The sequence below is a fragment of the Aethalodelphis obliquidens genome, unplaced genomic scaffold, assembly GCF_003676395.1.
Source record: "Aethalodelphis obliquidens isolate GAN/ISIS:26980383/991018 unplaced genomic scaffold, ASM367639v1 scaffold105, whole genome shotgun sequence".
NCBI lineage: Eukaryota > Metazoa > Chordata > Mammalia > Artiodactyla > Delphinidae > Aethalodelphis > Aethalodelphis obliquidens.
The window spans coordinates 2,831,149-2,975,327 of record NW_020838049.1 but is presented as its reverse complement, the minus strand read 5'-3'; the positions used below and the strand labels follow the sequence as shown (position 1 = coordinate 2,975,327).

General features: G+C 42.3%; 1 protein-coding gene across 2 annotated transcripts; it reads right to left on the bottom strand.

Moving 5' to 3' along the window:
* Positions 1–28,780: 28,780 nt before the first annotated feature.
* Positions 28,781–97,278, bottom strand: GLDN (gliomedin). Of its 2 annotated transcripts, XM_027096665.1 has the most exons (10): positions 96,680–97,278; positions 67,071–67,122; positions 52,836–52,853; positions 52,361–52,468; positions 42,093–42,230; positions 39,670–39,798; positions 36,902–36,985; positions 36,679–36,804; positions 34,989–35,139; positions 28,781–32,610 (listed from the first exon to the last, which is right to left on the bottom strand). In XM_027096665.1, the coding sequence occupies exons 1-10, from the start codon at positions 97,040–97,042 to the stop codon at positions 32,133–32,135; spliced, it is 1,647 nt and encodes a 548-aa protein (XP_026952466.1). In that variant the 5' UTR covers positions 97,043–97,278; the 3' UTR covers positions 28,781–32,132. The 2 variants fall into 2 exon arrangements, with proteins under 2 accessions (XP_026952466.1, XP_026952467.1); XM_027096666.1 differs by lacking the exon at positions 52,836–52,853.
* Between the last annotated feature and the right edge of the window lie 46,901 nt (positions 97,279–144,179).

The window sequence follows — 144,179 nt, the reverse complement described above, 5'->3', positions numbered from 1 at the left end:
GCTGCAGTCAGTTTTGTGTCTTTCCAATTCTGTCTTCTTAAGTTATAGGCCCAGGAGTGGGCCTGCTGGATCATATCGTAGCTCAGTGTTACCTTTAAAGACACCTCCATTCTGTTTTCATTAGTGGCTCTTACCACTTTACGTCCCAATTTAGGTTGAGGGTATGGATTTCTCCACAGCCCTTTCGGCATTTGTTTGCAGGTTTTTTTGCTGATGGTCATTCTGACTGGTGTGAGCTGATACCTTTATGTAGTTGGATTTCCATGCGTCTAATAATTCCTTATATTGAGATATTAGCCATGTCTTTTTTTTTTTTAAAGAGTGAGTACATCTTACCTATTCAAATAGTTTTCTGGAAGTATGTGTCATATTTTGAATATTTTAGGCCATTACCTCCCTCAAGACATTTTGAGGGCAGGTGTCATTTGCAGCCCTGCATTCCTTGTGAATATGAACTGATCATTAGCACAGGTTTTAAAGCTGCTGTTGCGGGTAACGGCCACAGGGCAGCAGCATTTCTACATTCCCCACTCTGGTCACTAGGGATACAGAACCCTCCTGGAAGTCTTGTTCCTTGGTTGTAAATTAGAGTGGAATGTGCCCGGACAAACCCCCAAAGATTATCGGAGTTTATTTAATTAGAGTGGTATGATTATCTGGGTGTATAGAATCTGGTCAATTATTCATATATATATATATCTGTTCATCTTCTGATCCTGTTCCCATGTAGGTTATTACAGAGTGTTGAGTAGACCTCCCTTGGTAATTGGTAGGTTTTTGGTGATTATATATTTTATATGTATTAGTGATTATATAATTTTTATATTTTATATGTTTATATACATATAACATACATGAGTATATGTATGTTAAGCCCATAATCTTAATTAATCCATTCCTCCCACCTTTCATTTTGGTTAACCATTAGTTGGTTTTATAAGTCTGTGAGTGTCTTTTTCTGTGGAAATATGTTCATTGGTAACAATATTAAGATAACATGTATAAATGATATAATACGGTATTTATTTTTCCCTTTCGACTTATTTCACATAATATGATTATTTCTAGGCTCATGTGTGGCCATGAAAACGGCACTGTTTCATTTTTTCCGAGGTTAATAATCCATTAGATACATGTACCATTGCTGCTTGGTCCATTTATCTGTTGATGGACATTTTGTTTGCTTGCATGTCTTGGCTATTGTAAATATTGTTGCACTGCATGTTTGCCTGCCTGTGTCTTTCCGATTCTGGTCTTTTTAGGTTATAGGCCCATTACTGGATCAGCCGGATCATATGGTAGCTCAATTTTTACATTTTAAACACAGCTCTATTCTGTTCTCATTATTAGCTGTTACCAGTTTACATGCAACCAACAGCATAGTGGGTATGTATTTCTCCACAACCCCTTCAGCAGTCATTGTTTGTAGACTTTTTACTGATGGCACTTTGAATGTTGGGTGGTAATAACTTTTTGTAGTTTGGATTTGCATGCAACCAATAACTCCTGATATTGAGCTTTTATCCCTGTCCTTTTATTCCCCTAAATAAAAGAGTGAATAAAACTTACCTCTTTCAATTGTTTTCTTGAAAACGTTTGCGTGTTTTGAATTTTTGGCCATTCCCTACCGCAGGATGCTTTTTCAGGGCAAATGTCATTTACAGCCCTGAAATTATTGTGAATATTAAGTGACCATTAGCTCTGGGTTTAAAGCTGCTGCTGTGGGAAATGGCCACAAGGCGGCAGCATTTCTCCATTCCCAGATACGGTTACTAGGACAGCAGAGCCTTCCTGGAAGTCGTGTTCCTAGATTGTAAATTAGAATGGAATGTGCCAGGAAAACCCCCAGTAAGTTTATGTCCATTACTTCTTGTTCGATGTTTTAATTCTTTAAATCGGGGTAATGATTAGAATACTGTTTGTTGTAGGTGTACAAAATCTGGTTTATTTGTACATTATATCTATATATTCATGTACAGATCCTCTTCCCATATAAATTATTACAAAGTGTTCAGTAGACCTCCCTTGGTATATGGTCAGTCTTTTTGATATATGTATTTGATAGGTATTTGTATATGTATGGTAACCCTAATCTTAATTTTTCCATTCCTCCCACCATTCCTTTTAGATAGCCATAGTTTGTTTTCTAAGTCTGTGAGTGTCTTTCTCTGTGGAAATAAGTTCAATTGTGTCAGTTGTTACATAACACTTATAGGTGATATCATAGGATATTTGTCTTTCGCTTTCCAACTTACCTCACATTCTTTGATTACTTCAAGGCTCATCTATGGTGCTACAAAGAGCAGTGTTTCATTGTTTTCGAAGGCTAATATTCCACTGTGTACGTGGAGTTCCTCTTCTTTGTACATTCATCTGTTGATGGGTATTTTCATTTTTTCCAAGTCTTGGCTACTGTAAATATTGCTGCAGTGCAGGATTACCAGCCCTTGTCTTTTGGATTCTGGTCTTCTCTGGTGACAGGCCAAGCCTTGGGCCTACCAGATCATATGGTAGCTGAGTTTTTACCTTTAAATGCACCTCCATTCTGTTTTCACCTTCAGCCATTACCAGTTTACATCGCCCCAGCAGCTAGAGGGTACGCAGTTCTCTAAAACCCCTTCAGCATTTATTGTTTGTAGACTTTCTTGCTGATGATCATTCTGATAAAAGCTCAACATCAGGAATTATTACACTCATGCAAATCTAATCTACAAAGAGGTTTCAACACAAAGCAGTTGAATGCCCATCAGCAATAAGTCTACAAACACTAAATGCTGAAGGGGTTTTAGAGAACTCTGTACTCTCTAGCTGTGGGTGAGATGTAAAGTGGTAACAGCCAATAATGAGAACACAAAGAAGCTACATTGAAAAGTAAAAATTGAGCTACAATTCGATCCAGCAGGCCCACGGCTGGGCCTTTCACCTGAGAAGACCAGAATCAAGAAGACGCAGGCCGGCAAAGGTGCACTGCAGCAATACTCACAATAGCCAAGACATGGAAGCAACCAAAATGTCCATCAACAGATGAATGGACAAAGAAAAACTGGTACATGTAGAGATGATATATTTGCCAAGGAAAAAAATGAAACAATGCCATTTGCAGCACCATAGATGAATTTAGAGGTATTCACACAATTTGAAATAACTCAGAAAACGAAAGACACATATCGTATGAAATCACTTACAGGTATTACCTAAAAACTTATACCACTGAAGATATTTGCACAGAGAAAGACAATCACAGATTCACTCAACAATCTCAAGGATAACCAAATGGAAAGGTGTGTGAGGATTGGAAAAATAAGGATATTGGGATTAACAGAAATATACAAACACATGTGACATATATAATCACCAAAGACCTACGGAATACCAAGAGAAGACTACTCAACAGTGTCATAACCTACATTGGGTAGGGATCCGAAGATAAATAGATATATGTATATGTGTAAAATAACCACATCTTGCACACCTAGAACAAACAAAACATTGTAATAAAATTTGCTGTGCTAAAAAATAAAAATTTAATTTTAAAAAACGGACAAGACGTAATGAGACAAACTTATGGGGGTTTTCCTGGCACATTCCATTCTAATTTACAACCTAGGAACAGGACTTCCAGGAAGGCTCTGTTGCCCTAGTAACCAGATTTGAGCATGGAGAAATGCTGCAGCCTTGTGACCATATCCTGCAACAGCAGCTGTAAACTCAGGGATAATGGTTACTTAATATTCACAATAATTGCAGACCTGTAAATGACACCAGCCATCAAAAAAAAATCCTGGGATCGAAAATTGACCAAGAAATTGAAAACAGGACATTTCAACACAACAATTTCAAAAGGTGTATTTTCCTCCACTTTTTTTCTTTTTTTTAAACAACAACAAAAAAGGCGTGGCAAAGTGCTCAACATTAGGAATTATTAAAGACATGCAAATCCAGTCTACAAAAACGTATCCGAATGACCATCAGCAAAAATTCTGCAAACAATAAATGCCGAAGGGGTTGTGGAGAATTGCATACCCTCAGCTCTAAATGGGATGTAAACTCGTAAGAGCCATTAATGAAAACAGAATGGAGGAGCCTTTACAAGGTAAAAATTGAGCTACAATTCAATCCAGCAGGCTCACTGCTGGGCCTATCACCTGAGAAGACGAGAATCAAAAAGACACAGGCTGGCAATCCCGCATTGCAGCAATATTTACCACAGCTAAGACTTGGAAGCAACCAAAATGTCCATCAACAGATGAGTGCACAAAGAAGTGGTCCATATACACAATGGAATATTACTCCGAGAAAAAATATAAATTAAATTTAAAAAACAAACATAAGGAAGGAGACATAAGCTTTGGAGGTTTATCCGGGCACATTCCACTCTAATGTAAAATCAAGGAACACAACTTTCAGGAAGATTCTGTTTCCCTAGTACCAGAGTGTGTAATGTAGAAATGCTACCACCCTGTGGCTGTTACCCACAATAGCAGCTTTAAAAGCTGTGCTAATGCTCACTTCATATTCACAATCACTGCAGGGTGGTAAATGAAACCTGCCATCTAAATATCTTGAGGGAGGTAATAACGAAAAATATTCAAAATGTGGCGCATACTACACGAAAACAATTTGAATATGTAAGTTTTGCTCACTCTTTAAAAAAAAGCATATGGCTAATATCTCAATATAAGGAATTATTAGACACATGCAAATTCAACGACAAAAAGGTATCAGCTCACTCCAGTGAGAATGACCATCAGCAAAAATCTACAAACAATAAATGCCGAAGTGGTTGTGGAGAAATGCATACTCTCAAATTTAAGTGGGACGTAAACTGGAAACAGCCACTAATGAAACAGAAAAAGGTGCATTTAAAAGGTAAACTTTGAGCTACCATATGATTCAGTGGGCCCATCCTAGGCCTATGATCTAGGAAGACAGAATTGAATGACACTGGCAGGCAATCATGCACTGTAGCAGTATTACAATAGACAAGAAATGAAAACAACCAAAAAGTCCTTCAAAAGATGAATGGCCAAAGAAGAACTGGTACATGTACAGATGTAATATTAGCCAAGGAAAAAACTGAAACAACGTTGGTTGCAGCACCATAGATGAGTCTACAGGTAATCACACAACTTGAAGTAACTCAGAAGGCAAAAGATACATATCCTATGGTATCACTTATAGGTGTTACCTGAAAACCGATATCCGTGAAGATATTTCCACAAAGATAGGCAACCACAGATTCATTAAAGAAACATGGTTAACTGAATGGAAAGGTGTGAGGATTGTATACACTAGAATATTGGGATTAACAGAGATATACGAACACATGTGAAATATATAATTGCCAAAGACCTGTGGAATTCCAAGTGAAGACTACTCAACATTGTGCCATGACCCACAGAGGAAATGGATCCGAAGATGAATAGATATATGTATATGTATCAAAGAACCACAGCTTTCACAACTACAACAAATGAAACATTGTAAACAGATTTGTTATTTTAAAAAATAAAAATCAAATTAAAAAAATGAACAAGAAGTAAAAAGACATAAACTTATGGGGTTTTTCCTGGCACATTCCATTCTTCTTTACAACTTAGGAAACCTACTTCCAGGAAGGTTCTGAACACTCTGTATTAATTTATATGGGAAGAGGATCTGTACATGAAGATATATATAATGTTCAAATAAACCATATTGTGTACATCTAGATAAATAATATTCTAAACATTACCCTGATTTAAAAGATTAAATTAAAACAACAAAGAAGATGTACTGGGACATAAATTTATGGGTTTTTTTCCTTGCACATTCCATTCTAATTGACAACCTAGAAACACGACTTCCAGGAAAGCACTGCTGCCCTAGTAAGCAGATTTGGGAATGAAGAAACGCTGCCACCATGGGCCGTTTCCCACAACAGCAGTTTTCAACCCAGTGCTACAGGTCACTAAATATTAACAACAATTGCAAGCCTGTAAAAAACAGGCGCCCTCAAAAAAAATCCTGGGGTCGAAAATCGACCAAACAATTCAAAAGAGGGCAAGGTTTTAAGAAGACAATTTCAACAGCTATATTTTACTCGCACTTTTTTTTTAACAACAACAAAAAGGGAAAATGCTCATCATTAGGAATTATTAAAGACATGCAAATCCAATCTCCAAACACATATCAGCTCACGCCGGTGAGAATGACCATCAGCAAAACTTCTGCAAACAATAAATGCTGAAAGGGCTGTGGAGAAATGTGTACCCTCAGCTCTAAGTGGGACTAAACTGGTAAGAGCCACTAATGAATACAGAATGGAGGTGCTTTTAAAAGGTACACATTGAGCTACCATGCGATTCAGCAGGTCCGCTCCTGGGACTATGACCTAAGAGGACAGAATCGGAAAGGCAAAGGCAGGCAAAACTGCACTGCAGCACTTTTACAATAGCCAAGAGAGGGAAGCTACCAAAAAGTCCATCAACAGATGAATGGAAAAGAAGAACTGGTACATGTACAGGTGGAATATTCACGAGGAAAAAAATGGAACAATGCTGTTTGCAGCACCATAGATGAGTCTAGAGGTAATCACAACTTGAAGTAAGTCAGAGAGCAAAGGACACATATCCTATGATATCACTTATTGGAGTTACCTAAAAATGGATACCAATGAAGATTCTTCCACAGAGAAAGGCAATCAAAGATTCAATCAACAAATGTATGGTTAACCAAATGCAAAGGTGTGAGGATTGGATAAATTAGGATATTGGAGTAAACAGAAATATACCAACACATGTGAAATATATAAGAACCAAAGACCTACGGAATACCAAGAGAAGACTACTCAACATTGTGTCATAACCCACATGGGAAATGGATCCGAAGATGAATCGATATATGTATATGTGTAAAAGAACCACATCTTGCACACCTAGAACAGGCAAAACATTGTAATCAAATTTGCTGTGATAACAATAATTAAATTAAGAAAACCAACAAGAAGTAATGAGACTAAAACGGCGGTTTTTGTGGCACATTCCATTCTAATTTACAAGTTGGAACATTACACCCAGGAAGACTCTTTTGCCATAGTAACCAGATGTGGGAATGGAGAAATGCCACAGCCTTGTGACCGTTTCCTGAAAAAGCAGCTTTAAACACACTGCTAAGGCTCACTTAATATTCACAAGAATTGCAGCATTGTAAATGACACCTGCCCTCAAAAACAACCCTGGTTTCGAATATCGACAAAAAAATTCAAAAGAGGGCAACCTTTCAAGAAGACAATTTCAAGAGGCATATTTAACTTACATTTTTTCTTTTCTTTCTTTTTTTTTTTGGTTTAACAATAAAGGCCATGGAAAAAGCTCAACATCAGGAATTAATAAAGACATGCAAATCCAATCTACAAAAACTTTTACCTGACAACAGTCAGAATGATCATAAGCAAAAATCTCTAACCAATAAGTGCTCAAGGGGTTTTAGAGAACGGTGTACCCTCTAGCTTCTGGTGGGATGTCAACTGGTAACAGCCAGTAGTGAGAACAGGGAGGAAGTGCGTTTAAAGGTAAAAATTGAGCTACCATATGATCTGGTAGGCCCACTACTGGCCCTATCACCTGAGCAGACCAGAATCAAAAAGACACAGGCTGACAATCCTACACTGCAGCACTATTTACCCTAGCCAAGACTTGGAACCACCAAAATGTCCATTAAGAGATGAATCCACAAAGAAGAAGTGGTCCATGTACACAAAGAAATATTACTCCTTTAAAAAATATAAATTAAATATAAAAAACAACCATAAATAAGGAGACATAAGCTTTCAGGGTGTATCCGGGCACAATCCACTCTATTTTACAACCAAGGAACACTACTTCCTGGGAGGTACTGTGTCCCCAGTAAACAGAGTGGGGAATGTAGAAATGCTGCCGCCTGGTGGCCTTTTGCCACAACAGAGGCTTTAAAACCTTTGCTACAGGTCACTTCATATTCACAAGGACTGCAGGGCTATAAATGACACCTGTCAACAAAATGGGCTGAGGGAGATAATGGTCAAAAAATTTCAAAATATGGCACGTACTTCAAGAAGCCATTTGAATACATAAGCTATACTCACTCTTAAAAAAAAAAAAGGGACATGTCTATAAGCTCAATATAACAAATTATTAGACTTATGCAGATCCAACCACAAAATGTATCAGATCACAGCGGTCAGAATGACCTTCAGCAATAAAATACAAACAATAAATCCTGAATGGGTTGTGGAGAAATGCATACCCTCAACTTTAAGTGGCTTGTAAAATGGTAAGTGCCACTAATGAAAACAGAATGGAGCTGCCTTTACAAGGTAAACACTGGGATACTGCATGATCCCACAGGCCCACTCCCTGGCCAATAACATAACAAGACAGAAACATAAAGACACAGGCAGGCACCACTGCACTGCAGCAGTATTACAATAACCAAGATATAGAAAAAACTAAAAAGTCCATCAAGGGACGAATGGACAGAATAACTGGCACGGGTACACATGGAATATTAGCCACAGGAAAAAAAAGGAACAATGCAGTTTGCAGAACTATAGATGAGTCTGGAGGTAATCACACAACTTGAAGTAAGTCAGAAGGCACATATGCTATAATATCAATTTTAGGTGCTATTTAAAAATTGATACGAATGAAGATATTTCCACAGAGAAAGGCAATCACATATTTATTAAACAAACTTATGGTTAACCAATTTGAAAGTTGTGAAGATCCTAAGATATATTATGATATTGGGGTTAAGAGAGACATACAAACACATGTGAAATATATGGTCACCGAAGACCTACGGAATTCCAAGAGAAGACTACTCAACACTGTGTCATAACCTACATGGCAAATGGATCCCAAGATGAATAGATATATGTATAGGTGTAAAACAAATGCATCTTGCACATCTAGAACAAAAAAAAAATTATAATCAAATTTCCTGTGATAAAAAATTAAAGAAATGAACAAGAAGTAATGAGGCATAAAATTATGGGGGTTCTTCCTGGCTCATTCCATTCTATCTTACAAGCTTGGAACACAGCTTCCAGGAAGGCTCTGTTGACCTAGTATCCAGATTTGAGAATGGAGAAATCCTGTAGCATTTTGGCCTTCCTGCAACAGCACTTTTAAACCCAGTGCTAATGGCCAGTTAAAATTCACCTCAATTGCAGGCTTGTAAATGACACCGGCCCTCAAAAAATTTCTGGGGTCGAAAAGCAACCAAAAACTTCAAAGCAGGGCAACCTTTCAAGAAGAAAATTTCAAGAGGCATATTTTACACACATTTTCTCTTTTCTTTTTTTCTTTTTCTTTAACTTAAAAAAAGGGCATGGAAAAATGCTCAACATCAGAAATTAATAAAGACATGCAAATCCAATGTATAAAAACATTCATCTCACAACAGTCAGAATGATCATTGGCAAAACAGTCCACAAACAGTACATGCTGAAGGGGTTTTAGAGAACTGTGGACCCTCTAGCTGCTGGTGGGATGTAAATTGGTAACAGCCAGTGGTGAGAACAGAAGGAACGTGCGTTTCAAGGTAAAAATTGAGCTACCATATGATCTGGTAGGCCCACCTCTGGGCCTATCGCCTGAGAACACCAGAATCAAAAAGACACAGGCTGGCAATCCTACACTGCAGTAATATTTACCTCAGCCAGGACTTGGAAGCCACCGAAATGTCCATCAACCGAGGAATGCACCAAGAACTGGTCCATCTACACAATGGAATATTAGCCATGGAAGACCATGAAACAGTGCTGTTTACACCACCACAGAAGGACCTAGATATAATCACACAACTTAAAGTAAGAAAGAAACCGAAAGAAAGATATCCTATGATATCACTTACAGGTGTTACCTAAAAAATGATACCCATGGATTATTTCCAAGTAAAGGCCACTCATGGATTACGAATCCAAAATTACGTTTAACCAAACGGAAAGGTGTGAGGAATGGATAAATTAGGATATGGGGGTGACAGACCTATACTAATACATATGAAACATATAATCACCCAAGACCTATGGAATACCAAGAGAGGTCTATTCAACACTCTGTAATAATGTACATGGGAAATGATCCAAAGATGGATAGATACATAGATATAATGAGCCAGATTCTATACAACTAGAATATACACAACATTTTTATCAAATTTGCTGATAAAAAATAAAAATTAAATTTAAAAACAAAGAAGAAGTAAGGAGATATAAGCTGTTGGGTCTTCGCCTTGGCACATTCCACTCTAATTTACAGCCTACTAACACGATTTCCAGGAAGGCTCTGTTGCCCAAGTACCCTGAGTTGTAAATGTAGAAATTTTGCCGCCTTCTGACAGTTTCCCGCAAGAGCGACTTTAAATCACGGCTAACGGTCACTTAATATCCACAAGGACTCAAGGCTGTAAAGGACACCTGCCCTCAAAAATAGGTTCTGAGGTAAGGAGTGGCCAAAAAAACTCAAATGAGAGCAAATTTTTCAAGAATTTCGTATGAGAGGTAAGTTTTACACACTCTTTAAAAAAAAATGGAAAATGGATAAAAGGTCAACATGAGGAATTATTAGACTCATGCAAATCTAGTCTACAAAACGGTTTCAACACACACCAGTCGAATGGCCATCAGCAAAAAGTCTAAAAACAATAAATGCTGAAGAGGTCTTAGAGAACTGTGTACCCTCTAGCTGCTGGTGAGATGTAAAGTGGTAGGAGCCAATAATGAGAACAGAAAGGAACTGCGTTTCAGAGTAAAAACTGAGATACCATTCAATCCAGCAGGCCCACCACTGGGCCTTTCACCTGAGAAGACCAGAGTCGAGAAGACACAGGCTGGCAAAGGTGCACTGCAGCAATATCCACAAAAGCCAAGACATGGAAGCAACCAAAATGTCCATCAACAGATGAATGGAAAATGAAGAAGTGGTCCATGCACACGATGGAATATTAGCCATGGAAAACAATGAAACACTGCTCTTTGCAGCACCATAGATGATCCTAGAGATAATCACAGAACATAAGTTTAGTCGGAAAGCAAAAGACAAATATTTTATGATATCACTTATAGGTGTTATCTAACAACTGACACAAATCAACTTATTTCCACAGAGAAAGACACTCACAGACTTAGAAAACAAACTATGGTTATCTAAAGGGAAAGGTGGGAGAAATGGATAAATTAAGATTAGGCTTACCACACGTATACCAATACATATTAAATACATATAACAAAAAGACCGACCATATACCAAGGGAGGTCTACAGAACACTCTGTATTAATTTACATGAGAAGAGGATGTGTACATGAATAGATACATACAATGTACAAATGAGAGATTGTGTACACCTAGAACAAATAGTATTCTAATCATTACCCTGATTAAAATAATTAAATTCACACAACGAAGAAGATGTACTCAGATATAAACTGATGGGGGTTTTCCTGGCACATTCCATTCTAATTGACAACCTAGGAACATGACTATCAGGAAAGCTCTGCTGCCCTAGTAACCAGAATTGGGAATGGAGAAACGCTGCCGCGGTGTGGCTGTTTCCCACAGCAGCAGCTTTCAACCAAGTGCTAACGGTCACTAAATATTAACAACAATTGCAAGCCTGTAAGTAACAGGCGCCCTCAAAAAAAACCTTGGGGTCGAAAATCGACCAAACAATGCAAAAGAGGGCAAGGTCTTAAGAAGACAATTTCAACAGGTATATTTTACTTGAACTTTTTTTTTTTTAACAATGACAAAAAGGCGTGGAAAAATGTTCATCATTAGGAATTATTAAAGACATGCAAATTCAGTCTCCAAACATGTATCAGCTCACACCGGTGAGAATGACCATCAGCAAAACTTCTGCAGACAATAAATGCTGAAGGGGCTGTGGAGAAATGTGTACCCTCAGCTCTAAGTGGGACTAAACTGGTAAGAGCCACTAATGAATATAGAATGGAGGTGCTTTTAAAAGGCACACATTGAGCTACCATGTGATTCAGCAGGCCCGCTCCTGGGACTATGACCTAAGAAGACAGAATTAGAAAGACAGAGGCAGGCAAAAATGCACTGCAGCACTTTTACAATAGCCAAGAGAGGGAAGCTACCAAAAAGTCCATCAACAGATAAATGGAAAAGAAGAACTGGTACATGTACAGGTGGAATATTAGCCGAGGAAAAAAATGGAACAATGCCGTTTGCAGCACCATAGATGAGTCTAGAGGTAATCACAACTTGAAGTAAGTCAGAAAGCAAAGGACACATATCCTATGATATCACTTATTTGTGTTACCTAAAAATGGATACCAATGAAGATTTTTCCACAGAGAAAGAGGAAATCAAAGATTCAATCAACAAATGTATGGTGAACCAAATGCAAAGGTGTGAGGATTGGATAAATTAGGATATTGGTAAATAGAGATATATCAACACATGTGAAGTATATAAGCGCCAGAGACCTGCGGAATACCAAGAGGAGGCTACTCAACATTGTGTCATAACCCACATGGGAAATGGATCCGAAGATGAAGAGATACATATATATGTGTAAAATAACTATATCTTGAATACCTAGAACAAACAAAACATTGTAATCAAATTTTCTGTGATAACAAAAATTAAATTAAGAAAATCAACAAGAAGTAATGAGACATAAATATATGGGTTTTTTTCTTGGCACATTCCATTCTAATTTACAAGTTGGAACATTACACCCAGGCAGGCTCTTTTGCCCTAGTAACCAGATGTGGGAATGGATGTACTGAGACATAAACTTATGGGTTTTTTGTCTGCAGCATAACCCCCATAAGGGCTTTTGGGGGTAAGCTGGGACGAAGTGAGAGAGTAGCATGGACATATATACACTACCAAGTGTAAAATAGAGAGCTAGTGGGAAGCAGCCACACAGCACAGGGAGAACAGCTCAGTGCTTTGTGACCACCTAGAAGGGTGGTGATAGATACACAAGAAGGGGAAGATATGGGGATATATGTGTATGTGCAGTGATTCACTGTGTTATACAGCACAAACTAACACACCATTGTAAAGCAATTATACTCCAATAAAGATGTTTTAAAAATAAATAAAACTGCCAACATACAAAAGTCCAGGACCAGATTGCTTCACAGGCAAATTCTAGCAAACACTTAGAGAAGATCCACCAGACAGCAGAAGCAAGAAAAACTACAATCCTGCAGCCTGTGGAACAAAAACCACATTCACAGAAAGATAGACAAGATGAAAAGGCAGAGGGCTATGTAGCAGATGAAGGAACAAGATAAAGCCCCAGAAAAACAACTAAATGAAGTGGAGATAGGCAACCTTCCAGAAAAAGAAATCAGAGTAATGATAGTGAATATGATCCAGGACCTCAGGAAAAGAATGGAGGCAAAGATCAAGAAGATGGAAGAAATTTTTAACAAACACCTAGAAGAATTAAAGAACAAACAAACAGAGATGAACAATACAGTAACTGAAATGAAAACTGCACTAGAAGGAATCAATAGCAGAATAACTGAGGCAGAAGAATGGATAAGTGACCTGGAAGACAGAATGGTGTAATTCACTGCTGTGGAACAGAATAAAGAAAAAAGAATGAAAGGAAATGAAGACAGTCTAAGAGACCTCTGGGACAACATTAAACACAGTAACATTCACATTATGGTGGTCCCAGAAGGAGAAGAGAGAGAGGAAGGACTCTAGAAAATATTTGAAGAGATTAAAGTCGGAAACTTCCCTAACATGGGAAAGGAAATAGCCACCCAAGTCCAGGAAGTGCAGTGAGTCCCATACAGGATAAACCCAAGGAGAAACATGCCAAGACACATAGTAATCAAACTGGTGAAAATTGAAGACAAAGAAAAATTATTGACAGCAGCAAGGGAAAAATAACAAATAACATACAAGGGAACTCCCATAAGGTTAAGAGCTGATTTCTCAGCAGAAACTCTACAAGCCAGAAGGGAGTGGCATGATACCTAAAGTGTTGAAAGGGAAGAACCTACAGCCAAGATTACTCTACCTGGCAATTATCTCATTCAGATTCGATGGAGAAATCAAAAGCTTTCCAGACAAGCATAAGCTAAGAGAATTCAGAACCACCAAACCAGCTCTAGAACAAATGCTAAAGGAACTTCTCTAAGTGGAAAACACAAGAAAAGAAAAACACCTACAAAAACAAATGCAAAACAATTAAGAAAATGGTCATAGGAACATACATATCGATAATTACCTTAAATGTGAATGGATTAAATGCTCCAACCAAAAGACACAGGCTGCTGAATGGACACAAAAAAAAGACCCATCTATATGCTGTCTACAAGAGACCCACTTCAGACCTAGGGACACACGGACTGAAATTGAGGGGATGGAAAAAGATATTCCATGCAAATGGAAATCAAAAGAAAACTGGAGTAGCAATACTCATATCAGATAAAATAGACTTTAAATCTTACCAGAGAAAAGGAAGGACACCACATAACGATCAAGGGATCAATCCAAGATATAACAATTATAAATATATATGCACCCAACATAGGAGCACCTCAATACATAAGGCAACTGCTAACAGCTCTAAAAGAGGAAACTGACAGTAACACAATAAGAGTGGGGGACTTTAACACCTCACTTACACCAATGGACAGATTGTCCAAAGTGAAAATAAATAAGGAAACAGAAGCTTTAATTGACACAATAGACCAGATAGGTTTAATTGAGATTTATAGGACATTCCATCCAGAAACAGCAGATTACACTTTCTCCTCAACTGAGCATGGAACATTCTCCAGGATAGATCACATCTTGGGACACAAATCAAGCCACAGGAAATTTAAGAAAATTGAAATCATATCAAGCATCTTTTCTGACCACAACGCTATGAGATTAGAAATGAGATACAGGGAAAAAAACATAAAAAACACACAAAAAAAATGGAGGCTAAACAATAAGTTACTAAGTAATCAAGAGATCACTGAAGAAATCAAAGAGGAAATCAAAATATACCTAGAGAAAAATGACAATGAAGACAGATGATCCAAAACCTATGGCATGCAGCAAAAGCAGTTCTAAGAGGGAAGTTTATAGCTATACAAGCCTACATCAAGAAACAAGAAACATCTCAAGTAAAATATCTAACCTTACACCTAAAGGAACTAGAGAAAGGAAAACAAACAAAACCCAAAGTTAGCAGAAGGAAAGAAATCATACAGATCAGAGCAGAAATAAATGAAATAGAAACAAAGGAAACAATAGCAAGGATCAATAAAACAAAAACCTGGTTCTTTGAGAAGATAAACAAAATTGATAAACCATTAGCCAGACTCATCAAGAAAAAGAGAGAGGAGACTCAAATCAATAAAATTAGAAATGAAAAAGGAGAAATTACCACAGACACCACAGAAATACAAAGCATCCTAAGAGACTACTACAAGCAACTCTATGCCAATAAAATGGACAACCTAGAAGAAATGGACAAATTCTTAGAAAAGTATAACCTTCCAAGACTGAACCAGGAAGAAATAGAAAATACGAACAGACCAATCACAAGTAATGAAATTGAAACTGTGATTAAAAATCTTCCAACAAAAAAAGTCCAGGACCAGATGTCTTCACAGGTGAAATCTACCAAACATTTAGAGAAGAGCTAACACCCATCCTTCTCAAACTCTTCCAAAAAATTGCACAGGAAGGAACACTCCCAAACTCATTCTATAAGGCCACCATCACCCTGATACCAAAACCAGACAAAGATGGTACAAAAAAAGAAAATTACAGACCAATATTACTGACAAATATAGATTCAAAAATCCTCAACAAAATACTAGCAAACAGAATCCAAAAACACATTAAAAGGATCATGCACCATGATCAAGTGGGATTTATGACAGGGATGCAAGGATTCTTCAATATACGTAAATCAATCAATGTGATAAACCATATTGACAAACTGAAGAATAAAAACCATATGATCATCTCAATAGATGCAGAAAAAGCTTTGGATAAAATTCAACAGCCATTTATGATAAAAACTCTCCAGAAAGTGGGCATAGAGGGCACCTACCTCAACATAATAAAGGCCATATATGACAAACCCACAGCAAACATCACTCTCAATGTTGAAAAACTGAAAGCATTTCCTCTCAGATCAGGAACAAGACAAGGATGCCCACTCTCACCACTATTATTCAACATAGTTTTGGAAGTCCTAGCCATGGCAATCAGAGAAGAAAAAGAAATAAAAGGAATACAAATTGGAAAAGAAGAAGTAAAACTGTCATTGTTTGCAGATGACATGATAGTCTACGTAGAGAATCCTAAAGATGCCACCAGAAAACTACGATAGCTAATCAATGAACTTGGTAAAGTTGCAGGACAGAAAATTAATGCACATCAATCTCTTGCATTCCTATACACTAATGATGAAAAATCTGAAAGAGAAATTAAGGAAACACTCCCATTTACCACTGCAACAAAAAGAGTAAAATACTTAGGAATAAACCTACCGAGGGAGACAAAAGACCTGTATGCAGAAAACTATAAGACACTGATGAAAGAAGTTAAAGATGATACCAACAGATGGAGAGATATACCATGTTCTTGGATTGGAAGAATCAATATTGTGAAAATGACTATACTACCCAAAGCAATCTATTCAATGCAATCCCTATGAAATTACCAATGGCATTTTTTATGGAACTAGAATAAAAAATCTTAAAATTTGTATGGAGACACAAAAGACCCCGAATAGCCAAAGCAGTCTTGAGGGAAAGAAACGGAGCTAGAGGAATCAGGCTCCCTGACTTCAGACTATACTACAAAACTACAGTAATCAAGACAATAAGGTACTGGCACAAAAACAGAAACATAGATCAATGGAACAAGATAGAAAGCCCAGAGATAAACCCACGCACCTATGGTCAACTAATCTATGACAAAGGAGGCGAGGATCTACAATGGAGAAAAGACAGCCTCTTCAATAAGTGGTGCTGGGAAAACTGGACAGCTACATGTAAAAGAATCAAATTAGAATACTCCCTAACACCATACACAAAAATAAACTCAAAATGGATTCGAGAGCTAAATGTAAGACCGGACACTATAAAACTCTTAGAGGAAAACACAGGAAGAACACTCTTTGACATAAATCACAGCTAGATCTTTTTTGATCCACCTCCTAGAGTAATGGAAATAAAAACAAAAATAAACAAATGGGACCTAATGAAACTTCAAAGCTTTTGTCCAGCAAAGGAAACCATAAACAAGACGAAATGACAACCCTCAGAATGGGAGAAAATATTTGCAAACGAATCAACGGACAAAGGATTAATCTCCAAAATATATAAACAGCTCATGCAGCTCAATATTAGAAAAACAAACAACCCAATCCAAAAAAGGGCAGGAGACCTAACTAGACATTTCTCCAAAGAAGACATGCAGATGGCCAAGAAGCACATGAAAAGCTGCTCAACATCACTAATTATTAGAGAAATGCAAATCACACCAGTTAGAATGGGCATCATCAGAAAATGTATAAATGACAAATGCTGGAGAGAGTGTGGAGAAAAGGGAGTTGGTGGGAATGTAAATTGATACAGCCACTATGGATAACAGTATGGAGGTTCCTTAAAAAACGAAAAATTGAATAACCATATGATCCAGCAATCCCACTACTGGGCATATATCCAGAGAAAACCATAATTCAAAAAGACACATGCACCCCAATGTTCATTGCAGCACTATTTACAACAGCCAGGTCACGGAAGCAACCTAAACGCCCATCGGCAGATGAGGGGATAAAGAAGATGTGGTACATATATACAATGGAATATTACTCAGCCATAAAAAGGAACGAAATTGGGTCATTTGTAGAGACATGGATGGATCTAGAGACTGTCATACAGAGTGCAGTAAGTCAGAAACAGAAAAACAAATATTGTATATTAATGCATGTATGTGGAACCTAGAAAAATGGTACAGACGAACTGGTTTGCAGGGCAGAAATTGAGACACAGATGTAGGGAACAAATGTATGGACACCAAGGGAGGAAAGTAGTGTGGGGGTGGGATGAATTGGGCAATTGGGATTGACATGTATACACTGATGTGTATAAAACTGATGACTAATAAGGAACTACTGTATAAAAAATAAATAAAATTTAAAAATTAAAAAAAAATATTTAGAGAAGAGCTAACACCTGTCCGTCTGAAACTATTCCAAAAACTTGCAGAGGAAGGAACACTCCCAAACTCATTCTATGAGGCCACCAACACCCTGATACCAAAACCAGACAAAGATTCCTCAAAAAAAAAAAGAAAATTACCAGCCAATATCACTGATGAACATAGATACAAAAATCCACAACAAAACAGTAGGAAACTGAATCCAATAATACATTTAAAGGATCATACACCATGATCAAGTGGTGTATGATTTAAGTGGAGATTTATCCCAGGGATGCAAATATTTTTCAATATCTGCAAATCACTCAGCATGATTCACCACATCAACAACTTGAAGAATAAAAACCATGTGATCATCTCAATAGATGCAGAAAAAAATTTTGACAAAATTCAACACTGATTTATGATAAAAACTCTCCTGAAAGTGGGCATAGAAGGAACCTACCTCAGCATAATAAAGGTCATGTATGACAAACCCACAGCTCACATCATTCTCAAAAACTGAAAGCATTTCCTCTAAGATCAGGAACAAGACATAGATGTGCACTCTTTCCACTGTTATGCAACATATTTTTGGAAATTGTATCCTCAGCAATCAGATAAGAAATAGAAATAAAAGGAATCCAAATTGGAAAAGAAGAAGGAAAACTGTCACTATTTGCAGATGACATGATACTATACAGATAAAATCCTAAAGATGCTACCAGAAAACTGCTAGAGCTCATCAATGCATTTGGCAAAGTTGCAGGATACAAAATAAATACAGAGATCTGTTGCATTTCTATACACTAACAATGAAAGATCAGAAAGAGAAATTAAAGGAACAATGCCATTTACCATTGCATCAAAAATAATAAAATACCTAGGAATAAACCTACCTGAGGAGGCAAAAACCTGTACTCCAAAAACTATAAGACATTGATGAAAGAAATCAAAGATGACACAAACAGATGGAAAGATATACTATGTTCTTGGACTGGAAGAATCAATATTGTCAAAATGACTACATCACCCAAGGCAATGTACAGATTCAATGCAATCCCTATCAAATTACCAATGACATTGTTCACAGAACTAGAACAAAATTTTTTTAAATTTGTATGGAAACACGAAAGACCCTGAAGAGCCAAAGCAATCATGAGAAAGAAAAACAGAGCTAGACGAATCAGCCTCCCTGACTTCCAACTATACTACAAAGTTACAGTAATAAAGACAGTATGGTACTGGCACAAAAACAGAAATGTAGATCAATGGAACAGGATAGAAAGCCCAGAGATAAACCCACGCACATATGGTTACCTTATTTTTGAAAAAGAGGCAAGAATATAAAATGGAGAAAAGACAGCCTCTTCAATAAGTGGTGCTGGGAAAACTGGACAGCTACATGTAAAAGAATGAAGTTAGAACACTCCCTAACACCATACACAAAAATAAACTCAAAATGGATTAAATACCTAAATGTAAGACCGGATATTGTAAAACTCTTAGAGTATTATAGGCTGAACACACTTCAACGTAAATCTCAGCAATATCTTTTTTGATCTGTCTTCTAGAGTAGTGGAAATAAAAACAAAAATAAACAAAAGGGACCTAATTAAACTCAAAAGCTTTTGCAGAGGAAAAGAAACCATACACAAAATGAAAAGACAACCCACAGAATGAAGGAAAATATTTGCAAACAATGAGACCTCGATTAATTTCCAAAATTTCCACACAGCTCATGCAGCTCAATATCAAAAAAACAACCAATTGAAAAATGGGCAAAAGACCTAAATAAATATTTCTCCAAAGACATACAGATGACCAAGAGGTACATGAAAAATGCTCAACATTACTAATTATTAGAGAAATGCAGATCAAAACTACAATGAGATTCAACCTCTCACTGGTCAGAATGGCCATCATCAAAAGGTCTACACACAATAAATGCTGGAGAGGGTGTGGAGAAAAGGGAACCCTCTTATATTGTTGGTGGGAATGTAAACTGGTATAGCCACTATGAAGAACAGTATGGATGTTCCTTAGGAAACTAAAAATAGAGCTACTCTATGATCCAGCAATCCCACTCCTGGGCATATATCTGGAGAAAAACATGGTTCGAAAGGATATATCCACTCCAATATTCATTGCAGCGCTGTTTACAATAGCCAAGACACAGAAGCAACCTAAATGTCCGTCAACAGATATATGTATAAAAGTGTGGTACATATATACAATGGAATATTACTCAGGCATAAAAAATGAAATAATGCTATTTACAGTAACATGGATGGAGCTGGAGATTATCACACTAAGTTAAGTAAGTCAGAGAAAGACAAATATCATATGATATCGTTTATATGTGTAATTTAAAAAATGATACAAATGAACCTACTTACAAAACAGAAACAGACTCAAAGACTTAGAGAATGAACTTATGCTTATCGGGGGCAATTGTTGGGGGGAGGGATAGATTGGGAGTTTGGGATTGACATGCACACACACTACTATATTTAAAATAGAAAACCAACAAGGACCTACTGTATAGCACAGGGAACTCTGTTCAGTATCCTCTTATAACCTAAATGGGAAAATAATTTGAAAAAGAATAGATACATGTATATGTATAACTGAATCACTTTGCTGTACACCTGAAACTAACACTGTTAGTTTAACAACACTGTTAATCAACTATGCTCCAATATAAAATAAAAATTAAAAAAAAGAAATTGAAGGTACAAATAAATTCTGTGCTCATGGATTAGAAGAATCAATATTGTTAAAATGTCTGCTCTACACAAAGCAACCTACTGATTCATTGAAATTCCTATAAAAATTCCAAGGACATCTTTTCACAGAAATAGAACAAATAATCTTAAAATTTATATGGAACCACTGAAGACCCCTAATAGTCAAAGCAATCCTGAGAAAGAGGAACAACACTGGAGGCATCACACTTACTGATGTCAAACTATATTACAGAGCTATAGTAATAAAAACAGTATGGTATTGGAATAAAAACGGACACGTACGTTAATGGAGAGATAAGTTAATAAGTTAACAGAGTGGAGAGCCCAGAAATAAACCCAACCACATATGGTTAACTAATTTATGACAGAGGAGCCAAGAATAGGCAGTGGAAAAAAGGCAGTCTCTGCAATAAATGGTTTTGGAAAAACTGGACAGCAACATGCAAAAGAATGAAACTAGACTACTATCTTATACTATACACAAAAATCAACTCAAAATGGATTAAAGACTTGAATATAAGACCTGAAATCATAAAACTCCTAGAAGAAAACATAGGTGGTAAGTTCCTTGATATAGGTCTTGACAATGATTTTCTTGGATTTGACACTAAAAGCAAAGGCAACAAAAGCAAAAACAAACAGGAATGAAAAACAAGTTTTTCATCAAACTGAAAAACTTCTATACAGCAAAAGAAACCATTAACAAAATGAACAGGCAACCTACTGAATGGGAGAAAATATTTCAAATCATACATCTGATAAGGGATTAATATCCAAAATAAATAAAGAACAAACTCAATAGCAAAAAAACACAAAACTGATTAAAAATTGGCAGAAGATCTGAGTAGATATTTTTTCAAAGAAGATATACAGATGGCCAATAGGTACAGGAAAATATGTTGAACATCACTAATCATCAGATAAATGCAAATTAAAACCATGATGAGATATTACCTCACACTTCTCAGAATGGCTATTTTCAAAAAGACAAGCGGTAACAAGTGTTAGTGAGGATGTGGAGCAGGAACCCTCTTGCACTGTTGGTGGGAATGTAAATTTGTGCAGCCACTATGGAAAACAATATGAGGGTTCCTCAAAAAATTAAAAATAGAACTACCATATGATCCAGCAATTCTACTTCTGGGTATTTAGCTGAGAAAATGAAAACACTAACTCAAAAAGATATATACACCCCTATATTCATTACAGCCTTATTTACAACAGCCAAGATATGGAAGCCACCTAAGTGTCTACTGTTAGACGAATGGATAAGGAAAATGTGATATACATACAATGGAATATTATTTAGCCATGAAAAGAATGAAATCTTGCCAATTTTGACAACATGGATGGACCTCACCAGCATTATGCTAAGTGAAATAAGTCAGACAGAAATACAAGTACCATATGATTTCTTAAAAGTGGAAAATATAAATTCCAAAATAATAGATACAGAGAACTGACTGGTGGTTGCCAGAGGAGGGTGTTGTGGTGGTGGGGGAATAGAAGAAGGTGTTGAAAAGATACAAACTTCCATTTATATAATAAGTCCTGAGGATGTAATGTACAACATGCTGAGTATAGTTAATAATACTGTATTACATTTTTTTAAGCTGCTAAGACAGTAGATCTTAAAACTTCTCACAAGGAAAAAAAAGTTTTAACTATGTGAGGTGATGGATGTTAACTAAACTTACTGTGATAATCATTTTGCATTATATATACATATACATACATTTATCAAATCATTATGTTGTACACCTAAAACTAATGCTATATGTCAATTATATCTCAATAAAACTGGAGGGGAAAAAACCAACCAAACCAATGATTGCCTGTTCCCCCCAAATGTGAAATAAAGACTTAAATGTGCTAAAGGTCAATGTCACCAGCAGATCTGTACAATAAGAAATGTAAAAGGAATGTAAAGGCAGTCAGTCTTTGAAACCAAAAGAAAATGATACCAGATGGATGTTTGGATCTACACAAAAGAGTGAAGAGCACCAGTAGCGGTAACTATATAGATAAATTATATAAAGACTTTTACCTCACTATTTATATCTCTTTAAAAGACAACTGAATATATACACTACTATGTATAAAATAGATAACAAATGAAAACCGACTGTATAGCACAGGGAACTCTGCTCAATGCTATGTGGTGACCTAAATGGGAAGGAAATCCAAGGAAGAGGGGATATACGTATACGTGTGGCTGATTCACTGCTGTACAGCAGAAACTAACACATTGTAAAACAGCTATACTCCAATAAAAAAAAAGGCAATTGATTGCTTGAAGCAAAAATAATAAAAATATACTTCTGGTTTTATAACCTATGTACTGGTGAAATACGTGACAAAAATATCACAAAGACTAGGAGAGAAGAATGAAAGTATATTGTCAAAAAGTTCTTACACTATGTGTAAAATGGTGTATTGCTTGAAGATAGACTGTGATAAACAGTATAAACTAAAGTAAAATAACACAAAATAATGTAACTAATAAGCGAAGAAAGGAAGTAAAGTGAAATTATAAAAAAGTTTTCATTAGTCCACAAGGTAGCAGAAGGAGAGAAAAAAAGGAACAAAGGACAGATGAGACCATAGCAAGATGGTAGATTTAAACCAACCATATCAACAATTACATCATACGTAAATGTTGTAAACCACAGATCAGCAAAAGGCCATATAGTACATATTTTACCTTTGCAAGTTATAAAGTCTCTGTTGTCACTACCTAACTCTGCTGTTGTAGCACAAAAGCAGCCACAGTCAATACATAGAGAAATGGATGTGGCTGTGTTCCAATAAAACATTTACAAAAACAGGCAGCACAGCAGGCCATAGTTTACTAGTCCCTTGTTTACCTCAATTCAAAGACAGAAATAGATTGGGGAAAAAAGCAAGACCTAAATATATGCTGCCTACAAAAAAATATTTTAACATGATACCTACCGATTAAAAGTAAAAGGATGGAAAAAGATATACCATGTTAATATGAATCAAAAGAAAGCTGGGGGGCCTATGTTAATATTAGCCAGAGTACACCTGGAGAGCAAAAAGAGGGATACAGTGCAAAGAGAGTTAGCAAGCAGAAAGATGGCTACATCTTCTGCCCAATGGATCAGGTTGCCAATACGTATTTCAATGCCAGACTCCTAGGAATGGGGCCAACCAAGTAAGACAGAAAAGGACTCGTCGAACCTCCTTCATGTGGGTGTGCCTTTAGCCCTTGCTACTGTACTAGAAGGGTCAAAGGAGCTGGAAAGAATGGAGGAATACTAAGCTTCTTTCTGAGAGGCAGTAAAGAATAGTTACTAACAGTGTGGGCTCTTGTGTCAGACTGCCTGAATTTGAATCTTAATTTTACCATTTACAAACCGAGTGAGAGTGAGTGAGTTTATCTCTTTTAATCTGGAAAATGGGGATAAGATTTGTACCTTATGGGCTTCCCATGAGAATTACATGAGTTAATACATGTGAAGCATTTAGTACAGCACCTGGCACATAGTCAGTACTTAATAAATGTGAACTATGATGATGACACTGATGTTGCCAACCACTGTGGTATTCCTTTGGAGAAAATGAAGCATTGTATCCTGTTTGTGCAACAATCTTTAAGTTGACACAATGACCCCCATCCTGTAGGAGTAAAATGTTCTTAAATATAAGTACCATTTGGAAAATAGATAACTAATAAGGACCTACTATATAGTACAGAGAACTCTACTCAATACTCTGGAATGAACTCTATGGGAAAAGAACCTAAAAAAGAGTGGATATATGTATATGTAAAAAAAAGTACCATTTGGGGTGGCATGACTTAAACCAGGTGAATAAGGAGAAACTCAGTTTTCCACATTTCCCCTTTACTCTCACACTCCTACAACACACAATACTTCTGACACCAGATGTGTGGGAGTTTTCTCCCACTATGAAATTCTTGGATACTGGTTGGTGTCTTAAAATTCAACTCAATTCTGACATTATCTACCTGGAGATAGCATGAGAGCCCACAGGATAAAGGCTCAGTCCTACAAGGTTGCCCCTGCTTCAGATGCCAATTGCAAGTCCACATTGTTACCTGTGCTTCTGACTAACCGGCTATAGATCAGAAGTTCCAATGACTTCCTCTTTGGTTTTGATTAATTTGCTACAGCATCTCACAGAATTCAGAGAAACATTTTCCTTACTAGATCACCAGTTTATTATAAAATGATAAAACTCAGGAATAGCCAGTTGGAGGAGAAGCATAGGGCAAGGTATGGAAAAAGGACTTGGAGCTTTCATGCCCTGAGGGCACCACTGTCCCCAAATCTCCACACGTTCACCAACCCAGAAGTTCTCCAAACCTTGTCTTTTTGGTTTTCTTATGGAGACTTCATTATACAGGCATGATTGATTAAATTATGCCTACATAATTAAATCATTGGTGATTGATTCAACCTCCAGCCCCTCTCCCCTCCCCAGGGATTGGTGTGGGACTGAAAGTTCCAACCCTCTAATCATGGTTGGCGATAATGGCAACCTGCCCCTATGCTATGTTACCTAGGGGCTTTCCAAAAGTCACTTCATTAACAACAAAAGACACCTTTATGGTTCTCATCACAAGAAATTCTGAGGTCTAGGAGCTCCGTGCCAGAAAGGAGACAAAGACCAATATATATTTCTTATTATAAATCACAAGATCACACCAGGTTTCAGCAACTTGAAACCAGGCGTAGGTGAAATCTGGCCCACACCTTTTTTGTGCAGTCTGCAAGCTAAGAATGCTTTTTATGTTTTTAAATAGTTAAAACCATTTTGTGACACATGAAAATGATAACATTCAAATTTCAGTGTCCATAAGTTGTATTGGAATCAGCTATGCTCACTCATTGGCGTACTGTCTGAGTGTTTTCAGCCACAACAGCAGAGTTCAGGAGTTGCAACAGTTCAGAGACCGCGTGCCCCACAAAGCCTAATATATTTATTATCAGACCTTTCACAGAAAAAAATTTGCCAACAAGCTTGATTTAATGCATCCTTGAACTTCCCCCTTGTTTCTAAATGACCACAAACACTACACAAACTGCAACTTGGAAACTGCCGACCCAGATTATCTCCATCCCAAATGGCAGAGTCCCAATCTTCCTCTGGCCAGGTCCTCACCTGGGTATAGCGACTTTCTTCTGTTGGGAGGTTAATCTTCTTTGGAGCGTGGCAAAAAGCTTCTTTGGAGCTGATCTTCAAGACTGGGGTCTGGTCCTCAGCTTTTTCTGCCCTTCTACTTCAGGAGACAAGAGCCTTTTTGTGCGCTGCTAAGGAGGCCCTGAGCTTTCCCACATAGCTTTCAGTTGGCAATTAATTGCTCTCAGCTTTTTATTATCTTTTTCCTTTTAGAGGGTCAATCAAGCTTAGCAATAGCCACCTGATTTCATTATCCTTTTAGTTCCTATTTCTCCATGATCTCAAACACCTGATATAAAACATTAGCTGATGTATTTCTTTCCACTGCTATACCAAGTCCAGCTTCCCACCAATGAAAGTTCTAATGACTGGACCACCACATTGTTCCAGTGGCTATCTGTGCTCAATCTACTCTCAGCCATGAGGTCCTTATTGCAAACAGGGTGGTGAAGCACTCAGCTCCAAAGCCCCATCAGTGGCTTCATTCTGGGACCACATATGGTTAGGGTTCCCAGACTTGGTAAATGTAAATACAGGACTCTCAGTTAAGTAAGAATTTCGGAAAAACAAAATTTTTTAGTGTACGTATATCCCATGCCTTATCCGGGACATATTTATATACTAAAAAAATTGTTGTTCTTTACCTGAAATTAAAATTTAGCTGGGCATCCTGTATTTCACCTAGTAACTCTACAACAGGTTGCGTTCCTCAGGAAGCAAACTCTGAGATGGAGTTTAGCTAGTAGGATGTCATTAAAGAGTGCCCTTTTTATCAGTACCTTTGGAAGGATTGGAGGAGAAGGAAGCAAGAGGGCAGAAGGAAATGTCAGTCTGTGATGCAGGTCCAGTGACAGATTTGGCTGAGCCCTGGGGATCTCTGGCACTAGAATGGCCCTTTAGAGTAGTTCCAAGTTGGGCTGAGCTGTCCAGGCCCTTATACTCACACTGATCCGTCATTGGATGAGGGAGTGCTTTCTGGATGGAGGGGATCTCTGCAGACGAGGCAATTCCTGAAGGGACTGACGGCTGAAGGCTATAATGCCAACAGCACTCCCAGCACCAGGGGCAGAAAGTCTTTCCTGAAGTGGAATCCATGCGGTGAGTGCATCACAGTGTCTACTACGCTTGGAGAGAGGATTAAAACATTGAGCAGAGAGAACAGATGATATTTAAGGACTTTTCCACTTGACCATCTATGATTAAGTGAAATAATGTGTTCAGATTGCCTAGAAGAGACCATGGCCCATAGCTGGTAAACAACAGGCAGTAGTTGTGTTGATGTCTCTAAAACTTTGGGCGGGAAGGATTGTCCAGTGGTGGGGCAGTTTTTAGAGTAACAGGTGGTGCTGCTTCAGCATGCTTATCTACCAACAGTCAGAAGGTGATGACTGTTGAGAAATTCTTTGGTGGGGAGTGTTCTCTGCCTGACTAGGCTTGATTTGGCATTTTCCTCTAGATAGAGCTTTTCAAAAAGGAATGCCTTTTGAAACAATCTTCAAAGTTAATTATTTTCTCTTTCCTGTTACAGAGACCAGATCTTTCCTTTGAAAGTGGCAGAGTTAGGTGGAAAACTTGATCATAAAGTCAGCAAACAGTGTCTCATGTTTACCTTGGCACTTAAGCTGTGATGTTGGGTGAATCTTCTCTGGCCTCACTTTTCTAGGCTTTTAAATGAGAGGGGGTTGGAGTGGGTATTCTGTGAAGGTTCTATCTAGTGTTGACCATTTGTAATCCTGTGATTGTGTATGTGGCCTCTTGGCAAATGAGTTTGGGACACTGACCATGCCAGATTGCTAGACACAAGACTTCAGCAATTTTAAAATTAATTTTTTAGATTTTAGAAAGTAGTTTAACCACCACTTTTCAAGTAGCTCAGTTTTTGAGACTGATCATGGCAAATTGCTTGGAGGGAAAGGTAGGAAGACAAGTTAATTTCTTTCTTATTTTAAATCTCAGAGTGAACAGCTATAAGATTGGATATGTTAACATCCCATGCAAGGTCTGAATGGTTCAATTAAAGGGGCAAGGCTATGTTCTTCATGGACTTTTATTTCTTTTTTGCTTTGTATTATTTTAAAGACAAAAGTCATCATTAGCGCATGCGTGGGCCTCCCAGTAACAGAGACACTTCTAGGGAAGGTTATAAAGAAGCTGTGTAGATCAAGGCAGCAGGTCCTTGAATTGTTTTTTCATTATTTGAGGGCAGTTTTATTGTAAATTTGTTGTGTGACTAAGGGACCATTTTTTGGTGACATGAAGTGTTAACTACCTCATCAAACAGACCAATAGATAGAAACTGTTGATGCTGTGCCCCTCACTCATCTCTGCAGCCCTTGAATAAGGCTGTAAGAATAACAGGGTCACCCTGGTTCCCTGTAGGGATGAACTATAAAAGTTGCATTTATAATTTATTAAGAATCATATAATTTTTAGAGCGTTTCTCATTTCACATAGAAAAATCAAAGGAGGTACATAGTACTATTATCCACATTTTACATATGAAACAGAGGCTCTGAGGGATTGAGAGACTTGCCCAAATTCACACAAATCCAATTTAAAAAATTTCTTCTTCTTTATTTTTAGCCTAAAAAGTCATGTCCTTTGTAGTTGCCTCACCTAAGCCAATAAGTTAGCAAATATTCATTGCATTTATGTCTGTAAGTATCTAGTTTTAGTAACTAGTTGTACCTTTTTCATGTTTTCCTATAGAGAAAACGTAGTCCATATCAATGATTTTTTTCAGTATTCAAAAGAGCTAGCAAACTGTGAGAGTTTGAACAGAGGAGCAACAAATATAACTCTACCACAATATTGGTTTTTGGTTGTTATTTCTTTTAAATGTTACATGTAAATTAATAAGAGGTAAAGATAACACTACACTTGTTTCAACACGTGATTGTGTTCAGCAATGATTATTTTTATTGACTAATTAGATTAAAGTTAAATAAATTCCAACCAAAAACGAGACATTCACCATGATTCATTTGTTGTTCAGAATAGTTCAGAATCTGTCGTTACAGACTGGATATTATGGCTTTGAATGCAGTGTGGTACACCAGGTCACAGAAGCTTCATGAAGACTGAAAAGCCTGATCACGAACTTCTCCTTCATCTGGTTTGTGAACAGCCAGTCACAGCCAAAGTGTAGTCTGCGCAGCTATAAAATGACACCTGGTTCTTCAAGCATTTTGGTGTCTCGTTTGACTTTTTTATCTTGCAAACTTGGAAGGTAAGAGACTGTGAAGGTACCTAAGATCAGAATTCCTCATTTTAAAACTTTTCCCCCAGGACTCTTTCTTTGTCGTAACACCTGTGCTTAGTGATACGTTGAGCCCATAACCACCACATGGCTTCAATAGGACACATTATCAGTTTGCAAGAAAATGCTTTGAAATAGGGTTCACCCACATTTGAGGTTGGGAGGGGTGGTTTTATTTACTTCCTGGTGGGAAGCTATCTGCTTTAGATTAAAGAAGAATTAGAGAATTATCTGGTTTGATTCTGACATCAGAAGTGCAAACATTTGGAAAGTGCTTTAAAAGTAACTTTGGTTATAAGTGACAATGTAAACTGCTAAAATGATATCTTGACTTAAAAACATTAGGTGGTACATTCTATTTTAGCAGTGAGCTCAAACCTTTCTCTCTTTTATTTTTTTTAAATCAAACACTGTTTGCAGGAAAGAATTAGTAAAATCTGATTTCTTCTCACTCTGTAAAGACAAACTTGTCACCCTTATTATGAAATTACTCATTTTTGTTTGTTGGTCAAACTCAGTTGTCCTTATATTACTCTGCCATAGCAAAAAAAAGAGAGAGAGAGAGAGAGAGAGAAATCCCAGTATAAACTTCGCTATATGTGAGTATATGTGAGTGAGTGAGTATATGATTCCTTACCAAAAATTAAGGGTGCTAAGATAGTTCAAATATAAAGACTAGGGTTTCTAAAACTTTTTTTCTAAAAGAAATATGTGCTAACTCAATAAGTAACCTCTTTTGGCTGCTACTGTATATACAATTAGTATTGTATATATTACTATTACAACTATCACTATGAAATTATATACATATTCAGGTCCCCTATGTCCAGAAACAGCAATGCATATTTTTAAATAGTTTAAAAGAAGACTAGTATATATTAAACACATTGATCCTGAACATGAAACTCTATTTTACTTTGTTATAAAACATGAATCTGAAGAGAGTATTTTTTAAAAGCTGTGATGACATGGCACAACCAATCTAATTAAAAAGTGAGGAAAAAAGTTTCAAATACCCATTATTTTGAGAACACAACAATAATAAATTCCCTAATAGCTGCCCATATTTATGCAGGGTGTGGGGAGATTTAAATATTTAAATCTGTACATTCCCTAAGTTTTAAAATGCTTCTATTAATAAGGTATAAAACCAGGACTCAGGGCCACTGAGAATCGATTTGGCTCCAGTGAGAAAGTTTCAGAAGCTCTCCCCCCAATACATTCATGTACTCAGTGAGGGCAAGTTGCTGAAAAATCTTTACATAAGTATTTCCCTAGGTCTCTTTCCTGGCTGCAGGACCGCAGAAACTTTCCAGATTCCTTTCGACTCTCAGTGGCGCTGCCTGGGCCTCAGTGCTGGGCTGAAGGATGTTCGAAGAACTGAATTGGCAGAAAATATGCGTATCTAAGGGCATTTAGGAGCAGGTTAAATTATATTTTCTCCTTGCATCCGAAGGAACCAGATCACATTCTTTAAAATTATATTAGGGTAAGAACAGTTCATTAACTACTTTTTGGGAGGGCCACTTAATTTTATGCTGTTCTCACCCTTCTTCTTTACCAAAAACTCAAGCCATATAAATGACCACTTTTTCATCTGGAACAAAACAAAATATAACAAACAGGCTCAGGTGAATAAGCCCTTTCAAGAATCAGGCTCACTTTATATTCTAGATCAGGGGTTGGCAAACTTCTGCTGTAAAGGGCCAGAGAGTAAATGTTTTAGGTTTTTTGGGCTGTTACTCAACTTTCTCGCAGTGATTCAGCTCTGCCAGTGTCGAGGAAAAGTAGTCATATACTATAATACATAACCAAATGCCTGTGACCGTGTGGAATAAAACTTTGTTTACAAAAACAGACGATGGGCTGTCTTTGGCCTGAGGGTCATAGTTTGCTCATCCCTCTTCTAGATAATAACCACGAATGGTGCCTCTCTTCTGAAAACTGCAAAGTGCTTCCCAAGGTTCTCGCCAGAGTAATGCCCACTAGCACAGAATTTACTCTGATAGCAGATCCATATCTGTGGCAGAAGAACCCTGCAAGACCGGAGGATTCAATGTTTATGACCCAACCTGCGTATCAGCATGATCAAAAATTGATAGGAACCTGGAAGGGCCTGTTTCTGTTTCATTAGGAAACACGAGCAGGTAGCTGTTCCTGGCTTTTGCTAATCTTGGAGTGGTAATCAGGAGCTGAGGATAATGGCCACTCTGGTGCTCTGGCAGCAGGTGCAGATGCAGAGAAAGGTAATACATTAGGGGTAATAAGGTACCTCAGCAGCCTTAAGGGGTCAGTGCAGCTTCCAAGGCACCAAGTCATCACTAAGGAATTTGTTGCTCAAGCAATCAGGCTGATCAACTCAGAGGTAAAATTGCTCAGCATGTAGCTAAAAACCAAAAAAACAAAACCAAATATGTAAAAGTTGTGAGAGCGGCAACAACTAAGAATCACAGAATTCCCTACAACTTGAGGAAATCTTACCTATCATCTTAGCCAGCCCTTTCAAATTACCAGTGGGGAAAACAAAACCTAAAGAGGGAGAGGTAACTTGCCCAGCTAGTTTGTAAAGGAATCACCAAATATCAGCCATTTTTGAGTTCCAATCTGTTATTTTCTCCTACAGAATCTGAATTAAAAGTGGGTCACCAACCATATAAATACCCATGTCATGTGATTAAGACAGCTAAGTACCTGACCACCCTTAAAGACAAGTTTTCTATTGGGATATGCATGGTACCAGAGAACAGCTGAAATTTACTGAGGGGAATAGAATGCATACCATCACTGGTTTAATGTAGCTGACAAAAACTGTACAGGATAAAGCATTAAATGGCCATCTTCCCAAGAATATAAATTCTGGTCTCTCATATTGTATGATAACATGGCAAGAACAGATGGGGAAGTTCTTAAATCGAAGTTTGCATTGATCTGTTTCCCTCCTAACAAATCAAAGGCAAATGTTATCCTCATATCTTTGGTGTCCGTGACATAGAGGATCCCTCGGGCAATGAAGGCGTTGCCAGCCTTGGATTTGGGGTACGTGGTGTTGATGTGCTGCACCACAGAGAAGGTCCTCTCGTCCAGCTGTGCGACAAGGATGCTCGAGCCATCCACACTGGAAGCATAGATAATCCAAAGGCCCTTTTCATCTACAGCTAAATTGAAGTACGTCTTGGAATTTGCAAAGAGGTATTTTCGATCAAAATACAAGGCATTTTCAAGCTTCAGAGTTTGGGATGTCTCTTTGCCAAATTCAAATCTGAAATGTATAAAAAAGTAGATATGAGCCACCATTTTTGTGGACAAGAGTGGTTTTTTAGGCTCCTCCATTAAACTGGGGTGGGGCCTGAGATACTGCATTTCTAGTAAGTTCCCAGGTTGTGCTCATTCTACTGTTCCATCTGCAGTGCTGTGAGCAGCAAGGATGTAGAGGATGGTGACTACATCTCAGTGTCCACCTACTAGCCATGTGACCCCGATAAAATTCCTTAACCTCCTGAATCCTCAGGTGTTTGCTGACCTCCTGAAATGCCCTCTCAAAGTTGCAAGGGGCCTTAAAAGATAATCTAGTCCAGTCGTTTCATTTTACTAATGAGAAAAGGAGAAGTGACTAGCCCAGGAACACAGGTAAGTATCAGAGCCAGAGTTTAAACTCAGGCTTTTGACTCCAAGTTTGGGGGTTCTTCGTCTACTCCATGCTGGAGTTTTAAGACAAAAGTTTCACAGGAGGCTCAACGAAGGAAGTCACCAACTGAGAAGCAAAGCAGCAAAGTCACGGCTGTGACGTCATTTTTCTTGTCTGGTAAGTGACTGGATCAATGAAGTGATGGCATGAAAGCCCATGCCCCTCAGCTCCCAGAGACCGTCTGATTTGGCAGACTCCACATCTAGATCATATCAAAAGTGGATTATGATTCAACTGCAGGAATGAAAATTCAGGAACTTTAGGCTTTATAAAGGAAAAGGAAAAAACACTAGAGGGCGCCATTGAGCAGCAGAAGAACCGTGAAGGGTGTGAAGCTGCGGGTATGCACTGGAACATAGCGACCTTGAAACCAATCAAGAAACCCTGAAGTAAGCTTGAAAAGAAACAAGAGTGAGGGCTTGAGAAGGCCCTGCTTGCCCATCTCAGCTCTCGGGGTTCTCCTTCCTCTGAATGCCCGGGATTCAGGACTGCCATTGGGTTCCTGACTAGTACTGGCACCTACAACTGCATTCCTTGATGAGGCTTGCCTCTCCCAGCAAAAAAAGCATCTAATTCCAGTCTGCCTCTCCTTCTCCTCCCAGTCTGTGGCCTGGCACTGGAGCAGGGCCCCAGCATAGGTCTCCTAACCAGTGCCTCACGCAAACTTAGTGTCATTAGAAGACTCTTTCTTAGGGTGGCCAGTCCTCCTTTGAGCTCATTTACCCCAGAGCTCCCCTCCTACCACCCCATGTAACAGCGGTCCCCAGGAGCCACAGGATTGAATGAAAACAAATGTCACAGAAAGGAGTGTGTCTGGGGAGAGAGGGCCTCTCAACGGGAGGAGGGTCAGTTACCTTGTTCTGTTAGCGCAAGATGCTGTCCAGATGACGAGGTGGTGCAGAAGCCCATTAGAGGGGGGTAAGAGGCACAGGAGGGGATGCTTGCAGCCACGGCTGACACGTGTGTCTAATGTGGCTGGTTTAACTGCACGATGTACTAGGAGACCTACCCCGATCCTAGCCTAGCTCTGCAGCACCAACAAGGTTGCTGAAGCTGGATCTCACAGAGGGAGAGAGAGAAGGGACCCAGTCCTCCCTCAAGATCCTTGTCTCTTGTTTGGAATGACGAGGACCATGGCTTTCGTAACACTGGAATTGTCATTTCAGAGTGGAGGGCTGCAGAGGCTCTGGTCCGCCTTTGCATTTTTAATGAGGACATGGAGATCATAGGAGGCGGAGTCTCTCCCCTGAGGCCACGAGTAAGTAGGCAGGAGAGTTGGAACTTGAGTTCACTGCTCTCTTGATTTGCCCAAGATGACCCGCTTCTGCCTCTAAATCCCAGAACTCAATTTCTTCCGGAGCCATGCAGACAACTTTCAGCAATTCTTGTGTGAAGCCAGGAAGCTTGGGCTGCTGCCCTGGGCACCGACTACCCGTGTGGCCACCTCCCCTCCCCGTGGGAAAGCGGAGGGAGCAGGGGAGGTGGCCTGGCGAGGGCTCCGTCAGGATGACAGAGCGATCTGAAGGCGGGAACCCTGACTTTGCCTTGCAGTCTCTAGTCCTCGGTGATCTCAGCCATGACATGAAATTCTTCATACCCAACATTTTTCAGAGCAAAACTGATTTCAGGGTATGATACCTTCCTGCTAGAGGGAGCTCAGGGTTCCACTGCTTCCTTTCCCAAAGGATGAGAAAGCTCCTGCTGTTATTACTCCAGGCCTCCTTCTCTCTGGCCCTGACCTTACTCTTGGTGTCCAGACCAGCAATAAATGCAGATATGGGGCTCACTCATCGTGTCCTGTGGTTCATTTGGTCAGCAAACCCTCACTGATCTCTGGCTGTGTGTCACCCCTGGGGACATAAAGATGATGGAACCACAGTCCCTTCCCCTAAGTCGTTGAAGGATGGGCTGTGGGGCAGACAGGAGGGTGCCAGGGGCCCCAGGGGACTCACCTCACTATGGTGTTGGAGCCTCCTTTGTGGTAGTAGAGAGAGTTGTTGTGAACGGTGTGCCCACAGCCATGGAAATAGTGCGGGAGGTGGATGAGCGTGTAACTGCCGTTCAGCAGTGAGGGCTGGTCCTGGAATTCCTTCACCCTGAGGCCTGCAGGAGGGAAGCCAGCGAAAGGCAATCACAGCTTGGCAGTGAGTCGGGGGAGGAAGTTAAAAGGATGGAAGGTGAGAGTGAGATGTCCTGTAAGGGTGCTTGTCCACTTTCAAGAGTCTCAGGCTCTCAAACTCAAAGGCCAATTCTCTTCTATGGATTCCCAAACCATCGTTTTTTTTTAGTTTTTTTTTTTTAACGTCTTTACTGGAGTATAATTGCTTTACAGTGGTGTGTTGGTTTCTGCTGTATAACGAAGTGAATCAGCTATATGCATACGTATATCCCCATATCCCCCTCCTCTTGTGTCTCCCTCCCACCCTCCCTATCCCACCCCTCTAGGTGGTCACAAAGCACCGAGCTGATCTCCCTGTGCTATGCGGCTGCTTCCCACTAGCTAGCTATTTTACATTTGGTAGTGTATATATGTCAATGCCACTCTCACTTCATCCCAGCTTATCCTTCCCCCTCTCCGTGTCCTCAAGTCCATTCTCTACGTCTGCGTCTTTATTCCTGTCCTGCCCCTAGGTTCTTCAGAACCATTTTTTTTTTAGATTCCATATATATGCGTTAGCGTACGGTATTCGTTTTTCTCTTTCTGACTTACTTCACTCTGTATGACAGACTCTAGCTCCTGCCACCTCACTACAAATAACTCAGTTTTGTTTCTTTTTCCGAACCATCTTTTCAACATAGTAACCACAGAGTTGGCTTTGATCCTCCCAGGAAAATGGCATCACCCTCTCCCCTACGATTTTATAACATTTTCTATCAGGCTGACATAGGCCTGTATCGGGAAGAGCACCGTGCAGTCACCTTCTGCCTCTTGCACTCCACAGTGGCCATGCTGACTCATGACCTTGTTCTTTCCTTTTGAGCCACAGAATCCTTCTCAGCTGGTCATCCAGGCAGTCACTGCCAGCTGACGTGTGAGCCTTGATGAAATGAAGCAGCGTATCTCAGCTATTGCTCTGACTAGTAGGTATGGCCAGGCCTCTTCTGTCATGGGGCCACTGCTACTACCACTGGCAATTCCAGACCACATTCCTTTGAGGCAGTGTGACCAGGGTCATGCTCAGATGCAGCAGACCTGCAAGATGACACTTCACCCTCTCCCCTGGGCTCTCTGCCCACGGATATCTTAGAAAAGTGGCCAAAAGTACTCTCCTTAAAGAAAGATAGACCATGCAGAAGAATTTGTCTCCGACATTTCTTCCACATTACGGTTTTTGGGGTTTATAAACCCATAAGTCATAATGCTATTTGTTTCCTTCTGGACACTTTGCTGAAAATTGGAATAAGCTACACTGAGGGTGCCCTGGTCATGCCCCTGTGACCTGAACTGCAAGTCTTGTCACCAGTGTGCTCAACTGAGAAAAGTATTCTGCCTACTCATTTGGGCTTTCTAAAATAAAGAGCAAGTCTGTTACACCAATTAGCAGGGACTTCAGACACAGAAATAGGATAAGCCTGAAAGGGGGCAACTGATGAAAGGTACAATTACAACACAGATATGGATCATCCGCCAAGTGAAAGCACCTGAAAAATGTTCAGTAACCCAGATCCGTTCATCACTCTTGTTAGCAGACTCTCTTATCCAAGTCCCAAACGTCTCTTTAACTTTCAAAACTTGTGTTGGGTTTCCAATGGACGTGATCATGGATTCTACCAAAAGAAGAGAAAGGAAAGTTACCCACCTACCAATTATGACTTTTAGCCATCTGATTTCTGAATTTTAAAACAGGATGCTTTGTTTCTGTACCTGCTTGCAGGGAATGGTGTTCACTGACTTTCTCATCAGCTTTTCCAACCAAGGTATCATCATTTGGTACAGCACACGTCTCACCTAAAACAACAACAATGATAATCAGAGCAAACTAGTTGGCACAGTGAGATATATATAGCTTTATAACTGGTTACATAACCTCAATCCAGACTCTAGTTCCATAAGCATCCTTTACAATAGGCTCACCGAGGTTTTTGCTTGCTTGCTTTTAAGCCCCAAGTCATACACTTCCAAATTTTTTCCCCTCCCCGGGGAGTTTCCAACAAGCGTTCCATGACAATAGTTGCTAAGATACTACAATCAGGAAAATGTCACCTGAGTCAGCCATCCAAGCCCTGAGCAACCTGGGAGAAAGACAGGCTTACTGATATGTTCCTGGTCCCTCTGGGCCAGTGGGAATCTATCACAGTCTGCATTTTTCTGGAGGGATTTTCACTTTCAGGGAAGCTGATGGGGATGAGTCTCATGATGGGATGACCCACTTTACCCTGTCTTCCTGAACTGCCAGGGAGTAGAATCACAGAGGAAGAAGGAGCCTAGAGGCAGCCCAGCACAGAGAGATTTGAGCCCCTTCCCACCCCATTTCCCACCTGTTTCTGCTTGAAGGCCTGTAGGACCCAGGTCCTTGAGGGGCACCTGCTCCATAGTTGGTTTGAGGCTACAACTGAGCTCAAAATCATCCTCCTTGGCTTGTCATTGTTCCCCTTAGCAAACAGGCTTAATTCAGACCTTTGGTGGAGAGGTGGCTCGGGGTGGCAGAAGCAGGACAGGAGGCAGGGAGGAATATGGTCATTGTGAAGATGAGAGGGAGTGGACTGCCTGGGGGTAAGGACCCCCTACCTGGGGGCAGGTTGGGGCAAATCAGGCTTTCTGAGAAAGGCCAGGCCCACTTCCCTAGACAAATTCTGAGGATTTCCAATCACCCTGTGGTTGCTTGATAGAAAGGAGCACCTCAACTGTCACTAGGGAAACTCCCAGAATAAACTAGAGAGGTTTCTTTATCGGCAAAATAAGGAGGCAGGACCCTCTGTGGTCTCTAATCTTCCTTTAGCTGGATGAGCCTGTGTCTCTCTGAAGCCCTCTGTCACCCAAAGAGAGCAGTCTCGGGATCTGTTAGACTCCCCCACCACCACGCAATGCTGCTGTCCTGGGTTTCGTCTGGAGTTTCCTCTTAGGGGCTTGGGCTTTGCACAAGAGGGGGACAGAGAGACCCTCCCATTCTTAGTCTGAAGAAAAGGCCCTCATTAAGTCATGTAGCGCCCACCAGCTTCTAAGGCTGTGGGAGTGGGATGGGGGTTAAAGCAAGGGAGTTGGAGCAGGAGAGAGGGTCAAGTTCAGATGCTGGGTGCAAGGAGGACTCATTTCCAGGAGGAAGAGTGGAAGATAACGGGCTCTCTTTTAAAGCAGTTTTCACAACCCTGGAGCCCATCCCCTGCAGACCAGCCTCTTGGTGGACAGGCGGGGTGGAGGAGAGCACCTCTCCAGCACCCCTCTCGCTGCTGACAGAGCCTCTGGCAAATCAGAATTCCCAAAGAGCACGGTCAGACCTCGCCTCCACTCGGGGGAAGGTTCCCACTGAGCTCACAGTCCAAGGGAGGCTGAACAAAGGGTGATGCTAATGGAGGGGGTGGCACTGACCCGGGGCGGAAGCAGCTCTGTGGTGATTTAACAGGCAGATAACTGCTGGGCAGGATGTAATTAGGCTCCATTTACTGGGGGTGGTAACATCTTTGAAAGCTCAGATTCACCCACTCTGACTGTGTGTGCTCCCCAAATGTCTTCCAGAAAGAACAGTGCACCAGACAGAATGAAAGACGGTTTAAGAAAGTGGCAATGAAATCCACAGCAAGTGACAAAGAAACTCCAGTCAGGACCCTCCTCTCTGCCAGGAAGCAAGGCATCAAGTTGTGCTTTCTCACGGCCTAAGTTAGGTGAATTAGTCCCCGGTCACCACTGTGGGGAGAAGTTCTAGCTCTACCCTAGAAGGATTTCCCGTTAATAGGGCCCTTGATTTCTCCTTAGCTTTCAACCCCATGGCCACCCCTGTAACAACTGGCTGAAGAACAAACCGTCCAGGCCTGCCAGAGACCAGGTGTCCCTTGGCCTTGACTGCCTTATTCTCAAAGTGTGGACTTCCGTCTCTGAAAGGAAGATGCTCTAAGCAGGGGCTTTACAAGCAGGCACATCTGGGTTTGAATCCTAGCTCTGTCACTTACTAACTGAGTGACCGTGGACAGGCTATGTAGTTCCCTGGGGTTTCAGCTTTGTATCTGTAAACTGGTAAGAATACGACTCCTATATCATAGGACTGTTGTAGAATTAAATGAACTGAGCGCTTAGCCCTGTGCCTGGAACATCAACATTAGTGGTGGTCATGGTAGTACTGGGGTGTTGTGGGAAGTTAGCCGATCTGAATCTCCCCATCATCTCCATCTCCCCAGCATCAGTCAAGCCCTTCATGCTCCAGGGATGGCGGATCTGGCAGGGAGGAGCAAAGAGTCTGGTGATAAGTGAAGGGAGAGGGATGAGGCCAGGGGGTGGGAGGCCCAATTCTAAACCTGCCGCCAGTCCTCACCCCAGGCAGACTGCTCAGGCCTCCCAGGAACATGTCGCAAGGTGGGGACACTCGCTTTGGGCAAAATTTCCCTCTGTTTAAAACAAATCTGGTCACAAAGCCTGGGTGAAGCCTGAGAGTTTGGGATCATTAACTGAAGAGGTGGTTCCCTGGGGCAGGGCTGGGTGACCTGGGCACTGGCCGTTGAACATGTTTGGCTGACGAGGGCCTTTGGATCTTCTGCTTCCGGGGGGCCCTGGGGGACCCGGAGGGCCCGGGGGCCCAGGTGGGCCGGGTGGGCCTTGGTCACCTTTGGCACCTGGAGAAAGAGAGAGAGAAGCAGGGATGGGGGTTGATTAAAGAGCCATTGGCAGAGATGGGCTTCAAACAAGGGAGAAGGGGACCCAGCATCTCCAGGAAGGCTTGCTGAGTCCCCCTTCCCAGACACAGATGTCCTCCAGCACTTGTTCACACAGAGTCGAGGGAGCACCCACAGCAGGGGCTGAGTTCCAACTATGTGCCAGAAATTGTGCTAGGAATTTTATAAATCTCCTCCCCTTTGTCCTTCTCAGCCACTCTGTGAGATAGTATCAGCGGTTCCGCAGTGACCCGAGTCTCAGGGAAGTTCAGTGCTTTGCCCCAGGTCACAACTGGAATAGTGCTGGGACTCACCCTTAGGGGTGTCTTGCTCCTAAGCTCAACCTTTTTTCATTGGCTGATGTTGGGAAGGCTCAACCCTGACTACTTATTAGAATCACCCAAGGGGCTCAAACACAATTCTAATGCCTGGGCCCCCTCCCGGATCAATTAGATCAAAATGGTGGGGAAGCTGGTCATCTGTATTTTTAAAAACTGCCTAAGATGTTTTCTTCCTAAGATGTTTTCTTCCTAAGATGTCAGGTATGAGAAACATGCCTCTATGTGGTAGAAGAAATCAGGGGCTCCTGTCCTGCTCTGTGACCTTGGGCAGGCAGCTTAACCCTCCGAGACTGGTTCTTCATTTCCAGATTGTCTCATACTCCCTGTCCTGACTTGTGAGAATCCACTGAAGTCATCGGGGTGAGTGCTCGGACAGTTGGATTCTCTACACATCAGCAGGTGGAATCCCTACACACTTCCAGCTTCAGGTGGCCAGTGTGGGTACAGCCCTTTGCAGGGGCCATTGGTTATGGAACTTTCATAAAGATGCCGCTAGGCTGGGATATTCAGTCCTTTTGTTCTACTCTCCTTTCCTGGGCTGACTGGTGATCTAAGATCTCTTTAGCTGCCTCCTCCCAGACCCACCAAATAAGCACTTTCAGTTGCTTTGGAGTGGGCAAGCAGGGGTCACAGAGGCTAACAGTGGGTCTAAGCCCACTGTGGAAGGGGCAGAGATCTGCAGGCAGGGCAAACACAATCCAACCCTCCTATTCCTTCTCTGCTCTCTGGCCAAGAGGACACTCAGCTCTGGCCTGTTCTCTAGAACTGGGGTACACTCAGAGATGTTGCTTTCCTGAATGGTTTGTGGTCACCCTCACTTGTCTGGTAGTATAGGGGAGTGTGGTATTCTGGATGTGTAGATTTCCCGTATAACTGAGTATAACATGACCTTATATTTTCAAAGTATATTCACATATATATGATCCTGTCAAAACACTTATTACATTTTACGTATTTTGCATGGCAACTCCCCTGTTTGTTAAACAAAGCATGCTAAACCTAATTTGATCTTTCCTTGGTGCTTTGGTCTTAGCACAGTACCTGGCAAATAGCAGATGCTCAATAAATTTTGAATGGCTGGATGCGCAACTGATTCAGGGTCATTGTTCTGAACATCTATCATCCTAGCTTCTTGAGGACAGATATTATGTCTTAACTCATTTTCATATTCCTATTTCCAGCTACTAGCAAAATCCCTAATTCATAAATGGTGTTCTCTGATATTAAAAAATGCTTATTGACCACATTAATAGGATAGTTATGTTTTTATGGTATAAATGGTCTCCAAAGTAGTGTGCTTTTAAAATTCTTCTGCCTCTTTCTGTGCCATGACCATCAGCTGTCGCCTACTCTTTCCACCATGTAATTGTCTTTCTGAGGCTTGCTGTGCCTCCACCTCCTCCCCCATAGACAGCAATTATCTGTTTTTAACCTGGGCTGGAAACCAGAAAAAGAAGATCAGCAACGATGTCTCCCCCAATTCTATGTCAAAAGTCTTAGGATAAGGGCCTGAGGATGGCTCTAGCTCAACTCTGAGGCTGTGCTTTCTGTCTGTTGTCCTCTGAGGTATTTGAAATTGCTCGCTTACTTGTCTTGTTCTGGATTGTGCTGGATTTAATAGCTATTTGGAAAAAAGAAGCTTCCTTCATCCGAAATCCATCCAGCCATGACACTTAGACCTGCATTATCTCAACTGCTCATGCTTAGATATCAGATTTGGTCTCACCAACAAACATTGGGTTTACATGCATGGTTCTCTCCTTGTTGAAAGCACAGAACTCTAAAACATGCTGAGAAACAGATGGGCACATAGGCAGCTAAGGAGAGAAGACCCCGAGCAGACTTGGTGCTAGAAGCCAGGCCAAGTTCTGGGCCCATTCACCCTGGGAGAGAGCCTGAGCGCCAGCCCCTTACCTGAAGGAAGTACATCATTAGACACGTCCCCTTTGTCTCCCTTGTCACCCTTCTGCCCTGCTGGGCCCTCGTTTCCAGTCAAGCCCAGCTCACCAGGGTCTCCCTTTTCCCCTGGAGTTCCTGTGGCTCCAGGTGGCCCTGAGAAAAAAATGATTTATTAGCCTGTTGTGCAGGGAATTCTGGCACACTAACTACTTTGTAATATCGTACTTTGTATTTTTAAGGTGAAGTAGCTTCAGAAACCAAATACATAACACTTCATAACCATTTTAGGACAGCAGCATGTTCTCAATTCATGAACGAATAGTATCTCCAGGTGGTTCTGTTGAATTCTTTTTAGAGACATTTGGCTGGGCCAACAGGTTGGAGAGGAGTGAACCCCTAGAAGGACAGTCACAGCAAGAGCAGAAAGAAGGTAAAGCCTAATTGGAAGTCTGCCCTCCCCCACCCCACGCCCTCCTCACCCCAGCAGGAAGGACTGAGAACTCAGAGGGGTTTGTTTGGCACCATAAGGGTGGATGTTGTCCTCTGCATTATCTGGTATATTCCTCACAACATGGGAGTGGTAGGCTGGTCAGTTATCCTTACTCTCATTTTACAGAAGTCGGAACTAAGGCCTCAGGGGTTACAATTGATGCTAAGTGAGAAGCAAAAATCTTGATTCCAACTCCAATGCCCTTTTCTGTGACATTCCAATGCAAAATGCTTTTAATCAAAGTAGCAAAACAGGTAAAGCTGCTTTAGGACAAGCATTACAAGGGATGGTGATAGTGTGAACAAAATATAATGGAGGAAATCTCTGTCTCTGCTCACAGGGAGGCATCACTATAGGAACTACAGTCCTACCACCCACAGCTAGGAATAGTCAAGATCTATGCAGTGACTCATCTCAGCATTGTACGACAGCAGCATAGTTAGTATTCTGATGCCTGGGAGAAAGGAAGCAAACAACATGCATAATATGATTGCCTCGGCTCATAGTAGTTTCCACACAGCAGCTCAGGGACGGGGAACCTAAACAAGGCCCACCAATTTCACTGAGGTGAGGAGACAAAAAGTAGAGTTTGGGGAGATAAAGGTGGCTAGGATTCATGAGACAGAATATGAGAGAGGGGGTAATCATGTAGAAAGAGCTCTGGAGAACTTCAGAGGTGTTTCCTCAAGTCTTTGTCAGAGTAATAGTCTGTGCAGGGTGAAAATCTACAAGGTAGGGAAAAGAATGAAAAGAAAGCCACTCACTACACAACTCTCAGAGCTTGCACAGGGAAAGGTTCTCATTCCCACCAGTCAAAGCAGAGAGATCTCAGAGAATGGTGCGCTGTTAGGTCGAGTCCTTGGAAAGTCTTCTCTTAGCACTGAGGCTAAATTAGCCCAAGAGTCAAGGCTGCCGTGGATCTATCATAACGAAGCTTAAAAACAAGCTTCAAAAGGATTAAACTGAGCAGAAAGTAGTTTAACTACCCAGCCAGATGTCTCTAAACTGTAGTTTAAACTACTGAAAGTAGTTTAATCATTTAGTCAATGTAATGTAGCATATTAATAATTTAAGCAAGAAAAAAATTATATGACCATCTTGGTGGAGGCAGAAAAGACATTTGATAAAATACAACACCCATTCTTAATAAAAATTCTCATCAAATGAGGAATAGAAGGGGACTTCCCTGGCGGTGCAGTGGTTAAGAATCCACCTGCCAATGCAGGGGACACAGGTTCGAGCCCTGGTCCAGGAAGATCCCACATGCCGCGGAGCAACTAAGCCTGTGCGCCACAACTACTGAGCCTGCTCTCTAGAGCCTGCAAGCCACAACTACCGAGCCCACGTGCCACAACAACTGAGCCCGCGTGCTGCAACTACTGAATCCCGTGTGCCTAGAGCCTGTGCTCCGCAATGAGAAGCCGCTGCAATGAGAAGCCTGCACACCACAACGAACAGTAGCCCCCACTCGCCACAACTAGAGAAAGCCCGCGCGCAGTAATGAAGACCCAAAGCAGCCAAGCAGCCAAAAACAAATGAATAAATAAAAATTTATGAAAAAAAAAGAGGAATAGAAGGAAACTTCCTCAATCTGAAAAAGGGCATCTATGAAAAAACCTACAGCTAACATCATCCCTAATGATGAAAGACTAAATGATTTCCCCCTGAGATCAGGAAAAAGACAATGGTATCTATTCTCATCACTTTTATTTCACACTGTACTGGAGGTTCTAGCCAGTGCAATAAAGCAAAGAAAAAGAAATAAAGGCAAACAGATTAGAAAGGATGAATTAAAATTGTCTTTATATGCAGACGACATGATTATTTATGTAGAAAATCTACAAAAAGGTTGCTAGAACTCATGAGCACCTAGGCACACTGAGAGGGAAAGTGATTACTTACTATTGTGCAAAGGTATTGCCAGATATGGATCAGTTAATACGATACCCTATTGCAGGGATCATTTGCTCATTTTGACAAGAGCCTCCTGGAGATACTGCTCAATAGAGATATTTTTCAAAGGGGCAGAGATTTCAGGCAATAGGGAAGAGCCAGAGGCAAGTTTTAGTGCAAAACTTCAGTTTCTTTCAACCTCTTTAACCAAGAGGGCTTAGCATTCATTGTTTTTTCTAATTACCTTGCCAGTCCCAAGCCCCTTCTTATAGGTTCTGGCTGAGTGACTGCCCATTCACCCCTCTCCTGTGCCCCATCAACTCGGCCAATCCCCATTCTCCTATTGTCATTCTGTGCCATTGCAATTGTCTTCCCCCCAGATTTAAGACCAATTCTGAACCCTACCCCCAACTTCCTACCAGCCCCATAGGATTCCTATACAGCTGTCCGAAGAGAATCATAGAATTCCAGATCGGAAGGCACCTTAGGGGTCACTTAGATTAACCTCCCATCCAACCCTGAAAGCCCCTCTCCACCACCCGACTGGCTCCTTTCAAGCCCTTGCAGCAATGGGGAGGTTATTATATCACATCACACCACAGATCGCACTGGAATACTCTGCACTGCCATCGGAGGCCATTATTCCCTAAAACATACATCTGGAGCTCTTAGCAGCTTTCCCTTATGCCGAGGGAATGATAAGGACTTCCAGACTCAAGGCACCCTACACAGACCATCCCAAGGAAGTCAGCAGTATATGAAAGAAACTTAAAGTGTTGATCACTGTTAAAAAATGTGGTGAACAAAGAAACATTCACTAGATTTCAGCCAACTACTAAAAAAAACAACTCAGTGGAAACCGTGCAATTCAGCTGTAGATGGGGGTCAGAAGCCCCTGGTTCCCTGCCTCTGCCAGGGGTGATCTTGGGTGTCATCTTGCACTGATGGAGTTGCTGGGGACACAGTGGAAGAGGATGTGAAGAAGAGCAGGGACCTCTCTTAATCAGGGACCTCTGCATGAGCACATGTTCTTTTGTCAGTATTTTAAATAGGCAATTTAGCACATTATCTGAAGGACACAAAAGAGAACGTTGCCATAGTGTCCAGCCAGCACAATGCACCAAGTATAACTGATACCTTCTAAAGGTGTCACATGACCTACATTCAGCAATGCTCAGGGAAATGGTATCTTCTAGTTACTTAAGGGGTTTCTTTTTCAGGCATTTATTCTAGTCACAAAGAGCCTCTCTGCATCATCGTTTGATTTCCCCTTCTTTTCTTTTATTCCTTCCTCTTATGCATTTTTCCCCCTTTCTCAAAAAGGCAAGGCGTGAAATAGAAAAACGTTCATACTGTAATGCAGCTGCTATAATGCAGCCTGCACAGGGGCAGGTGTTTAAAGCTCAGGATATTAAGGACCTTTGCTTATGGATGTATTCTGACTCTCAGCTATGTCTGCATGATAATTTTTAAGCTTTCATTAAGAAAGGGTAGGGGATGTTTTGACTACGTACCGTCTTTGCTGCCTCCACAAAGTTTTCCCTTGTCTTGGCCACGCACTGGCCATGGTGTGTCAGAAGTATACCGCCACCTCATCAGAGGACTTGAATGTGGCACTTTCGACCTTCCCCTGACTCAGCTGTGCACAGGGACACTGTTAAACATTGTGTGGCCTGGACCTCGGCATTGTTGTCCCGTGATTCCTGGCAGGCTTTGAGTCAGCACATTCTGCCAGGAAAGAAAGGCCAGATTCCTCTTGCTTTGCTCGGGCGCTGGGTGTGGCTTTCTGCTCTTTTCCTTCCCCGGTGGCGCCCACTCAAAACAAGCTGTTTTCCCAGCTTTAGAGTTTGGGGTTGTGTGACCAGCTGGGGTCAACGCCATCATCTTCACTGCAAGGGGTGAGGGAGGACATCTTATTTTTGGCAGGACCATCTGTGACCGACTGAGGCAAAGGAAATGGAGCCAAGGGTGTTGGGAAAAACCCAGACCCAAGACTGGGATGAATAAGGAGGAGGGCGTTTATTTCTGTTTTGGTGGAGATTCAATTCTTAGAGAAGACACTGAGGCATTAACTCTTGAGTGAGAAAGTGAGAGGCAGATGGAGGGAAAGAAAATGCTTGGTTTTGAGGCATAGCACGTCAAACTTCGAAAAAGACGCTAGTTGCATAATTGACAACATGTAAGTCCAATTCTTCTCTCTAAATCTAAGTCGGTGTTTTCAAATAAATACAGGCATTTCCACTCAGATTTCCTTCTTCACCCTTGGAAACAACAACAACAGTAATATCTAACACTAACATAGCACTTGCTATGTGTCAGGCCCTATTCTAAGCACTTTATATATATATTAATTAATGTAATCTTCCTTACAACACTATGAGGCTGATACTATGACTGTTCTCATTTTACAGATAAGGAAACAGAGTGATTAAGTAACTTGCCCAAGTGCACACAGCTAGTAAGCGGAAGATCCGGGACCCAAACCAAGACTTCAAGCTCTGGCTCTGGCCTACTGCACCCTTGTTCTTAGCATCCCTAAGGTCAGACATTGAGGGTTATCTTCATATTTCAATATCCTGGAAACAACTGTTGGTCTAAAGCTCTAAACTCTGGTTTCGTCAGGTTAGTCTTCTTCTCAAGAGCCCGCAGTGGCTCCCGGCGGCCTCCAGCAGACATGGAGCTAAAGGCCCTGACCCCACCCCAGGCTCACCTGGGTCCCCTCTTATACGCAGGGGCAGCCTCCTTAGAAGTTCCTCTGAGCATGGCCTTTCTGTTCTACCCCCTGCAGTTCCCTCCCCATCTCCCCTCTGTTTGTGTCCAAGATGTTGATCACACTTATCTCTTGTCCTTTACACTTGTCTCTACTGTACAATCCGTCCTCTACACTGGATCCTATTTGTTCATTATCTGCACAGCAAAGTTCAGATTTTTCTTCCAGCAGTATTCTCTGGTGTGTAGTATAAAGCATCTTCATATCAGAATAACCAGTTATTGAATTCATCCTGTATATACACTATATCTTCTCTTTCAACAGGACTGTAAGCTCTTATGGACAGAAATTATGTTCTATTCTTCTCATTCATGCATTCCTTCATTTTTCACTCATTAATTATTTACTGAGCCTCAGCTGGGGTTGGCTGAGAGCTATGCCAAGTAATAGTCTTTCCTTCATAGGCAAACACTAGAGCAGGCTGTTTAAAAACCGGAAGCCATGCTAGAGTTGTTGGAAGACAACCTCCTTAGCGTACAGAGGAGACCAAGGCCCGATGAGGGACTGACCTACCCAAGGCCTCAGAGCCAGTCGGGGTTCGAGGCAGGTGCTCCCGGAACTCCTTTCCTGGCTCCCCTCTGCCAGGAGAGCAGGGACCATTCTTTCTGCCTGACAGGTTAGTACTCATTGAACTGTGCGTTCCTGCACACGTCCTGCGGGCCTCTCTGAAGGGCTGGCGCTCTCCCAGCCTCCCGGGAATACTCAGGGTCAGACTCAGCATCATCCTTCGACAATTAACAGCACTAGCTCCCAAGGCCCAGCCTTCCTTCCCTCGGCTCGGGCTAACGCCGCTCTCACAGCTTGGGCCCGACCCCCTCAAGCCTAGACGTTTAGTGCAGTCGTGTTTGAGAGCAGGGGTCCAGGAGTCAGAGAGGCCTGGGTTCAAATCCCACCTCCTCCACTTATTAGCTTTTGGACATTGGACAAATTACGTCCATCAGTTCAACCATGACTTGATTGCCCTCTTTCGCTGGCTGTTCCAGGCTCTGGAGGTTGAGTCTAAGCGAGAGTGACATGGCCTGGTTCTCACGGACCTCACGTTCTCCCTAGGGAGTCAGACCATCAGCATATCAACAGGCAACACTGGGAGAGAATTTCAGGGAGGGATATGTTATTGGAAAAGAGCAGGGAATGTGACTGAGTTGGTGAGGCAGGGGCCAGACACAGAGGTCAGGGACGATCTTGAAGAGGAGGTGACTTATAAGCTGAGATCTGCTCTGTGGGAAGGACGGGCCTCAGGAAGGGCCGGGCCACAGCAGTGCAAAGGCCCTGGGACAAGGGTGGGCCTGACCTGTTTGGAAAACAGAAAGATAAGGTTTCTTCATCTGGGAAAAATATGGCTGGTAAAAATACCCATCTCCTTGGGGTTGTTGTGAAGACTAAATGAGGTGAGTGTAGAGAGGACTAGGTAGTGTGCCTGACAGTAAATGTCAGCTATTTACTATTGTCCAGAGGATCACTGCTAGAGGGCATGGTCCAGCCTAACCCAGTCCTATCTCTGTGGAACACAGTCTCTTTTTCCTGATTTTGGTAATAGCACTTGTTGTTCCCTCTTTCTGGAACGCACGCCCACTCCTCCCCTCTCCCACCCCTTGCCTGGCAAACCACTAACGATCCTGGAACTCTCAGCTGAAATGACGGCTCTTCGTTCTCCACAGCCATGATCCTGGCCCAGCAGGTCACATCCTGCATGAGTCCCTGTGGCTGACAGAGAGACCCCAGACCACTAACCTGAAGGCTCTGGAAGGGCCTGGCCCCCGCCTCCCATCTCACCTTGCTGCACGCCCCCTCCCCCAGCTGCCCCAGCAGGGCCTTGGCAGGTGTGTGCCCTCCACCTGGGCCACCCTCTGCCTCACCCTCATCCCTCAGGTCTGACCTCAGACGTTACCTCCCGACCTGCCCTCTCTGCACTGTAGCTTATAACACCCTGATCTTTCCTTCAAATGTGCACCTCACATTGTGATTACAGATGTATTTGTGTTGACTATTTATGTCTGCCTCCCCACCAAAGATGGAAAGTTCCACAATAGGGGCTACGTCTATTTTGTTTCCCCACTAGTACTTGGAACCCTCTCAATAAGTATTTGCTGATGAATGTTCCCATCCTCTCCTGCTGTTCTTCCTGCTGCTCAGTCTGTCCTTGGCCTCCTTTGCTGGCTCCTCCCCTTCTACTTGGTCACTAGACGCTGTTACTTCTCAGGGCTTGACCCAGGCTCTCCTCTGCTGGTAGCTCCCTCCCTAAGGGACTGCACCCTGGCCCACAAGCCCATTGCCTTGGGTGACACCCTAATGTATACCTCTAGCCCCAGGGACTTCTCCAACTGCAGACCTGCATCTTCAAGGCCCCCCTCCTCCTGGGTGTTTCAAGGCATTTCAAACTCAGCACATCCCATGCTGAGCCATGACTGTCTCCCTGGACCTGAGCCGGTCTGGGGCCCCTCACCTCAGGGAAGAGCAGTCAGGCAGGATGAAAATCTCACAGTCAGTCTTGGTGACCCCTTCCCCTTCCTTCTCATATCTACCTTCCCCCAAGTCCTGTTGATTTCACCCCCAAATGTCACTCAGCTCATCGGCCTTTGCACACCCCACCTGCATCCCTTCCGCCCTCACGCTGAGTAGCTTCTGCCCTGTTTCCCTAACAGCAGCGCCTGTGCGCTCACTCCAGTGTGTCCCCCACCAGCAGCGGCGGGGGTATTACAGAAAGGCAGATGTGATCATGTCACTCTCCTACCTGAAACCCCTTCGTGGCTTCTCATGGCTCCTGGAATAAAGCCAATTCCCCTCCGTGGGCCTGCCAGCTCTCGTCCTGCCTCCCACTTCCTGCAATTCTGTTGATTGCTGGGTGGGATGGGAATCCATCCTGGGCTCAGGAAGGGATCAGGGGAGGGAAAGCATAGCTATGCGGCTTTGGCAGGGTGACGGGGACAGCACAGCCCTTGCTCTGGCGTCGGATGGTCCAGGCTAGAGTCTGAGCTGGCCGAGGGCTGAGTAATGCTTCCAACAACCTATTCATAGAGGTAGCCTTTTCAAAACCTCCTCCTTTCCCTCCTGCAGGCTCCTTTGTGTGGCTGCCAGGGAGGTGTGCAGGGCAGGTGTCTGAGTACAAACCCCAGTTCTTAAAATGCTCAGGGCTAACCTGATTTGGTCTTGTTACCTCTCTGGTTTCAACTTGACCATGCTCACCTCTCATCCTTTCTGTCCGGCTACGCTGGCTTCCCTGCCACTCCTCAGCATCTGCAGGTACACTGGACTTACAGGCTCCACTGGAACCCTCTCCCCCAGACAGTCCGCCACCTGCGCTCTCCTCTCCTCCAGGTGTCTGCTCAAAGGTCCCTTCTCAGGGGGCTCACCTGGCCTCCCAGCCTACAGTCACGCCCCACCCTACACACTTCCTATCCCTTCCCCTTGCTCTATTTTTCTGTTTAGCACTTAGCACCGCATAACAGACAATATATTCTACTTATTTCTCTTGTTGATTGTCCGTCTGCCCAGACTAGGATGTCAGCCTCATGAGGGCAGAGATGTTGTCAGCTTTTTCATTTCTGGATCTCCAGCATCTAGAATAATACCTGCCACATAAATATGTCTTACAGAAATAAATAGACTTTTCCTTTTCTGCCCTCACTGGGTTGTGGGCTGCATGCTAAGCATATCTCTTCAAAGCTAGAGATCTGTCTCAGACCTTTTTGTAGCTACCCCTTTCTCACCTGACCCACATCCAGTGCTGCATGGTGGTCCCTCCCCCTCACTGTTGGCTCTCATAATACTCATTACTGAATCCTCAGGACTGGATCACATTTCTGGGGTCTTTCTGGGATAAACCAAGTGCCTGAACACTGACGGTCATCATTAACTGATGCTGATATTCATTTATAATTATAGTTATTATCTGACATGTAAGGGTCCATTCTGCTCTGCAGTTCTGGCTGTAACTGCTGGACTTCTGGGGACGGAGTTGACATGGGCTGCGTGGGCCCATTTTCACAGAGGCTGCCCCTGGGAGCACAGGTATGCAGGCTTTTGGCAAGTGGCAGAGCCCCTCAACAATTTTCTCCCTTTCCACTGGCTTTCACTCAAATTGTTTAAGAGCAGAAACGCTGGAAGGGGTTCCTGTGTTGTCTGGAAGAGTTGTTCTAGTGGTTCTTCTAGCCTGGGGCCTGTCCAGGTGAGTTAGGGCAGTGTAACCAAGAGATTGAAAATAGATAAGAGGGTTAGTGGAGCCTCCACCCTCAGCTGTGGCTAAGAACCACGCCTTCCTTGAAGCGTCCTGAGGAGTCTCTAACCCCTGGCCTCAAGCCTCCACTGTGCCATGTGCCAGCTCTCTTCAGGTGACTCTGCCCCGGCCTTCCCCATGGACTTCCCAGGACTGGTGCTCAGAGCCCCTCAGAACTCACCCTGCCCCAGCCCCCAGACCCTGCCAGGCCTTACCTGAGCCCCTGCTGGTCACTGCTCCCTGACACATCTGACACCTTGGTGTTTCCAGGTCTTTGCTTGGGTGGTGGCAATGCCACCACTCACAGCAGGGCACAGGAGGTCTCTCAGAGATGCTAGCCACATCTTCTTAATAGTCCTGTGACCCCTGGACAGGAGACCCTGACAGCTGGGACCACACAACCTGAGTGTCAGCCTGGATGCTGCCTTTCTACTCAAATCATTCTAGTGATTCCTCCAGCCAGGAAAACCTAGAGGTCAGTATCAGTCAACTGATTTTCAGTCAAACACAAAAATCTGCTGGGCAGGAGCAGGCAGTGAGAGGGTCGGGCGGGAACGACCCTTGAGAGAACTTGGGGTACCAGCACAGACAGCCTTCACAGCCCGTGTAGTGCCCCTCCCCAGGACTGCTCACTCTTGCCCCTTCCATCTGTCTGTCTGCATCAGAGCAAGCAGAGGAGTGGACATCAGCTCTCAGGTATACTGCTTCTCTCGGGCAGACTGGATATAAATCTTATCAGGGTTGGACCAAAGAGAAGGCCCTTGCTGCCCCAGAACACAGCAGCTTCCAGGCAAGCATTAACCAGCCTTGCATTCAGAGATGCAGCACTTTTCCCCCACTGTGCCAACTTTGGTTCATCCAAAATGCAATAATGGAGACAAAAAACAAGGAAATGAATTAGAAGAGTGACAAAATACCCATTTTTCCTCTTTTTCCATTTGCTCCTTTTTCGCCTTTTGGGCCCTGGGGACCAGGCCGTCCATCTGATCCGTTGTGTCCTGGTAACCCACCAATTCCTGGAGGTCCTGCATCAAAACACGGGAAATGGGAACATTTAAAAAAATCTTAACAGAAGTTAACATGACTTCCTTTAGACAGTGAAACTGGCCAGGCATTGACGCCTCTTCCAGATCTTCTCCTGCTTCTTCTTTTCCTTCTCTACCTTCCCTGCCCCCGCCTGAAGCAGTGACAGGTGGGGAATGGTGACAGCAAGTTCTCAAGTGGGAGGGAACAGGAGAGCTGGTGATTGGGGCAGAGAGGAGGGGGACACAGTGATAGTCAAGGCTGCTTTCAGACTCTTCTTCCTTCCCTGCCTCAGTCCCTTATGAGTGATCCTGGGGGGCCAGCCACCCATATCCTTCCCATGAACTTGGAAAATCCATGGGCTCTTACCTGCTGGGCCAGGTGGTCCTACAACAGAAAAAGAAATTTAGATGATAAACCACAGATGGAAGAAAGTGAAGCCAACACCACAACCCAAAAAACAAAGAGCACCTTCCCCCTCTTAAAACGTACTAATCATCTATGGGCCCTAAGGAACCACCTCATGCCTTTTATTTAGAACTCAGTATATTTGCCCAAAGATTCTTAAAAACAATTCAACAAAGACCCGTTTGCCAATCAAAACCACTTTTGCTGAAGTTCCAATGGACTAAGAATAATTTCTAAGTGGCTTCACTATAGACTCATAAATCAGTCATCTCTCAAGCAATCAATGTAATTAAATGAGGTTTGGTGACAATGTGAGTGGGCACTAGTGAAGCCCTGGCACAGGTAGGTGTCAGGAAGTGCTGCTTTTGCATGGCTGAGATCCAGGTGTCCCAGGAGCAGCCCCAAACACGCTCATCCAGCCAGCCTGTCTCTTCTAGGCCACCAAGGGGAATTGAGAGCAGAAGCTGGTTTGCTTGGTCTCTATTTTGTTGCATAAAATAGCCTGAGAAAACTCGAGGGCCCAGATCAGGTAACAGATACCTTTCTTAGTGTGTAATTACCCAAGGATCTAAGGGGTTCACGTGAATAATTTACACATAATCTAACACAATAATTTTGCTTCCACAAATAGTCTTAGTGTCAATTATTCCATTTAAGCACTCGGACAAGCCAGTGAGGTCGCAACATGAACAGTTGAGGGTCTTTTGTTTCTCCGGAACACATATAACAATCACCAATATTGGAGTGGGTAGGTCTTTCTAAAGATCCAAGCCTGTGACTCTTCAGAAAACCACCATTTATACTGATGAACCTAGTGGCAGGGCAGGAACAAAAATGCAGATGTAGAGAATGGACTTGAGGACACTATGGGGGAAGGGTAAGCTGGGACGAAGTGAGAGAGTAGCACTGACATATATACACTACTAAATGTAAAATAGATAGCTAGAGGGAAGCAGCTGCATAGCACAGGGAGATCAGCTCGGTACTTTGTGACCACCTAGAGGGGTGGGATAGGGAGGGTGGGAGGGAGGGAGACGCAAGAGGGAGGAGATATGGGGGTATATGTATACATACAGCTGATTCACTTTGTTGTACAGCAGAAACTAACACACACAACATTGAATAGCAGTTATACTCCAATAAGAATATATATATATACACATATATATCTATGTGTGTGTGTGTGTGTGTATATATATATATATATATATATATATATAAAAGAAAACCACCATTTACTAAGCGCTTCTGTGTGCACCAAAATCTTCCCATAAGTAGAAATCTTGATCCTTGTGTCTGCTGTGTTTGCAACCTATCTGAGGAAGGTGAATACTTTGAAACCACAATGAGATGAGGGAGCTACAGAGAAGCAAACCCCTACAGAGGTACCGGGGAAGTCTGGGCACATGGCAGTCAGAGAAGGCCCTCAGAGAGAGTGAGCCTTGAGCTGTGGCTCTGAAGACACAGTGGCCTGAGATGGCTGCAGAGGTGAGGGCTGGGCATCCCATGCAGGAGACCAGCTGGAGAAAAGGTACAGGGGTGGGAGCTTGCGTGATTCAGGGTGAGAGAAAGGAGGAAGAATGGCTCAGCTGGAGTGTGTAGAGATGAGGCTGAAGTGTATACTTGGCAGAGGGATGTGGGGCAGCAGCACTTAAAGACCAAGTGGAGGGGTGTAGACGGTATGTGCAAGGCAGTGCGGAGCTACAGTAGATTCTTAAGCAGCGGGGGATGACACTGATATCTGCGTGTGTTTGATATCCTCTCCGTAGATGGATGTGGAATAGAACTAGGGAATGAGAAGGGAAGGAAGGGGGTGGGGCAGGGAGAAAATATCCAGAGGATCTTTGTAGTTAAAGTTTGGGACAAGGTTGTAGATAAATGCGGTTGGTGACTGTAGAGTTCTAGAGGGAGCTAGACATTCGAGAGGTATTTCAGCAGAAGAATGGGCAGGACATGTCCATGTCTGATTGGGTAGGAGACAGCTGAGGAGGCCTCTCAGACGACTGAGCCTGGATACTGATGAGCCTATTTGACAGACATGAAAACTTTTGGAAGAATAAGTGTTTGAAGGTATGCTTTCAATACATACAGTCCTATGTTGGGCAAAAATGATTTGCTGAAAACGGCACAGCATTTTCTAGGGTCAGTGTAGCCTGTAGTCAGTGTGGTCAGTTTACCGCCAGATGGCACACACATGCCCTGGTAAGGAGGTGATATGGCCCTTTGAGAGCTGTCAGAAGAAATCAATCAATCGTCAGTCCCGACTGCAGATGGAGCCAAATTCAGATGTGCAGATTGGTAGAAAAAGGTACACAAGCAAGAATCAACTGTATATAGTAGGTTTCAAGAGTTCTCAGGGAGGGATAAATTGGGAGATTGGGACTGACAATATACACACTACTATATATAAAATAGATAACTAATAAGAAACTGCTGTAGAGCACAGGGAACTCTACTCAATACTCTGTAATGATCTATATGGGAATAGAATCTAAAAACGAGTGGATATATGTATATGCATAACTGATTTACTTTGCTGTACAGCAGAAACTAACACAACATTGTAAATCAACTATACTCCAATAAAAATTAATTTTAAAAAAAGAGGACAGTCCAATAACCATTTCCATGCAGTGGAGTATTGGAGGGAGGGCCTGGCTGGAGCTGTATACTTAGGACACATTAGTTATGGCCAAGGGTATCACTATGATGAAGTGTTTAGATTAGGGTTTCTTGACACTGACTGACCTGAGATCCTTGATACCCTATGGCTACAGTTTTTACACATTTGAGGCCACAAAATCAACTAGAATGCTTGTAAAAATGCAGATACCTAGGCCCCATCTGGAGGTTCTGATTTGGTTTGGATTTAGAGTAAGGCCCAGGAACTGGCATTTTTACCAAGCACCACAGGTGTATGGGATGCAGTTGGTCCTGGGTCCCCTCGACCTGATGTGAAAAATTTCTGGGAAAAGAGTCAGTCACTCTCCTTAAAGGGGTTCCTGACCTTAGAAATATTGGGAGCTACTAGCCTACAGGTAAGAGTGAAATGTCTGAGCCAAATTTGGGGATGTAGAGAGGGGGACATACCCCATCTGGAGGGAGGCAGGTGATAGAAGAAGCACCAGGAAAGAGAGAGTGATCTGAAGATGGAGGAGGGAAGCCAGCAGGTCTCATGCCTTGAAGCTAGAGAATTTCAGAAGAGAAAGGATGACAAACGGTTCCAAAGAGCTCAGGAGCAGAGTGCTACAGTAATGATGACTGTCCCAATATCCCGGGACGCCAATTGAGCTGCTCACGGCCCCTTACACCCAGAAGAAGCCCCAAATATAAGTCATTATAATAATGTCAAATGTCAAATGTGTGCCTACTAGCTATTTAGCAAACCATCTTTCAGAATTTCTTTTAGCTCCTGACCCTTCTCCTCTTCTGGAATAACAGACCCTCTAGGAACACGTGTGGGCAGCCACATTCATGTTAACACTGTACGCAGGGCTGTTTCCTGGGCCTGCCAGCAGTGCAGCTACACAGGACTCCACGCTAAGAAGGGAGCTCCCTGCTTGGGTTTAAATGCTCTGCAGTTGCCGTTTGGACATTCTTAACCATTTTTTCTTTGAATTTGTGCTTTGTAAGTGAAGTCTGATGGGACAGTGGAGCATGGCCCAGGGGCTTTGAGTCTTGGTTGGTATCTGGCCCTGCCTCCTATCTCCTCCCTGCCTCCCTAGGACAGATTTTCCACTGCCTGCTCCTGTGCCCCTTGACGTGTCCTCCCCACTCCCTGCCCCATCAGTGTCTGCTGCCACCTGCCACCCCAGTGGGGGCCCAGGCTCGAGGGCAGGGGAGGCTAGCGTTGGGTGTGTGCCCTGCATGCTTTTGTCCCAGGGAGCCCCTGTGCCTGTGAGGGTCTGTACTCATGTGGTGAGTAGCCCATGCCTCAAGGAATACAACATTAAGTAGCAAATAAAAAGCCCCACCATGGCAGGTCAAGAGAGGTTGTGGAAGAAAGGAAAAAGCCTTTTTCCTGCTTCATGAACAAGGGACCCTGCATTTTCATTTTTCACTGGGCCCTGCAAATGGTTGGGTGATTACCCCACCCAACACTCCTAGCTGGAGTTGATTAGAATTGGGTAGATGCATGGTAGGAGCTGAACCACTTAGATTTTTTTCTCCTTGCAGTCTAAAGTTGACCCACAATGCCCTTACTTATGTAAAGTAGAGGTCTGTGGACGGCCATGCACAGTGAAAACTGTCAGTCTGCAGAGAGAAGAAAATGAAGGAGAGAGAAGCAGAGATGAGGGACTGGGTGTCTGCTAGAGAGTCAGAAAGGCTGAGAGAGGAGCTGTGTGGGTTCCCAGTGGCTTTCCAGTTCCTGGCTCCAGCTCCCTGGGTCATGCTGCTTCCACTGCCCTCCTGGTCTGTCTGTGAGATACCCTTCTGTCTCATGAGGCAAGCTTTGTTTTCACCAGACTGGGTTTCATTGTCATCTTCCTGGACCCACAGACAGACTGCGTTTCCCTGCCTTCCTTCCATGGTGGGGGTGGGGAAGTGAGATACCTCCAGGCCTGACCTTTTAAAGCACCCAATGGGTGCCATCCTTTGTTCCCCTCTCTTCCCTTGGGAGTGACCTTGGTGCCTGGTGCTCAGATGATGGAGCTACAAGACAGCAGCAATTGGATCTCTGAGTCCCCAGAACTGCCTAGGAGAGTCACCCAAATTTCGCTGGACTTTGAGGAGTGGGAAATAAGCCTTTGCTGTGTTAAGCTGCTGAGATTTTAAGGTTTAATTTTTACCAGAGCATGACCAAACCTAGCTTGACAAATACATCCCTCTATCTTTTTAATAATTTATAATCTCTCACCCGCTTTTCCTCAGATAAGCTCTAACGGGTCCCTGCTACAAGCAAACAGTAGAATCTTAATCGAGACAGGATATATAGGCACCAGAGTTATGGGGAGTGAATAATAAAGAAGTGTAAGTCTCACTTCCTGTCTTCAAGGGCAGGCGCTGGCCAGGGGCTAACGCTACAGGCTTCTGAAAAACCTGACTCCTTGGATCCTCCCACCACAGCCATTCCAAGTCATAGGAGAAGATGTTTATCTCTAATTTCCATTTAGTAGCCTCCCTTTTCACCCTGGGTTGGTGTCAGAACTGATGTTGCCTGACCCAAGTGACCTGCTTAGCACATGAATGGCCACAGGGGAAGTGGCTACACATTTCCCAAAGCCTTGCTGGTAGAGGAAAAAAAGAAGCCAAAAAATCCAAATAGATTTATCATTGCAACAAAAAGAATAAAACACATAGGCATAAACCTACCTAAGGGCACAAAAGACCTATATGCATAAAACTATAAGACACTGATGAAAGAAATTAAAGATGATACAAACAGATGGAGAGATATACCATGTTCTTGGATTGAAGAATCAACATTGTGAAAATGACTATACTACCCAAAGCAATCTACAGATTCAATGCAAACCCTATCAGACTACCAATGGCATTTTTCACAGAACTAGAACAAGAAATTTCACAGTTTGTATGGAAACACAAAAGACTCTGAATAGCCAAAGCAATCTTGAGAACGAAAAACGGAGCTGGAGGAATCAGGCTCCCTGACTTCAGACTATACTACAAAGCTACAGTAATCAAGACAATATGGTACTGGCACAAAAACAGAAAGATAGATCAATGGAACAGGATAGAAAGCCCAGAGATAAACCCAGGCACATATGGTCACCTTATCTTTGATAAAGGAGGCAATAATAAACAATGGAGAAAATACAGCCTCTTCAATAAGTAGTGCTGGGTAAACTAGACAGCTACATGTAAAAGAATTAAATTAGAACACTTCCTAACACCATACACAAAAATAAACTCAAAATGGATTAGAGACCTAAATGTAAGGCCAGACACTATCAAACTCTTAGAGGAAAACATAGGCAGAACATGCTATGACATAAATCATAGCAAGGTCCTTTTTGACCCACCTCCTAGAGAAATGGAAATAAAAACAAAAACAAATGAGACCTAATGAAACTTAAAAGCTTTTTCACAGTGAAGGAAAACATAAACAAGATGAAAAGACAACCCTAGAATGGGAGAAAATATTTGCAGATGAAGCAACTGACAAAGGATTAATCTCCAAAATATACAAGCAACTCATGCAACTCAATGTCAAGAAAACAAACAACCCAATCCAAAAATGGGTGGAAGACCTAAACAGACATTTCTCCAAAGAAGATATACAGATTGCCAACAAACATGTGAAAGGATGCTCAACATCATTAATCATTAAAGAAATGCAAATCACAACCACAATGAGGTGTCACCTCACACCAGTCAGAATGGCCATCACCAAAAATCTACAAACAATAAATGCTGGAGAGGGTGTGGAGAAAAGGGAACCCTCTTACACTGTTGGTGGGAATGTAAATTGATACAGCCACTATGGATAACAGTATGGAGGTTCCTTAAAAAACTAAAAATAGAACTACCATAAGACCCAGCAATACCCTGAGAAAACCAAAATTCAAAAAGAGTCATGTACCACAATGTTCACTGCAGCACTATTTACAGTAGTCAGGACATGGAAGCAACCTAAGTGTCCAATTGACAGATGAATGGATAAAAAAGATGTGGCATATATATACAATGGAATATTACTCAGCCATAAAAAGAAACGAAATTGAGTTATTTGTAGTGAGGTGGAAGGACCTACAGTCTGTCATACAGAGTGAAGTAAGTCAGAAAGAGAAAAACAAATACTGTATGCTAACACACATATATGGAATCTAAAAAAAAAAAAGGCTCTGAAGAACCTAGGGGCAGGACAGGAATAAAGATGCAGACGTAGAGAATGGACTTGAGGACAAGGGGAGGGGGAAGGGTAAGCTGGGATGAAGTGAGAGAGTGGCATGGACATATATACACTACCAAATGTAAAATAGCTAGCTAGTGGGAAGCAGCTGCATAGCACAGGGAGATCAGCTCAGTGCTTTGTGACCACCTAGGAGGGTGAGATAGGGAGGGTGGGAGGGAAACGCAAGAGGGAGGAGATATGGGGATATATGTATACATATAACTGATTTGTTATACAGCAGAAACTAACACAACATTGTAAAGCAATTATACTCCAATAAAGATGTTAAAAAAAGTTAAATTATTAAAAAAGAAAAAGGAGACATGTACCACAGTGTTCATTGCAGCTCTATTTACAATAACCAGGACATGGAAGCAACCTAAGAGTCCATCGACAGATGAATGGATAAAGAAGATGTGGCATATATATACAATGGAATATTACTCAGCCACAAAAAGAAGTGAAATTGAGTTATTTGTAGTGAGGTGGATGTGCCTAGAGTCTGCCATATAGAGTGAAGTTAAGTCAGAAAGAAAAACAAATAACCGTATGCTAACACATATATATGGAATCTAAAAAAAAATGGTTCTGACGAACCTAGGGGCAGGACAGAAATAAAGTTGTAGATGTAGAGAATGGACTTGAGGACATGGGGAGGGGGAAGGGCAAGCTGGGACGAAGTGACCGAGTAGCACTGACATATATACACAACCAAGTGTAAAATAGATAGCTAGTTGGAAGCAGCTGCAAAGCACAGGGAGATCAATTCGGTGCTTTGTGACCACCTAGAGGGGTGGGATAGGGAGGGTGGGAGGGAGACGCAACAGGGAGAATATATGGGGATATATGTATACGTATAGCTGATGCACTTTGTTATACAGCAGAAACTAACACAACATTGTAAAGCAATTATACTCCAATAATGATGTTAAAAAAAAAAGAAAAGAAAGTAAGGCCTGGTTCTGCTGCCAAAGGAAGAGCTAGTGAAAGATGCAACTTCATAAACCTGATATTTCCAGGCCTGGAACACCTCCGAGGTCTGTAGTCTTGACTCTTTCCTACTCCTGCTCCCAGCAAGGACTCCCTGGGGCTCAGGATTCATGCGAGCCACAGCTTCAGTGCCAGAGAGGAGCTCTGGCCAGAGTGGGGGTGATCCCCTCTTTCCCTTGGGAGGCAGGCATGCTTGGCTTTCCTTACGGGATGGCCTGACAGGGTCCAAGCCCGAATCCACATTTGGAGCCCGAATCCACCAACACTAAAACAACTTGTTAGTTTGCTCAGTGAGGCCAGTTGAGTGAGAACATCATCAGCTACACTAGCTGTTCTGAGAATGGCCTATCCATTTGTTTACCAAGGGTTGAACTGTCTACAGATTTGAGGCCTCAGTTCCCACCCTCTGTGTTGCTGGTCCATCCTCTGCAACCACCCCTGCTGCCAGCTATTCTGCCAGTCCCAGGGCACCTGACATGGGAAAGTATGTATCTTTCCTCACATGCCCCCATTAAACTGAAGCTTTGGTCCAATCTCATTTATTTGGTGCATTTCAACTTTGGATTATGACCATGGCAACCTTAAAAATGAGTACAGTAGGGATGGCAAATACGTTTTTTTGTTTTAATTTCATTTTTTTTTTGCCACGTTGGGTCTTAGTTGCGGCACGCGAGCTCTTTGTTGCGGTGCATGGGCTTCTCTCTAGTTGTGGCGTGCGGGTTTTCTCTTCTTTAGCTGTGGCGTGCAGGCTCCAGGGCGTGTGGGCTCTGTAGTCGTGGCGGGTGGGTTCCAGAGTGCGTGGGCTCTGTAGTTTGCAGCACGCGGGCTCTCTAGTTGAGGCGTGTGAGCTCAGTAGTTGTGGTGCGTGGACTTAGTTGCCCCGTGGCATCTTAGTTCCCTGACCAGGAATCGAACCCGTGTCCCCTGCATTGGAAGGCGGATTCTTTACCACTGGACCACGAGGGAAGTTCCAGCAAATAGCTTTTATTTCAAGTGCCAATTCTAATCAATTAGTACAACTTTCTGCAACACCAGAAAAGAATGACCTGAGACCCAAGGCCATGCTTGGCAGCAACTGTGATCCACTATTGATGTCTGCCTGGAAATAGGATAAGAAGTGTTAGCACTGGGTTGGAGTCTCGTGGCTGCAAGGAGAATGGGCACTGTGGATTTCAAGCAACTCTGTTGCAACAAGCAGTTCAGCAATATTATGGTTTAGAGATTTTCCAACAAGCCCCTATGTGGAGGCCACTGGAGGTGAAGAATTACCCAAGACTTGCCTTCTTCAAGACATCTGCTCTTCCAGAAGATATGCTTCTGGGGTCCCAAGGAAACCTGGGCTCAGGGGTAAGATGCATCCAGAAAACCACATGTCATTTGACAAACTCTGCACTAGCAAAAACCCCAGACTACTCTAGCTAGTGAAGTGCCCTCACTATTCACCTGAGATGTCACCAGCTGCACAAAACTACACGGCATCTGTCTTTGTCCCCAGAGCAACCACAGCTGAGTCCTGGGAAAGGGACAGGAATGGGGTTTCATGGTCACAGCTGGACTAGCCTCAAGTCACATGCACCTGCTTTTTTAAAGATGAATCCAGTGTGGAGCTACATCTTGTTCTCAGGCCCCAAGCCCAGGGTCTGCCCTGGCAATCCTTCCTGAAGGCATTTTCTGGGAGTTCTGGACCAAGGCTCTCTGCCCCTCTCCCCGAAGTTCCCCAATTCAGTCCTGGGTCCTGTCATCTCCCCGCCCCCAATCCAGGCAGCTTGGCCTATCCCTAGGCACCTCCTTGCCTTTCAACTTGCACTTTTCACACCTAAGTTTTAATTGAAGGGCTTTCTGTGTAAAAGGAGGCCCAATTTCAAGCTATCATGAAAAATGAAGGGGCTGGCATTTGAAAAGCATTTTTAGGTGCCAAAGAATAACCTCCTCAACCCATTTCCAGCATAGATGCGATCCCGCCAGTCTCTCCTAAGTGGTCTCAATAGCTCCAGCCCACATTCACTGAACAGCTTGGCTCTCATTCTATCACTATAAAATTCAGAAAGAAAGAGGCTTTTCCTGTGCCTCTCAACAGGGCTTTTGTGCCTGTAATTCCATCCATTTGAGCATTTCTCTAGCGCTCATTACTGTCACACACGGGAACGCTGAAAAGGGACTCCCGGAGATGGAAGAAAGGTGCTTAAGCCACAAGGGTTTCAGAATAAAGGATCAAGCTGTTCTGAAGATATTTAATTTTCTGTGAGGGCTGAAATGTGACTTGAGTAACTCAATTAGCATTTTCTAAGAAGCCACGGGATTATGGCTTTTCTCTCTGAGGCTAAACTAAGCGAACAAGAGTCAGACTTGGACACAGAGTTCCTCAGAGAAGCATCTTTCTTACCAGCCCACCACTCCTATTAATCACTTACATAAATCACAGGTTTAGTCATTCAACAGACTCAACCAGAGTTGAGCTCCTAACACACAGCAGGTAACGAGAGGTACTGGGGAGAATATTGCAGAAGAGGTTTCTTACAACTGCACACACACTGTGCACTGTGAAGTGACCAGGACCTCCCCAGAGCCTGGGGCCATAGACTGAGGAGATCCAACACAAGCTTCAGATGGCTTCAAAGTCTTGCGGTTATCTTTAAAGTCCATGAGAGCTGTGCATTTACTCCATAAAAGGATTTTTTCTTTCTTTTTTAAATTGAAGTAGAGTTGACCTACAATATTATATTAGTTTCAGGTACACTACATAGTGATTCAACATTTACATACATTATAAATTGATCACCATAAGTCTAGTAATTTGTCACAGTACAAAGTTACTGCAATAATATTGACTATATTCCCTATGCTGGACACTACATCCCCATGACTCATTTATTTTATAACTGGAAGTTTGTACCCCTTAATCGCCCTCACTTATTTCACTTACCCCCTAACCCCCCTTTCCTCCCTGTTTGTTCTCTATATATGTGAGTCTGTTTCTGTTTTATGTTTGTTCATTTGTTTTGTTTTCTAGTTTCCACATATAAGTGAAATCATACAATATTTGCCTTTCTCTGTCAGACTTATTTCACTTAGCATATTACCCTCTAGGTCCATCCATTTTGCTGCAAATGGCAAAATCTCATTCTTTTTTTTTTTTTTTTTTTTTTTTGTGGTACGCTGGCCTCTCACTGTTGTGGCCTCTCCTGTTGCGGAGCACAGGCTCAGGACGCGCAGGCTCATCGGCCATGGCTCACGGGCCCAGCCGCTCCGCGGCACGTGGGATCTTCCCGGACCGGGGCACGAACCCGTGTCTCCCGCATCGGCAGGTGGACTCTCAACCACTGAGCCACCAGGGAAGCCCTCACTCTTTTTTAGTGGCTGAGTAGTATTCCATTGTATATATATACCACATCTTCTTTAGCCATTCATCTATCAATGGGCACTTAGGTTGCTTTCATATTTTGGATATTGTAAATAATGCTGCAATGAACAAAGGGGTTCCTCTGGCTATGAAGTTTCTGCTGAAAAATCAGCTGATAGTCTTATGGGGGGTTCCCTGTACATAACTAGTTTTTTATTGCTGCTTATAAGATTCTTTAACTTTTGACATTTTAATTATAATGTGTCTTGGTGTGGGCCTCTTTGGGTTCATCTTTCTGGGGATTCCCTGTGCCTCCTGGACTTGGATGTCTATTTCCTTTGCCAAGTTAGGGAAGTTTTCAGATATTATTTCTTCAAGTAGGCTTTCTGTCCCTTTCTCTCTCTCTCTCTTCTTCCTATGGGACCCCTGTAATTCAAATGTTTGCTTGACCCAGAGGTCCCTTAAATTATCTCATTGTTTAAAATTCTTTTTCTTTTCACTGTTTTGATTAGGTGATTTTCACTATTCTGTCTTCCAGATTGCTGATCTGTTCTGCATCCTCTAATCTGTTATTGATTCATTCTAGTGTATTTTTCATTTCAATTATTGTATCCTTCAGTTCTGATTGGTTCTTTTTTATATTTTCTTTCTCTTTGTTGAAATTCTCACTGAGTTCATCCATTGTTCTCTAGAGTCAGTGGGTATCTTTATGACTATTACTCTGAGCTCTTTATCTTATAAATTGCTTATCTCTGTTTAATTTAGTTCCTTTTCTGATGTTTTGTCTTGTTTTTTCATTTGGAAGGTATTCCTGTGTCTCTTTATTTTGCCTAACTCTCTGTGTTTGTTTCTATGTATTAGGGATGTTGGCTCAATCTCCTAGTCTTGCAAGAGTGGCCTTACGTGAAAGGTCTCCTGTGGGGCTCAGTGGTGCAATCCCCCCTGGTCACCAGAGCACTGCTGTGGGCATGCTGATGCACGGGACTGGCCTCAGTGCAACTGACTTCGAGGCCAGTCTGGGACTATTGTGGGTGCTCTGTGGTACGGGGCTGGCCCCCTGGAGTGGGAGCCACTTTGGAGGGATGCTGGTGCCAGCCAGGGCTGCCCAGCGGTTGGGGCAGGGCAGAAAGTGTTTTGGAGGGACCAGCTGGAGTGGGTCCTCAGGGGAAAGTCAGGGTGGGGCACACAGTGTTAGTCAGGTTGATGGCCAGTGACAGAAATGGTGCCTGCCAGTGCTTCCATCCCCAGAACCCTGCCCCTCTAGCACACGCCTTAAAATTCATCAGTGAGTCTCCTTCTCATGTGACCCAAGCACTTTCAAGCTGCTGCCTCTGTGCTGGGAGTCAGAGTGAATGAATGTGTGTGAAAGCCCCTCAGGAGAGTCTCAGTCTCCCACAGCCCTTCCACTCGCCTAAACGTAAACCTTACTGGTTTGCAAAGCCAGGCATTATGGGGGCTTGTCTTCCCAGTACAGATCTCCCAGGCTGGGGAGCCTGATGTGGGGCTTGTAGCCCTTGCTCCTCAGGGGGAATCTCTGTGTCTGTGACGTCCCTCCTGTGTGTGGGTTGCTGCACTGGGGGTGTGGGTTGGACTAGACTGTGTCTCTGCCACTCCTGCCTGTCTCACTGAGTCCTTTGCTTTCTATTCTTAGTTTAGAAAATCTGTTCTGCTAGTCTTCAGGTGGTTCTCAGAGATAGTTGTTCTATAAGTAATTGTAGTTTCGGTGTGTCCATGGGAGGGAGTGAGCTCAGGGTCTTCCCACTCTGCCCTCTGGAATGTGTACCTCTCCATAATACACATTTAATGCAAAAATAATTTCCCTCTGTTTCCTCAGAATGCTACACCCCCTTCTCAGAGGCAGGAAATGCAGTGTCTGAAATCAGGCACCGTAGGCCCATCCTTGGGCCTGGTTAGTGCCTGGCTGGGGCAGAGGGTGATGAATTGGGTGACTGGCCACAGCACAAGGTACCACACATTTCTAATTACCCAAGATCAAGTTATTTTCCATGGCCATATTGAAAATATTATTATTTTTCATAATTACATTATAATTGGTTTTTAGCCCAGTAAAAACATATGGTAAAAGCAAACCAACATGTATTTTCATAACCTAAAGGGTTCCTAGGTATTCATTCTGTCCCTGGCCCATTGGCCAGCACAGGTGCTCCCCACATGAGCTTCTGAAGGGCAAGAGGCAGGCGTCCCTGCCCTGAGACAAGAGGCTGGTCTCTCTAAGACTCTGGAATAATCACATCAAGACCATTCCCCTGGGACTTCCCTGGTGGTCCAGTGGTTAAGACTGTGCTTCCACTGCAGGGGGTGTGGGTTCAATCTCTGGTCAGGGAACTAAGACCTTGAGCAGCCAAAAGAAAACAAGACAAAAGACCACTGTGCGCTTCCCCTGCCCCATCCACCAGCCATTCCAGGTCCTAAGGCTTGATGTGCCTTGAGGTTAATTCCCTCCCTCCTTTCTACTTGTCCTTGATTCACTGCGTGGAGCGGGACAGAGTATGACCAACCTCCAGTCCCACCCAGCACATAGTAGGCACCACACAAAGCACTCTTCATAAAAAGTATTTTCTTAACTAATTAGCGGTTTGCATCTAGAGCTTCCCATTCAAGCTGTATGTATGATATAGGGAAATAATTACTTCTGGTAAGAGCTCTCTACTATTTAGCAAGGTCTTTTTCCTTTCTTTTCCCCTTTAAAAAACTAATGGAAATAAGGAAAACATCGATGGCCTCAGTTCAGGGTACCACAATATTCTAATTACCCAAGACCTAGTTATTTTCCATGGCTGTATTTCTGTGGCAATACCAAAAATATTATTATTTTTCAAAATTATATTACTATTGATTTTCAGCCCATTGAAAACATCTGGTATACAAGTAAACCAACATATCTTTTTATAACCTAAGGAGTTCCTAGGCGTTCATTCTGCCCCAGCCCTTTGGCCAGCATATGTGTTTCCCACATAAGCTGCTCTTGGTCAGTGCTCGGCCAGCCTACCTGTCAGGCAGATACCCCTGGTGCTGTTGCACAGGTCCACCATCACTCGGATCTGCAGGAAGAGAGAACCATTAATAGCGGTATGGTAGGCAGTGGACCCTGAACTTGCCCTTTATTCAGACAAGCAGAAAGCAATGATAAAAATTAACAAAATAACTTCAGGAGAATATGTAGAAGTCTGAGGAAAAGTTAACCTAAAACTGAAAAGAAACGCTTAAAAGATCTAAAGATTTTTTTTATATCTGCAGCTCATCTATCAACATTGTCAACAGAATCTCCTTGATTTCTACCAAACTCTGAGAAGGCCGAGGATGGGGAAGGAATCACCAAATCTACAGCCAGGCTGGCCCCTACAGTGTATGAAGGGCTCAATCTGTGGGTCTGAATAAAGAGGGCTGGTGAGCTTAGCAGTCAGAAGCAAACACTTAACTATCTGAGTGAGTACGGGTGAGGTACTTAACTCCTTGACACTTTGGTGTCCTCTGAAATTGTAGATTATATGAGTAGCTGTCTTGAGGGTTAGGCAGCTCCATGTCTGGCATGTGGAAACTGCCCTTAGAGGAGTGATTCTCATGCCATGTGGACACTGCCTACTTGCCACTGGATGGCCACCTGGAATACATGGTCACTGCACTGTGGTACCATCCTTACACCTGGTTCCCACACACCACTTTACACTCCTCCCCCCATGCATTTTCCACGCTGCTGCTAATGAGCTTCACAAAACCCAAATCTGATCAGGTCAGTCCTGCTTCAAACACTTTTGTGACTCCTTGCTGCTCTGAAGATACAGCAAAATTCCTCCTTCTCCGGCCTCAGCTCACACCATTCCCCCCTCCCTTTCTGTTCTATAGTTCTACTCTGCCTCAGTTTGCTCATCTGTAAAACGGGGATATTTGTAGTACTTACATCTTAGGATTGTTGTGAAGCTTTAGTGGAGTTATATGTGAAGCTCTTAGAACAGTGCCTGGCATGTAGGAAGCACACACAAAAGTGTTTTCTGTTTTGTGGAGGCAGCAGAGAGTGCAGATAGAGGCATGAATCCTGAAGTCAAACTGCTTGTGTTCTAATCATGGCTTTGCCATTCACAAGCAGTGTGACCTTGGGAAAATTACTTAACCTCCCTGTGCTGCAGTGTCCTTGTCTGTAAATGGAGTTAACAGTACCTACCTTACTTAAAGCATGGTTATGTGGATAAATGAGTGAATACATGCAATACTCTTACAACAGGGCCCGGCATATGATAAGCAAACTCTATTTATGCTACTGTTTTGATGGTCCCTTGGATATGCCTGGAATGACTTAGTTAATTTATCAATTTACCATCCAAGAATTTAAAATTTATACATAGAGCAATTTTTAGACCCAAATAATGTGGCATTTCAAAACTGTGGGAAGAAACATTATTAGTTGGGAAATGGAGTTGAGACAGCTGGATAGAAATGTGGGGAAAAATTAAAAAGATGGATCCCTATTTCACTCCTTACACTAAACAAGTTAAGTGAGCCCCATTAATCAAAAAATTAAAAGTTAAAAACTAGTGAAAATACTGAAGGAAACCTTGGGAAAAATATTTATAATGGTATTAGAGTAGGAAAGACTTTTCTAAGAAAGAAACAATCCTCATGCTATATATAGGAAAAATGTGATAAATTCAACTGTCTAATAATTAAAAATTTCTGCAAGAGGTAAAATACTACAAACAATAACAAAGGAGAAACACAAACTTAGAAAAATAATTGCAAAGGGCTTGTATATAAAGAGCTGTTACAAAGCAATAAGTAAAGGGAAAAAAACAAAAACAAAGGAAAATGGGCATTGGAACCAGGCAGAAAGTTCAAAGAAAAAAAATAGTGCCTTATCTTCACTTACAGTTGAAGAAAAACATCAAATAATGAAATACTATTTTTACTTCTTAGGTTTGCTAATAAAAAGAATAACAGAGCACTTCTCACAAGGGTGTCAGGAAAGTAGCACTCTCATATTGTGTTGATGGAAATGTAAAGGGATACTGCCTCTTTGGATGGCATTTTGACAATATCTACTAAAATTTAAATGGATCTACATTTTGACTCATCAATTACACTTTGAGATTTATTCTACAGATACACTCATATATGCATGAGAAGATGTAAGTACAAAGATGGTTGTTGCAAAAATGTGGGCAAAAGCAAAAACTAGAAACAACCTAAATAATTATCAGTGAGGTCTGGTTAGAGAAATTGTAGCATATTCACATAAGGAAATACTGTGAAAAAGAGTAAATTTAAATCCATAAAGCTGATATTGAAAGATCTCCAAGATAAACGAAAAAATACAAGGTACAGAACAGTATGTATAGTGTCCTTTCATTTATATAAAAAAAGTAGTACATACGAAAATGCTACTTTATGCTTCTCTCTTGCTGCTTTCCAGATTCTCTCTTTGTCTTTGACTTTCTAGAATATTTCTGGAGAGAAACCTAAGAAGGAGAACTGAAACCTAAAAACTCCTCCTCAAGTAAGGAGCAGTAGAGAGCCAGGGTCAGAGGGAGCTATACTAAGCATGATTGGCCCTTCTGTTTTATTCAAAATTTTCGCTGATTTCTCTCTCAATTAAACTCTTTGTAAAAAGAACATGTTTTGGTTTGAAGGGAAAATTTGTTTTGTCTTCTACCTAGGTTTATTTTGTTTGCTAGGAGATCCAGAGGGAAACTTGTACGGTATTTACTTTTTGTGAAGCGTGTCAGCAGGTGCTTACTAACTGCTTTAGAAATTTATTGTGAAATATATCATACATGTCACAAAAATATGAAAGGTGTGCCAACAGTTTAAAGATGAATAATAAAACAAACATGTATACACCACCTTCAGCTAAGCAAGGCTTTTAGAGCATCCCAGGTGCCCCTCCCAAAACACACCCTTCCCTCCCAGCCACAACCACTCCCTGAGCTGAAGTATATTGGGCCATGAAACTCTCCCTTTTGTACAGATAGCAACAGAGAGGCTTAGCGAGGTGAGATCATTTATTCGGTCACACAGCTTGCTCTTGGAAAAGACAGGCTAAGCTCCAGGTTTCCTGATTCCAGGTTTACTGCACTTTCTATTATGGCTCTGATGAGTATCTTAACGTAACCAGAAGAAATTTCGATTCACTGTGTTTAGTCATGCTCATAAATTAATGCAATCAGCTGCACTACAAAATTTATCATCTTAAAAAATGTATAATTGTCCATTGAGAGGACCATTAGAGGCTTCACAATGCTTCATTTGTTGCCTGGGGGATCACAGCAGAAGGAGTAGTTAGAAACAACAGAAGCATCAATAGGGAAAATTAACCTTTCTCTCTTTTATGCTCATCACTGGTCTGCAGTTGGCACAGCTTCTATAAAAAATGATGAAGAAGGAGTTTTCATTCCCTGATCTTTTGGCTTCATTTATATGCTAAAAGTTAATTTAGATATTTACCAGTAAATTGTGTTAATCTTCACTCGGGAATATTCTTTTAACAAACATGGTCTATATAAGATTGTACCAAGGTAAAACATGGTATGAAAAGGTATGGCCATAAGAAAATCAGAAACTTTTTTTTTTTTTCCTGATAATAATGATTAAGAGTTTGGAAGAAAATAAGAAAAGTCAAAATTGAAAGTCACAAAATCTAGCTTGTCAAATTAAGGAGTCATATTTGGTATACAAGGCTTCCTAGATCTTGATTTAGGATTTGAGAACGGTGAAGCTGGAAGAGGTCTTAGAGCTCATTGTCCTGGGGGTGTCAGGCAGGACCCATCCAGGACGTGGCCCTGCCCCTTCTCGAGGCCATCTCCCCCTGCTCTCCCCCATTGCTCTGCTCCAATCACACTGGCCATCATCACTGGTCTTTGGCATGCCTTATAAGGCATGGGGACTTGTTTTCAGCTTTGACAACATATGGCAGCAATGGGAGAAAAGACAGCCAAAATGGGTCCCATTAGTGGCCTGACCAGACCTTCCAGTTTTCTCTCTGGATACAGAACTGGTCTCACTGGATCAGTAGGACTCATGGGATCTTAGGAAATTCATGGGCAAGGAAGGGGCCCCTGAAGAAAAGTAATGGACTTCTTGCTAATCTGGCATCAGATGGCTTGAGCTAGCTCTAATTCAAACTAAAAATAGATGGGACTAATCTGGCAGCCTCTATGAGAAAGAAAATGCTATGAACTGGGAATCTCACTTGCAGGAAGCTTATACAAGGATATCTGGGCAAGAATGCTTATTGCAACATTGTGATGGCAAAGGCATGCAAAAAATCTAAATGTTCATCAGTAAGGCACTTGTTAAACAGATGAGAAAGAATGAAGTAGATCTATATGTACTAATCTGGAAAGATGGCCTTGGCATACTGTTAAGTGATAAAAGCAAGGTGCAGCCCAAGCCATATAACACAATACAACTTTTTGGTTGAAAAAGAATATTTACATATGTCTGGATAAGCACAGAGGAAAGTTGGAAGGCTCATGAACCAAACCATTAACAGATTTTTTTTCTCCTGGAGACTGAGACTAGGAGATAAAAGGGGGATTTTCATTTCTTAGTTTGTATTGTTTTAAAAGATATGTTGGGATTATGGGTGAATTTTACTTTGCTATGCTTTTAATAATTCAGAGAGAGAGAAGAGAGCATGCAAGCATTATATGAAGCCAAAAGATGGGTCTAATGATCCAGCTTTCCCAGGAATCCAAATATCATGCCTTCACAATAACCCCCATCACTTGGAATAACCTGGACAGATCTCTGTTGCTTCTAGACAAATGGACATAGAATGAACTAGAACAGCTGTCTAGTGAGTTTCAAATTGTTCATTAGTCATAAGATTTTTCTTTTTCCCACATAAATTGCCAACCCTCCAAATAAAAAAACAAACAGAATGAAGCTAGTCTGGGTTAACTTATCTGTAAAATGAGAGGGTTGGACTAGATAGATGATTTCAAACTCTGCTCCCAGGAGGAATCAGGGGAGGAAGTGGGGAGGGACACCTGGAGACCTAGAGTCAGGGGACGAGGGATAAGAAAGCTGAGGTCCAAAGAAAGCAAGTGAAGTAGCTGGCCCAGCCTCCCCTAGCTGGTTCCAGAATAGAGTCCTGTTTTTCCTCCACATCTACTTTTTCATACCATTTAGCCTTTGCAAAAGGAATTGTCTGAAATTCAACAGGAAATGCAAATTTTTGCTTCAGTTTACTTTGAATGTGAACAAGATATTAGATTTTTACCAGTTGATTATGCATCAACTTCAAGAAATCTCTTCTGTGCAAAAGAGAAAGGTTTAATCAAAAGTGTTTCTCATCAGAATGAATAGAGCTAAATGCCGTGTGCTGCCACTGATCATCAGAACACAAAACCTCAGGTGGTTGGCTGGCCTCCCTCTTGAACTCCCTTCCTCTCACCTTTTACTCTCAGGACTGATTCACGAAAAAGTAAGGGAGCAAACCTGCCTGTCATCACCAGTTTATGTATTGCTAAAATAATGTGTCCTGTCATGGCTCCTCTGAAGTTCCCCAAGTACAGGTTCTGGTTTGCTGGGGGGAACAATGTTTAAATTCCAAGTCACCTTTCAGCTCTGACCTATTTTGTAACTTAAATTCCATTTTCTTAGACAACTGAATGCCCTTTATGGTGCTCCTTAATTATGCAAATTGCTGTTATTTTGTGTACGCAAATGATCCTTTAGAAAACATTGAGCTATGAATGTGGTGGCCCAGCTGCTGCAGGGTTAGACCACAGGTATTGGCGGAAGCCCTCATGGGGTCTGAAGCTGCGGTGAGCTACCCTGGACTCATCCCTCTGAAAGGCAGGAATTCACACTGGGACCAAGACGTGGTGATGACAATCTGCAAACCCCAACAGGAAGGTGGGGTTTGCTATGTACGGGGTGAAATACTGAGTCACGACCTTCTTCCTGCAGCCCCACAGGAAGATCAGCCAAAGGTCTAGGCATTTGTCGCAAGTGAACAAACCCTGGCCATCCCACACTAATGGCCTGGGGCCGAGTGCTCTTGTCAGTTGAAACTGGTATCCTCAGAGCCCAGCTAAATCCTAACGAGTCTTCCCCAAAGACACCCATTCCCACTAACTGCCCCCTTTACAGCCCAGCAGCATCACCACATGGCTGCTTGTTGGCACGCTCTGTCATGTTTTTCGGGCTCCTCAACCAGATAGGCTCCTATTGGTAGGGACGTACTCTTCCTGTACACCGCATTCACTCATCTGGTCCCTTTGCCAGCATTAGAATGGCATTGAGCACATAGTAGATATTCAATAAATACTTCATTATTGACTACTCAATCAATTGGGAGGGGAATGTGCTCTTCAACCAAAGATATTATTCCTTTTTTGACCAGCAGTATATGGGAACCGAACATCTAGCATGAGGTTACCTGTTTCTCTTTGTGCCGTTTGCTTAAGATAAACTTTTTGGCAAACACTCCACTAATCCTTAGAAAATAGGAGCTTGGAGATGCTAGGGTTATCCTATAGGGTCCCTGATACATGGCTAACAGAAAATAACAGAAACACTTCATGCTGTCTTGAGTAGAAATACCTGGTTAGGGCTGAGTTGGCCAGGTAGAGACTGGGGTGCTGAATGAAAAGGAGTCTCAAACATCAATGAAAATGCAATGCCATAGGGAAAACATGGTATTCCCCAGCTCTTCCTGCTTTGCTAAGTAGATCAGAATGCAGGTGAAGACCAGCCTGCCCTCCAAGGAGCAGGGGTCTCAGACTACTTGTCCCTAAGGCATTTATTTTCCTGAGTAGCTTACAAGGGCTGAACTGAATTGCTAGTGACGGTGCGGCCTCCCATCGCCCTCTTTCTCACCCTGCGTCAGTAATTGCCTGGATTCTCTAATAAAATGCTGAACAAACAGTTAACATGTATTGCTTTAGAGTCCACCCACAGCCTTGGCCAGCCCTCTTGCACACAAAGGCTGGGGAGTCACAGAAGTTGAAGCAGCTCAGGCTGGGCCCAGGCCTCCTCAGCAATCCCAGTTGGAAGGGGCAGTTCCAGCAAATGCTCTCACCCAATGTCTCCGGCAAGATTACTTTCAGCTCGGATCAGGGCCTGGGGGAACAGCCCTGTGACATTTATTAACCCTGGGGACACCTAAAAATGCATGACAGAAGTCCCTGAAGGAGCAATTCCTTCCCCGGGTGTGCTTGGAGGCCTTCTTTAGGTCTGACCTGATGGGGGAGATGAGTGACTTGCTTCTTGTTGGCTGAGCAGGATCCCCTACTAGCTCCCCAGCCCCTTGACAAAACGGGACTCATGGCAATACTTACCCCAGGGAGTGGCTTTGAGGAGTAAATGAAGGAGTCCTTATAAAAACAACTTTTTGGTGTTCGTACTAGTGTTACATAAACATGATTTCTCATGATTTGAATGTAAATCAGCTGATTCTGCTTTTTAAAAAATCGTCAATTCATACTATTTTAATCAAAGCCTGATTACTAGTTTCGAAATGTAAAACAGAGTAGGATTTATAGAAATAGCCAGATATAAATTGATAATTGTCCTAACCCATTAAATATAAGCCTCGATTGGTATTATAACTCTCTTCCTAAACCATTCCCTTCTCCCACCAGGAGCCCCTCAGGTGCCAGCAAGCCCCAGTTCTCAGCCTTGTCCTGTCTGCAGTTCAAGCAGCTGCCTCTCAGGAATGGCCTGTCCTTTTGCATTTCCTTCTGTCGCCTGCTTAGTTGGGAGCTGCTGACAGCCTGGACTCCTCACGCTAACATGCTGACCCGGCTCCAGAACCAGGAGTGATGGGCCACTCTCAGAGGAGGCTCAGAACGCCTTCTCCCACTACCTCCTGTGCTCACACCTTTCTTCCTCCAGGTCGGAGATAGACCCAAACATGGAGACAACATGATGTTCTATGTACTTATACTGCATCTCATCCTGACACAGTTCTCCCCCAGTCATAAGAAAAAGTAGCAGCTAAAAATCAAGTTACTAAGTTCAAATCCAACTTTAAGAAGTTGTTTTGTATTGAATTGCCTATTTTCAAGCCCAGCAATTGTACAATTTATTCTGGCGAGTTGTTTCTTAAAGGGGAAAAGCTCTTTCTATCTCTGTGTATTTTAAACACATGCAAATGTAATAGAACAGCTTTCAAGTGAAATTATATGTAACTATGAGAAAATATTGGTAACTATTTGATCTTGAGACCTGAGGTAGGAAAGAACATTTTAAGCATAAAAGCAAAAGAAGAACCCATAAATGAAGGACTTTATAGATTTGACTACGTGAAAATGGAAAACTTTAAATACTCCCACCAAAAAAACCCCCAGCAAACAAAATTAAAAAATAACACCCAGGGCTGAATGGTGTGGTGTAAAGAACATGAGTTTTGGGAGTCAGATACAGCTAAGTCTGATCTGAGTGCCAATTCCTTCACTCACTGGCTCTGTGTCCTTGAGCAGGATGCTCTCTAAGCCTCAGCGACCTGTCTATAAAATGGGAATAATCATAATAATGATAATAATAGCAACTACCTCATAAGGTTGTTACTAGGATAAGGACTTTTTTGACACACATATGTAAAGCTCTTAGCATAGTGCCTGGCAAGTTTTAGGTTCTCAATAAATGTTATAATCATTACTAAGGGAAAAATATTGCAACATGTGTAATACACTAAAAGCAAATAGCTTTTCTATATAAAAGGTATTTGTAAGTTAGTAAGAAAAAATTTTTAAAAACAAATTAAAAAATGAGTTAAAACATGAAAAATCTCCCACAATGATTTCAAATCACCAATAAACATATGAAAAAAAATTCATCCTCACTGTAATCAAACACCTGCAGCCCCCTCCCTGATGTTAGGGATGCAACCTGTCCCAGGGTTGGGTCCCGCTTATTTATTTATTTATTTATTTATTTATTTATTTATTTACTTAGTGTCCTACAATTCAACTAATTCTTCCTTTCAAAAACTTGTGTTTCAGGTGTACAGTATTATAGTTCAACATCTGTGTACAGTAGAGTAGACTACCATAAGTCTAGTTACCATCCATCAACACACAGTTGACTACTTTCACCCAACCCTCCAACCTCCTTCGCCTCTGGTAATCACTAATCTCTTCTCTGTATCTATGAGTTTGTTTTATTTTGTTTCTTGGGTTTTTTGTTTAAGATTTCACACTTGAGTGAAATCATATGGTATCTGTCTTTCTCCATCTAATTTCACTTAGTATAATACTCTCAAGGTCCATCTATGTTGTCACAAATGGCATGACTACATTATGTTTTATGGCTGAATAGTATTCCATTCCATCTTCTTTATCCATTCATTCATCGATGGGCACTTAGGTTGTTTCCATATCTTGGCTATTGTAAATAATGCTGCAATGAACAAAAGGGTGCATATATCTTTTCAAATTAGTGCTTTTGTGTTCTTCGGGTAAATACCCAGAAGCGGAATAGCTGGGTCATATGGTAGTTATATTTTTAATTGTTTGATGAATCTCCATACTAATTTCCATGGTGGCTGCACCAATTTACAGTCCCATCAATAGTGCATAAGGGTTCCCTTTTCTCCACATCCTCCCCAATATTTATTATTACCTGTATTTTCAATAATAGCCATTCTAACAGGTGTGAGGTGGTATCTCATTGTGGTTTTGATTTGTATTTCCCTGATAACTAGTGATGTTGAACATTTTTTTCATGTGCCTGTTGGCCTTCTCTATATCTTCTTTGGAAAAATGTCTATTCAGATCGTCTGTCCATTTCTTGAATCAGGTTTTTGTTGTTGTTGATGTAGGAGTTTTTAAATATATTTTGGAAAATAACCCCTTATCGGATATATGATTTGCAAATAACTTCTACCATTCAGTAGATTGTTCTTCGTTTTGTTGATGGTTCCCTTTGCTATGCAGAAGCTTTTTAGTTTGATTTGGTCCCATTTGTTTATTTTTGCTTTTGTTGCCCTTGCCTTTGGAGTAAGATCCACAAAAACATAGCTAAGACTGACGTCAATCAGGTTACTGCCTATGTTTTCTTCTAGTAATGGTTATGGTTTCAGGTCTTTCTTTCAAGTCTTTAATCTATTTTGAGTTAATTTTTCTGTATTGTGTAAGATAGTGGTCTAGTTTCTTTCTTCCTTTTTTTTTTCTTGGCATATGGCTGTCCAGTTTTCACAACAATATTTACTGAAGAGACTGCCTTTCTCCATTGTATGTTCTCTACTGCCCCTTTGTCATATGTTAATTGTCCATATATGTGTAGGTTAATTTCTTAGTTCTTAATTCTGTTCCACTGATCTATGTGTCAGTTTTTGTGCCAGTATCAGTATAGTATAGTATAGTATAGTACAGTATAGTATAGTATAGTATAGTATAGTTTGAAATCAGGGAATGTGATACTTCCCCAGCTTTGTTCTTCTTTATCAAGATTATTTTGGCTATTCAGGGTCTTTTGTAGTTCTGTACAAATTTTAGAATTATTTGTTTAAGTTCTGTGAAATTTGCCATTGACATTTTGATAGTGATTGCATTGAATCTGTAGATTGCTTTGGGTAGTTTGGACACTTTAACAATATTAATTATTGCAATCCATGAGCACAGAGTATCTTTCCACTTATTTATGACTCCTTCAATTTCTTTCATTAATGTCTTGTAGTTTTCAACATATAGGTCTTTTACCTCCTTGGTTAATTTTTTTATATAAATTTATTTATTTTATTTATATTTATTTTTGGTTGTGTTGGGTCTTTGTTGCTGCACACAGGCTTTCTCTAGTTGTGGCAAGTGGGGGCTACTCTTCGTTGTGGTGCACAGGCTTCTTATTGTGGTGGCTTCTCTTGTTGAGGAGCATGGGCTCTAAGTGCACGGGCTTCAGTAGTTGTGGCTCATGGGCTCTAGAGCGCAGGCTCAGTAGTTGTGGTACATGGGCTTAGTTGCTTCACGGCATGTGGGATCTTCCTGGACCAGGGCTCGAACCCGTGTCCCCTGCATTGGCAGGCAGATTCTAAACCACTGCACCACCAGGGAAGCCCCTCCTTGGTTAATTTTATTCCTAGGTATTTTATTCTTTTTGATTTGGGTTTGCATTGCTAATGGGTTTGTTTTCTTAATTTCTCTTTCTGATAGTTTGTTCTTAGTGTATAGATATGTCACAGATTTTTTTTTTTTTTTTTTTTTTTTTTTGCCCACACCAAGCAGCTCTGAGGGATCTTAGTTTCCTGACCAGGGATCGAACCTGGGCCTCCTGCAGTGGAAGCGCAGAATCCTAACCACTGGACTGCCAGGGAATTCCCACCACAGATTTTTATATATTGATTTTGTATCCTGCTACTGTTCTGAATTCATTTATTAGTTCCAACAATTTTTTGATAGAGTCTAGGGTTTTCTATGTATATTATCATGTCATCTGGAAATAGTGACAGTTTTTACTTCTTCCTTTCCTATTTGTATACCTTTTATTAATTTCTCTTGCCAAGTTTCTATGGCTAGAACTTCCAATACTATGTTGAGCAACAGTGGTTAGAGTGGGCATCCTTGTCTTGTTTATGATCTTAGAGGAAAAGTTTTCAGCTTTTTGTTGTTGAGTGTGATATTAGTTGTGGGTTTGTCATATATGGCCTTTATTATGCTGAGGTATGTTCCTTTTATACCTACTTTGTTGAGAGTTTTTATCATTAATGGATGTTGAATTCTGACAAATGCTTTTTCTGCATCTATTGTATTAAAATATATCTAGTCTAAAATGTGAAGTGGATAGCTGGTGGGAGGCAGCTGCATGGCACAGGGAGATCAGCTCGGTGCTTTGTGACCACCTAGAGGGGTGGGATAGGGAGGGTGGGAGGGAGACACATGAGGGAGGAGATATGGGGATGTATGTGTGCATGTGGCTGATTCACTTTGCTGTACAGCATAAACTAGCACAATATTGTGAAGAAATTATACTCCAATAAAGATGTTAAAAAATAAAATACATCTGGTTTAATGTGTCATTTAAGTCTGCTGTTTCCTTATTGATTTTATTTCTGTATGGTTTATCCATTGATGTAAATGGGGTGTTATAGTTCCCTACTATTATTATATTGCTTTTAATTTCTCCCTTTAAGTCCATTACTATTTGCTTTATATATCTTGGTGCTCCTCTGTTGGGTGCATATACATTTATAAATGTTACATCGTCTTACTGGATTGACCCCTTTATCATTATCTAATGCCTTTCTTTGTCTTTTATTACAGTCTTTGTTTAATGCCTATTTTGTCTGGTATGAGTATATCTACTCCAGCTTTCTTTTCTTTTCCATTTACATAGAATATTTTTTCCATCCTTCACCTTTGGTCTGTGTGTGTACTTACTTCTTCTTTTGTTTTTTTTTGCAAAAATCTTACCTCTTCTTCTTCTTTTTTTGTTGCACTTTTTTTAAACTTTTTATTTTATACTGGAGTGTAGCCAATTAATAATGTTGTGATAGTTTCAGATGCACAGCAAAGCAACTCAGACATACACATACACATATCCATTCTCCCCCAGACTCCCCTCCCATCCAGGCTGCCACATAACATTAAGCAGAGTTCCCTGTGCTATACAGCAGGTCCTTGTTGATTATCCTTTTTAAATATAGTAGTGTGTGTGTGTACTTACTTCTGAAGTGAGTCTCTTGTAGGCAGTATATAGATGAGTCTTGTTTGTTTGTTTTTTTCAATCCATTCAGCTACTTTGTCTTTTGATTGGAAAATTTATTCCATCTACATTTAAAGTAATTATTGACAGGTATTTACTTATTGCCATTTTGTTAATTGTTTTCTGGCTGTTTTTGTGGTTCCTATTTGTTCCTTTCTTCTTCTCTTTCTATCCTTGTGTTTTGGTGGTTTTCTTTAGCAGTATATTTCAATTCATTTCTCATTTTCTTTTGGGTATTTACTATAAGTTTTTTCCCTGTGGTTACCATGAGGTTCACATACAACATCCTATGTAAACAGCAGTCTGTTCCAAGTTGGTAGCAACTTAAATGTGAACACATTCCAAAACTTTATATTTTTACACCCCTCCACATTTTATACTTGTGATGAGACATTTTAAATCTTTTAATTTTATGTATCCCTTAACTAATTATTTTAATTGTAGTTAATTTTACTACTTTTGTATTTTTAACATTCCTGGTTGCTTTATAGGTGATTATCCACCAGCTTCATATAATATTTACTTTTTCCAGTGAAATCTTTTACTTTCATACATTTTCATATAATTAATTAGTGCCATTTTTTCAGCTTAAAGAATATTTTTTAAATATTTTTAATATTTTTAATTAAATTAAATTAAATTAAAATATTAATTTAATATTTTAATATTTCTTATAGAGCCAGTTTAGTGGTGGTGAATGTCTTTAGCTTTTGCTTAACTGGAAAACTCAATTTTTCCTTCAATTCTGAATGATCGCCTTGCTTGGTAGAGAATTCTTGATTGGAAGCTTTTTCCTTTCAACACTTTGAATATGTTATGCCACTCCCTTCTGGCCCATAAGGTTTCTGCTGAAAAATCTGCTGATAGTCATATGGGGTTCTTCTTGTATGTAACAAGTTGTTTTTCCCTTGCTGATTTTAAGATTCTCTCTTTATCCTTAACTTTTACCATTTTAATCATAATTTATCTTAGTGTGTGTCTCTTTGGGTTCATCTTATTTGGAACTCTCTAGGCTCCCTGGTCTTGAATGTCTGTTTCCTTCCCCAGATTAGGAAAGTTTTCAGCCACAATTTCTTCAAATAATTATTCTGGCCTTTTCTCTCTCTCTTCTCCTTTTGGAACCCCTATAATGCAAATGTTATTCCACTTGATGATGTCCCAAAGTTCTCTTAGGGTATTCTTCATTTTTTTAAATTATTTTTTTCATTTTGCTGCTCTGTTTGGGTGAGTTCCATTGCTTTGTCTTCCAGTTCACTGATTTCTTCTACCTCATCCAATCTGCTGTTGAACCCCTCTAGTGGATTTTTTTCAATTCATTTACAACTTCTGTTTGGTATTTTCTTATATATTCTATCTTTTTGTGAAATTCTCACTGCATTTGTCCATTCTTCTCCTGAGTTCAGTGAGCATCTTTATGATCATTATTATGAACACTTGATCAGGTATATTGCTTATCTCCATTTCACTTAGTTCCTATTTTGAGGTTTCGCCTTGTTCTTTTAATTGGAACTTATTCCTCTGTCTCTTCATTTTGCCTAATTTTCTGTGTTTATTTCTATGTATCAGCTACCTTTCCCAGTCTTGAAGAAGTGGCCTTATGTGGGAGATGTCCTGTGAGGCTCAGAAGTGCAATCCCACCTGGCCACCAGTGCCAGTAATCAGGGGTGTCCCCTATGTGGGCTGCATGTGCCCTCCTGTTGTGTCCAGGTTGTAGCTACTCCTGCGGTACATTGGTGGGTGGAGCTGGCCCCATGAATGGTTGTGCAGCCTGGTTGTGGTGGCTGTTGTATGCTGGTGGGTGGGGCTAGTCCTTGAAATGGCTGTGTGGCTGCCACGGTGGCTTCCATGCACTGGTGGATGAGTTATTGCACAGCTGGCTGTAAGGCCTGGCCAAGGCACAGGGGTAGGCAGGGCTCTTGGTGGGGCATGCCCATTGATGCTAACAGGTTATATAGAGATTTCCAAAATGGTGCCCTCCAGTGCCAGTATTAGCAAGGCAGCCTGAGATCACAAAAATGGCTCTCGTCAGTGTCTCAGTCCCAGGGTAGTGTCCCACCTGGTTCCTGCCTCTTTGGCAGATACTTCAAGATTAGTAAGTGGGTCCCCCTCACCTATGGTCCAGGCACTTTCAATCTGGTGTTTTTGCACTGATTTTCAGGTTGAGTGAGTCTGTGCATGAGCTCTTTAAGCTATGGTTTTCTGTTCTCTGGAGTTCCATAATTTTCCTGGACATATTTCCTGTTGGTTTTCAAAGCCAGGTGTTTTGGGTGCTCATCTCTCCTGTGCATGATCTAAGGGCTGGGGTGCCTCATGTGGAGCTCAAATTCCTTGCTCCTCAGAAAAAACTCTGCCTTTGTGATCCTTCCCGATTGTGGATTTCCATGGCTAGGGTGTGGTTTTTTTCCTTGGCATGACCATATTTCTGTTTCTCTTGTTCGCCTTGATGTTGTCCTTTTACCTTTTGTTCTGGAGACTCTGTCATCCAGTTTTCATGTCCTTTTTAGAGGGAATTATTCCGTATGTAGTTGTAGATTTATTGTGTCTGTGGGTGGAGGTGAGTTCAGGATCTTCCTATGCTGCCACCTTGAACCCTCTCCTGGGCCCTCCTCTTTTAAACATCAAACTACCAAGCCTCTAATATCTTCTCCCACCTGATCTGGCCAATGATTCTCCAATTTAGGATGTATTAGAATCACCTAGAGTGTAATCTACATACAGATTTCCAGACTCAACCTCCACTGATTCTGACTCAGCAGATCCAGAATGTAGCCCAGACATCAGCATTTTTAAACAGATGCTCCCAGGTCTCTTTGATGAAGATGACCCCCACCCACACTTTGAGAAGTTCTACCCTGTACCATCAAAAACAAGGGCTTGTTCCAGCGTCTTTCAGTTCCTGCAGTCTCTCTCTCTCTCTCTGTTTTCCTCTCCCAGAAAACTCCCTAAGAACTCAGACCTTGAGAACACAGTCCTGACTAACGAGGTGGGGCTCTTTTTGTTCTTCTCCTGATGATTCTTCAGCAATTAAAAAAAAAAAAAAAAACCAGAAAGGATCACAGGGTAATTTCTCCATAAGTCACCATGCTTTGTTAACTTATTGACGTGCAAACCACTTTTAAAATTAGAGTTTTTATATCTTTCTGTATTTTCCAAGTTACTATAATGGAAACATTAACAATCAGAAAAAAGTTGCAAAACTCCTAGTCATTCTCACACTTCGTATATCATTCTAGCGGTAGCTCTGATGTCGCTTTCCCAAAAGTCTTTCTTCCCCATCTCAGGTTGGAGATGTTCTTATCTCCCCCACAGCATCCCTCACTTCTCCCATCAGGGCACTCTTGTCATCGCCTGGTTACTTGTTTGTTCCCCACTAATTGTAAGCACTTCGGGGAGGGGAAGTATATATCTTGTTTATTTTTATAACCTCAACACATAGCCAATAGCTTTCCACACAGTAAGCTGTGAATGAATGAATTCTTCATTCCTCAGCAGGAAAGAGAACATTCAAGAAGCTAGAGGCGGGCTTCCCTGGTGGCGCAGTGGTTGAGAGTCCGCCTGCCAGTGCAGGGGACACGGGTTTGTGCCCCGGTCCGGGAAGATCCCACATGCCGCGGAGCGGCTGGGCCTGTGAGCCATGGCCACTGAGCCTGCGCATCCGGAGCCTGTGCTCCGCAACTGGAGAGGCCACAACAGTCAGAGGACTGCGTACCACAAAAAAAAAAAAAAGAAGCTAGAGGGAAGACTGAACATGTTAAATAGCAAATTAAAAAATATTAAAAAACACCCAATTCCAATTTATAGAAATGAAAGTTAGAATGTCTGAGGTGAAAAGTACACTGAGTGGGACTAAGAGCAGAAGAAAGATTAATGAATTTGAAGACATAACAATAGAAACTAGACAAAATGGAACACATGGAGAAAAAAGACTTAAAAAGCAAACAGGTCATCAGTGAGCTATGGAAAAACTTAAAGTAGCCCAATACATGTGTAATTAGAGTCCCTGGCTGGCAGGGTGGGCAGAAAAATATCTAAAGAAATAATGGCAGAAAATTTCCCAATTTTAATGAGAACTATAAACCCACATTTCCAATAAGCTCAGCAAAACACAAGCAAAAGAAACATGAAGAAAATGACACTAAGGCATATAATAATAAAACTGCTTAAAACATTCAGTAAAGGGTAAATCTTAGGAGCAGCCAGAGGAAGAAAAGACACAACCCACAGAGAGGAACAAAGACAAGAACAGCAGGCTTCTCATTGCAAACAGGCAAGTGAGAAGATAGTGGGGTGACGTCTTTCAAGTACTAAAAGGGAAACATTCTCAATTCTATATTCAAAATAATTTTCAAGAATGAAGGCCAGGACTTCAGACATTTCTTACATCTCCCTCTATCATGCTCCACCTAAAACGAACCACCTGCCATTCAAGGGCCTTTTTCCCTTTCTGAAGCCATGCCCATCTCCCAAGTTTCAGCTCAAATGCCACCTTCTACTTGAAACCTTTCTTGATTGCCCATTGGATTTTATTCTTACTTCTCTTCGGGTCTTACTATCCTTCGTTCTGTCATATGTGCTTGAGGATTTTCCCCTCCCACTAGCTGATGAGTTCCCTGAGGGCTCCTTTCTTGTTTTTCCTATCACCACAGTGTGCACCCACACTGCCTGGAACAGGCGCTTAGCATCTGTTATACTGACTTACATATTACCTAATCCCTGAAAGATTTCTTTCAAACTTCTTTCCAAGGTATTTCTGACGACTTAGAAGTACCTATTTATTCATTAACAAATACTTGATAAGTTGGGCCCTATGTTTATAAAGGTAAGACAATCTCTGGGTGCAAAAAGCTTGCAATATAGTTAATTAATATAATTTGTTGTTTATACAAGAGTTTTAAGTAAAATAATCTGGGTTTAATAAGAAGTAGATAGACTCTTGGTTAGAAACTCCCTGTGTCCAGGTCATGAGTATTATCATGCTCAGCATCTCCACTATTTCCTGGGTATACCTCCAACTGGAATTCCTTCCCTCCCAGACTCTGGTATTCAGCTGCCTCTTCAATATCTTCACTTGAACATCTAACAGAAATCTCAATGTCAACATACCCCAAACTGAACTCCTGATATTCCCCTCAAAATTACTCCATCTGCAATTCTTCTATCTCATTAATGGCAATTCTATCTTTCCACTGCTTGGCCACTAACCCTGAAGTCACTGAACTCCTTTTTTCCCCCCCTCATATTCAAGCTGTCAGCAAATTCCATCAGCTGGACATCAGATATATCTAGACACTGTCCATTTATCATTCTACTGCTACCACCCTGGCCTCAGCCACTGTCTTTTTTTACTGCAGTAGCTAAATAAATGGCCTCCCTGCTACCACTGCCCACCCTCCCCACACAGAGAGTCTAGTCCCATCATAGTGATCCTTTGAAAAGGCAGGTCAGATCATATCACTCCTCTGCCTAAAATCCTCCAAACACTCCCCATAAAGGCTTTACAACAGCCTGCAAGGCCCTACTTGAACTGGTCCTCTTGTCTTTCCTTCCCCCAGTTATCCTCTCCCAGTCTTCTTGCTGTTCCTTGTGCTCTGGGGACACTCTCCTATCTCAGGGTCTTTGCACTTGCTGTTCCCTCTGCCTAAACAGCCCGCCCCTAGATTTCCACATGGCTCCCTCCCTCACCTCCTTCAAGTTTTTGCTCAAATGTCACCTTCTTAGTGAGGCCTTCCCCACCCAGAAGACTTCCAGTTGCATCTTCCCCTTCCTGCTCCCTAGTCCTCAACGCTGCTTTATTGCTCTTCACAGCACTCATCACTTTCTAATATTGTAGATAATTTACTTACTTTGTTTCTTGTCGGCTCCTCCCCCCTTCCCCCATTGAACATAAGCCCCAACAGGACAGGGATTTGCATGGTTTGTTCATACTGTTTCTTGTGCACCCACAGTTGTGCCTGTGATATAGTAGGTGCTCAGTAACTACATGCCGAAACTAACACACACCTCCAAAACTCTTAGTATGAAAAGGAACTAGGTTCAGAGACTGTCAGATACCTTAGTCTATATTTGCCCTTGCTAAGTTGTGGATGCATTTTATGAGTGAAGAGGTATTCATCAAATACCTCACTAGAGGTCTAGCGAAGAGTAGAGATATATTTAAAGAGACAAGGTGACCAAAGATGACAAATTAGAGACCAAAACTGTACACAAACAAAGTTTTAGTTGTGTGATACAGACAGTAAGTGCAGAAGAGGTTAGGGGTGGAAGAGATGAGTGTTTTGAAGTGAGCTAAGAATCACTTGTCTCCCCCAGGTCTCTAATGGAGTTTTCTGAAGCAGGAGTACTGCTGGAATAATCTCTCACTAACTGTTAATAACAATATTTTGTGCTCACATTGTTTCCTTCAAGAAGCATCTTCAGTTAATTTTTGATTTTTATCTAAGCATTCTTATCTTCACCTTATAGTCAGAAAAGTATACATAAACCATAGTTAAGTAACTTGTCCAATGTTGGGGGAATGGACAAAAAATTAATCCATTATCCCAAACTCTGCCCTTTGGCATTCTTTGTACATAGCAAAAACATTTGTGAAGATGTTTTGTCAACCTACTCCCTGCTCAGTCTCCTCCTCCCTCCGCTCAGAGAATAGCTACAAGTGGTTAGCCCAGAAAATATTTAGAGGAGGCCCTTGGGTTGAGATGCTCACCCACAAAATAATTGTTGATGATGTTAGCATCAGAACACTGGCTGGATGGAACTGTTGGTTTGACAAACATGCTGTTCCTATGGGGTTCAAAAGATTTGGTCTATGAAAGGATAAATGCATGAGTTCACCTTGAACATGAATAAAATATTTGCAAATTATCCTTAGTATAATTAACGTCCCTAAATTCAATACCAAGCATATATATTGAACCCACGAACCATAAAAATGACTATCTGGGAAATAACATTCTTTCTAGAAGTCTGTGTGTTTCCCTTATGGCACCCGAGATGCCAGACCTTGGAGTTATTCTAGAACCTGCCCTTTCTCTGGCAAGTTCTATTGATTCAATCTCCATTGTTTTAATTACAAGGCTTCAAAAGTCCCTGAAGCACAAAAAGGAAGGATTTGAGAAATACTAAATATCAGTAACAACAAGCTAACATATATTGAGTTCTAGGCACCATGCTAAGGACTTCACATAGATTATTGAATTGAATCCTTATGATAACACCTAAGGTAGATACTACTGTCATTGCCTTCTTAAGAATGAGGAAACTGAGATTCAGAGAGGTTGAGTGATCTGTTAAAGGTCACACAGCTAAGAGGGGAGCTAGGAGTAAACACACATAAAGGCTTTCGGGTCTGCCTTTTAATTTTTAGACTTGTAAAGACCTCTCATAGAGAAGACAGAATTCTTCTTGGAAGAAATGGGTTCTCCTTTCCTTGAATATTCTTTTACCCTTCAGTTTTCCTTCCCTCTTTTTCCTCTCATATTCAGTCTCAAAACAAATTTAGCATCCTCACTTCTAAACTAACCCACTTTAGGTTCCTCAATTCTGTCCATGATGCTACCATCTTTGGATGGATCTGGACCAGGTGGCTCCTTTCTCTTTCTTATATCCAATTAGTTCCCAACTTCAATGCATCCTTATTTCTTGGTATTTCTAGGATCTATATCTTCTCCATTTCTGATGCCATCACCTTAGCCAGACAGAACCATTTCCTGCCTGGACTAATGCAATAATTTCCTAACTTTCTTCCTGTCTCTTGTCTCTCCCCTGTGCAGTCCTTCCTGCATTGTACAGCCAGATCTGTCCTATAAAACCACATTCTTCATGATTGCCCCTTGAAAAATGCTCCCAATTGCCCATAGATTCATTCTCAACTTTTCAAAAGTAGAAATTCAAGGATCTCTCTCATGTAGCCATCTTAATTCCTCTCCCACAGCCCAAACTCCCCAGTGCAGGAAAGCTTCTTGCTCTTCCAAGCCTTGTACTACGTTCATTCCTGTCCCTAGACCTTGGCTCAAGTTATTACCTGAACTTGGAATGATTTTCCCTCCTTGCCTGCTCAAATCTCACCAACCCTTCATTGCCCATTACAAGTTCTGTCTCCTCCATGAAACCTGCCTTCATCACTTTAGTGAGGATTGATTTTCTCTCTTTGTCACTGCCCTGATGCTTACTGTAAAGGATTTTTCTCTAAAGGTCTTCCTGTTCACAGGGATTGATTCCAAGGTCCTCAAATGCTGCCTAAAGGGAGAAGGCCTTTTCTACCTTTGAGAGAAAGGATTCCAGACCCCAATCACACTAAGTTACTGAAAAACTGGGGAATTATTTTGCAGCTGCCAGCCCATCATTTTAGCTTGGGTACAGTTATCCACAATGCATTTCCAAGTCCTTCTCAGTTTTTACATACAGCCAATGCAGGATCTCCAAAGTTCCCAGCACTTTGATAAGCACAAGAAACTTTCTGAGTGGCAAGATGAAGGGGTTATTCTACCTATTGTGTTCAGAACAAATTGCATTTTAAGTGATCTTTAGTTGGCCTTGTTGTTTTAACTCTACCTTTCAGTAAAGAAAATTGTGTCTCAACTTTAGTCAGACTAGAAGTAAATTATATCTACTTAAAATATAGAGCTATTAAAACCCAAAGAGCTACATAAAAAAAAAAAGCAACTGATGGGCTGAAAAATGCTCCCTTTGTAGAAGAATTACAACCTAAAATCATCTTCTCGTTTTACACAACATGACCTTTAGTCTGTAGATAAAATGCATGTAAATGAAGCTTGAATGTCAACTAGATTTGGCCAAGGATTTTTTCTGGTGCGGGGGGAGGGAGGGAAGGAGAGTTTGAATAATGTAGATTTTTTTTTAAATGTCTTTTTTCCAGATAAGTATGTTTTATCAGATATAAAGACTATTTTGATAGTTCTCACATAGGTACCTATATCCTAGAGAACATGAGACCCCTAAGAAGTAAATTGTTCTCCTTTCTTAGAAGTTTTTTGCTCTACCTTCCACTCACATTTTGTCAATTTTCCAAATGAAAGCACCCAAAACTTTTTTCAGGACTGCCACCAACAGGAATCAGCAGGAGTTAACAACAGCTACGCCAGTCAGAAATGGGGTGAATGTGACTCTCTTCTAGTGGGTGTCAAACCTCGTCATCAGTGGCCATGAAGAAGGGGTGAGGCCCCAGGAAAGCCTGAACTGTTGAAGAAGGCTTGTTCCCATATCAAGGCTAATTCTGTTTTGTTTTCAATGACAAGATGATTTAGGTTGGTGTGATGCCACCCTAGGCTTCAAAAGGCCAAATATGATCCCGAAGCAGCAGCTGATAAAAGCACATATGATCAGACAACTTGGCATTCTGAAGAAAGTGGAGATGAAGAGTAAACCCAGAAACAAGATACTGAGGGCTTTGGACAAGGAGGGCTGCATGATAAAGTCATAGTGATTAATCTCAGTAACAGCAACAATGAACACTTACTGGAAATCTGACTATACCAGGCACTGTCCTTTACCTACATTATTTCCCTTAAACCTCCTAACAGCCCTATGAGGTGCATACTATTATCTTAATCTTACAGAGGAGGAAACTGAGGGTTGGGGAAATTAAAAGACTTGCCCAAGGTCACCCAGCTACCAAGCTGTGGGCCCGGGATGAGAATCTGTCTGACTCGTGCGTCAGACGACTGCCACAACATACCTCAGGGAAGCATCAGGGAGAGAGAATTGGGCTGCAAACCTGACTGTGAAGAAGGAATCCCAGGTCTCTCAAGTTAAGGGCAGGAACACAATGGCTGAAGGTGGCAGTAGCGCCATGTGGAGGTGAGCTTGGAACAGCCAAAGATGGATCCTGAGACATGGGCTTTACAGAGGATGAACAGCCCCTTGGCATTGGAAGACCCGTGATCTGAGCAGTTGTTCTGCAACTCACCCAGACAGGGCTCTCCGCCCAAGGATCTCAGCCTGTCATCTAGTGGGCAGTGGTACAAAATGACAGGCAGGTCTGAGGGATTCTGCTGTCTCCCCAGAGTGGAGTGGCACTTTTCCAGGGGGGCGACCATGACTTTGAGTTCATTTTATCCTTGGCACAGTGGCAGTGAAGGTTGAAGGAAAGGCAGGGAAACAGCAGAAAAAGATGAGAGTGGACAATTCACCAGGCCCAAGCAGGTCCATCCTGCTCAGGCTGTAAAGGCTCAGCAGGCTTGTTCCTGTTGCCCTCACCTCTGCTGCTTTGGCTAGAAAGAAGCTAGGAACTTTTGAATAGCCACAGGACCTGAGAGCAGGTCCAAATGGTTTAATGCCTTTCATGTGGTCAACACAACTTCCCTGTCCCTACGGGTCCAGATGCTCAGTCTTGACCCATTTGTTTCTCACATAAATCCTTAGAGAATCATGACAACTGTACATCTACACTGAATGCTTTATTTTCATGTGTGCAAAATATGTGTCAATGAAGAAAGTGTCTGAAGGATGTAGCTAAGGGGCCAACTCTCTCCTGTCTTCCTCACATACCATCATGACCTGATACGTGAGTGAAGTTTATGGGTGTGTTCACAGTACCAATACCAGACACAGTCTTAGCAGAGATGTAGCTTCAAATTCTCTCTTACCCTTGATACCTGGAAATGGCTTCTAACATGCAAATTAACCCCACAGTCAGGTGTGACATCCCAAGTGCCCACGTGCACATGCTGCTATGAGGAAGGCCACAGAAACCCACCTCCCAGTCTCTCCGTGTGGGTTATTACTTTGGCTGCCCAGTCTTTTTTTGTTCTGCTCTATCAGGCCTCTGAGCTCTCATTAGGGTCCACTTCATGTGACAGGACCTAATGGGGTATATGTTTCTCCCCTTCAACTGAAGAGAATAGATGGGGTGTGAAACAAGGCCTAGATATGGGGTTAAATGGGTGGCTAAAAGCTGTCCTAACACTGACTGCTCTTGACTTGGGAAGTCAGCTTATGGCGAGCAAAGGCTTAAGGGCTGGTTCAGCCCCACAGCCTCCCTCTAGAGTGAAACCACAGTCTCAGGGCAGCTCTGTCCTGGGCTCTGTTTCCTTGTGGGAGGTCTTAAACTCCAGGGTTAACCCTATGCTAGAAGAACCCCGATTTTACTAAATTAGCTCTCCAAAGGAACCATCCCTAGCACCCCTCCGTTCCCATGGACCACTGTCTAAATGAGAGGTTGGCAAAGTTTTCTGCAAAGGACAAGACAGAAAATATATTAGGCTTCGTGGGCCGTATGGTCTCTGGCGCAACTACTCAGTTCTCCGGTTGTCATGTGTCAAGCAGCCACAGACAGTACATAAACAAGTGGGCATGGATGTATTCCAGTAAAACTGTATTTATGGTTACTGAAACCTGAATTTCATATAATGTTCAGGTGTTGTGAAATATTATTCCTCTTTTTATTTTTTTTTTCCTATCCATTTATAAATTTAAAAATCATTCTTAAGTCATGGGCTGCACAAAAACAAGTAGCAGGCTTGATTTGACCTTAGGCCATAGTTTGTTAACCCCTGGTCTAAATCCTCAGCTTTTATACCCTGGAAGTGACCCAGTTCGAGTGGGAAAGGCAGGGGTTACCTTCCTTTCCTTCAAGGAAATATAGCATCCATACAAGCAGAAGTTGTAACTACAGGTAATGTAATTTTTGTCCCCTGTAAACAAGATAATGCATAGATCCATATAAGTGTACCTCATAGCAATCATCATGAAAAGTTCCGTTTGCTATAATGCATTACTGCTTAACATAGCTGGAATCTCCTCCTTGAGAATGACCTTCAGAACACATGTTTGTGAAAAGCCATAGTGACAGGAAATCTCCATCCTCCGAAGGTGGAGTTAATGTTTAGAGACAGCCAGAAACAAAACAAAATGAAACAAACCAAACCAAACTGAATGCAAAAAACCATCTCCATTTAACCACCAATAATGATAACAATGGCCTAGATACCACTATCCTTTCAGAACCAGGCTGGGAAATCAGTGGTGGGGGTGGAGGTTGTGCTGGAACTAAATAAAGCCATTTTTGTTCAAAACTACTCATTATTATGAGGTGAGCCTGCTGCAAACTAAGCTTGGAAGTCCTAACATGGCCCCTAACAATGTGAGTGTTGTTTGCCCAACACACTGCCAGTCAATTCAAAAACATTTTGAGGGAATTTTTGTCAATACTTCAAAGCCAAGAGATTTCACATAAAATGTCAGATTTTTTACTTTTCTTGACAAAATTAAAAGATCAGGCACGCTGGGCTCTCGTTCTCATACAGCAGCCACAGCAAAAGCCTCCCCTATAGACACAGCACATGAACCGTGGGCTGGAGCAGTCCCTACCATGCCCTATGGCCCCCAGCCCAGGGGCAGCTGCCATGCAACCTTGTGCTTATGGCCTTTTCACTCACGATAAGAGTAACACAATCACATGGTTCAAAAGTCAAAATGATGCACAAAGCTATGCAGTGAAAGGCTCATTCCCACCTCATCCCCACCCTCCCTAAGTAAATACTTTTGTTAATTTCATTTATTTTTTCCCCCTTCTTCCTTACACTTTTGTCACTTAAAATATATCCTGGGGATTGTTCCCATAGCAGAACACAGAGAATTTACTTATTCTTGTTTTACAGCTACCTCGTATCCCAGTGGATGTATAGGTCAGTTTATTTAACTAGTCCTGTAGTGGACACAGGTTAATAGTCTTCTCTTTTTACAAATATTCTGCAATGAATAACCATGTGCATACGTCATTTCAGAGGTGATAAAGTCTGTTGTGCAGGGTAAATTCCCACAAGCAAGATTACTGGGTCAGAGGGTAAATGGGTTTGTAATCCAAAGGTATTGCCAAATTGGCTTCCATATGGGTTGTAGCATTTTGCACTCCAAACAGCAATGCAAGAGCATGTCTGTTTCCCTTCAGTTTCCCCAACAGAATATGTCGACAAACCTTTGCAGTTGCCATTCTGACAGGTAAAAATTATATTTCAGAGCAGTTGTAATTTGCATTTTTGAATCAAGAGTTCTTTTCCTGTGTTTTTAAGAGAAATTTGTATTTCTTTTCCTGAGAACTATCTGTTCCATACTCCTACTGAATTCCTATTTCTGTTGCAGATTTCCCTATTAAATTCTTATCTTTTTAAATCAACTTCTAGAACTGCTATATATATTCAGAAGAGTAGCCCTGTACCTATGATATGAGCTGCAAATATTTCTTTCCAGTTTGTCATTTATCTTTTACCTCTGTTTATGGTGTATGCATTTGTTTTTATTGTTTGTGATGCAGTTTTGTTGTTGTGTGTGCCTTTTAAATGTGGTTAAATTTACTTATTTCATTGTTTGCTTCAGGCTTTTGAGTTATAGTTTGAAAGAAAGGTATTCCCCATTCCAAAATTAAAAATGAATTTACTCATATTTTCTTCTAGCAATTTTAGAGTTTCATTTTTTAAATGTAAATCTTTGATCTATTTAAAGCTTGTTAAGGTGCACATTGTGAGAAGTGAAACTTTCTTGGGTGCTCGACCTAAGATTTCAGGGAGGATGATAAAGCTACCAGAACATCAATAAGAGTGAGATCTGAAGAATGGGTGAGAAAGAGCAACTGATGAGAGGAAGAGGGAGAAGAGGGGTGGTGAGGGAGTGGAGACTAAACAGAAGCAGCATCTCCTGCAGGAGTTCCTGGCAGATGGGTTCCATTACTCATTGGTACCCAGGGCCCCTTTTATTACTTTTCTCCAAAGTAGCCACTTACTTTTAAAGATTTAATGTGTTTGGCCGTACCAAACTAACTGTACTTAAGTAATAATTAGTTATGTTGCCCTTTCAACAAAGTCATTTACAGCTGCCAATCAGTTTCCGGTCAGACTGTGCTAACCAGAATGACCACGCTGAGTTGATGTACTTTCAGCCAAAAGCACAGAACTTAGAAGTGTCAGTTGGCTTAAGAAGACTTTTTTGGAAGACTTTTTGAAATGCTGAAATTAGTCTGCATACAGCTTACTTCTTTGTTCCTAGATCTCTAAGGACATGGGGCTTCTGATTTCACCCTCATTCAAGACCTACTGGTGCTATATAAAAGGGCAAGGGAAAGTGTAGACTTCAACCTTCAAAAGTGGGCACATTGAACTCCATGCTGTACACTAAATAGTTCTCTTAGCAGCTTTTCTACTCAAGGTGTCCTGAGAAAGTTCTTAAAAATTGTTTCCTCATGTGAATAATGCTCTGTTCTGAGAAAAACAGAGAGTAAAAATGAGAAAAATCTGCAAAGGTGAATGGTGAGAGTGTTGCTAAAATAAAGTATGTAAAGGGCTTTTCACCAATTAAGTTGGTTCCTCTGCCCAAAGTAGAGGCCTCAAGGGAGAACTGATGAGCGTGCGATGCTTAACACAGCTGACCGTCATCAGGAAGGCATGCCAAGGTCCTTTGTGTTGGTGAGTGGGCACCACCCCTATCAATTAATTCAGAATCTCTGGGAGGTGGGGCCTAGGTATCAGTAATGTTTAAACTCCCCATATGATTTCAATGTGCAACCACTGCTCTGGAACGGTGTTATTCAAAGTGTTTTTCTCAGACCAGCAGCACTGATGTCAGCGGGAACTTGCTACAAACGCAGAAGCTCAGGCCCCAACTTAGACCTTCTGAATCAGAATCTGTATTTTAACAAGATCCCCAAAATATTCACATGCGCATTAAAGAAGCCATGGGCTAGAGGAGCTTTTCTCAAAGTGTGGCACCTAGACCACCTGTATGAAACTCATCAAGGGGTTGGGAAGGTGGGGGAAATGGGGATCAGGAAGGAAGCCAATTCTGGAGATTATAATTCTACAGATCTGAGGGTGGGGCCCTGAAATCTGCATTTTTAATATGTTCCCAGGTGATCCCTAAGCCTACTGTTTGAGAACTACTCCCAAGAGGAATATGATAGTGGCTTTCTCCTGGCCTGCATAGAAAGTCCCTCAGTGACTCCAAAAGGTCAAAGCACACCCATTGCAAGTGGAAGATGAGTTGGGGATAATCTACAAGTGCTTCTCAGCCTGACAAATGTAATGTTTCTGCTGACTTGCAACAGAGCAGGTGGTGGTAGTTAAATCAGCTTTCATATTGACACAGAAATGAGTCTCTGCGTTCTCTTGGGTTAGCGACCGAACAGGATGCAATTTGGATACATAAGCCTCTACCTTAAAAGCAGGATTAAAAATATAAAATGTTGATGTTCAGATGCATCCTTCTCAGATGATTTCAAAAACCCCTCAAAATGCGTGGTGGAGAGCCAAGAAAGAGTGAATTCTCTTAAGGAGATCTCTTTGTTTTACAGAGTTCTTTTTTTCGAAATTTTTGCTTGGGCCCAGATTTCTAAATGATAACGTGGGTAAAAACTGAATCCAGGAATGGAAAATGTGATCTTTCTCAAAAGATGTGTTTGAAGTGTGTAGTACTTCCATGTAGTTTTACTTTATCTTTTTTATATAAAATACTCCTTGATTGATTGATTGATTTTTGGCTGCGTTGGGTCCCTGCCGCTGCCCACGGGCCCTCTCCAGCTGCGGCGAGCCGGGGCCACTCTCAGCCGCGGTGCTCGGGCCCCTCATTGCAGGGTCCCCTCCTGCCTCAGAGCATGGGCTCCAGGCGCGCGGGCCTCAGCAGTTGTGGCTCCCAGGCTCACTAGTTGTGGCTCACGCAGGGGCTCCAGAGCGCAGGCTCAGCAGCCGTGGTGCAGGGGCCCAGCCGCTATGCCGCATGTGGGATCCTGCCGGACCAGGACACGAACTCTTCCCCCACCCTCCTCCTCCCCTCCCCCCTCCCCCCTCGCATTGGCAGGTGGACTCCCAACCACTGGGCCACCAGGGAAGTCCTCCATGTAGTTTTAAAAGCACTTCAGCTCATGTAAGATATTTTTAAACTTCTATAACAGGTTTAAGTGGATTTATCTTCAAATACCTAGGATTCCAAAATATGGCTCACACTTGACTTGAGGTGACAGAACTGAAATCTTTGTAATTTTAAAGTGAAATAAGACCATAGTGGTTGTAACGGATAATGAAATGAAATGGGGAACTGCAATGTGATCTAAATGTATAATTACTGAGTTAAAATCAGCAAAAGCAAAGAAAGTTAACACTAGAAAACAGATTTCTGAGGCTTTGCTTTAAATACTTTTTTTAACAGCAGTGTTTCTTAAACCTTCTGGGGGTAGTGCAATGGAGCCCCTTTGAAAATCTAACGAAAAGCTATGGACTCTCCCTAGATGCACGCGCCTGCGAGAGCACACGCTGACATTTTCTGAAGTTCCATAGACTTTTTAGAGCCCATATGATGAACCTCAGCTTTGACATTGCGTTTTAAGAAAATTGCGCTATGTTGATTTCCACTATTTTTAAGCACTTTAGACACAAGATTAAGTTTCTCCGTAGAAAGGTCCCGGGGTTGGTAAAATTAGGGCTGATTGTTTTCACTTAAACAGAGACTATTAGGTCGGCAGTCTTGTGCTGATGAGCCGAGGCCAGGTGAAACGCCAGACCACTAGATCATGCCAGGGAAAGAATCCCTTTATTGAAGAAGCCTGCGCTCTCTCAGAAATGCTACCTCCGTGCTCTCAGGGGGCCCCTACGAATTGCACAGGCACAGCCCGGGGCTGCTGTGGCTCCTGGCACACCAGAAGGTGAAAACTTATGTCCAAAGTTAGGAAGCAGGCTCTTAAAAACACTGCCTACTCCGCTCATTTATCTGCAGACTGAACGACGTCAGAGGTGGAAGACTTACCCCTTCACTCCCTCCCCCATTTAACAATGAAGAAACTGACCCCAGAGGGTTAAGGTGCTTGCCAAGGTGACTTCCCCAGAGGGCTCACACCCAGGACCTCTCCCCACGGCACCTTGCCGTCTGGCCGGGGGAGGAGAGGGCGTCTAGGGCTCTCTCCCCACACTGTACGCCGCTCACCCCGGCGGGGGCGTCAAGGGGAGCTGAGACCCCGCCTACCGGCACCATGGAGTAGGTCATCATCAACAGCATGTCGTGGCTCTCGGCGCGGATGTGCTGCGCCGGCTCCCCGCCGTGGCTGCGCTTGTTGCGCGCGGCGCTCACAGGATCTGGCGGTGGCGCGGGCGCCCGGCGAGGTGCGTGACTCAACTCCGCCAGGAAGGCGCGCAGGGCGCTGTCCTCGCGCTGCTCCCGGCCACGCTGCGCCTCCAGCGCTCGCAGCGCCGCGCTCAGCCCGCGCCACTGGCACAGCGCGAACACCGTGCCCACAGCATTGAGCGCCGAGAGCAGGGCCACGGCGGCCAGGGCGCCGCGCAGCCCCCAGCCCGCGTCCCCGCGGCCTCGCTCCGCGCCTCCGGCCATACTCTGTGCGCCTCGGGCCAGGTCGGGCAAGGCTCTGCCACCTTTCAACCCCGCAGCCTTTATACGCTGTGGGCAAGCTGTGGGCTGGTGGCAGCGCCGTGAGTCACGCCGCCCTTTGGCCTGGCTGGCGGGGCGGGTTGGGGACAGTAGTGGTGGCGCCCGAGCAGCCCGGAGGGACAGGCAGGCGGAGAGGGGGAGAGGAGCGAGTGGAGACAGTCCGCGGAGGGGGGCAGGGCTCACGCTCCTGGTGCCCGGCCAAGCAAACCAGCAAACCCGTCTCTCCTTCCTTTTCCCCCGCTGCCCTGCGCGTGGGCATTGCCGTGGCCCAGACGGGCAGAACGAGGGTCAGACTGAGGGGGAGAGCAGGAATTTTTATGGCCTGAGAAGTCGCTGGATTCCACCCCCTCCTCCCCCCACACTGCCCTCTCTGGAGAAAAGGATCAGCATGCCCAGATGCCAAGGCATGTTCCCCCTGTCCCTGGGAGGTCTGCTGCTGGGCTGGGTCCCAGGCTGCCTATCATTCCTCCCCAGGGTCATAAGGCCTCATGTGGCCACTGAAGACCCCACTCGATCTTTCCTAGGAAGGGAATGGCTAGAGACAGGGAAACAGCTGGCATTGGAGGGTTAAAAAAGCCACCCATCCAGAAAAGCCCAGCCCTGCATGACAAGCAGGAATCATCTGTGAAGGGAGATCATTCAGGATGTGAGAGGCCAAGAACTCTCCCATGAGACCCATATCTGGGAGGTAGCAAGGTGATGAGAAAAAAAACTCCAGAGTGGAAATCAGGAGAACTGGTTCAAACCCTATCATGCTGCTAGCCAGCTGGGGGGCTTTGACATGTCCCAAGACCACTCTGGACTGATTCTGAAGTGCTTTCTGGCTGAAGGGTTGGGACTCTGGGTCCCTGCTGGACCTTACCTTACTTAGCCTGTCTTACTTGAGGGGGCAGTTGCCTCATACCTCCTGGCTACCCCTTCACAGCCCCCACCATTTCCTGTTAGCTCATTTGCTTGCTGTGCCTCAAGGGCCACTGTCCCCCCCTCCCCCAAGTGACTGAGGTCACTTCTCAGTCTCCTCCAAGGACCTCTTCATCCCTATTTTTCTCAGCTTTCTCTAGAATGGCTCTGCCTCCCTGGGGCCCCAGGGCCTGCAGGAGGCCCTGGTGGTGTGGGAAGCCACAACTAGAAGACAAGATTGCGGTTTCCACAGCCCATTATCTCAGAGAAGGAGGTGGCTCCCTGCCACTGAGCCAGCTGGAGCTTCAAGGTTCTGTGTCAAGGTCTGGATTCCTGAGTTTTAATTGGGACATTGACCAACTTGCATATTCTTAAAAGAACATCCAGGATGAGGAATCAGGAAAGCACGAAGGCCCAAGTGGTTCATGAAGGACCTCAACTATGGGGACATGAAGTCTGGGAGGGGATGGGGGTGATACAGAAAATGTTGTCCAGTTCCTCCCAACTCCAACATATTATGACCTATTGGAAGAACTGCCATGTGCCCTCATCTCTTTTCATCTAGGCATAGGATGCCAACTGTCAGGCTTAGGACCAATGGGGAGAAGCCATGGAGAGACAGAGTTGGAGGTCGGTCGGCCCCAGTAAGATTTTCATTATGTCACTAAAAACTTACTGAGCGCCTACTGTGTGCTGGGCACAGTAATGGGTGTTGGAGGTACAGAAATGAACAAGACAAGCAGCTTTTTCAGTGTAAGCAGTTGGAGTCCCATGGAGCCTCCTGAGCTTCTCTTTAGCCTAACATTCATACAGTTTCTATTGCCAGACCATCTGTCACCAATGCCCACCATTAACAACAGAGTATACAGCTCCTGAGGTTAGGGGTCACATCCTGTTTAACCCTGTCTCCCCCCAACAACCAGCACAGTCCCTCACTTAAAATGGCTATTCAATAATTACCTGTTAAATGAGCAAATTAACAAACGAATGAAAGGCTGTATGGTGAGGGCAAGGCTATGTTAAATGATGTGTGTGTAGTGGTGGTAGGGCTTAAGAATGAAACCCTGCTTATGCCACAGAACAGGCCCCACCTTCCTTGGAAGGCTGCCTGTCTAATGGTCAGGAGAGTGAAAGTAGCCTGACACACACATCCCCACCCTTTCTGGTTCAGAGCCCACAGGCAGTAGAAGATGTTCAATGGACTTTAGTGTGGTTGGCTATGGACTGTCTGAACTTGCTGATATCCATATACTGTGCCTGTGCTGTTGACCAACTTCTTAGTTCTTCCAGATCTTAGTTCTTTAGTTGGGTTATAGTATGCTTAAGGAAGGGACCTCTCTTCACTGTGTCCATCACAGCATGGACTTGTGCAAAGTAGTAATATTTGATTAATTGATTGTCAATGCTTTTTAAGGAACAGAACTTTGAGTGGGTGGTAAACTTGGCCTTTTGTCTGAATACAGTGACTTTGAGATTGGTTATGTGGGGCGCTTCAATCTGTGGCTTCCTAAGCCTCCTGAGACTTTTTGAGAGGCTGATATGTCTGTGTAGGCTGCCCTGTCTAGTATTCTCTGGATGAGCTGGTACATTCTACTTATTATTAAAAAATAAAGTTAGCTATTAATCTGGCCTGTTTTGTTGATATAGGGGGTTCAAGATACAGCGAGGACATGGGGAGATATCTGAGTTTCCTTTTCTGGAGACCAAAGAAGCCAAGAACATCATGTGCTATCTTTACGGTGAGAAGTAGTTTTTCCATTAAAAGGCAGATGCTTCGTTTCCAAAGGTTAAATAGAATGGTCCTTAGAAAATGATTCCAGCTGGTTAACTTTAGGGCCCTGGAGAATAAAATCCAATTCAAGAATATGCTCCAACTTTAATTCCATGGCATTTTCTCCTGATTGTGAAGTGAATAATTTTCATTTACTTTAAGGCCTGGCACTTGGGTATTTTGGTCCAAAGGTTGGCAGCTATGTTGTGACTTCTGATGGTGCTTTGCTGCCTCCCCAGCCCCACCCTTCCTCTTTGCCATCGGTTAGGGAGAAAGTCTCTCTAATAATTGCCAGCATGTACGTCTATCTTCCACCCAACCACCTCTGGTTTTAACTCCCCATTTCTACATTTTAACCCCAAGAAACTTCAAGCCACCCAACCAAAGTTAGAAATTCTCTCATTTTCCTTGTTTGTTCACTCGTTCATTCATTTAACGATTCATTTATCCACTTATTCAACAAATCGAGTGCTTACTATCTGCCAGGAACTGTGCCAGGAACTAGGAATAAGATAGAGAGCAAACCCAGACACCACTCCTGCCTTCCTGAAGCCTACAGTCTAAGAGGGGAGACAGATAAACCAAGTACTCACAGATGCGAGGGTATAATTCTAAATGAGATGATGAGATGGATGCCCTGAAATAAAGGAGTGTGATTCTGTGAGATTATATCACCGAGGTACCTGTCCTAGACGTGGAGTGTGGTGCCAGGGAAGGCTTCCCAGAGGAACTGAATGTGCTTGAGTTGGAAACTAAAGGTGAGTCGTCATTAACCAGGTGACAGTTTGGGTGGGAGAGTTGCAGGCAGAGGGGAGAGCATGTGTGAGGCCCTATAACAGGAGGTACCATGGCTTATTTGAGGAACCATTAAGAAGGCCAATGTGGCTGCAGCATGGAGAGCACTGGAAGCAAGGAGGGGAGGGAGTGAAATGAGGCTGGAGACAGAGTTAGGGGCCAGTCTCTGTGGGTGGGACTTTGTAGGGCTGGGGTCTTTACTGTTAGAGGAGTGGGAAGCCAGTGAGGGGTTTTAAGTGTATGTGTGTGTGGGGGGGGGGTTGGTTTGGTGGATGACAGATGGCAGTGTTTCGTTTTCAAAGATTACCTTTTCTTGCAGGGTTTGCAGTGGCTCCTGTCACTACAGAAACTATGTATGATCTCTGACCCGCACCAGGCTAAATCTCAGCCTTTAAACCCACTTTTCCAAATGAAATAAGAAAACATTGAGTTCTAGAAAGTGCCACTTTCTCTTTCACTGTACATTTAAAGGTAGTTGAAAGATATAACTGCAACTAACATTTAGATGATTTGGCTAATCTTGATACTAGCTGGGGTTTTTATATAATACCCAGCAGATATTTGCATTTTCTGAGAAGTCAGCCTTTGGTGCTTCAGGCTGAGACCACCAAATCAGGTTATGCCTAGGGTTAGGAATAAGGCTAGATGATATTGCTTCCCTTATGAGATTTTGGTCTAAGTTGATCAGGTAACAGATTTCCACCTATCATAGTTATAGTTTCTTAGGCCTTTGAGCAGCCCAATTATTGTTGGACATGGAGCTATCCAAGGTTGTACAGCAGTGCTATCTCAAATTTCCCCTCTACCCTTTCTGTGCTTTGTTTCCTTTGTTTACAGTAAACATACCCCCCCCATCCCATCCTGCCCTTTTAGCACATGGTAGCCAATTGTCACAGACTGGGTTCCCTGAAGCAGATACTGAGATACAATTTGGGGTGCAAGATATATATTAGGGATCAGCACCTATGAAGGAAAGAAAGAGGAAGTAGGATTGGGCAGAAGGAGAAGTCCAACTCAGTGCAGTTCTGCCAAGCCTTGGCCAGCCCACTGGGAAGCTCTGGATTGAGCATTGCCCATCAGTGTCCTGTGTCAGGCCAGAATGACTGGGCTTCCTCCCTCTTCTCTCTGGGTCACAGGGCAGATGTGGGCTGCCCTGGGGAGGGTGTGGCCTTGGGCCAGGCGGCTCTTGAAGCTGAGGCACACCTTGACCTCACTCCCTGCAGCAAGTCCTTCCTTGAAGGGGGACATGGGCACATCTCCATGTCCACATTTCCACCTGATTAGTGACAGACAGGTCCCCAAATTCCAACATTAGTAGACTCTTAATTGTAACCTTGTCAGACTGTTGAGAAAAGTCTTCTTTTTCATCTGGAGTTATGGCCTTTCAGTAAATAAAAAAAGTGATTGTTTTCAGAGGCTGAAGGAAAAATATGAAGAGGAGCTCCAAGACTGGCTTTGAAATGGCTAAATCCGTGGAAGTAAGATAATACTGCAAAGCCCCACTTAAGAAACTTGAACCGCTGTTTTTGCAAGGACAAAACAAAGCTTTATATGTGTAGAGCAGTTCAGTTTCCAAAGTACTTTCTCATATGTCATTTGAACCCCATAATAAGCCTGTAAAGTGAGGAGGGTAAGTCTTACAACCATTTCACAGATGGAAAAGCAAGGCTCAGGTGGGGTTAAGTGCCTTGCTCAAGATCATCCTGTTGTAACCTCACCAGCATTTATCCATGCCCTCTTCATTGAAAGTGGGAACCTTCTTGGCCCAAATTTTGGCCAGTTAGGAATGCTCAAGATCATGGGCAGAAAGTAGGGGAAAATAGGGCAGGGAAAGGATTCAATTTGATGAAATGGAAAAGGGCTTAGAGTGGCACTTGGCTCCAAGGCTTAAAAACAAAGGCGGCGTAAGCACTGAATGCTAGAATGTGTGAGCTTCACAAGAGAGAGGAAACCAGTCCCCAGTCTAACATTTTATGGAGGGTTCACAGAGAGCAATGATGTCAGAATATGATTTCCTGGAGACTAGGTAGTGGAACCATCATCTCTGCATCTCAGAGATGAATAGTGAACCTGAAAGAAAGGTTAAGTAGGAGTCTGAGAGCCCAGGACCTTTTCGTCCTGGGATCAGAAGCCAGAGTGACAAGCAAGATTATATACGCCTCATCTCTCCAGACGCTAAGTGGGAGGGACCAAAAGGGATTCCTGCCAATATCAAGACTGGAGAAGATGGCACTACATCTACAGAGCCAGGGGACTGAAGCCAGGCATTGGAGGACTGTCCCCAGCCAGGGGGAGTGCAGATCAGACTACAGAGCCTGACTGCGATGACTTCTTTTTCTTTTTTTCTAAGAGATGTGCACAGCTGTGATACTGGGCTTTATCTCTCCTATCCTTCTCTCTCTCTCTCATTCTTTTTTTCACGATCTTACAAAACAACTAGGAATGAATTATTCTTGTGTGTCATTTTACCTTCTTTCAAAACATGTTATCGTGGTAAAAACACTTAACATGAGCTCTACCTGCTTTACAAAGTTTTAAGTATATGATACAGTATTGCTGACTATAGGTACAATGTTATACAGCAGATCTCTAGGATGTATTCATCTTGCTTAACTAAAATATTACATCCTTTGATTAGTAACTCTCTATTTCATCTTCCCCGGCTCATCCCCAGTCTCTGGCAACCACCATTCCACTCTTTGTTTCTATGAACTTGACTATTTTAGATACCTCACATAAATGAAATCATGTAGTATTTGTCTTTCATGATGACTTTTTTCGTAATGTCTTTTTAGCATAATGTCCTCAAGGCTCATCCATGTTGTCTCATATTGCAGAATTTCTTTCTTTTTTAAAGGTTGTATAATGTTCCATTGTATGTATATATCACATTTTCTTTATCCATTCATCTGTTGATGGACATTTAGGTTGTTTCCACATCTTGGCTATTGTGAATAATGCTACAATGAACACAGAAGTGCAGAAATCTCCTTGAGATCCTGATTTCAATTCTTTTGGGTGAATACTCAAGGGTGGGATTGCTGGATCATGTGATAGTCCTATTTTTAACTTTTTGAGGAAACGTCATACTGTATCATAGCAGCTGTACCATTTTACAATCCTACCAACAGTGTACAAAGGTTTCAGTTTCTCTACATTCTCACCAACACTGTTGACTTTTGGTTTTTTGATGACAGCCAGTGTGAAATGATATCTCATTATGGTTTAGATTTGCATTTTCATGATGATTAGTGATGCTGAGCAGTTTTTCATGTACCTGTTGGCCATGTGTTTGTATTATTTGGAGAAATGTCTATTTAAGTAGTTAGCCCATTTCTTTAATCGAGTTATTAGTTTTTGTGCTATGGAGTTGTAGGAGTTCCTTATATAGTTTGGAGATTAACCCCTTATCAGACATATGGTTTGCAAATATTTCTTCCCATTCCATATGTTGCCTTTTTACTCTGTTGATTGTTTCTTTTGCTGTGCAGAAGTTTTTTAGTTGGATGTAGTCTCACTTGTCTATTTTGCTTCTGCTGCCTGTGCTTTTTGTGTTAGATCCATGAAATCATTACTAAGACCAATGTCATGAAGAATTTCCACTATGTTTTCTTCTAGAAGTTACAGAGTTTCAGGTCTTACATTTAAGTCTTTAATCCATTTTGAGTTGCTTTTTGTGTATGATATAAGGGTCCAATTTCATTCTTTTTTATATATATATCCAGTTTTCGCAACACCATTTGTTGAAGAGACTATAATTTTCCCTTTGTGTATTTCTCAGCACACTTGTCAAAGATCAATTGATTGTATATGCATGAATTTATTTCAGGGATCTCTATTCTGGTTCATTGTCTATACTTCTGTCTTCATGCCAGTACCATACTGTTTTGACTACTATAGTTTTGTAATATATGTTGAAATCAGGAAGTGTGATGCCTCCAGCTTTGTGCTTCTTTCTCAAGATTGATTTGGCTATTCATGGTCTTTTGTGGGTCCATATGAATTTTAGAATTGTTTATCCTATTTCTGTAAAAAACTGCCATTGGGATTTTGATAGGGATTGAATCTGTAGATAACTTTGGGTACTATGGACATTTTAACAACATTAAGTCTTCTAATCCATGATCACAAACTGTCTTTCCATTTGTGTATATTTTCTTTGATTTCTTTCACCAGTTTTGTAGTTTTCAGTATGTCTTTTACTTCCTTAGTTAAATTTATTCCTAAGTATTTTATTATTTTGTGCTATTGTAAAGGGACTGTTCTCTGAATTTCCTTTTCAGATAGTTTGCTCTTCGTGTATAGAAACACAACTGATTTTTATATCTTTACTGAATTTGTTTATTCTAATGGTTTCTAATGGAGTCTTTAGGGTTTTCTATTTATAAAATTGTGTTTTCTGCAAACAAGGTCAACTTTATTTCTTTCCTTCCAGTTTGGATGTCTTTTGTTTCTTTGCTTACCTATTTGCTCTGGTAGGACTTCCAGTACTATGTTGACTAAAAGTGGTGAATGTAGGCATCCTTACCTTGTTTCTGATCTTAGAGGAAAAGCTTTAGTTCTTCACTATTGAGTATGATGTTAGCTGTGGGCTTCTCATATATGACCTTTATTATATGGAGGTACTTTTATGCTGTTCTTAGTTTGTTGAGGGGTTATTATCATGAAAGAATGTTGAATCTGTCAAATATTATTCTGTATCTATTGCAACAATCATGAGATTTTTTTCCTTTATTCTGTTATGTGGTGGCACACATTAATTAATTTCCATCTGTTGAAAGATTTTAGCAACCCAGAGATAAATTCCATTTGGTTATGGTGTATGATTCTTTTAATGTGCTGTTGGATTCAATTTGCTAGTATTTTGTTGAGGATTTTTACATCTATATTTATCATGGATGTTAACCTGCAGGGTTTTTTTTTTTTTTTTTTTTTTGCGGTGTCTTTATCTGCCTTTGTTATCAGGGTAATATTGGCCTCATAAAATGCGTGTGGAAATGCTCCTTCCTTTTAAATCTTTTGGAAGACTTTGAGAAGGATTGGCATTAATACTACTTTAAACGTTTGGTAGAATTCACCAGTGAAGCCATCTGGTCCTAGGCTTTACTTTTTTGGGAGGTTTTTGATTACTCATTCAATCGCTATACAAGTTACAGGTCTATTCATATTTTCTGTGTCTTCATGATTCAGTCTTGATTCTTGTCTTCATGATTCAGTCTCATGAAACATACATGAGTGTATGTTTCTAGAAACTTACCAATTTCTTCTAGATCATCCAATTTGTTGGTGTATGATTATTCATAGTAGTCTCTTTTGATTCTTTTATTTCTGTGGCATGGGTGGTAATGTCTCCTCTTTCATTGCTGATTTTATTTATTTGAGTCTTCTCTCTTTTGTTCTTAGTCTAGCTTAGGGTTTATCATTTCAAAGAACCAGTTCTTAGTTTTTTCCTGTTGATTTTCTATACTCTATTTATTTCTGCTCTAATTTTTATTTCCATTCTTTGACTAACTCTGGCCTTAGTTTGTTCATTGTTTTTCTTGAGGTGTAAAGTTAGGTTTTTATTTGATATCCTCCTTCATTTATAGTGTAGGCATTTATCTCAATAAAATTTCCTCTTAGTATTTTTTTTGCTACATCCCGTACATTTCAGTATATTGTATTTTGTTTCTGTTTGTCTTGAGGTAGTTTTCTAATTTTCTTTTTGATCTCTTCTTTGAGCTAATTGTTGTTTAAAAGTGTGTTGTTTAATTTCCAGACATTTGTGAATTTTCCAGTTTTCCTTCTGGTATTGATTTCTAGTTTAATTCCATTGTGGTCAGAAAAGATAATAATCTTAAATTTGTTAAGACTTGTTTTGTGACCTAACATGTGATCTACCCTGGAGAAAGTTCAATGCGTACTTGAGAAGAATGTGTGTTCTGCTGTTGGGCAGAATGTTCTGTGTATATCTGTTAGGGTCATTTGGTCTATAGTGTTGTTCAAGTCCCATGTTTTCTTATCAATCTTCTGTCTGAATGTTCTATCCATTATTGAAAGTGAGGTACTGAAATATTCTACCATTTTTCTATTGCTTTCTATTTTCCCCTTCAGTTCTGTTGATGTTTACTAATATGTTGAAGTGCTCTGATGTTGGGTGTGTATATATGTATATATATTGTTATATCTTCCTGGTAGATTGACATTTTTATCTTATATACTTATTTGTCTTTTCTAACAATTTTTGCCTTAAAGTTTATTTTGTCTGATAGAAGCTTAGCCACTTTTACTCTCTTTTGGTTACCATTTGTATGGAATATCTTTTTCAATCTCTTCATTTTCAGCTACGTATGCCCTTAATCTAAACTGAGTTTCTTGTAGACAGCATGTAGTTGGGTCTTGTTTTCTTATCCATCTAGTCACTCTTTGTCTTTTGATTGAGGAGTTTAATCCATTTACATTTAAAGTAATTATTTATAGGGAAGGATTTCCTATGACCATTATGTTAATTGTTTTCTGTTAATCTTGTAATTCTTTTGCCTGTCTTTTTCCTCTCTTTCTTACTTTGTATTTTGTTGATTTTTATTTTTGTATTGATAGGCCTTGATTCCTTTTTCTTTTGTGTAACTTTAGGTATTTTTGTGTCTATGGTTACTTTGAGGCTTACATAAAATATCTCATAGTTATAACAATCTATTTTAAGCTGATAACTTAAATTCAATCACAAAGAAAGACTCCACCCTTTAATTTCTCCTGACCCTCATGTTACTGTTGTCACAATTTACATGTATTCATGTTGTATCTCTTTTAACATATTTTTTAGTTATAGTTATTTTTAGTACTTTTGTTTTTTAACTTATATACGAGAATTAAAAATGATTTACCCACCACCATTACAGTAATACAGAACTCTGCATTTGTGTATATATTTACCTTACCAAGATTTTCATGCTTTCTTATCCTATTTTGTTGTTTTTAGTACCCTTTTATTTCAATTTGAAGAACTTCCCTTTAGCATTTATTATTAGGAGGTCTAGTGGTGATGAACTCCCTCAGCTTTTGTTTGTCTGGAAATTCTTTCTTTCTTTCTTTCTTTATTTGCTGCACCATACGGCATGCAGGATCTTAGTTCCCCGACCAGGGATCGAACCCACACCCCCCTGCAGCGGAAGCATGGAGTCTTAACCACTGAACGGCCAGGGAAGTCCCTTATCTTCATTTCTGAAGGGCAGTTTTTGCCAGGTGTAGTATTTTTGGTGGCAGTTTTTTCCTTTGAGCACTATGAATATATCATACCATTCCCTTTTGGCCTGCAAAATTTCTGCTGAGAAATCACTGATTGTTTTATGGTGGCTCACTTGTATGTGACAAGTTGCTTTCCTCTTGCTGCTTTTAAAATTCTTTGTCTTTGACTTTTGACAATTTGATTATAATGTGCCTAATGTGGAGTTTTGTGGGTTTTTTTTTTTTTGGTTCACCTTATTTGATGTGTTTTGGGTTTCTTGGATCTGGATGTCTATTTCCTTCCCCATATTTGGGAAGTATTCAGCCATTATTTCTTTGAATAAACTTTCTAGTCCATTCTCTCTTTGATCCTTCTGGGATTCTCACAATGCATCTATTGGTCTATTTAATAATGTCCCATAAGTCCCTAAAGCTTTCTACACTCTTTTTCATTCTGTTTTTCTTTTTGCTCTTCTGACTGAATTATTTTCAATGACTTGTCTTTGAGTTCACTGATCCTTTTTTCTATTTAATCTAGTGAGTTGCTGAGCTCCTCTAGTAAATTTCTCAGTTCAGTTATTGTGTTCTTCAGCTCCATGATTCCTGTTTGATCCTTTTCTTAACATTTTCTATCTCTTAGTTAAAATTATAATTTTGTTCATGCATTGTTCTCTTGACCCCAGTGAGTATCTTTATGACAGTTATTTTTAATTCTCTGTCAGATAGATCACATAATTCCATTTCATTAGGGTAGTTCTCTGGAGATTTATGTTGTTACATTGTTTGGCACACCTTTTCCTTGGCTTTCTGTGTTAGTGTCTGTGCACTAGACAAAGCAGACTGGCCTTGTACAGGAGGAGACTCCCACCAATCAGCCTGGCCAGCAATTCTGAGGGCCTCTCAGTCTTTCATGCTAACCTAGTCCATTTCTTTTGTTCTTTGCAGTCCCCAGGTGTCTAGGGTCATTGGACACTCTGTCCAACTTCTTCCCTCCACAGGGAGAATCTGGGAACTGGGTTTTAAAAAAAAACCTGCTTGCTCTATGCTGAAACATGAAAGGATACTATGGTGACTGCCAGCCCAAATCTCTCTCTGTTCTCACTAGCCCCCAGGTGGCTAGATTTTGCCAGGTCACATCAACATTCCAAGACAAGCAAGTCAGATGCCAGTCCTGTAGGAAACCCCCAGAAAGTTGTGGTATTAGAAGCCTGAAGAAATCTTTCCCTTGCCAAGGAGAATCAGGCAGCTATGGCTTTTGTTTGTTCACCCTGTGCTGAGTAGAGGGGAGAAGCCATGGTATCTACCAGTTCACATAGCTGTCTCTGTTCTCCTCTGTGTGGTTAGACTGTGCTGGATACATCAGAGCTCCAAGACTGGCAAGATGGAAGCCAGTTCTATGGGAAGCCCCCTCAGAAAAGTTGGGGCACTGGACATGTGAAACAACTCTTTTCCTTCCTAGGAGAAACTGGGAGCTAAGGTTTTTCTTCTTGATCATATAGAGCTGTGCTGGGGGTAGCAATTCTGGCAAAAGGGTGTCCCTAGTAGCTTCAGCAAGTCTGGCTTACTGTTTGCCTGGGGTGCATGAGACTTTCAGTTGGTTTCTGGATTTCTCACTGAGAGAATCTGTCCATGAATTGCTGCTGAATTGGTGTGTTTGTGGGGGGAAGGAGGGCCCAGGTCTTCCTACTCTGGATCCATCTCAGATATTACTCTGAGATGACTTCTTGAATGGAATCATCCTGCTTTCTTAAAGCTGGGCATGTAAGCACCTGATCTCTAATTGCCCCTTCTTCTGTGTTCATAAGAAGGCACCAGTATCTGGCATCAGTAGGTATCCTGGCAAAGGGACCTGGCTAGATGAGAGGGAGAGGAATCATACAGGTGCACTGAGTTTATCTTTGTTCCTGAGAGTAGGAGATGTGAGAAAACTGGGAAATGAGAGTCTTCCTCCTGTGGCCTTGATAAGGGGACTAATACCCACCATTTGTGGGTCTGCTCCTTCTTAAGGTACCCTAGCGGCTGGAATGGAGCCCAGAGAGCAGACATAAGAAAAGACTACCATAAGAGGACGAGCAATACTTAGAAGAGGCTTGCATGAAACCAAACCAATAGTAGAGAACAATGATAACTTTAAAAATAAGATCAGGATGTAAAGATTGCAGTAGAGCATAAAAAGACTTTCTGAAACCAGAAGATAAGATCTGCAGACAAATTAAGTAGATGGAAAAGAGGTAGTACTTAAGTAATAGGAAGTAAAATTTCCAAGCTAAATTAAAGGACTGAGTCTGCTGGTTGGAAGGTTTCAGTAAGTTGTGGGCAAGACAAATGAGTCATAGCTTGGTAAATTACTAGTCTGAGAATAAAAAGAAAGCCTATACTCTTCCAGAAAGAAAGTACAAGTTACTTACAGAGGAAGAAGTATCACGGGGGCATCAACTTTCTTATCTATAACACTTGAGGCAGAGAAGACTGGAGTGAATCATGCAAAGATTACCAGAAAAAAAAAAAAACTGCATACTGAGAATACTGTAGCAAGGCCTTACTCCCCTGTCAGAGGGATAGGAATATATTTGAGGATATGCAAGGATTCAAAGGACATGTCACCCACATCTTTCATCAGAGAAAAAGATGTTAAGAAACGATCTAACCAAACAATAAATGAATCAGCTTAAAGGCCTCAGAATAGACGGAGGATGGAAAAGAAAACAAATAATGTTGAGCAAGAATCTGTACAATATATAATTAGTTATATTTGGATGGATAATAAAAGACCATTTAGAAATGTGTAATAGAAGTGCTCAAAACAGAAGAGACATATTTCAAGGGAAAAAGCCTGGAACTAAAAGTACTGAAGGAGAAAGAGGGGAAGTAAAAGTCTTCCACAGGTCTCATGTTGCTGTGTGAGAGTGGGAAGTGAACGCATTCTAAAGATTTCATCCTGCAGAGGAGGAAGAACAGCAGGAGAATAGAGAATCTGGAGGAAATAGTTGGACACATCTTCATATAATGGGTCTGACTGAGTGATACAAAGGAGGCAGCTGGTAGAATGGAAGAGTACAGCTCCCAAACTAACAAGGAAAATAAAAGAATTGAATAGCAACTTGAGTTAATTAATACAAAGGAAATGGGGGAGAGGGATGAAATAAATAATGAACATTAAGTGAAATAAAAGAAGTCACTGATGACTTGTTTGCTAAATACAATACATACTTTTCAGCCTAAAGGTCAGTCTTGTTTGACCTCTCTGCAACATTTGGCACTCTTCATCACTCCCTCCTTCTTGTCACTCCTTCCTCCCTTGGCTTCCATGACATTACTTTCTTCTAGTTTTCCTCCTATTTCTCTGACCATTCCTTCTCAGCCTCCTTCAACTGCTCTTGAACCTCTGTTCACCTTGATGGCCAGTATTCTTCTGGGTTTTGCCTTACAGCCTCTCTATAGACTCTCTCTTGGTGACTTCACCTACTTTCAAAGCTTCTGACCACCACCTACCATGGAGGACTCCCAAACTCTGTCTGTAGCCTAGGCTTCTCTTTTGAGCTCTAGACCCACAGAGCCAACTACCAATGGTCTCCACCTGGAGGCCCACAGTGACCTCAAACTCAACACATCCAAACTTACCCCAAGTCTCCTGTTCCTTTATTCCCTTAAACAAAACAAAAACCCTTATCAAGCTGATGGAAGGAAACAGCATACCATTTTACTTTTTATTGCTTTATTAGTGATGGCAAGGTTTTAAAAAATATTTTATCAATCAATTGCATGTGTGTGTGTGTATGTGTGTGTGTGTGCGTGTGTACACGAATCCTTTCCCCACTTGATATTCCTTATACCCCTTCCTTCCTCTCTGCCCTGTGCCTTAATTTGGGTCCCCATCATGCCTCAACCAGACTACTGCAGCACTTTCCCTAATGCTCTTCCTGTTCCCAGTCTGCTAGTTAATGCACCTATATTTGACTCTTCAGTCCCAGTGATATGTTTATCATACAAATCTGATCATGTCACTCCCTTGCTTAAAATATTTAGGTTGCTTCCTATTGCCTTCAAAGTGAAAAACAAACTTGCTGGCATGGTTCATACAGGGTCCCCCATGATCTGACCCCTGCCTATTCCCTCTGGCCTGTCTCTCACCATTCCACACTGTACCTTATATTCCTTCTTCCAGCTTCCAGGAGGTACCTTCTCCTTCCCTGCTCCCTGCCATAGCACCGCTCATCTCTAGCCTGTTTTGTCCTTCTTCCCTTCTCTATTTGGCCAACTTAAATTCATTCTTCAAAATTATGCTAAGTGAAATAACTCAGACAGAGAAAGACAAATACCATACGATATCACTTATACTTGGAATCTAAAAAAAGTAAAATAAAAGAACAAACATAACAAAACAGAAATAGACTCAGATACAGAGAACAAACTAGTGGTTGCCAGAGGAGAGGGGAGTGGGAGGATGGGCAAAATAGGTAAAGAGGATTAAGAGGTACAAACTTACAGTTACAAAATAAGTCATGGGGATGTTCTGTACAGCACAGGGAACATAGCCAATAATATTGTGATAACTTGTATGGTGATAGATGGTAACTAGACTCATAGTGGTGACCATTTCATAATGTATAAAAATATTGAGAGGACGAGGGGAAGATGGCGGAAGAGTAAGACGCGGCGACCACTTTCCTCCCCACAGATACACCAGAAATACATCTACACGTGGAACAACTCCTACAGAACACCTACTGAACGCTGGCAGAAGACCTCAGACCTCCCAAAAGGCAAGAAAGTCCCCACGTACCTGGGTAGGGCAAAAGAAAAAAGAATAAACAGAGACAAAGAATAGGGACGGGCCCTGCACCAGTGGGAGGGAGCTGTGAAGGAGGAAAGGTTTCCACACACTAGGAAGCCCCTTCGCGGGTGGAGACTGCGGGTGGCGGCGGGGGAAGCTTCGGAGCCACGCAGGAGAGCGCAGCAACAGGGGTGCGGAGGGCAAAGCGGGGAGATTCCCACTTTGGGTCGGTGCCGACCAGCACTCACCAGCCCGAGAGGCTTGTCTGCTCACCCGCCGGGGCGGGTGGGGCTGGGAGCTGAGGCTCGGCTTCGGTCGGAGTGCAGGGAGAGGACTGGGGTTGGCGGCGTGAACACAGCCTGCAGGGGGTTAGTGCACCACGGCTAGCCGGGAGGGAGTCCGGGGAAAAGTCTGGACCTGCCGAAGAGGCAAGAGACTTTTTCTTCCCGCTTTGTTTCCTGGTGCACGAGGAGAGGAGATTAAGAGCGCTGCTTAAAGGAGCTCCAGAGATGGGCGCGAACCGCGGCTAAAAGCGCTGACCCCAGAGACGGGCATGAGACGCTAAGGCTGCTGCTGCTGCCACCAAGAAGCCTGTGTGCAAGCACAGGTCACTATTCACACCCCCCTTCCAGGGAGCCTGTGCACCTCGCCACTGCCAGGGTCCCGGGATCCAGGGACAACTTCCCCGGGAGAACGCACGGTGCGCCTCAGGCTGGTGCAATGTCACGCCCGCACTCCGTACCCCTCCCTGCCCCCAGCCTGAGGAGCCGGGGCTCCTTTAACCCCGTCCTGTCTGAGCGAAGAACAGACGCCCTCCAGCGACCTACACGCAGAGGCCAGGCCAAAATCCAAAGCTGAGCCCTGGGAGCTGTGAGAACAAAGAAGAGAAAGGGAAATCTCTCCCAGCAGCCTCAGAAGCAGTGGATTAAAGCTCCACAATCAACTTGATGTACCCTGCATCTGTGGAATACATGAATAGACAACGAATCATCCCAAATTGAGGAGGTGGACTTTGAGAGCAAGATTTATTATTTTTTCCCCTTATCCTCTTTTTGTGTGTATGTGTATGCTTCTGTGTGAGATTTTGTCTGTATAGCTTTGCTTCCACCATTTGTCCTAGGGTTCTATCTGTCCTTTTTTTTTCTTTTTTAAAAAAATGTTTTTTTCTTAATAATTATTTTTTATTTTAATAACTTTATTTTATTTTATCTTACTTTACTTTATTTTATCTTCTTTAGTTCTTTCTTTCTTTCCTTCCTTCCCACCTGCCTGGCTTCCTCCCTCCCTCCCTCCCTCTCTCTCTCTCTCTCTTTCTTTCTTTCTACTTTTTCTCCCTTTTATTCTGAGCCGTGTGGATGAAAGGTTCTTGGTGCTACAGCCAGGAGTCAGTGCTGTGCCTCTGAGGTGGGACAGCCAACTTCAGGACACTGGTCCACAAGAGACCTCCCAGCTCCACATAATATCAAATGGCGAAAATCTCCCAGAGATCTCCATCTCAACACCAGCACCCAGCTTCACTCAACGACCAGCAAGCTACAGTGCGGGACACCCTATGACAAACAACTAGCAAGACAGGAACACAACCCCACCCATTAGCAGAGAGGCTGCCTAAAATCATAATAAGTCCACAGACACCCCAAAACACACCACCAGACGTGGACCTGCCCACCAGAAAGACAAGATCCAGCCTCATCCACCAGAACACAGGCACTAGTCCCCTCCACCAGGAAGCCTACACAACCCACTGAGCCAACTTTAGCCACTGGGGACAGACACCAAAAACAACGGGAACTATGAACCTGCAACCTACAAAAAGGAGACCCCAAACACAGTAAGATAAGCAAAATGAGGAGACAGAAAAACACACAGCAGATGAAGGAGCAAGATAAAAACCCACCAGACCTAACAAATGAAGAGGAAATAGGCAGTCTACCTGAAAAAGAATTCAGAATAACGATAGTAAAGATGATCCAAAATCTTGGAAATAAAATAGACAAAATGCAAAAAACATTTAACAAGGACCTAGAAGAACTAAAGATGAAACAAGCAACGATGAACAACACAATAAATGAAATTAGAAGTACTCTAGATGGGATCAATAGTAGAATAACTGAGGCAGAAGAACGGATAAGTGACCTGGAAGATAAAGTAGTGGAAATAACTACTGCAGAGCAGAATAAAGAAAAAAGAATGAAAAGAATTGAGGACAGTCTCAGAGACCTCTGGGACAACATTAAACACACCAACATTCGAATTATAGGGGTTCCAGAAGAAGAAGAGATAAAGAAGGGGACTGAGAAAATATTTGAAGAGATTATAGTTGAAAACTTCCCTAATATGGGAAAGGAAATAGTTAATAAAGTCCAGGAAGCACAGAGAGTTCCATACAGGATAAATCCAACGAGAAATACGCCAAGACACATATTTATCAAACTGTCAAAAATTAAATACAAAGAAAACATATTAAAAGCAGCAAGGGAAAAAACAACAAATAACACACAAGGGAATCCCCATAAGGTTAACAGCTGATCTTTCAGCAGAAACTGCAAGCCAGAAGGGACTGGCAGGACATATTTAAAGTGATGAAGGAGAAAAACCTGCAACCAAGGTTACTCTACCCAGCAAGGATCTCATTCAGATTTGATGGAGAAATTAAAACCTTTACAGACAAGCAAAAGCTGAGAGTTCAGCCCCACCAAACCAGCTTTACAACAAATGCTAAAGGAACTTCTCTAGGCAAGAAACACAAGAGAAGGAAAAGACCTACAATAACGAACCCAAAACAATTAAGAAAATGGGAATAGGAACATACATATCGATAATTACCTTAAATGTAAATGGACTAAATGCTCCCACCAAAAGAGACAGATTGGCTGAATGGATACAAAAACAAGACCCATATATATGCTGTTTACAAGAGACCCACTTCAGACCTAGAGACACATACAGACAGAAAGTAAGGGGACGGAAAAAGATATTCCATGTAAATGGAAACCAAAAGAAAGCTGGAGTAGCAATTCTCATATCAGACAAAATAGACTTTAAAATAAAGACTATTAGAAGAGACAAAGAAGGACACTACATAATGATCAAGGGATCGATCCAAGAAGAAGATATAACAATTGTAAAGATTTATGCACCCAACATAGGAGCACCTCAGTACACGAGGAAAATACTAACAGCCATAAAAGGGGAAAGCGACAGTAACACATTCATAATAGGGGACTTCAACACCCCACTTTCACCAATGGACAGATCATCCAAAATGAAAATAAATAAGGAAACACAAGCTTTAAATGATACGTTAAACAAGATGGACTTAATTGATATTTATAGGACATTCCATCCAAAAACAACAGAATACACATCTTTCTCAAGTTCTCATGGAACATTCTCCAGGATAGATCATATCTTGGGTCACAAATCAAGCCTTGGTAAATTTAAGAACATTGAAATTGTATCAAGTATCTTTTCCGACCACAACGCTATGAGACTAGATATGAATTACGGGAAAAGATCTGTAAAAAATACAAACACATGGAGGCTAAACAATACACTATTTAATAACGAAGTGATCACTGAAGAAATCAAAGAGGAAATAAAAAAAATACCTAGAAACAAATGAAAATGGAGACACAACGACCCAAAACCTATGGGATGCAGCAAAAGCAGTTCTAAGAGGGAAGTTTATAGCAATACAATCCTACCTTACGAAACAGGAAACATCTTGAATAAACAACCTAACCTTGCACCTAAAGCAATTAGAGAAAGAAGAACAAAAAAACCCCAAAGTTAGCAGAAGGAAGGAAATCATAAAAATCAGATCAGAAATAAATGAAAAGGAAATGAAGGAAACGGTAGCAAAGATCAGTAAAACTAAAAGCTGGTTCTTTGAGAAGATAAACAAAATTGATAAACCATTAGCCAGACTCATCAAGAAAAAAAGGGAGAAGACTCAAATCAATAGAATTAGAAATGAAAAAGAAGTAACAACTGACCCTGCAGAAATACAAAATATCATGAGAGATTACTACAAGCAACTCTATGCCAATAAAATGGACAACCTGGAAGGAATTCTTAGAAATGCACAACCTGCCAAGACTGAATCAGGAAGAAGTAGAAAACATGAACAGACCAATCACAAGCACTGAAGTTGAAACTGTGATTAAAAATCTTCCAACAAACAAAAGCCCAGGACCAGATGGCTTCACAGGCGAATTCTATCAAACATTTAGAGAAGAGCTAACAGCTATCCTTCTCAAACTCTTCCAAAATATAGCAGAGGGAGGAACACTCCCAAACTCATTCTACGAGGCCACCATCACCCTGATACCAAAACCAGACAAGGATGTCACAAAGAAAGAAAACTACAGGCCAATATCACTGATGAACATAGATACAAAAATCCTCAACAAAATAGTAGCAAACAGAATCCAACAGCACATTAAAAGGATCATACACCATGATCAAGCGGGGTTTATTCCAGGAATGCAAGGATTCTTCAATATATGCAAATCAATCAACGTGATACACCATCTTAACAAACTGAAGGAGAAAAACCATATGATCATCTCAATAGATGCAGAGAAAGCTTTTGACAAAATTCAACACCCATTTATGATAAAAACCCTGCAGAAAGTAGGCATAGAAAGAACTTTCCTCAACGTAATAAAGGCCATATATGACAAACCCACAGCCAACATTGTCCTCAATGGTGAAAAACTGAAAGCATTTCCACTAAGATCAGGAACAAGACAAGGTTGCCCACTCTTACCACTCTTATTCAACATAGTTTTGGAAGTTTTAGCCACAATAATCAGAGAAGAAAAGGAAATAAAAGGAATCCAAATCGTAAAAGAAGAAGTAAAGCTGTCACTGTTTGCAGATGACATGACACTATACATAGAGAATCCTAAAGATGCTACCAGAAAACTACTAGAGGTAATCAATGTATTTGGTAAAGTAGCAGGATACAAAATTAACGCACAGAAATCTCTGGCATTCCTATACACTAATGATGAAAAATCTGAAAGTGAAATCAAGAAAACACTCCCATTTACCATTGCAACAAAAAGAATAAAATATCTAGGAATATACCTACCTAAGGAGACAAAAGACCTGTATGCAGAAAATTATAAGACACTGATGAAAGAAATTAAAGATGATACAAATAGATGGAGAGATATACCATGTTCTTGGATTGGAAGAATCAACATTGTGAAAATGACTCTACTACCCAAAGCAATCTACACATTCAATGCAATCCCTATCAAACTACCACTGGCATTTTTCACAGAACTAGAACAAAAAATTTCACAATTTGTATGGAAACACAAAAGACCCCGAATAGCCAAAGCAATCTTGAGAATGAAAAATGGAGCTGGAGGAATCAGGCTCCCTGACTTCAGACTATACTACAAAGCTACAGTAATCAAGACAGTATGGGACTGGCACAAAAACAGAAAGATAGATCAATGGAACAGGATAGAAAGCCCAGAGATAAACCCACGCACATATGGTCACCTTATCTTTGATAAAGGAGGCAGGAATGTACAGTGGAGAAAGGACAGCCTCTTCAATAAGTGGTGCTGGGAAAACTGGACAGGTACATGTAAAAGTATGAGATTAGATCACTCCTTAACACCATACACAAAAATAAGCTCAAAATGGATTAAAGACCTAAATGTAAGGCCAGAAACTATCAAACTCTTAGAGGAAAACATAGGCAGAACACTTTATGACATAAATCACAGCAAGATCCTTTTTGACCCACCTCCTAGAGAAATGGAAATAAAAACAAACATAAACCAATGGGACCTAATGAAACTTCAAAGCTTTTGCACAGCAAAGGAAACCATAAACAAGACCAAAAGACAACCCTCAGAATGGGAGAAAATATTTGCAAATGAAGCAACTGACAAAGGATTAATCTCCAAAATTTATAAGCAGCTCATGCAGCTCAATAACAAAAAAACAAACAACCCAAATCAAAAATGGGCAGAAGACCTAAATACATTTCTCCAAAGAAGATATACAGTCTGTCAACAAACACATGAACGAATGCTCAACATCAGTAATCATTAGAGAAATGCAAATCAAAACTACAATGAGATATCATCTCACACCAGTCAGAATGGCCATCATCAAAAAATCTAGAAACAATAAATGCTGGAGAGGGTGTGGAGAAAAGGGAACCCTCTTGCACTGCTGGTGGGAATGTAAATTGATACAGCCACTGTGGAGAACAGTATGGAGGTTCCTTAAAAAATTACAAATAGAACTACCAGATGACCCCAGCAATCGCACTACTGGGCATATACCCTGAGAAAACCATAATTCAAAAAGAGTCATGTACCAAAATGTTCATTGCAGCTCTATTTACAACAGCCCGGAGATGGAAACAACCTAAGTGTCCATCATCGGATGAATGGATAAAGAAGATGTGGCACATATATACAATGGAATATTACTCAGCCATAAAAAGAAACGAAATTGAGCTATTTGTAATGAGGTGGATGGACCTAGAGTCTGTCATACAGAGTGAAGTAAGTCAGAAAGAGAAAGACAAATACTGTATGCTAACACATATATATGGAATTTAAGAAAAAAAAATGTCATGAAGAACCTAGGGGTAAGACAGGAATAAAGACACAGACCTACTAGAGAATGGACTTGAGGATATGGGGAGGGGGAAGGGTAAGCTGTGACAAAGCAAGAGAGTGGCATGGACATATATACACTACCAAACGTAAATAGATGGCTAGTGGGAAGCAGCCACATAGCACAGGGAGATCAGCTCGGTGCTTTGTGACCACCTAGAGGGGTGGGATAGGGAGGGTGGGAGGGAGGGAGATGCAAGAGGGAAGGGATATGGGAACATATGTATATGTATAACTGATTCACTTTGTTATAAAGCAGAAACTAACACACCATTATAAAGCAATTATACTCCAATAAAGATGTAAAAAATAAAAATATTGAATCACTGTGTTTTATACCTGAAGCTAACATAATATTGTATGTCAACTATACTTCAATAAATAAAACACTTGACCTCTGGTGGTCCCTCTGGAGAGCCTTCCTCATCCCTGACCCCACCTCCTTGGGAGGGTTAGCTGCCCCAGCTATGTGCTCCCACTGCAATTGTGTTTACCTATCCTGGTGTACATCCCATCATTTTACAGTTGCCTTTTTACCTATCTTCCTGCCAGGCTGTGAGCTCCTTAAGTGTAGGCCTACACCTTGCTCATCATTATATTCTCAGAACTTAATGCATGCCTGGCATACAGTAGACATTTAATGCATTTTTGAATGAGTGAGCAAATATCTGATAAAATGAAATATCTTTCCTACAGTTTCTTTCTGAGGCCTCCTTTCCTGACCACAGGATTCACTCGCAGAAGGGGAAGTAATCACAGTTGCACACTGCCATCTCCTCTGTCCAGTGAGAGAGGGTGCTCCTTTGAGAAACTCTCTCCATCCCAGGCGGTGTTTGAAGGGGGTTCTCTACATCTACCTACCTTGTAAAACTTCCCTGCCTTTTGGCCCTGGCCCTCTGGACCTTCCTGGGGAAGCACTACTAATACCGATGTCTTTCCCCAAAGGTCCTCCCTGTTTCAAAACAGATACTGAAAAAGGGGCCAAAGCCCCAGGGGCCAGTCAGTTCTAAAGGGTGCCTTGTTGGCCTTCCCTCCCCTTCCTGTTTGCCACTGCCTGGTTCATGCTGAGTTTGGGGTGGGGTGGGGTCCTGTGTGCTGAAGCTGGAGCCTCCTCATACAGTGCTTCAGGGTATCTTAGGGTGAACTATGGCTATGATGGTGAGAGCCCAGGACTCTGGGATGGGGGACCAGAAGGCAGGAGGCAGGGCAGGGCAAGGACATGGCTCAAACTTGTGTGAGAGTGTATTAGTTAAGGCTCTTCGGAGAAACAGAACCAATAGGATGTGTATACAGAAAAGTATAGATAATATATAGATAGTCTGTATACACCCACACACATAAACACACACACACACACACACACACACACACACACACACACACAGATTTATTATAAGGAGTTGGTTCATGTCATTATGGAGGGCGACAATACGTGGAGGGTGTTGGCGAGCTGGAGACCTGGGAGTCTGATGGTGTGCTTCCAGTCTGAATGCCAGCAGGCTCAAGGCCCAGGAAGAGTCCATGTTTCAGTTCAAGGTCTAAGACAGGAAAAAGTCAATTTTTCAATCTGAAGACAGACAGGAGGATTCTCTCTTACTTGAGGGAGTGTCAGGGTTTTTCCTCTATTCAGAGCTTCAATGGATTGGATGAGGCCTACCCACATTAGGGAGGGCAATCTGCTTTACTCAGCTGATTTATATGTTAATCTCATCGCAAAATACACTCATAGAAACACCCAGAATGTTTGGCCAGATAGCTGGGCACCCCATGGCCCGCCCAGTCAAGTTGACACATAAAATTAACCATCACAGAGGGCAATAGGGTGAGCAGAAAACTCCTAACTCTAGCTTTTGGAAGATTCCCCCACAACAACATATACCCCTGCCCTGTTATTTAGACTTCCCAGAGAGGGTGGTTCCACCTGCTAAGAAGCATTTTTGGAAATTTATGGAGGCATTCGTCACAATGATGGGGGGCGGGGGCGGGTGGTGCCACTGATACTTAGCGGACATGGGCAGAAATGTCAGATGTTCTACAGTGGTCAGGACAGTCCACACCACAAGGGACTATGTTGCTGGACTTTCAAACATCCCACTGGATGTTCATGTCTGTGAAAATCTTGTTCATAATTATCTGGGTCTAGCATCCAATTTCATTTTATATATAAACACAAAGGATTTTTTTTTTTTTACAGTTTTAACATACATTGAATTTCTCAGGAGTGCAAGATTGAATGAAGGTGGTAAATTTTGTTCAGAATTTTTACTGAGGGTTGTTCACCATTCTGGAAAATAATATGAATGGCAATGCCAATCACAGTAGTTGAGTGGCCCTTAAAACACGTGTGTATCTGTGTGCATTTATATCTACTGCATTCATGGTCATTCTGCATGTAGGTGCAGACATCCAGCTACTCACTAGATCTTCCAGTTGTAGCTGTGTACACACTTTTTTCAGGTATTGACATACTTATTATTTTACTTTAAAACTGCTTTTCTTTGTTTCTTGAATATAATGTAGTGAATGTATTAATTTTTCTGAAATTATGGATTTTAGAAGGGAAATTCTTTGTACAGGCAGATTGTTTTACCTCTGGTTTTCATTTGAGCATAACAAAGGGAGAGTTACAAATGATTTGTTATGAAAAGAGCACTGGGTTTAATGTGACTGAGAGCCACTATTCCAAGTGAGCCAGTGTCCTGAAGAAATGCTCATCTGTCTGTCAGTCCCAAGCCTGGTCCCAGGGGGCCTGTGTACAGTGAGGAGACTGGGTCCCCAATAACTTTTTCTTCCACTTTGGGGTAACTTCAGAAATTAACAGATCCCTAGGCAAGTGGCTGATGTGTCCTGATCCTTAGTGTCACTGAGACTTTACTTTGTTTAACCAAGGGGTGGAAGGATCAAAAGGCTCCCTGCTTAGTTCCTCCCAGGAGCTTATAGGCTCCGCCTCCTCCATGAAGGCTGCCTGGATCAGTTCCACCTCAAGGAACCTCTCTCTCTCGCCTCTCCTGATCTTCCTACGCTTGCTCCATCTTAACTTCTTTCCATGAGTTCATTTCCTATCATCTCCTCAAATGGATTGTAAATTTCTTGAGGGGAGAGGTTGATGTGTCCTGTGTCCTAAGGTGCTCATTAAGAATGTTGAATGAATGAATGAATGAATGGATATATCATGTGGAGGAAATATTGGATTGCTTTACTAATTTAATCCCAGTGTCTGTGGAAATCAAATAGAAGGGACTGTTTTGTGCTTTCTAAACAGCCCCAGCTCACCAGCTAGCCCCCTAGTGGTGCCTTGGGCTTTAATCTGCAATTTAATTAGCCCTGGCACCTGATTCTAGAAGAAATGGAGAACAGCCATGAGCTTAAGCAGGAGAGAGCTGGGCTATCACCAGCGTGACATATGGCACCATGTAACACCTGCCAGCTTCCATTTAGGTTACTTTACTTCTAAATGTTAGAAGTGTTCATTATTTTGAGGTGCTAGATAATTAAGACCTTTTATTGACTGCCTGAAACCAACAATCTGAGCTACTTTTGGATGATTAGGAGTGTGTTCAAAGTAGCTGGAGGTGTAGTGGGTGTAGGGAACACAGTTCTGGATTTGGATTCAAAAGACTGGCTTGATCCCTGACTTTTCCACCAGCTAGCTGTATGGCCATGGAAAAGCCAGTTCATATTTCCAGGTTAAAAGTCTATGAGTCAATGAAATGCAGTAAACAACTATTTAAAGGAACTACACAGTGATGCATTGGCAGAGATAGATGTGCCATGAAGCAAAAGATGCTTAAGCTTTAAAGCCCCTCATTACACTGACCCTTCCCAAGGCCCTGTGCCTTTGAGTTTGAATGCTGTCATATGTACATTGTTCCTTTCTTTAGGTACTTCACATAACAGACGATTCTGATAAAAAAAAAAAAATGAGTGAAAGTCTGGATACCTGGGATTTACTGGTTTTAATATTAAACTGAGCCACATTGTACATTTTTTTTGTAGTTAAGAATTGTCCCAGCAAGAATTTTCTACTGTAAGGTCCATGTCATGTTCCTATTAGTTTTGCTATAGTCTTATTTCTCGTTGTCCAGGAGTTCTGGACATTCGACTTAAATACTGCAGATGCACTTTTCTTCCTTTGTTTTCCTAGAAGAGCTTTGCCTCTGGCCTCTTGGAAGGCATGGCTGGGTTAGGTAAATTATGCATTGAGTTGACAGCGTTCAGTAGAACAGATCTTTATTCCATAGCAACCTGATTTGGACACCTGCCTTAATCAAACTGAGAGAATTTGGGGGGACTCAGGAATTCTCTTAATTGTTGGGTAAGCATGAGAGACAAGCTCCATGGTTTAGCATCATACTGTTAGCCCAAGAAGGCAGAGCAGAGAAAGCAGATGGTGAAGGAGGTGAACATCTTTAGGCTGAAATTTCTTACAAGCACCCACAAGGCATCTCTCCTCAGCTTGCTTTTCAGAACCACTATAAGGGCCTTGCAGCCTGGTTTGCATACCCACCCCGATCAAAGTGGGGACTGTTTATCTGGGCTTAGGAATTCTCTTTATTAGTTTTTCTTGTTTACTGGTATTTTATTCCCTTTTGCCTGAAGGAGAGAAAGAACTGTTTTCTTTCTTTGTTTATTCTTCCTGGTCATTTTCAACAAAAATGAGGTTACATCTCCACTTCTGACTTCAATTTGTGTTGAAGACGAGCCCCAGTATTTTGTTATTGTTTTGCCTATGACCTCTGTTTTCCCAGTATAATCACTTCCTCCTCAGAATTACGACCCACTAGGATCCGTATGGCTGACAGTAAAAACTCCAGATCGGTGGACAGCTGAAATGGGTTTCCAGTTAACATTTACTTTGCCTGTCTGAAACCTGCATTATCCATTTATGCTTTTTCTCATTTAATTTCCACATGTTTGTTTGTTAGTTGGATTTAAAATCGCGTTTAGTTTTAAAACAGCTTTGAATTTGCCTTTTATCTTTTTGGCTCAGATTTACCTTTTATATTATTTCTGTTTCATCCTCAACTAGCCATGAACTGGATTAGAAGAACCGGGTTATACCCCAGCTCTGATCAGTGTGACCTTGTCACCCAGCATGCATTACTTAATTTCATCAGACTGGGGCTTAATAAACATGATGGTCCCTCTCTTTACAGTGTTTGAGTGTGCTATGAATTGGCTTTGTTTTATTCACTCTTGTTTCTGTTAGCATTTTTAGAACAATTTTCAAATTTATATGGGAGCACATTGTCATCATATGAGCCTAATGATAATTAGGAATGGCTAGAATAAGTGCCAGCATAGTATTTATGATTTATAAATATTGATCTTGGGAAATGCTGAGAAATGTTTACATTTAAATAAGAAGAGTGTCTATCGTGTTGGGGGGTTGGAGGGCTGTTCTCTGAGAGGAGAATGTGGGAATAGCCCAATTTTATGGGCTGCCTGGTTTTAAAATAGCACTAAGCTTGTCATCGTGCCGCCCAGTCTTCAAGGGGGCTGAGAGATGCTGTGAACAGTGTCAGAAGGGCCACATTTTTGTATAGGTTAAAAAAAAAAAAAGCAAGACCTCTATGTCTCCTGCTTTTATGCATGACACAGACCCTCCTCCCTTCTGCCCTGCATGCCAGTCTCCTGCTGTCCTGTTACGGTTGGTGTCAGAAACCTTGCCTGTGGTGAAGTTCAGCCTGTGAGCTTCAGAGACTTGGAGTGTTTTCTTGTGGCGGGGAGGAATCCCTGCAGTGATTAGGAGGTGGAGAAGGGACAAAGCGTGGGGCAGCCTAGAAGGGAAAGCACTGGCATCCTTCTCTCCCTCCCGCGTCTTCTCCGCAGGCCTTGTGAATGGCAGAGCTGAAACAGAGCTGACTTAGGGAGTGGGCTGCTTTCAGACACACCGGCAGAGGAGGTGGTGCAGGGTGCGGACATGTAGGTCTGTGCTGAACTTTACAGTGTGCAAGTGCTCTCACATCATCTTGTGGGGGTAGGTCAGAGGCTCCAGAATCATTTTATAGTCATAAAAATTGGATTTCAGAGTGGTTAAGTGAATTTCCCAAGAGCACACAGTTTTTAAAGAAAGGGTAGGGCCAAACCCAAATCCAGAAATCTGGCATTGGAAGCCTCCCATGCCACAAAACATCTCCCTCTCTTGGTTCATCTTTGGTGCTTCAAGTTCAACTCTTCAAAATTAATTTCTGTGGGAATGTAATGGACTTTTTTCTCCTATGAGACATCCATATTTCAATTCTTGAGGAAACATTAAGCCTGAGCGTGAGTTAGTCAGATGGCTCCTTCCCACTTGAGTGCAGACACTATAGAAGGAGTTTCCCCTCAGGCGGGAAGGAGAGGGCTGGAGAAGCCAGGCATGGCCGGCAACTGCAGGCCACCCAAGGGCCAGGACTCTTGGGGTGGTGGGGCTGTGAGAATGAGTACAAAGAAGGCAGCCCAGGAGGCCACTGGAAGAGGAAGCTTGGGAGGAGGGCAGAAGGTCAACTGCCTTCTTTTTACTGGGCCAGCTAAGGCCTGTCCAGGGCCCTTGTGGTTCCAGCAGTCATTTGGTACAGCAGAAAACACTGAATTCCTTGGAGCCATTGAAAGGCTTTCATTCAAGCCTCAATGGCTTTCATTGGAGGCTTGAAAGTTTGGAAGCTCTGTGTAAGAAGCAGTTTAGGAACAGTTCAGCCAGAAGTGGGTTGTGTTCCCTGCAGACCTATAATTCTAGGAACTGCACTGTTTCCTAATGGGATCACTGGTTATGGACTCATGGAACTGAAAAAGACTCCAGAGCCAGAGCAGAAGAGAAACTTAGAGGTCCTGCTGTCAGGGACTTGCCCAAGGCCACACGGTAAGTTAGTTTCACCCCAAACTGTTGCAATCAAATGTACTCACAAAGACCTCACAAGGGAGTTTGGGGAGAGAAGGTGGAAAACATGTTGTCAAACATTAGAGTATGACAAGTTCTCCTCAGAAAGTTCTCTATTCTACCAAGAATTTTAAAAGTGACAACTGAATGGGGCCTATGATATATTTTTAAGCGGTTTGGTGGTGTTACTGACATCTGAGTATTTCCAGTTTGTTTTTACAGCTTGGGTGGTGAACAGCAGCAGCAGCAACAAACTCTTACATCACACTTCTCTCTAAAAGCCAAAGCAGTTCCCTTCTGTAAATACAGCGTACAAAATGAGAGAGCCATTTGCATGTAGTAGCTCTCTGTATTAACTTTCCCCTTGTGCTTCCAAATCAGGCTAGGGGCTGCACAGTTCAGAGAAAGCCTCCATCTGTTCTCAGCAGGAGATCAGGGGAAGAACACTGCCTGGCAAGCAGGCTGCCTTCCTCCAAAGAGGCCAGGGCCCTTAAAACTCATAGATGACTACCCCCGCCCCCACCAGCAAGGAGGCAGGAAAGTGCTCGCACCTGTGCACTCAGTCCACCTCAAGTCCAGGAAGCAGCCCTGGCAGCCAGCGGCGGGAAGGCCGCACGTACAGGGGCATGGGAATGGAGTTGCGTCTCTACCTTCTCACCTCTGGCACAAGGCAGGAGCGTGCTCCCTGGCTTAGCTGCTGCTGTCAGGAATTTCAGTTATCAGGCTTCTTTTCTAAACAGCGTTTCTCTCAGTGTAGTTCACAGGATGTTGTTGAATTCTCCTTTCTTTTCAGGGAGCTCCTCTCCGTGAGGGCCTAGGTCTCCCCTTTCTCAGGACAGGGTCCTTCCTGCCTGCACACTCTCTCATGGGCCTCCAGGGCCAGAGGATGAGTCCCTAGTGCTGTCCATCTGCTCTGTTTCCGCCTGCTCAATCCAGCAGATGTTCACTGAGGACAGACTCTGGCTCAGGCCTGGCGTGTGTGGCAATGGAACTGTCTGTTGTCTGACCTTGTGGAGCCTACAGGCCAGTGAGGGAGACAGCTATGGGGTCATGAAGGGAGAGGGCTGAGAGGGACCTCAGGAGTGGGGTTGATGATGCAGATTCCATGTCTCCCCAGACTGAGGTATTTCTTGTCTTGTTGGGGCCACAGAGAACTTCAAGAATTGCCAGTGTCCGTAAACAGAGACTCTGGGAATGTCCTTCTGTCTTTCCCACTCACTTGGCACCTGACCGTGTACTGTTTTGTACTGGACTGTTGCTTAGCTGTGTCTCTGAGTTCTTGCCTCAGCCAGATGACAAGCCTCTTCAGGTGGTACCGCCGAATCCCATCTGCTTTCCCTAGCGCTTCCTCAGCCCAGGGCCCGGGGTGGAGGCAGGTGCTCCCTCCACAGGTGTTTGGCAACCACACTTGTGCTGGGGGAAGTCAGGCAGCTGGGACCCGGGGTAGGGCTCATGGCCAGTGGAGGCCTCAGGGGCTTGGCTGGCTTCCTTTGGCCCCCTTCTCCCCGGAGTGTGGCTCTTGACACAACCTGATTTGCTCCCAGACTTAAGGCCAATGGCTCATGACATAGTGGTGAGCAAGGAACCAGGCCACAGGCTGTGCCATCGCACAGAGGGGAAAGAGCATTTGACACGGGGATCTAGGTTTGGACCTCAGGCCCTCCAGTGCTTGTTAACTTGGGTCTCCATGTCTGTAAAATGGGATGATGATGTCTAGCTCCTAGCCTTGCGAAGATTAAAAGCAAATGTGTGTGAAAAAATGACGAATGTTTGATTGTTGCTTCACGGCTTATAAGGGATTTCTCATCCCTGATCTCATTTCAACCTCATAGTAGAGCAGGCATTATTATCATTTCCATTTTACAGATGAAAAACCTGAGGTTCAGAGAATGTTGACCTACTAGAGATCACACACTATTAAGAGGTAAACTGGGCCTGGAGCCTAGCCTGATTTTGGCCAACCTCTGTTGCTGCCTGTCTCAAAGGACAGCTAGTACATGTGCAGTGTGGTACAGGGTTTTAAAGTCCTTTTGTGCCCACCAGCTGCTTATTTTTCCTAGAGGAATGTATAAATGCAACATATTGCTATATATAAAATACTTAGGGCATGATTTTCATGAAACTGCTGCAGCCAATGAAGCAATGAACCTTTGGTAATCATGTGGATACCACTGCTTAACTGGCTATCACTTATTGGTGACAATGACAGGTTATGAGGATTGTATAAAAACTGTAAGAATGTCTACAAGGTTTAATTATTATCCCTGGTGAGATATTTTGACTATGCTACAACATGTGAAAGTGTTTGTAAGAACTGTATGTGCTTCTGCATCTGACAGAATCTGCTTATATCTTCAGAAAACTTTGTTATGAACAAATTCAAAACAGAAATATAGATCAATGGAACAGGATAGAAAGCCCAGAAATAAACCCATGCACCTATGTCAATTAATCTATAACAAAGGAGGCAAGACTACACAATGGAGAAAAGATAGTCTCTTCAATAAATGGTTCTGGGAAAACTGGACAGCTACATATAAAAAAATGAAATTAGAACATTCTTTAATACGATACACAAAATAAACTCAAAGTGGATTAAAGACCTAAATGTAAGACTGGATACTATAAAATTCTTAGAGGAAAACATAGGCAGAACACTCTTTGACATAAATTACAGCAATATCTTTTTCGATCCACCTCCTAGTGTAATGGAAATAAAAACAAAAATAAACAAATGGGACCTAATTAAACTCAAAAGCTTTTGCACAGCAAAGAAAACCATAAACAAAACAAAAAGACAACCCACAGGATGGGAGGAAGTATTTGCAAATGAAGTGACTGACAAGGGATTAATCTCCAAAATTTACAAACAGCTCATGTAGTTCAACATCAAAAAACCCCCCAAACAACCCAATCAAAAAATGGGCAGAAGACCAAAATAAACATTTCTCCAAAGAAGACATACACATGGTCAAGAGGCACATGAAAAGATGCTCAACATTGCTAATTATTAGAGAAATGCAAATCAAAACTACAATGAGATATCACCTCACACCAGTCAGAATGGCCATCATCAAAAATCTACAAACAATAAATGCTGGAGAGGGTATGGAGAAAAGTGACCCCCTCCTACACTGTTGGTGGGAATGTAAGCTGGTGCAGCCACTATGGAAAACACTATGGATGTTTTTTTAAGAAACTAAAAATAGAGCTACCATATGATCCAGCAATCCCACTCCTGGGCATATATCTGGAGAAAATCATGATTCAAAAGGATACATGCACCCCAATGTTCATTGCAGCGCTGTTTACAATAGCCAAGACATGGAAGCAACCTAAATGTCCATCAACAGATGAATGGATAAAGAAGATGTGGTACATACATACAATGGAATATTACTCAGCCACTAAAAAGAATGAAATAATGCCATTTGCAGCAACATGGATGGACCTGGAAGTTATCATACTAAGTGAAGTTGGGATACACGAAGAACTCTGTACCACTCTGAAAGAGCAATGAGATTCATCTCCCCAGTCCCACCTTTCAGCAAAAGTTTTAGTTGCACCCCCTGGAGAACTAGCTCTTTGTGGCTTTCCCAAGAAAACCAGAACCAAACCATCTGCTAAAAAAATCACACACCGTTCTGCCTCAGTACTCCTACTTGCATCATTGTTCAGTCTGGAATGTCTTCTCCATTCACCAAAATCCTACCCATACACAAGGCCCAGCTCCAATCTCAACTCTTCCAGGAAGCCCTCTAATATCTTTCCAGCCCACAACAATTATCCCTTCCTTAAAACACACGGATCATGCCGCCATTTTCTTTCTGGATAGCTCTTATTCCATGGCTTTGTTTGTTAACATCTGTCTTTGTTATTTTAACATTTTTCTTTATGAATGTTAGTTTCCTCTGTCTTTCTAGTTTCTTGCTTCCAACTAGTCACCAAAGACTGTCGGTTGTACCTCTCAGCAATATCTCAAATCCGTCAACTTCTGTCTACCTCTCAGGGCCTTTTTCTGGTTCAGGCCACCAGCACTGCAACAGCCTCCTAAGTGGTCTCCCCACATCTTGACCTGCCCCTCCAATCCATTCTCTGCCCTGAGGCTAGAGGACTCTTTCTAAAATACAAATATGCCTCAAGCATTTTATCCCACTAGCCTCAAGATAAAATATAAACTCTCCAACAGGCCTTTCAAAGTCCTGCCCACCTTTCCAGTCACATTTCTCAACATTCCCCACGCTTCTCTTCCACCGTGGTCACCAAGGCCTGTCCCACTCTGGTCATGATAAAGCCCTCTCAGCTTCTCACACACACCCTCCTTTGGACATTCTATCTGGAGTACTCTTCCTTTCCACCCTCCGTGCCCCTCACACGGCACTCCCTTGGCCTACACATCCTCAGTCTTCAGGTCTCCACTTCAATGTTATCTCACCCACTAAGCCTTGACCTTACCCCCAACAGCCTAGTCCAGGTGACATACTTGGAGTACCTTGTCCCCTCCCATCAGGGCACTTTTAATTCCATATTGTAGTTGTCTGTTTACTGGTCTCTGTCCTCCACTGGACTATAAGCAATTTCAGAGCAAGAAGCATGTCTGCACAGTTTACTGTTGTGTCCTCAGTGCTGCACCCAGTGTCTACATTTAGTAGATGCTCAATAAATAATGTTTTAATGAATGAATGAAAAGAAGAATGAATCTGTACATCCACATCTTCAAGGGCAGCAACCATTTCTTATGCTTCTTTTCAGGACCTTGTGCATTCTAGGTACAAAGGAAAGGAGGTAATTATTTGCTGTGAGCAAAAAAGCCTCATTATTTAAATAGCACGCACCTCTATTTCTTGATGTTTCCCTCTCTCCATATGGAAGGCTTTTTGAGCTGCACGCCAGCAGAGATGCAGCTGACAACATGGTGACCTAGATCTGCCTACAGGGGAGCTGGACAAGCAGCGTCCCCAGCCAGTATTGGGAGACCCACAGAATTCAAGTCCTCCAGAACCTGAATGGGCCACTCATCGCAGAGGAGCAGAAAAACCCTTGATAGAGTCCAGAAACTCAAGTATTAGTCCTAGCTCCTTCATTAGTCATGGGACAATGGGCAAATTACTTAGCCTCTCTGGAGTTCAGTTTCCTCATTCGTAAAATGTGGTAAGGGAGAAGGGCCAAAATGTATCTTCACTTATAGCTCTGAATTGTCATTCTATGAAAAAACCATGTCACCACATTCCCACCAGAGGTGAAGAAGAATTGGGCTGTTTCCAACCTAAAGATCAGGACACCAGTACCATTTCGAACAAGGTAAGTATTTTGTAATCATAATCTCATCCATTGTATGAGGCTTTAAACTTGGTAGTGCGTTTTCATAATTTTTATTCTTTTAATAACTGCAGCAGAGGTAACCATATGGGTATGTCAGTATCCTCTCCCTCTTCCCTATCAATTTTATTAGAAATAGGAATATGCTCAGTTAAAAAGTATACTCCCCAGCCTCCCTTACGGCTAGAATGACCATGTCACTAAGTTCTAGCCAATAAGGTGATATGAGCAGAAGTCACATGTAGCATCCAGGAAGTCTCCCTAAAGGGAGAGAAGACAACTTTTGTGCTCGCTCTTCTCTCCTTTATGCTGGCTGAATGAGAATGAGAATCAGATGTCTGGAACTTGGCAGCCATAGTGTACCATGAGATGATGTGCTAAGAATGGTGGAACAGGAAGACAGAAGGAGCGTTGGTCCCTGATACCTGGAGCCACCATCCCAGCCCTGGGCTACTTCTGTTGGACCTCTTTTCTATGAGAGAGAAATAATTTCTATCTTGTTTAAGCTACTATTTTCATTTTCCTGTCACATGTAAGCAAACCTAATCCTAATCGATAAAATAATCATCTGTTTTAGGCAAGACCCTGTGCTAAGTGCTGTAGGGAATGCAAAGGTGTTTAGACACACAAGATTTTGGCAAGAAGGTTCTGTCTGGGTATGAAGGAAAGGCTAAGAAACGTTTAGCTTCGCAGGTCCATGTGGGTATGAAGAGGATTTACAGGAGCTGAGATCAGGGAATATAATGAAAGGAGGTTGAATGCCAGGCTAAAGAGGTTGGATTTGATCCTATGACAGACAAATAGAGCAGATGACCTTTCCCCCAATTTTGAAATAAAGAAATCCATGCCTAGGTTACAGGACTTGTCCAAGGTCACCCAGCCAGGGAGTGACAGAATCAGTCTCAATTCTCTTGACACTTAGTCCAGAGTCATCCCACAGTTCTGTTCTGCCTTTGAAAGGATCTGGGGCAGAAAGTGTAAGAATGGAGATTTTACACTTTGACATAGCCAGGTAACTGGACTGTGCACCCCTCCAATCACCCCCAAACCTGCAAGAGGAAGCTTTGGGAATTGCCAGAAGTCTAGGATCCAGACCTACCTTTAAGTCAGAGGACCCTTTCTGGGGCCCCTGCTTCACCACCCCCATGAGGCTGCTGTGGCCAGGGTGCTCCTTTACTGTGTAGTACGGCTCCAAGTGTCAGGCACAGTGCTGCGTGCTCTACATACATCATCTAATTTACTGCCCTCAACGGCCTAACAAGAAAGTTATAATGCCCATCCCTATTTTACAGATGAAGATGAAGAAACAGAGGCTCAAAGAAATGAAGCCACCTACCCAGTGTTGCTCAATTGATTGAAAAGTTGAGGTAAAAAGCCATGTTTTTTCAACTCCATAGACCTGTTCTGAGCCCCACATTCTAACATCTTCCCAATCCCTGCCAAAGCATGGAATAGTCTCCTGTTCCTGCTCAGACTCCAAGGACTTACCTCGTTTGATGGGTTGACCAGTGCCAAGGATCTCCTGCCAGATTCCAGTTGTGCTCACTCCACCTGCAGTCAGGAGCCAGACTCCCATCCAGTAGTCACACCACCCATGCTCTGCACATGGCCCCACGTGGGTGAGGGATCTTCTGGGGAGAGAGTGGGCCCACAGATACCCAGACCTCTGTGACCTCAGGCCTCCCAGGGCTCTTAATCTTGGCTGGTCATGGGGCAGGGATATAAGAGTCCTCCCATTCTAGGTTCTAGAGTTCACAGATTCCAGTGAGCTGTTTCATGGGATCAGGGACACTCCATTCTTTGTGTCCTTCCTGTGACTGTCACGGTTAGAATGCATTTGTTCTGATTTGCACTGGCATCCATTCAATAAACAACTGGTCATTGGAACTGAATCTCCTATCATTGCCAGCATTTGGAAAGCTGAGTTTCACCGTGCAGGTCATCCAGTGTGTATCTTTCCAGTAATGTAGTATGTCCAGTGTTCCAACATGAACCACATATTCCTCTAAGCTGACCCTCAAGGGGTCTGTGGGCCACTAGACAGCCCAGCATGACCAAAACCTCAGCTTCTACCAGGAAAAACACAAAAGGTCCTCCTTCCCCCAAAGGAATGCTTTTATGCTTGTGGGTCTTTTGCAGTGACCCAGGTCCCCATGTTTAGAGCTGCTATACCAGGGTGCTGCTTTACAATTTCTAGACCCCTGCAGAACCCTGCCTGGAAGCCTGCATTGTGAGTGAGGCCTGTGGACCCAGCAGAAAGACTTCTTGAGCCCAAGACTGTGGAAGACACAGCTGCGTAACCGGGCGTGTGGAGCAGCCTCTCTGGCCCTAGGGGGCAAGTGTCCTGCCAGGCATCATGCCCTGTCTGACCACCCTGACCCACACCTCTGGGTACTGGCTCCAGCTGATGGCCCCCTGATCCCATGTTGTCTGGCTCAAAACCTGCTGGCGTCTTCTGTCTTGGTCCACCCTCCAGTCTCTGACATTGCCTCTGATCTAAGGACTGCTGCAATCTTCCCAGGGACCCCTTTCTAGGGGCATTGGCCCCTGACAGCGACGTATAAGGTAAATAATTATAACCTCCAATTGACCAGCAGTACCACTTACGGAGCCACAGTGCCCTGGAGCTGTGCTGGACTCTTCATGCCTTCATTTCTAATGCTCACAATCCTTTTGCGAAGCACATGTTATCCCACCTTACCGAAGAAGAAACTGAGGGAGATTAAATGGCTATCCAAGGCCAACAAGCCAACCTGTCCACTGCCCTACACATCCTGTATGTGAGCCAAGGAAGTCTAGGAGATAATTTCAGGAGCATTGTGCTAGGCACTTCGAAAATGTTACATTTTATCCTCACAAGAACTTAACAAGATAAGTACTATTATTCTCTTTTTACAAAGAGAAAACTGAGACTCAGAGAGGTTAAGTACTTATTCCAAGGTCACATAGCCAGGAAGTGGCAGAGGTGGGATCCAGACCTAAGTGTGTCACCAAAGCCTCCTCTCTCCACCTCTCCAGGTGCCTAAACAGGTGAGGGTCAAACCTCCTGTCCTGAATCAAGACTCCTATGCCCCGGGAGGAAAGCACAGTGATTCAGGGAAATAGTTACAGTGGAGTCATGTGCCCTGTCCTTTCCCAACCCACTCATGTGAGCCTTTTGAAGTTTTTATAGAGGGAAGAACCTGGACCAGAGATGAGGGAGGCCTTTGCATGGCACCATCCTACCACTCTGTTTTCTCAGTCCCTTCTGCCCTCTTCATGCCTCATGGACATGGTTCCTGGGGTTTGGGCCCAAGGCCCCAGCTTACAGGATGCCTACTCTCTGCTCCTCCTACCCCCACCCTCCTGTTTCAAGGCCAAGACAACTCAGCTTTGATTCAGGTTGAATGAGTCATTAAGGGTAAAACAAAGAAGAGAAGGCCTATTCCCTTGCCAGGGAATGAACCCACCCACATTTTGACTTCTTTTTGTTTTGCAATGATGACACTATGCAATGACTCAGAGTTATCACACTCAAAGAGACTACTTTGTATTCTTCTTGAAAATGAAGGCAATGTGTGAATAAATGCGCTGAAAATGGCTCATGCAGGGAGGAAAAGAAGACCTCTGGGCACATCAATGCAGCATGAAGGCTGAATGAATGTGCAGGAATGTGAGGGGACAGAATTCCTTGGTGGAGAGGAGAGCCGGGTGGAAGGAGATGTGAGGGCCATGCAGCAAAGCCCTTCAAAGCTCCTCAATGGCAAAACCTGAAGAAACAACCACCAGTCCCCAAGCCTAATTGACTTAAAGCCAAGCACATTCACAGGCACTGGAGGGACGGAAGAGAAGACTTTTTCAAAAGAGCCTTCATACACAGGGTGTGGGGATGGAGGACTTTTCTGTGTCTAATACCAGAAAGCCTCTCCAGCCAAGCAGCCCGGCTGGAGGGCAAATGAGGGAACGCGAAAGGGACAGAGCATCTTGGAGCTGACTCTCAACACTGTATTCTTCTCGGGAGGAATGAAATGAGAGGATCTAATCTACTACATCCTGCCCTTCTAAAGTGGGGTAACTGGCCCTGCGCCCAGTAGCTGTAGCTCACAGCTTGGCTCTGGCATTGCCCAGGGCCTCTGGTTCTTGGTGGTGGGAAAAGAGGACAGAATTGGATGCCAGAACAGTTGGCGCTTTCTCCACCTTAGTGCTGGATGGTCTGGGGCAAAATTCTCAACCTCTCTCAGACTATTTTCTCTGAGAAAACAGGAGGTGATTGCTCTCATCTACCTGAGAAGATAGTGGTTGGGAGGATGAAATGAGAAAATGCATGAAATGAGAACTACTCTATTAACTGTAAGATGCTACACAAGTGGTAGTTATTATCGTGTTTACAGACATAGGGAATTAATGTATTCTGACAGATGACATTACACTAGGAATCCAAGGCAATGAGGGCATTCCATTCCATTCCTTAGCATCTGAAAAATATGATGACATTTGAAACGAGTTTACTGGGAGTGAAAGTTTTCTATAGAGCTTCCTTTCCTTTGCAATGAATTCCAGGCTTCCCATGGTGCTTGAAAGTTTCTGTAGGAAGCTGCTGGGGAAAGCCAACCTCCATTTTGGTTGCTTTGAAACTCCATTTTTGGTTCTGTGATTATCTCCATTTCAGTCATTTGCACCATTACAAAAGGTGCAAAACTCTTGGCAGGAAAATGTTCTCTTGTTTTATAGCATTAGGTTTTGATAAATAATGTTACAATTTTTTTAGTAGAAAAAGTCTACATAGGAACTGATCATCGATATCTTAGATCTAGAAGGGAAATTAGAAGACCATGTAGCTCAACATTGAGATTTTTCAGACAAGGAACTGAGGCCTAGGCAGGGGAACTAGTATTCCCTGGGTCTCACACTTGAGTCAGTGAGACAGGACTAAGCTCCTGATGTCTTGTATTCATGTGCTCCTTCCCTGACACCAGGGTCAAAAACTCAGATGTCTTTAGGGTCCAGGCAGGTAAGAAGGAGGGTATTGGTGGGTAAGATGGTAGGAAAGGGTAGAATGTTCAGTTCAGTTTTCTTTAAGTTTATATACTGTTTGCAGAGAATCTGTAAATTTATATCTTTCACCAAATTTGGGACATCTTCAGCTATTATTTTTTCAAATTTTTTTCTCTATCAATCTCTCTCTCTTCTCTCTTAAGAACTCCAATGACATGGATGTTAGACCATCTGATATCCTCTCACAGATCCCTGAGGCTCTATTCATTATTTTTCAAACATTTTCTCTGTTCTTCAGATTGAATAATTTCTATTGGTCTATGTTTCAGCCTACTGATACTTTCTTCTGGCATTTGCATTCTGCTATTAAGCCCATCGAGTGAATTTTTATTTCAGATATTTCTCAGTACTAAAATTTCCATTTGGCTGTCCTTCCTTTTTTTTTTTTTGAATAGTTTTTGTTTCTTTCCTGAGATGTTCTATCTTTCCATTCATTTCAAGAGTGTTTACCTTGACATCATGAAGGATGGTATAATAGCTGTTTTAAATTTTTTTTCTAGTAATTCCAACATTATCATATCTTTTCTTTGATAACTGGTCAGATTTTTCTGCTTCTTATCACATTGGATAATTTTAGATTGTAACCTGGACTTTTTGTATGGTATGTAATGAGACTCTGGGTCCTCTTAAAATCAGGACAAAGTGACAAGACAAAAAAAAATAAGAACTACCCTCATACTCTTTACATAACAGGGTTATGTGAATTTTTCTGAGTTCCTCTATCTAGAGTTATAGGTTTTCTCTCAGGGGTTTTAGGTATCTGAGCTGCTAGCATGGTGGCAGTGCAGTCTGGGGGCTACCTATGGCCTCAAAGCTGAACTAAAAGATAAAAAATATGAGAAAAAAGAACAGGGTTTTGTCCACACTCTCTAGCTTGTAGGGTCCAATCTTCCAGGTCATTTGGCCAGAGAAAATGGGCTCTTTCTTGGAGTTGTTGCTGTACATGACTGCCATGCAGTTTCATAACTCTGTACAGTAGTCACGGACAGGTCAAATCCAGGAGAAAAATCCCAGGAAACTTGCTGCTACCATATTGGTCATTCATCATATTTTGATTTTTTTCCCCAATCCCCCTGCTTTATTTACTCTTCAAAGTCCTCAGTTAGTTGTCTTTGTTGTTGTTGTTGTTCAGAGTGTTTAGTTGTAATCAGTGGGAGAGACAGAGTACAGCATGCCTCCTCCATTTGGTTGGAACCAGAAGTCTAGCAACACACTTGGAATCCTTCTCTTTTGGCTGGTGCTCCCCAAAGTGTTACTGGAAGCAGCCCACTGACAGAACCTGTGTTTGGGGATCCTATATACCCTGGTCTGGTGGTGCCAGCTCCCAGGAGTCTATGGCTCCAAGTTTTCTGCCTTATTTGGGTAGATACTTGATATAGATGTTCACTCAGCAAAGATGTATTGTATGCCCCTATGTGCTATATCCTGGGGATACAAAAATGGCTAAAATATGGTCCCTGCCCTCAATGAGCTCACAGTCCAGTGGAATAACAGGAATTTGGACTAGAAATTTAGGACCCAAGCTTGAGATCTTTCTCAAGGTCTCTTGTGAGCCCCCAAACCACAACACATTGTCAGAGAGCATTTCTCAGCCCAGTTCTGGGGCTTTGCCTTTCTAGAAAACATCTATATTGCCTCTCTCCTCTGAGGGCAACAAACCACAAAGCACTTCTACCAAACAGTATATAAAGTTCTACTTTTAGTTTTGTGAACTCTACAAAATGCCAAGATTACTCTGTGTAGCAGTCTTCTTGCCTACTATATATAGTCTTAGAGAACACAACCTGGTTTGGGGTTCCAGAACTCAAAAGGGAAGTGAAGACATTGGACAGTGTCCAGAGTGGCACTTGAAATGGAAAAAGAATGGAATCTGATATTTAAAAAAATAAGAGTGGGAGAAGCTGAGGCCACCTGCCAAGGAGATAATCCTTCATAAGGGAGATAAACTATCTCCCTCACTCCACCTCTGCAGCCTTTTCTATTTGAAAGCATTTACCTTCTCTTTCTACATCAAAGTAAGGCCAGAGTGTTGAATCTGGGAAAGGAGATAAAAATGGGAGGAAGAACAGGGGTCAGCCATTTAACTAGCACAAGTAGGTGCCATAAGTCAGCAAGGGTGCTCTGTGTATCAATTGTCTTGCCATTCTCGCCACAATCCAGCAAGACTTTGTGATAAGCTTTGTGGTTCCTATGGTACATGAGGAGACTGCGACTCAAAGGGTGACATGATTTTCTCAAGGTCTTAACAGCAAAACATAGACTAGAACCCAGGTCTCCTGAGTATGGGGTTCTGTTTTCTCCACTGCGTCAGCATCTAGGACTTTAGGGTCTAACTATGTTCCCTTCTCATGCCACTAGAGCCATAGCAGTCTGCTGTGTGACAAATGTGTCATTTTGAGGAGGACTTTGGGGAAAAGAGACCCTGCCCCTGACAATGGGATCTGGACGCTCACAAGAGAGGAAGAAGTCCACTAGGAAGCCAGGTCCCATGTTCTCCAGAACTAGATCTCCTTTGATCATAATTCAAGTAAGTGTTAATCCCCCTCTCTAAAAAAATAAAATAATCAGAAACTGACCATGATACAAAGGAAGAAAAGCTAAGTTAAGGGAGGGATCATTTTCCAAGACACTTTCCTCTGACCAGGAGGGTGATCTGGGGATAGAAGACTGTCCCCCATTACTCAGAAGCAGCAGAGGAGCAGGGTTATCCCTCCTAGTTCCCCCCAGGCCTCAATGCTGGCCCTGGCTCAGAGGGGAGCTAAGAGTTTTGAGGTGGAAGGCTTCTCTCCTTCCTAACTGGTCAGTGAGGACCAGCTTCTCCTCCTGCTCCAGGAGGGTCGGGGCTACCTGCATGTCGCATTGCAGACCAGACAGGGCTTCTCCTTGCCCACCTCCCTTCTGGCTCCTTTTCTCTCACCATCTCATGCCCTCTTTATAATTTAATAACAAGGAGAAAAGAAATGAACATTGATTGAGCCGCAACTGTAGCAGGCACTGTGCTAAGCACTTCACATTCATTAGTTTCTAGCAGAGGACCCAGTACACTGTTGGTGCTCAGTAGTTAATTAGCTCTTACCCTTAGTGTCTCCATCCTTCATTTCACTAGAATCCAGGTATGAGGCACTGGGTGACTGTGTTCAGTTTCATGACTGCTGAAGAGTAGAGACAAGAACAACATCAAAATGGCAGCGGTGAAAATGAGACTAGCATTAGGTTGAATCACACGCATTTCTCGAGGAGGAAACTGAGGCAACCCAGAAACAGACAGCTTAGCAGGGAGCCAAGTAAGAAGATATGTGGAAGCCTATGGAAACTTGGGGTCCAAGCAGCATCTCTTAGCATCAATTTGCACCCAAATAGCGTCTTTAAAAGTTGGCTCACACTTGCCCCAGAGCAAGCAGCCTTTTACACCATTACAATGCTCTGTTCCAGATGTGACTAATTTTTAATCCCTGTAGTTCTCAATTAGTCATGAGCTAATTCTGTAAAAACGTCAGAGTGGGGCTTCCCTGGTGGCGCAGTGGTTGAGAGTCCACCTGCCGATGCAGGGGACACGGGTTCATGCCCCGGTCCGGGAAGATTCCACGCCGCGGAGAGGCTGGGCCCGTGAGCCATGGCCGCTGAGCCTGTGCATCTGGAGCCTGTGCTCTGCAACGGGAGAGGCCACAACATTGAGAGACCCGCATACCGCAAAAAAAAAAAAAAAACAAAAATCGTCAGAGTAAGACCACATATATTTCTCTGGAAAGAGAAAGGAAGATTGCCTGAGACCACTGGACCGCACCAAAATACAGGGTCCCAGCCAAAAGCTTTGAAGGCTTGTGATGTCAACAGATTCCCTAGAGAGGTACCATGTCCTTTGGATTTTTTTGTGTATTATATTTTGAGTGCCATCTTCTCCTCTCCTTGCCACTGCCTTGGCTGGGTCCTTATCACTTTCACCATAAACTCCCAACAGTCTCCCTGCCACCAATCCAGACAAACACAACCAACCATGGATTTTCATAAAACATTTGCTTTTGATGGATCCAAACGACTTTAGTGGCTTTCCACTGCATACAGGAAAGATCTAGACTCAAAACCTTCCGCAGCTGCCTGCTTTTCCAAACATCTCTACTTCCTGCTGTGAATTCCACCTTCAACACAACTGGTTCACTTATTGCTACACAAATATGCCTAGACTCCTCCAACCTTCCCAACTTTTTCCTGCCCCATGCCAGTGCCCCACCCCCCTTCTCAGTCCTCATCACTAATGGGAGATTACCCTTCTTTCAAATATGGGCTCAAGGCTAGTCACCTGGTCTCTAGGCAATTTCCCCGTCCTCTGCAATTGCACCTTTGTCTGGACTCCTCGTGCCACATGTAATTATCCTCTATTGTTATGTCTGTAATTTGTTTCCATGTGGGGATGTGACAGCAGCACTGTGCCATACTTTTCTCACAAAATAGGCACTTAATATTCTATTGCACAATCTACTAGAGCTTTGAAATGTCATTTAAAGATAACTTTATCATTTTAAATGTTTTATTGTTTTTAGTGGAGACTTAGGGCCCTTGAGATGGTAGAAGAAAAAGAGATGGAGGGTTTTCTTTTTAAAGCTATTTGTCCTTCCTGTGCATATTACATAACCTCTAATTATTTCCAATATTAAAGAAATAGTCCATCTGAACCCTTTAAAATGATTCAAATATTAAAATGATTCACCAGTTCAAAAGAAACTGGTGTGATCCTTGCAAAAAATTTTTTTTAAAGAAGAAGAAAGAAAAAACACATATTGGCTCTTCTGGGGGACAAAATTAAATGGCTGTGCTTTTTTTTTTTTTTTCAATATTCTAAAAGAATTGAAAATGGACCACAAAATGGTGGAGCTTGTTTTTGTGCCTTCGGTAGCAAGTAACAACATGAAAGGAAGTTCTAGGAAACGACTAAATTTCAGGGAAGAAACTTGCCATGTTTCAAGGGACAAAAGTGAAGGATTTGCCTTTGACGGAAACCCACTGTTGACACCTCCCCAGAGTGTAAATTGCATCTGCAGATTCTCTTCTCTATACCAGTCTCCTGTTGGGTGGGAGAACTCACAGACCTGTAACCAGTACCACTCCCCTGAGCATTCCTCTTGAGAAGGAAAGACATGGATTTAATCCCTACCGTGGGGATCCTTAGGAGGAGGGCAAGTCTTCTTCGCTTGATTTTATATTTCAGCACCTCTCACTGAATGACTCCAGCTGGCCAGGACGCTCTCTTGCTTCCGAGCTTCTCAAAGGACTCCAGATCTTACATCCTCTGTCCTCAACATTTACTCCCTCCTTTGCTGACTGTACTAGTTTTCTATTGCTATGTAACAAATTACCACAAGCTTAGTGGCTTAAAACAATATAAATTTACCTCCAAGTATGGGTTAGCTGGGTCCACTGCTCAGACTGAAATCAAGGTGCTGGCTGGGGCTGCAGTCTCATCTGAGGCTTAAGGGCTCTCTTCTAATGTCACTGCTTGTTGGTAGAAGTCAGTTCCAGCTCCTAGAGGCCACCTGCCATTCCCTGTCATTTGGCCCTCTCCACAACATGGCACATTGCTTCTTCAAGGTCAACAGAAGAGCATCTCTGCTGCTTGAAATCATTCTGACTTCTCTGAAGACCTGAACTCTTTTAAAGGGTTCACCTGGTTAGTTCAGGCCCACCCAGAGTATCTCCCTTTAAATTAACTCGAAGTCACCTGATTAGGGTCATTGATTTCATTTACAAATCCCTTTTGCTATATAAGGTAACAATCATGAGAGTGAAATTACATCATATTCATTAAGTCCTGCCCATTCTCAAGGGGTGGGGGCTTACACAGCCATGTGCACCAGAGGGCTGGAATCTTGGGGGCCACCTTAGAATTCCGCCTACCACGTCACCTTCCCTCCTGTCCTAGGTCAATGTGGCTCAGTCTTCCATTTCACATTTTGGCAGAATAGGATCCAGATAACTGTCATTCCCGAGCCTTTCTCTTGATGTGGCCTGCCCTGGCTTTCCTCTCTGGTTCATCACCTCCCAGCTCCTCTCTCATAGCCACTTCTGCAGTGTGCCTGGTGAATCAGTACAAGTGTCCCCTCCTGTGTGACCGCCTTCCCTTTTTTCTTCCTCATCACCTTCACCCAAGCAGAATTGGGAGCTGTGCTCCCTAACATCCTGGATGGACCTCTGTGACCGCAGTCATTTGTCATACTGTGACCTTGGCACAACTGCCTCTCCTCTTGGCTGTGTGTCTCTTTATAGCAGGGATCTGTCATGTCCATTCTGTCACCTCAGGGCCAAAGACACATACCAGGTGCTCAGTAAAGGCTGGATCAATGAATGGAAGGTCAAGCAGCAGGTGAGCAGAGAATATGTGAGAACACAGAGGGAGTCGTCAGCTGGCCCAGAGCATGGGGGTGTCAAGGCAGCAGTGGAGGCCAGTGAGCAGCACCTGTGTTCACATGTTAAGTTTGTATTGGCTGAATTTGTTTTTGAGACAGTCCTAGCCTTATGACTGTTTTCCCTGCTAGCTGAGTTTCCCTGCTAGCCATATGACATAGGTTATGCCCTCACAATTCTATTCTTAGGGATCTTCCAAAATCACATTTTCCTATAATGCATTGGAGAGTTGATACTCATGGGTGATGTCCTACATTGAAAGGAAGAGAAGCAGCCATGGGGGGGGGGTAGTAAACTATTTATTTTGAAGTGCAACCCTAAAGCTTACCTTGTAGAGTTTATGCTCATGCATCTTTTTAAAAATAAATTTAAAACACTGAATATTATGCTAAGAATTTTCTCTTGAAGGAAACAGAGGTATTGTCATGTCACTGGGAATTCCATGGCTTATGAAGATTCTCTTGGAAGACTTTCTAAGAGTGATAACTCCATCACGTCCAATATAATTTTTTTCCTTCGAAACAAAAAAATTAACTATCAAAGTAGTATTTGGAGAAGTAAAGGAAATAAAAGGAATCCAAATTGGAAAAGAAGAAGTAAAACTGTCACTGTTTGCAGATGACATGATACTATACATAGAGAATCGTAAAGATGCTACCAGAAAACTACTAGAGCTAATCAATGAATTTGGTAAAGTAGCAGGATACAAAATTAATGCACAGAAATCTCTGGCATTCCTATACACTAATGATGAAAAATCTGAAAGTGAAATCAAGAAAACACTCCCATTTACCATTGCAACAAAAAGAATAAAATATCTAGGAATAAACCTACCTAAGGAGACAAAAGACCTGTATGCAGAAAATTATAAGACACTGATGAAAGAAATTAAAGATGATACAAATAGATGGAGAGATATACCATGTTCTTGGATTGGAAGAATCAACATTGTGAAAATGACTCTACTACCCAAAGCAATCTACAGATTCAAGGCAATCCCTATCAAACTACCACTGGCATTTTTCACAGAACTAGAACAAAAAATTTCACAATTCGTATGGAAACACAAAAGACCCCGAATAGCCAAAGCAATCTTGAGAACGAAAAACGGAGCTGGAGGAATCAGGCTCCCTGACTTCAGACTATACTACAAAGCTACAGTAATCAAGACAGTATGGGACTGGCACAAAAACAGAAAGATAGATCAATGGAACAGGATAGAAAGCCCAGAGATAAACCCACGCACATATGGTCACCTTATCTTTGATAAAGGAGGCAGGAATGTACAGTGGAGAAAGGACAGCCTCTTCAATAAGTGGTGCTGGGAAAACTGGACAGGTACATGTAAAAGTGTGAGATTAGATCACTCC

Excerpts from the sequence above, each read along its gene's own strand:
- GLDN (XM_027096665.1), bottom strand. The coding sequence starts at position 97,042 with ATGGCCGGAGGCGCGGAGCGAGGCCGCGGGGACGCGGGCTGGGGGCTG. Across the intron at positions 67,123-96,679 it reads TGACCTACTCCATGGTGCCG|ATCCGAGTGATGGTGGACCT; the intron begins GTAGGCGGGGTC and ends CTCTTCCTGCAG. Across the intron at positions 39,799-42,092 it reads TAATGATGTACTTCCTTCAG|GTGCCAAAGGTGACCAAGGC; the intron begins GTAAGGGGCTGG and ends CTCTTTCTCCAG.